The sequence below is a fragment of the Haliotis rubra genome, unplaced genomic scaffold (genome assembly GCF_003918875.1).
Source record: "Haliotis rubra isolate DU_JTF1 unplaced genomic scaffold, ASM391887v1 Scf348, whole genome shotgun sequence".
NCBI classification, from domain to species: domain Eukaryota; kingdom Metazoa; phylum Mollusca; class Gastropoda; order Lepetellida; family Haliotidae; genus Haliotis; species Haliotis rubra.
In genome coordinates, this window is record NW_025767022.1 from 164,408 (window position 1) to 308,586 (window position 144,179).

Genomic DNA, 144,179 nt, shown 5'->3' on the forward strand with positions numbered 1-144,179 from the left:
TTAGTAAAGAAGAAAACAGACAACATGAAAGTGACCAATCAGAGCTCAAGGAATAGCTTGCCCTCTGAATAATTATTAAGAACAAAAGAACACCCTGCTCTCCCACAATAATACAATAAAACCAAGATCCAGCTTGGGGCAATCAAGCTGGAGACAAATACCAAACACTCTAATATAAACCTAATCCAATAAAACTACCACAACTGTTTAAAGATGATACCGTATTTACACAAACAAATAAAATAAAATGTAAAATATGACACTGCCACACTATGCACAGTACAAAATAGTGTGACTGTACAAACTAAAAGACAATATAATACTACGAGCAGTTATTCCCAGATACAGTAATCCAGCTGGAAGAAAGGGCTAGACAGAGGGCACCCAGGGTATCGCAAACATTGATGGTCTGCTCGTGGCTTGAGATGTCATGTGACTTGAGAGGCAAGAGTTAACTCCCCTTACAGACCTGACGATAAGATGCTAGACGATTCTACACAACGGTAGATGAATACGGAATAAACTCCTTGTGCAGCTCTTGTAAATCTTTCTGTCTAAATTTAGTGTCAGTCTAAATATATCACCAGTCCAAAATATAGCACACCACAGCCCCTCACTTAATATCTATCTCGACAAGGTATTTCATCTGGATCACTGTTACATAATGAAGAGCACTGCTACATAGCAACCTTGACATTCACGCGTTCCTCTCCCTTGTCTGTATCATGTCTCAATGCCTCTCTTCATCTGAAGTAGTAGTACACAAAGTGAATACTATACCAGTAAATGTAAACATTTGGATCTCAAAGAGTGGGTGACTGAGTATGGTCTTACGGTGGACACAGGGGACACCAGAAATGGCCTTCACACATTGTGCCCATAGGCCACAGGCATTTCTCCATACATGTATATAGCACAACATATACAGCAATGTCTGTATATGTAGGCCACAGTCATTTTTATACACATGCATATAGCACAACACATACAGCAATATCTGTTTATGTAGGCCACAGGCCCTTCTATACACGTATAGCAATATACATAGAGCAATATCTGTACATGAAGCCCACAGGTCGTTCTATACATGTATAGCAATATACATATAGCAATATCTGTACATGTAGGCCACAGGTCGTTCTATACATGTATAGCACAACACATATAGCAATATCGGTACACAGGCCTTTCAAACGTCTACATATTCAGGTGGATAAAATATTTTGATTTCACGTACATTTTTCGTAGGTGAGCTCCAGCTACACATATAAGCAAGAAATGGTATTCAGATATAATCAGAATTACATAATTACATTTTCACAGTTACCGCCGTATATTAAACTGTCTTCAAAGATAGGCTATAATGAGACAGCTCAGCCGAAATCTGGAATATGCTTTTTGTTCATTTTGCTATATTTGACAGTTGATAAATATTTGTAATATCATTGTTAGCATAATATGTCACCTTTGTACGACTCGACAGGAGTTCTTGTAAAATATCATTTAGGCATATACAGATTTAACTAATTGATATTATGTATTAGGCTGTCCGTATTTTCTTCTGTGTTTAGCATTAATTTTCATTTCGATGTGAAATAATGAATAATGTTCTTTCAAAATTATCCCCGTCGAAGTAGTAATCTATGTCCTGCTGTGATATAACAAATATTCATACCCTTTGAACAACAGTAGAAATAGGAAATTTTGATCTTCCTTAAACTACATGCATTAACACGTTTCTAATCTGAAGCAACTCCAACAATATCAAAAACAGACTTCTACCAAAAAAGACTTCTTCAAAGTAATGCAAAATTTATAGTTTCACAACAATTACACAATTAGTCAAAATAATTTACTTTGTTTAGATTTTACTACTCGAGGTTGGAGATGAGATACACATAATACAACTACGAATGATACTGCTGTAGAAAATGTTTGAAATAATATAAGTATCACAGGTTCATTACTTTCCGTTAACCTTTAAACCCGTGAAGATCCGGGTAAAAATTGGTCTTTAGCAACCCATGCTCGTCCTAAGATGCGACTAACTGGATCGGGTGGTCAGGCTCGCTGACTTGGTCGACACATGTCATCGGTTCCCAGTTGCGTAGATCGATGCTCATGCCATTGATGTCTGGATTATCTGGTACAGACTTGATTATTTACAGACCGCCGCCATATAGCTGGACTATTCCGGAGTGTGGCGTTAAACAACAAACCAACAAATCAATGTTAACTTTTACTATTGCCCCATTGTTGATACAAAGGGTGATACTTGGATTTTACGATCGCTTCATTAAACTGTATCGCTGCTCGTTATTACAGTAATAATAATAATACATTTGTAAAGCGCCTAATATCACCTTACATGTGCTCAGTGGCGCTAATACACTGATAAAACTGAACATATATACATATAACAGAGAATGATTATCTACTGGTACACAGATAGAAATAGGTGAGTCTTAAGCTGTGATTTAAAGGTGTCTTTAGTGGCTGTATTTCTGAGGTTTTGGGGAAGTGAATTCCAGAGTTGTGGGCTGACGAAAGAGAAGGCGTGTTCGAAAAGTCCATTTAGTGATTTTGGTTGAGTCAAGAGAGAGTCACTGGAGGATCTGAGATTCCGCTGAGGTGAGTAAGGGGAGATAAGTTCTTTGAGATAGGATGGAAAGTATTTATTGTAGAGACAGTCGTGAGTGAGGGCGAGGAGTTTGAAGGTGATTCTTGCAGAGATGGGAAGCCAGTGAAGTGACTGAAGCGCAGGAGAGATATGGTCATAGCGGGAAGAACGGGAGACACATCGGGCCGCCGAGTTCTGACTTCTTTGAAGTTTCTGAATTGATTTGGATGACATGTTACTGACATACAGTATGCTGACACATCTCAGCGTTAAAACCACGTGCTCTCCTTTGCACTGGTGGGCAGTAGAATACATTGGCAGTGCTTGGTCAGGTGTGTCCCATAATGAGACTCAGGAGTTAACACATTCATGACAGTTACCTGTATATGTATATATACTGACTATGTGGGTGGTGAGGTAGAAGGATGAATATAACCTTCTTTCATCACGCCCAAGAACCGGGTTCGATTCATCGCAGGTCACACTGTGTGAAGCCCAGTTCTGATGTCCCCCGCCATGATATTGCTACAATATTGCTTAAAGCGGCAAACACAATAATCTTGACTTCTATACTTGTCGTAAAGGAATGTCATACATTTTTTCACAGCTTCTTAGGTACAACTGTCATCATGTGCACTTTAGAGATTGTAACAATATCGTCCACGATAGCTTTTACATTGCGATTGTTTTTGTGAAAAGCAAGGGTCAGGTAGGTTCCAGTAGGTTTGCGATCACGATAAACACGAGTTCATGGTCTGCTTTTCGACGAATACAATAGGTGTATTAAAGGAGGATACGAGTGAATTGCAATAATTTGCTGGGTGAAAGATAAAGTCATCAGAAACATATTCCCAAATTTTCAATTAAAAATTATGTATGATTATGTTTTAATCGCGAAAACAGTTTCTGTAAATCTCAGCTTCGGCCATTATGCATATTTCGCTGGAACCCACGTGACAAAATAATTCCAGTGTAATTTTTGAAGCAGATAATTTTTATTTTCCCTCGTCTGAAGCATAAATATTTTGTTTTTAAATCCCAGACACCCTACAGTCACCCATTTTACACAAAATGAACTGTAATCACAGTTTAAAAAAATAATTCTTAGTGACTGGTCATATATTTATAGGGGTGAGTTTGCTGGCTGAAACTGTATGACATTTTGCTGACAAATAGTAATCTTGTTAAATGATATGATCAATTTTAAATTTATTTTGACCTCAAGGGTTGCCTCCGTTTCGCTTGAGTCTTCTTCTTCATCTTCAGTGGAAGAGTGTCTTGCAAGATGTAAAATCGCATCGTATTGATACGGTCTAACATCCATTTCAGAAATTACATCAGGAACATCTTTTACTGCTTCAGAATCCACGGACACTGTTAAGTTGTGAGGTAAAATCAAAGAGGAAGCCATCAGCAACAGGCACTTATGACGTCATGTCACGTGATACCCCCGCTGCTCATTAACTGTCGGGTGTTTCCGTAAGAGGCGGAAATACGAGTACGTTTTTGTGTTTTTATTGCTATTTTACAAACTTTTTGTTCAATTTTAATCACGGAATGTGACTTTTAGAATATCCTTTGCAATATATCAAAAGTTTTGTTTTCGTTCGTATTCTCCTTTAAGACATGTGACGAAGTAGGTTCAGGCACAGGGTTATCTGACACCGGTGCGTAGAGCTTTACGACACGTTCGTCGCGTAATTGTCCCAAAAGCATATCCATTTAGACGATAGTCCGTCATGGTGAAATTCTTGACTTTCGGGTAGACATCTGCCATAATGTAATATTTTCCAGTTGATGGGACAAACAATTTATACTTGCTTTGGTGTTTGCGATGTTCAGTTGTGTGAATTCATCGAATCAAATCGTTGCAAGATTCATTCATATTCACTTCCCATAGCTGTACCATAGCTTGTGGTCTGATTTCAGACCTTTGTGCAACCACGTCATCATTACATGACCCTTCAGTTTGTTTCAGAATGTCGTAGTTCAGCTGAACAATTGCACAGATACATAGCGTTGGGCGCGTGCAGTCCTAATTCCATGCGTAAGTTGATAAGAAACGAATTGATTTTCATTACCGCATTTAATATACAGTACACAATAAATATATTTGCATTGTACCAGTGCGTAACACCAATGTCTCTATGCCCGAGTCAGCCTGAAGACATCACGATGACGACAGTGATGAGTGACAAACGATGGGGCGGTCGTCTTGTCGACTGGAGTTTGTGATGACGGATTCGCTACCCGAACGATCAGCTGTAACTGTACAACAGACAGGACATGTGTAGTCTTGCACTGACCAACAACTGCAGCATGAGATCGTGTTTGGGCTATTAACATTAGCCTTACTCGCTCCTGTGCTACTTCCACATATTTTGCAAAGGAAAGTAGATGCATAAGTTAACTATGCCATGTTCTTATCATGACCAATCATAGACGTAAAATCCATGATATATTATATCGGTAATCAACCCTTAGTGAATACAATTTCACGCTGCTTTATGCAATATTCCAGCAATATCATGGTAGCATGCTCATTTTATGAACTTACTTCCAAAGCCTCTATTTTAGCAGGGTCGTGGACTGCTATCCTCTCAGAGTCTGTAAGAGCCTGAACGTAGCACGTAGAGTGGCCAATCATCAGCATGTTACCCTGCCCAACAAGACACTTGATTCTTTAATCGTATCATGGAATGCCTCAGGTGCTGAACCTGATATTCCGAGTGTACTTGTGAATACGTGATATAGTTGTTGATTATCAAACCCTGGGTTAGAATTAGTCTTCAGCAAACCACGCTTGTCGTAGTTAGAAGGCGACTAGTGCGATCGGGTTGTTAGGCTCGCTGACGTGGTTGACACACGTCATCATATCCCATTGCGTAGATCGATGCTCATGCTGTTGATCACTGGATTGTCTGGTCCAAACTCGATTATTTACAGAGGTCTGTCATATAGTTGGGATGCTGCTGAGTACAACGTTAAACAAACAAGCAAACAAACTTATTAGTAACTGTGAGGGATGAAAGTGAGACTATTGAATACTTACTGATGTGTGATCGTAATAGAAGTTAAATCTGTTGTGTTCGTTGGTGTCTTTTACATGATGTGTTGATACGACGGATACCGGTAAGGAGGTGGTGGTGGCAGCAGTAGTTGTGGATGTTGTTGACGCTGTGGTCGATGATTGTACCTGACAGTAAACCGTTTCACATTACTCATGGGGTGAATGTCTAATGTCTAAGCAACATCTAAACAATAATAATGGGTGTTTCGCTAATATATAATGTACTGCTGAGTATACTTTTATAACCAGACCTACACAGTTCAGTGTTGTTGTACAACGAGTGGACATGCATATCCTACACATGCCGGTGTTGTTGTGCAACGAGTGTATATATATATATATATATATATCCTATACCGTTCATTGTTGTTGTGCAACGAGTGGCCATATACACACACCAAAACTGTGGCTGTGTAAAAGGTTCGTTACTCAAATACTCATTCCTGTCCTCGTTGAATTTAAAACAGATACTGTTTCCACAAGAGATACGTTCTATCGGATTTACAGTCTTATGGTGACAGAGGGGGCACAACCGGTCCTCAAGTTAGACGTCTACTATATTCAGTTGCTAATCTAAAGCTGTAACATAAGAATCATGATACGATGCAAGTTCAGGAAGTTATTTTCAAGGTATCTCAACAAGGACAAGGAGACGTTTTGAGGAGGAGATGTGCCGCACTTGGAAGAGCCAGTCGTATAATCTTTGTTATCAAACCGATATGAAGTGTTTTGTGTGACCAGCGTCTTGACGCAGTTACTCTACATCAAGTCTATACTGAACAAGAAAGGCTTTGGTGCTGGGTGTTGTACCGCAGTCAGTCAGTGGAATATGCACATGACAGCATAAATTATGCATATGGCAGTGATGTGGGACTCTCCATATGACCCTGCACCAGTAACAAACTGTCCGGACATATAATGATACTGAAGTGGGGTTCTGCCGCACTCACCATACCTATACACCATACCTGCATGTGTATAATTGCCGGGAATTTAATGCCTCCTACAGAACTGTATATGATCTTATATAAGACGAGTATATGGATGACAACTTCTCCTTATTGTATAACACGACGTTTCTGGGCTACTTCTTGCCCCTTCTTCAGGTGATATAAAGACAGGAGTACAAAACATACTATATATACCAGAATTACAGGAAGCCAGAGAAGTACATGTATATACAATGAATGAGAGGACCGATGAAAAGCAGTTATAAAAACAATGATAATAGGGATAAAGTAAAGCCAGTTGACACAAACAATGAGGATAAGGAGATGTGAATACAGCTAATGAAGTGATAATTAGATGTACAGGAAGCCAGAGATGTACATCTATATACAATCATACATATTGTACATCTCTGGCTTCCTGGAAAATCTGGTATAAAAAGTATGTTTTGTACTCCTGTCTTTATATCACCTGAAGATGGGGCAAGAAGTAGCCCAGAAACGTCGTGTTATACAATAAAGAAGAAGTTGTCATCCATATACTCGTCTTATATATTCATCAACTACTAAATGCCTCTCAAGAATCTGTATATGATCTTGTTAAACAAATTAGCATAAAGTGTTTCCTTGTTTTCTGACCCTTAACAAAATATTGCATAAATTATGGGATAATATGACCAAGGATTCACTGAAATGGTTACATGATAATCGTGTTGCTGTGTTTGGCTTTGTGTTTTGGTCCATGAACGTGTACGGGTGAAGAAAGTTTGTTTTGTTTGAATGACTGTAGCATTAAGACATTATGTCCCAGGGTTAGATAACTTTCCTTTTGGGGTTGGTTTGTAAAGTCATCGCCATCCACAGAAGGATTGGCTGTGACATGAATAGCCCGCATTCAACCAGTTTGTTTCTATTCTAGTTGTAACCTGATTTAAGGATATCATGAAGATTAGAGGGCTATATACAGCCGTGGTGAGACCAAGCAATGTACTTGTCTGGCGCCATAGTATCTGTCCAGATACTTGCTGAGCGTTTAGAGTGCACAGTAACCATTAGCCTGAAATGTTCACGTATACTTCTCATTTGTTGGAAACTTCATAACCGAACAGCGTGATTATTACATTCAAAACCTTAAGAAAAATCAATAAAGTAACATTAACCTAGTATTTTAGATCATAACAACAAGTGTAAAATATGGTTATATAGCAGAGTGGTTTTGTACCAAAAGCCAGCGTGGGATATTACATTTGCACGATATTACCGATTTAATGTGACGCCAATGTGTAGGTCCCTGAATTCACATCGGGGCTATATTGCACAGGAATGTGCTCAGATCAAAAGGTATCAAAGCATTGAATTAAACCCTCTTGGATTTCTTTCATATTTTTAAACTGATTTCAGAAAAAAAACCGAAAAATAACAAGTGTCTGTTTACTTTCAGTTTTATGTCGTTATACAGAGGAGAAGATGGCCATTATATTAACCCTATTCTGTTTCATTGAGTATTGCCAGGACTTTTCTCTAATCGTTGGAAAATATATGTAGAGTTTCCGAGTCTCTTTTACTGCAGCGATGAATGATTTGAGGTTATACACCACACGCGAGGCCCCAGCTATGTACACATAGGAGGGACAGCAATAGTAATATATCATCAAATGTGCCATATTGTCGCATTGTTGTCTTGCTACATATTTAACTTTCGACCAAAGGGATACAATATGTCAACTTTTAAAGTCAGAATGTCTTGGCTGTCAACGCCAAGAATAATTAGGCTGCGCACTCTGGTCCTCGCACTCTGGTTCTTTGGGGTAGGTACAGTCTTTGACCATTCATTTAAACCTGAGTACCTAAGCTGTTTGCACTGAAAGTATATGACCGGAGATCGCTCAGGCTTACATCCAGTGATTGGACACATACGTTTTTTCCTTGTTAATGTATCTTACCTCAACAAAGGCCGTTAACGAAAGCAGAACCAAGGTAGACAACATGATGTGTTCTGTTAGTATCGCAAGCAGGAGTGGCCATATATGTTCCGTCCATAGAACGACAGATGGTCGTATGTCAAGCTGGTCATTATCTAAACTCGAGTCGAGTTAACGGAGCTGCTATTTAATGATAAAATATGACACAACTAAATTCGGTTACTGTTGTATTTCCAATAATGTGTACAGTGTTTTCTTATATCGTATTAGACATGTTGTCGTCTTTTTCAAATGATATCCGACTTTCTGAGATGTATGAAAAGTAAATCCGGATAAATTATCACTACCATATGCCCGTCACGCAATTTCAGGCTGGGAATCTGAACCCAGAACTCAGAATAATGCACATACGCATCGTAGCTCATTTTAAATCGTCGTAGTTTATTTGGGACTATAACTTAGGTGCGGTCTTGACACGTTCAACTGCACGCAATAATGTGATATAATATCATCATGTCACACTGACACGAACTGACAAGTGATAGTGCTAACACATCTACAACAGAACCATGAATAATCTTGGATTCGAACCCATGATCAAAGATTGTTTGCCTGCTAAAGGGAGCCATCTTAAGCTGTGGAATGAATTGTGTATGTTTTGATCTGTACTGTATGCATGATTGAGACTAAGGCTTTGGTATTGTAACCAAACTGAGTAAACGTTAACAATAGTTCCCGATACCATACCGGTTATCAAACGTCACAAGATGAATGTTGAACATGACAGTTCAAGATTTTTAACGAACCACAACGATCTTCATTTATTGATCAGAAAAAGAACAATACAGGTAACATAAGCTGGTACTTTAGGCTGCAACCTGCACCAGCGTCCTACCATGACAATGTCGTGTGACCCAATGGTCTGGGCTCTGTGTTCCTGTCAGAACCGTCTGCTTTGCGGTGTTGGATGCAAGCGCAGAAAGTTGAAGCTGAAATAAATTGTACAGAGCAAAACGTTATGTGTCTATACACCACTTTGGGGATAAACCTATTGCATTCTAACAATAACTGCAGATAAGATATTTGTCGGTTAAATTTGGAACAAACCGCTGCATCGCGAGATTTCGTATAATGTAACAAAATTAAACACAGTAGATCTATCTCCATTCTACCATGACAAATGCGCTCTAAATTCTCATGCCCTCTTCGGACGAGCGGCAAATGGGTAAACACATTTTACACGATTTCATGATTAGTTACACATATGTTTACAAGGTTCAGTCTGCGTTTTAAAAAACCCCATAGTTTTGCGACAGGAAATGATAAAATATACTCCCATAGGTATTCATTAAATTTCATTGCATCGGGGCCGGACTCGAAACTATGAAGACAATTTAATAGCATCAACGCAAAGATGAAAAAAACGCAACGAAGTTGTTCGACGACATATCTGACAATCTGGCAACACCTCAGACCCTAAAGTGCTCGATTGTAGCAATCTGCAACCCATATTACGGAGAGCCAATGCCCCTAATGTAATGTGGAAATCCCCGTATTAGCTGGGCAATGTTTATGAAAATCTCAAGCACCGATCATTACCTCAAGTGTCTCAATCTTAGCAGGGTCGCGAACGTCCAGCTTCTGGGCGTCGGACAGCGCCTACAGGTAGCAGTGAGTCTTGGATATCATCACCATCTCACCCTGCGGACAATAAGTCAATGGACAACGATAATGTCGACATACACTTTAACCGAGCGTATCACTTCACGAATGTTATGCTCCTGAGCGACACATATATCCATAAGTAAAAAATACTTGTGACTGTTTGTTTTGTCGTATTTATACTATATACGACATAGTATTATTAAGTGGACTTGTGCCCTGTTTCTACATAAACATTTATGTTACTTAAAGTGTGTATAACGGAGTACAGCAAACAGGTATACTACATGCATATGCAAAATATGTAAACTACATACTATACTCTTGTCATAGGCGAATGCAAAGGAACCATGTGGGGCCGGTGTGTGGACAGGATGGGTGTGGGCCGGATGGGTGTGGTGGGTGTGGATCTTGTGGGTGTGTCCAGGGTGGTTAGATGGTTTAGGTGCCTGGGTTGTCTCTTCCTGGAAACCAAAGATGCTTTATAAATAACGTATAGTAGTTTACGAACTGCGTTTGACGCCTATTATAAGAGAGTTACATCTACATTACGGTGAGTCAGCGTTTAGGATGAAGTGAAGCATGGTATCAGCTTTTGTAGCACAGTGAATTACACACACATTCATACATAAACCATACATTTTAAACATATAAATGCGCGTGTATATAACTTTGTTTGGAGCACCTGTTCCATTATACATTATACAAATGAAAATAATCCCTCGTAACAAATAGTGAACTGTGTAAATATTTTAATGATAGTTGTTAAACAACTTTTTTATTATTAGGACAAAACTTCTGCAAAAAAACCTCGCAGAGTTGGTCAGATGTTTTGATTATGATCAGCGTTTCATTGAGTATTTAATGATTATTAGTTTCCGAGTTAGATTGCAATTCATCGGTTCGCTTTTGAGCCAAACGGACAATAAAGCCCAAGCCAAACCATCTCAACGGACGTCTGCTTCACAAACAACTAATTATCCTTCAAATGAAAAGAAACCCAATGCAAATATCAATTATTCAAAGCAAAATCAACGTTCCGATCGTGTACCAAAAGCACAGAAAAAAACTGCTTTTCTGTTCAATAAACATACTATAAAGACACTGACAAATTTGGTGTAAGAGGGGATACTTCTTATAATGTCTTTTCGCCTCCTGGAGCTAAAGCTACTGGAGGTTCTTCAATCCTGATGGAACGTGGTGTCATCCATAGCCCTGTCCCTCTTACTACTCCCCTTCATCCATAGCCCTGTCCCTCTTACTTCTCCCCTTCAATCTGTTGCTGTCCGTGTAACTTTGCACGTTGTTATTACATTATGTTCTTTGTATCTTCCACCGTCCTCGTCTCTCCAACAGTCTGAACTTCAAGATCTCTATGACCAACTCCCCAAGCCCTGTATTATCTGGGCGATTTAAATGGACACAATCCACTTTGGGGTAGTTCTCAGACAAATACTAAGGGGAAGCTCTTGGAAGATTTCATTTCTAATAATAACTTATGTATATTTAATGATGGCTCTACAACATATTTACATCATGGTACAGGTACTTACTCTACTCTTGATTTATCCATTACAGATTCACAGCTACTAAACGAATTTGAATGGTCCGTTCAAGAGGACCTCTGTGGAAGCGATCACTTCCCTACCATTCCAAATCCCACAACTCATTAGATGTTCCTCCCTCAACAAAATGGAACTTTAATCAGGCCAAGTGATCTTTGTTTGAAATGCTTGCTTCCAATAATTTAAAACCTGATCTGTTTATTGACGTCTCTGACCCTGTACAATTATTATTCTCCGATGAGCTGAAGAAGATAGCCGATGAATGCATTCCAAAGTTCTCTACATGTAAGGTATGGAACATGATTCAGAAAATTAAAGGTAAGGGATCTAAATCGAACATCAACCATCTGAAAAGTGGGGATAAACTATTAACTGATAACACGGATATTGCCAATAAGATTGGTGAAACTCTGGCTACCCATTCTTCTTCGGCTAATTATGTACCCCAATTCCAGAAATACCAACAAGAGGAATTTTAAATCAGATAATGGAGAAGATTATAATGAAATAATTTCTCTTTATGAGCTACATACTGCTCTTAGACAAGCTCATGATACTGCAACAGGAGCTGATAATATACAGCTTCTAAAGCACTTACCAGAATCATGTTTGGTAACCCTTTAAACTATTTTTGATGACATTTGGACATCTGGAACATTCGCTTCGTCGTGGCGTGATGCTATAATTGTTCCCATACCTAAACCTGGACGTGATCATACTGATCCTTCTAATTATAGGCCAGTTTCACTAACTAGCTGTGTTTGCAAAACTATGGAGCGCATGATAAATAATCGACTTGTTTGGTACTTGGAAACAGATTAACAGATATACAATGTGGTTTCCGTCAAAACAGAAGTACTGTCGATCACTTAGTGCGTTTGGAGTCATTTGTTAAAAACGCTTTAATTAATAAACAACACGCTGTGTCTAACTTTTTTTATCTTGAAAAGTCTTATGACACTAGCGGAAATTTTACGAGAGTGACATGGCTTCGGATTGCGAGGCTGTTTGCCTCAATGTTTAACTGACAGACAAATTTCAAGTCCGCGTGGGTTGTACCATGTGTGATCATTACAATCAGGATCAGGGTGTCCCACAAGGAAGTATTTTGTCTGTCACACTATTCAGTATAAAGATAAATAGTTTATCAAAAGTTTTAAACGATTCAATTGATGGATCGTTATTCGTGGATGACTTTAATGTTTTCTGTCGTGGTAAAAATATGCATACTATTGAACGGCAACTGCAGTTATGGTTAACAAAATAAATAAATGGTGTCTTGAAAACGGCTTTAAATTTTCTAAGTCAAAAACTAATTGTATACACTTCTGTAGAAAATATAAGCCGCATAAGGACCCGGAATTCTTTTTTTAAATGGCACTCCCATCAAAGTTGTCAAGGAGGCCTAGTTCTTGGGTCTAATTTTCGACTCCCATTTAACGTTTCTTCCTGGTATCAAATCCCTAAAAAATAAATGCCTGAAGGCACTCGATTTATTGAACGTCGTTTCAAATTCAAAGTGGGGAGGGGATCACTCTACCCTCCTTCATCTATATATAGATCACTGGTCTGCTCGAAGCTTCATTATGACTCCATCGTATATGGTGGACCCTGCAAAAGCAGCCTAAAACTACTTGATTCTGTCCACCACCAAGGCCTAAGACTTTGTCTTGGGTCTTTTAGAACTGTTGACAGTCTCTGCGTCGAGGCAGATGAGCCATCTCTTACACAACGCCGTATAAAACTATATTTACAGTATATTACCAAACTGTAACAAATCTAACCCTGCATATAACTGTGTCTTCAATCCCCTCTATGAGGATTTATACACCAAGAAATCTAAGTTGACCTAACATTAACCACATTTAAAAAGTCAGAAACTAATGAAGTACAGTATAAACAAGAATTTAGTCAATTAAGAAATAAATATAATACACATAAATCCTTATTTACAGATGGACCCAAGGATGGTTGCGCAGTTGTCATTGGATCCAGAACAATATCTTCTCGATTGCCTGATAATAGATACGTTTTCACAGCAGAAGCAAATGCCATATTAACAGCTTCAAAGTATACTAATAAAGACCCTAAATATAAACAATATATCATCTTTTCTACTCTCTTTCGTGCCTTCAGGCTATTGAAAATCTTTTTTGTAAACATCCACTTTTAATAGAAATTTATTATATAATGATCATGCTACTGACCAATGCGACATCGTGTTTTATTGGTTACCCAGCCACGTTGCCATTTCTGGGAACACAATGGCTGACCTTGCTGCCAAGGCAGCACTCAACAAATCTGTGACACCACTTCTTATTCCATACTCTGATTACAAAGCTACCATTAGATCTTATATTCGTGATCTGATGCATAAGAAGTTGGACACTCAAGTAGGTGTTAATAAATTACATGCAACAAAACCGTATATTGGTTACACCTTGGGTTGTCAGTCCAGATTGGAAGAGGTCATCATACGACGATGTCTATTGGCCACACAAGATATACTCACGAATACTTATTGAAAGGTGACGATCCTCCGTTTTGCATCCCTTGTGATGAAAGAATCACGGTCAAGCATGTTCTGCTTGACTGTGTTGAATATTCCATCACAAGGGATAAATATTTCAAATCAAGAACTATGAAGGATTACCCTGCTTGATATGTTAGGCAAAGCGTTTACCTCAATTATTAATACAAGATTAAATTTTGGTTAGAACTACACTCTGCAGTGTCGGAAGCACAAGCTGGCTTCACAGATGGTTATTCCACTGTTGACAACATGTTAATTTTAAATACATTAGCTTATAAGTATCTTAGACAAAAACAATGGAAACTGTATTGTATTTTCATAGACTTCAAAAAGGCTTTTGATTATGTCGATAGAAGCAAGCTTCTCTTTCAGTTGCTTAGAAAAGGAATTCATGATAAATTATATAAATTGTTAGAGAGTATTTATTGTAATGTGAAAACATGTACACCATGCCAGTTTACAGAAATGTTTTCATCTTCTCGAGGTGTTAGACAAGGGTGTATGTTGTCACCAATTTTGTATTTAATGCATATTGAAGAGTTGGCTGCAACTATTGTCCAAGCGGACCCACCAGGTATGCTTGTAGATAGTGATATTGAAGAAATTTGTCTGCTTTTATTTGCTAATGATGTCATTATGATTGGCGATACAGTAATCAACCTCCAGAGAAAAATAAATATTTTAGAAGAATATTGTGAAAAGTGGGGTTTAACAGTAAAGTTAGACAAAACCAAAATAATGGTGTTTAAAAAGGGAGGAAAATTATCAAACATTGAAAAGTGGGCATATGCAGGTAAATCTATAGAGGTTCCTTCTTATTATAAATACTTGGGCATTATATTTTCATGTAAAAACATGTTTACAGTTGCTTGTAAAAATTTGGCCAAACAGGCAGAAAAAGCTTTAGTTCCTGTAAAAAGAATGATTTATAGATATGAAAATATGGATGTTAATACCTGTTTTGATATTTTTTAACAGAAAAATTCAGCCAATTTTAATGTACGGTTCGGAAATTTGGGGTACAAAGGAAAGAAAAGTTTTCGAAATTATCCACACAAAATTTTGTACATTTATTATAAGAGTTGGCTACCGCACAAGCAACTTGGCAACTTTTGGCGAATGTGGACACCATCCCTTGTTTATTCATCAACAGCTAAGAGTTATAAGCATTTGGTTAAGGATACTCGGTATGAATTGTAATAGATATGTTAAACATTGTTATTTACTCATGATGCAACAAGATGATATAGGCTACATAAACTGGGCACCAGCAGTTACACCTATTTTATTTTCTCATGGCTTCGGGTTTGTATGGATTTGTCAAGAAGTTGGAAATAGTAAGTCATTTATGTTAGAATTAAAACAGCTTGTCTTAGACATGCATAGGCAAAATTGGCATCAAGATGTTAGTAATTCTACTTTCAACATATTGTACATTTAAATCTCAGCTTAATACTGAAAGATATTAAACTTGTATAAAATCTGTACAATTAGGAAGGGCCTTGACTAAGATGCTGTTCAAATACTTTTGAAGTTACTAAATACAAACATATTCACAGTTGTAACCCTGCTGATTTATTATGCCCGTACTGCGGAGAAGGTGAAGAAGATGAATATCATGTTCTGTTGATATGTCCAAATTACGCACACATTAATGATCATTTTCTACCTAGATATTATTGTAGTCATCCATGTACTGCACATGTTATTACCTTGTTATCAACAACAGATAGTAATCTATTGCTCCGCTTAGCCACCTACTTGTATTAAGTATTCAAAGCAAGATTATAGAGTAACATATGTTGTGTTTGGGATTGCGCTCTCTTGGTGGGATATGTTCTCGTCACAATATGGATGAAATATTGCCGATATGACGTTAAATAATAACTCACTCACTCACTCTTGGTGGGGGTGCGGACCCTTATGTTGGGTTGGGTCCCGTCTGTCGGGCCCCACACCGCCGCCGGCGCACGGGTCGTCCCGCCTAGCCCGTCTGCGCTCTCTTTGCTGGCGAGTGGATGCCAGGCTGTGGGGGTGTGGGTTCGGGTCCTGGATGGGACTCGGCCCGGCAGGGGTGCGGGAGTCTGTGCTTTGCTGGGAGGGCGTGGTCCCAGACAGAAGGCGTTGCATTTGACCAGATTCTCAATGGCATTGTGTATTATGTATTATAGCGCTGTTAAAATTATTTATATCTTCAATTAAATCTTACACTGTACTCGAGGCCTCCTGGCCCCGAAATACAATAAACTTCTGTATTCTGTATATTCTGTACTATGAAGGATCATTTTAATAATATAAGTTCTCATTTAATTATTGCATTTTTAAAAGAATTAGATTTGTTAAATGATTTGTAAATAGATAAATATTTTATTATTGGTAGTTTAGATTAGTAACTGTGGCTGTACCGGTTGTTAGTGGCTGTACCCTCAAAGGGGGTTGAAGTATTGTAAAATTATTGTCCCCCTCAACGTCAATTTAAATCTATCCAACCTTTTTAATCGTAGGGTATGTGTGTTTTTAATGTATGGCTAAATGTGTCTAAACTGCTAACGGCTGAAGGGATGGTGTAAATTCAGCTAGGGTCCATGCAGGAAGCAAATGTACTGTAAGTCCACAAGGTCCCTAGTATGGTGATCTACCTTCAGTTGTTGGCAATTTATAGCCTGTTTTTACATTGTCTTGTCATTTCTAATTAACATGTTTTAGATTAAATTACTAGTTTTAAAGGGATATCTGTGATACACTAGTAGTTTTACTGTTCTCCGTCAACAGGTTTTAATTTTTAATTTTATTGATATATGATATAATCATTAATTTTTTCGTCACAATATGGCTGAAATATTGCCGATGTGACGTTAAATATTAACTCACTCACTCACTTCCCGATAAATCACCGATGAGAATGAGAATCGCAGCCTCCCCTTGCTGTAACAGCAGCCCTCTATTGCCATAACAACAGCGTTCCCTTGCCGTAACAGCAGCCTTCAATTGCTGTAACAGCAGCCTTCACTTGCCGTAACAGCAGCCTTCCCTTGCCGTAACAGCAGCCTTCCCTTGCCGTAACAGCAGGTTGTAAATCACATCGAATTGTGCACAACAGCCAGCAGTAAAATAATGAATTCTATGATAAATGACATGTTTGCCTGGGCCAGGTACACACCACAGGCAATCATTACAAGCTTCAGCATGGTGGTGGTAGTGAGCAGGAGTAGCGTCTAGCGTCTAGTGAAGAAATGTCGCTTGACAGGCCCCTTTTCTACTTGTTCTTATCAGGATTCGTTCCCTTAATATTTTTAATTCCAAGGATTTTTATTCCGACACGACATTCTAAATATATGCGCTCGATTAGAAAGATATTTTCTACCACGTTTTTTCAAAGGCCACTCAGAAACCATCCATATGGTGTTTAACGGTCAGGTTCTTGTGGAATGAGCGAGTGAGTGAACTCGCAGTATATCAGTCATATTATCACTAACAATTATACCGTCGTTCGATACTGATAAAAACTGTTATCGAAGGACAGAATAACAACTGGCAATATATTATATATTGCAATACGTAAAAACTCTTCACAGAAAGGTAAACATTTGTGACTATTTGGCAACGATACGACATAGACATTGGGCCAGATATCGTCAGCCACACCGATAAAGTCACCATAACGAACCATGGGTTCACACCTTTTCCATATTGACTGGCGGTTTTCGAAATAAATGAGGAGGTTGAAAATATGCAAATTGTCTTCTCCTAAAATTGAGGTAGATATGAACACATTTTGAATATTAATACCCACCCCTTTACTATTATATCCTTGATATACCACCTATCTACAGGCTCATTATTACTTAATGGGATTAGAAGCAGTGTCATAGATTTGTTTTGTGCTGCATCAGCATCAGCCATTGTGCTACCATAATTCATGGCTGGGTAACCAACAGAGGATTATTATTTCTATGATTTTACATAAAAGTGGATGTTGGCAGGATCTATCTTAACGGTTTGAAGACAAGAAAGGGAATAGAAAATGTAATGAATTTTTTACGTGAAGACATTTATATACTCAGCGTCATAAATGAAGGGTCAAGCTATTGGTGACCCTATTTCTTAAAAGTTGTAAAATCTTAGTTTTTGTTCGAGATATATACAACTGAATGTTTTACAAACTATCTTAACAGTATGGAAAAACACACAAGGCCGTTGAAATGTCATTAATACGTTCTTTAACGACCGATACATTCTGTCGAAATTGTATATATTCTTAAGCGTGCTTACATATCATCTGTGTCTAATTTGTTAACGGAAGATCCACTTGAACCTTAACAATAGCCACAGAGACGATAGCAGAATTTCGCTACATTTGCAGCTTTGATAGGAGTGTCGTCTAAACTATTTTTGGTCTTTATGACGTCTGTATTTTCGAGTTGGGTGTTTCTAGAAATAGCTGCAGACAGTGTTCATATGGTGCCACGACAAGAAATACTATAATCAACTACCAAAAGCGTTTTATCAATTGAATTATTTAAAACTTTAGGAAACCTTAATCTGTGTGGTAAATAATGTAACAGGCAAAATACTGCCTTTTGGGACAAAATAATCCTGATTGTAATGATCAGACAGGGTTGAGCCCAATCGATCTTGAAAACGTGTCCCAGATTGAAAGAATAGAGAGATATTCAGGTAAACGTCCATTCAATTCAAAATTATATAAATCTTTTAAAATGTTGTGACTGTTTTGTTTTTAAGATCGATACGATATATACTGCATGTTGGTTATTAATGATTGCATGTTAACGATTCTTCGATATTTCCGAAATCTTGTAAATAAATGTTAGATTCTAAGTTCCATAACAGTCTTTTGTTGATCACACGATGAGTGATTTTGCCCAGTCAGTGAAATGTGTCGATAATTTGAGGGATCGGTGTGTTCACGTCCTGATTTTGGTGAGGATACAAATTTAGCGCCAGGCCATGATGAATGGAATTAACCATAAGTCCAAACTTTCATCAAATATGTTTAACAATGATTCTATCAACGATTCTGATAAATGTTTCAGGAGATGATAGTGTGTTATAATTCGTTTCCATTTTTATGATGGTGAAGCAAATTGATTGACAGATTGATCCCTCGCACAATACCTCAACAGGACATTTCCAAGGTGACAAAAGCCCTTCTGCCCTTCCTTCAACGTGATTGTGAAAAGTTTGATAGATTAAAACGGCTTCAAGACTGTTGGAAACTGTTGTTGCAAGGGTATCTAGAGGTAGCACACAAAGGTATATTGTGCCTTGCCTTGACAGGAGGTCTGATCATCAATCTCTTAAAGCTACAGTTTGGAAGGCAAGGGTGAAGGTAATTTTATTTGATCGGCGTGGTAGGTCCGTGGTGGTTTTGATAATTTGGATCAATGGTGAGGATTATTCCTCGTTAGTTTACTTGTAAGCAGTGGGAGTTTTCAGAAAGGAAATCGCAAGGTCAGCACGGAGGTTCATTCACTCCTATGTCTCTGAGTTTAATGACCAAATGTCAATTTTTAAGGAAGAGAAGTTGACAGCCATACAATTCTTTTCCTTATGTGTATCACAATTCTAAATGCCATTCAAAAACCTGTCTGTGTTTACTTCGGATGGTTCCAAAGATTCTTGTGGATTCACAGATTCATTGGTGAATGTCAAGTCAGCCTTTATGTTGTTCGGCTAATGGGGAATTATAATTGGTAGATCAGGTATCAAAGTCTGTTGTGGTGAGAGAAGCATACTCGCCTTCGTTAGTAAAATGTTCGACTTTCTAAGGAGTCATCTCTCTGATGTTTTATTAGAGAGTGTATATGGTTTTAGAAACGCACCTGCCTATTTTGTGCATCTGAAGACAGATTACGGTTAGCCGAAGTGGCGTTTGTAGAAACCCTCCCTCTACAATGTGTAGTATCGTGTGTAGGAAATGAGTTGGCTGATCTTGTCGATTTTCATGAGCGTATTTCATCAGAAAGTACTGAAATCTTTGACAAATATACTCCAAGTAATTTTCTTTCGTTTTCTGTGACCAGGTGTGGCTGTTGAACAGCCAATTCTAGTTTGGGAGCAGTTTCAAACAGGATGAGGATCCGGGTCTCAAAATCATTGGTACTATGACACTCACTATTGCTACTATTTCAACAGTTTGATGATGAAATGCTGGCTGTCAGATGGTTCTGGTGATAAGTAATGGAAGGGTTTTTAACAAATTGTTTTTACTAATTTCAGTGTTGCTGCTTGGTACATAATTTATTGCTGTTACAAATCCAATTCATCTTTTATTAAATGTTGTTCTGCCAATGTTGTTCTGGCACTCTATTGTGTAATGACATTGTAGTTGCTTTCCATTAATTTGTGTCCTTTTCTGACTACAATTCATTTTGTTTAGGAACTGATAATTGTGCTTTATTTCTCTGTTGTTTGTCGGTTTAGCACTGAATTCCTTTACGTACAGATTTCTGGATTTACCCTTTGTTTCAGTTTGGAAAACGACATGCAACATTAGATATTTCTCGGCGTAGGAAGAAAGCCGGAAGTGAGTGAGTATGGTTTCGCAACACTGTTTGAACTAGGTTTTAGCATTTACTGATATGGACTTCATTAAACACATGTGAGGAATCGAACCCTGGCCTTCAGCACGATGAGCGAAAGTATTACTCACTATGGCCATCCGACTGTCTCTAAAAGCATGAATGAGGTCGAAAACGATCACTACCTTCGAGAAAAGTAAGCACAACTTTGTGCTCTTTGAGAAACGATTCGAGCCAATGAGTTTCCTTGAATGCCCACAGGACGTAACAGCAGGATAAATTGGGATTATTCTGGTTTGCGTGAATTTGACGCCTACGCTTTATGTGACAGATATGTGAGGTGAGCACCCTGAGGCTTTTATAGTGTAATGGCACAGTTGATGAAATAATACTGTCATCACGGATGATGTGTCTAAAGTCATCCTTAAGACGTAAAGAACAAAAATAGCTTGTTAAACAAGTTTTCAGGAAGCAGGGATTCATTTCGAGAGATTTAACAAAGCAACCATTGCACTATGTAACCGGTCGAAGCTCACGACGACCTTCTTATCGATGAGTTACAGAAAACAGCATTCAGGGAACATATTTTGCGGTACTTTAGGCTGTAACCTGCACCAATGTCCTGTCATGACAATGTGCGGAGACCCAATGGTTTGGACTGTGGGTTCCTGTCAGGACCGTCTGTTTTGTTGTGTCGGATGCCAGAGCAACAAGTTGAAACTGAAAAAAAGATGACCAATGCTTTTGTGTGTATACATCAATTGGGAAATACATCTGTTGTGTTTTGAACTGTAGATATGTTACCTCCTCGTCAAATCGGGAACCAATTTGCAGGCGGACGCTATACTCACAAGGCTACCCCACCGCCCGTAGGCACATAATTCCCCAAATGGTAAGAAATCGCTAGCCATATTTAAGATTAGTAAAGTATTTGTTCTATATTTGTGATTATTACTTTTCTAATTAATGGTTACAACATAAATAACTGTTCAAGTGGAACTGATGAAATGAAACGTTCGACATTTTATCGAATACTTCTTGCACTGCTTGGACGCAATATAGGGATCACAGGAGGAAATTTGATTTGTTTAAACCTGTATTTGACACAGTTGTTCTGTTTTGATTTGTCAAAAGCAATTGAGGTTTGTGAGTGGAATTTGACCAATCAATTTAGAGCTATTATAATTTAACGAAATTATAATAGTTAAATTTCATTTAACGCGTAGCTGAGGTTTTCCAGAGCACAGTAGGTTTATCTCCATTCTACCATGACAATTTTATGAACAATTTCAGGTGGAGCTCTTTCTTTGGTTACGAGTCAATACGTGAAGCGGCCTCGCATTCCAATCTCAAGTGGTATCGCCCGAAACGGGGTGTTTGGTGGCAAACCGTCAATGACTAACAAACCCCAGATTCAGTAATAACAAATCACGTTTTGTTTTTTCAATGCATCAATCACCAATCATTAACTGATAAGTTGGAAAACATATATCAAATAAGTTTCAAAAGCTTGGTTCACATTTGAAAATTCCACCGTAGACCCTTTCCCCACCAGAATAGTGGCAGCAACCTCATGGCCTTGACCTTTTCTCGAAGTCATTGTTTACATTTGGAAAGATGCGACAGGAGAGCCACTGACAGTTTGCGCAAGGTTAACCTGATTGTATGACTGAGATAGTCTTTGATATCTAATTACTGGTACTGGTACAAAATTTAAGAGTAGGGCGCTTTTGCTGTAACGAGAAGTCCGTGTTGTACCGAATTTAGATACTGTTGAATTTTGCGCCCTGTCAACTTGACGATTTCACGCACCTCTACGTCTGCGTGCGACAGCTGTGGTGACTCTTACACACTCATGTGTGTACTTTGTGCTCAAATTCGATTCTACGGATATTATTTACTACATTTTGGAAAGTGTTTTGTGACCTAGTGGCTTCAAAGTGTAGTGAATTCAAATTGAATCGGATTGGCTGGCATGTTCGCGAGTCTGTTGACAAAGAGCAAGATTTGTGGTGATATTTCCGAAAGGATGGATCAGGACACGAGGGTGTACCTCTGGCATAAACACGGTAAGGTAATTAATTATACTTTAATAGACTACTTTAGATCAAGCAGTGTAATGGATAAGAGGGATCATGACTAAGCTAAATAACTTTTTCAACGATATTATACATTTAGAAAAAAAATATGTTGGGCTAAACAGAACGGTTTGCAGATTCTGTAGATCTAATTGTGTTTTACTACCGCTAAATTTGAAACAGTACAAATTTCAAAATATCATTTTGTTTGAATTGATAACCCAACTGTTTATTTATGTGGACGGAAGGCATTAGAATCTAAAATTTCTTCGGCGTTCGATGTTAATGCATCCTCCGTTACCGGATCAAGATCAGTGGCGATATCGTTGACGAAAGCTGATAATAAATTTAACACGGAAATTTTGTAGCAGTCTATTGCTGGATCTATTCTGACATAACATAGAATCAACGTAAACATATTTGTTTTTGCTGATTTTTTAGTCGGAAAGCAGACGATGTTTTGATCTTGTTCGACTGAATATTTGTTTCCATGCTTTCGAAGTACTTTTGTATGTATAAACACCTATTGCTGTGATTTACGCAAGTAGTGAGTCGTGCCCGTCATCGCTAAATCCATCTTTAAAGACATATGTGTAATTTCCGACAGTAAAATCGCCGTAATTTATCGATGCATCGGTAGGTTGTTCGGTGTCCGCCATGTTAGTGGGCAGACACAAATAGTGCATTACCGTAAACCATGTATGATTGCGCACGGAAAACAGAGACCTGTATAACGTGATTATATACCTCTGAATGACTTTAATTAACCAATCACAATCCAGTGTTTACTGAAGTCATGGTAGAATACTTGTTATCCAATGCCGCACGAGGCAATATTCCTGCTACTGGTATATAACGGCCGTCTACAAATACTCATGACGGAACGGAGCAATATTACTGCTATATTACGGCCGTCTACAAATACTCTTGACTGGAATAAGCAATATTCCTGCTATATGACGGCCGTCTACAAATACTCTTGACTGAACGAAGCAATATTCCTGCTATATCACGGCCGTCTACCAATACTCTTGACTGGAATAAGCAATATTCCTGCTATATGACGGCCGTCTACAAATACTCTTGACTAAACGAGGCAACATTCCTGCTATATTACGGCCGTCTACAAATACTCTTGACTGGAATAAGCAATATTCCTGATATATGACGGCCGTCTACAAATACACATGACGGAATGAAGCAATATTCCTGCTATATGACGGCCGCCTACAAATACTCTTGACTGGAATAAGCAATATTCCTGCCATATGACGGCCGTCTACTAATACTCTTGACTGGAATAAGCAATATTCCTACTATATGACGGCCGTCTACAAATACTCTTGACTGGAATAAGCAATATTCCTGCCATATGACGGCCGTCTACAAATACTCTTGACTGAACGAAGCAATATCCCTGCCATATGACGGCCGTCTACAAATACTCATGCCTGAACGAAGCAATATTCCTGCTATATGACGGCCGCCTACAAATACTCTTGACTGGAATAAGCAATATTCCTGATATATGACGGCCGTCTACAAATACTCTTGACTGGAATAAGCAATATTCCTACTATATGACGGCCGTCTACAAATACTCTTGACTGGAATAAGCAATATTCCTGCTATATGACGGCCGTCTACAAATACTCTTGACTGGAATAAGCAATATTCCTACTATATGACGGCCGCCTACAAATACTATTGACTGGAATAAGCAATATTCTTGCCATATGACGGCCGTCTACAGATACTCTTGACTGAACGAAGCAATATTCCTGCCATATGACGGCCGTCTACAAATACTCATGCCTGAACGAAGCTGCCATATGACGGCCGCGTCTACAAATACTCATGACTGGAATAAGCAATATTCCTGCTATATGACGGCCGCCTACAAATACTCTTGACTGGAATAAGCAATATTCCTACTATATGACGGCCGCCTACAAATACTATTGACTGGAATAAGCAATATTCTTGCCATATGACGGCCGTCTACAGATTCTGTTGACTGGAATTTGCAATATTCCTGCCATATAACGGCCGTCTACAAATACTGTTGACTGAACGAAGCAATATTCCTGCTATATGACGGCCGTCTACAAATACTCAAGAACTATCAATATTTCCATTATGTGACGGCGTTTACAGAAAACCTTGACTGGACTTGGCAATATCCCTGCCATATGACGGCCGTCTACAAATACTCTTGACTGAACGAAGCAATATCCCTGCTATATGACGGCCGCCAACAAATACCCTTGATAATACTAATCAACATTTTCGCAATTTGATGGCGGTCTGCAAATACTCAAGAACTGTCAATATTTCCATTATATGGCGTCTACAATTGTTTAAATGAATTACGTAATAATACCTTTATTAAACCGCGGAACTCACTTTGCAGTCTGGAATTTTTATGAATTTTCATGAGAATTAATTAATTCATTCATTGTACCTAAAACTTGCTCAGCTCTTATCAATTTATCCTTTTGAACTCGAATCTCTGAAGACGATTTTATAGCATCAATTCACGGAACAATAAACGCAACATAGACGTCAATAGACAACAGAGTGAGAGTGAGTGAGTGCGTTTAGTTTTCCGCCGCTTTTAGCAATATTTCAGCAACATCATTGCAATGGATATGGATATGGGTTTCACACATTGTACTCATGGGGGAATCAAACCCGGGTATTCGGCGTGACGAGCGAACGCTTTTACCACTAGACTACTCCACCGGCCCCAATGATATTTGAGACTAGCGTAGGTGATTTCCATCCCTCAACAACACGTATGTACGGAGAGTAACAGCGAGTAACATGCCAACACTTATTCACGGTAACATCCGGGTTTGTGGTTTTAATTTGTAACATTTGCATGCGCCGACAACTCACCATGGAAACGTCAGCTACATTACCTCAAGTGCCTCAATCTTAGCGGGGTCGTGAACGTCCATCTTCTGGGCGTCGGACAGTGCCAACAGGTAGCAGTGTGTGCTGGACACCATCACCATCTCCCCCTGGTGACACGTGGGGACAATGAGACAATGGCGAACGTAATTGTCCGGCACATGTTTCCAAACATGATGTTATCGTTCCAAGAATGACACATTACTTTATCTCATAATGCAGTCTAGAAATCTGAACACATTATATACTCATCATCGTTCGAATATATTTGAATGACAGCTTAAATCCACATCAGGTGATTATGGCGTTTTGTGTCAAGTTAAACCCATTACCAACGTGCGACAGCGTCAGTAATTGCGAGCACCATACACTATGTGTTACTGAATTTCCATCCCATAGATGGGATTAACCGTCAACACATCCAACTTCGATAATCCAGGAAGAAGACAAAAGCAGAGTATCACGTGATGGACCAGATAGCTACACTACAGCCTATTTTCTGATTTTGTTGAGAAGAAAGACAATATACACATTTACTTTGAACTGCGTGTACAAGTGCACACATTCTTCTGCTTCTCAAAAACGTTTAAGAATTATATTTGTTTAAAAGTAAAATCGTTCTAAATGATTGAAATAAAATACTTACACTGAATTTGTCGTAGGCGAAGCCGAAGGACCCGTGAGGGGGAGGTGAGGGATGGGTGTGGGGCGCATGGGAGGGGTGATCATGCGGAGATGGGTGGACGTCCTGGGACTGGAAAGAAAATGTGTGACAATCATTTGCGAAGTTCGTATATAGATGCTTCTGTAACATATGCATTCTAAACTAAAATGAATATAAAAACTATATTGTACCTCCTCCATTCTACCAATTACACCTGGAATAAAATAACTAAACATCAGAAAGGAACCGAAACTCTGTGAAGTACGAATTACCTTTAGATTTTATGTATGGAAAAGGGTTAGCACATGAGAGGGAACGTTGTTAAGAGCAGCCAAATGTAAAGGTATTTGATGTCACGCAGAAGGAATGTTTACCTGAGCCAGGTACACAACGGACGCAATCAGTACAAGCTTCAGCATGGTGAATGTGGGAAGTAACAGTGTTAGGTGACGCCTTACGTGGCAGCACCTTATATACATGGACTTATCACAGGCTGCAGTCCCTTCCCTTCTTGCTGCCTCTATCACGACATTCCAAAAATACGCAATCTCGGTTTATCGGAGTAACAGATGTTACATAACACATTGTTTTTAAATTCAGTGTTTGTGTTTGCATTTCGAAATTACACTAATGTGGAGAAACCAGACATGTTCAACACGATGAAGGTTATCGGAGCTGCATGCCGTGTGATCGTAGCGGCACCATGCGTTGTCCCACACCTGACGTACTCTTGTCCATGGAACACCAACCACGTGTCTGTTTAATGATGATGGCCTGTAAGTAATCTGAACCAAATCAATCAGTGATTGACATTGTGATCAATGCTCAAAGGGTTGAGTGAAGTACACTCATTCAAGTCACGAAACCGACAATCCGATATCTTGATAGTTATTGCAGATCTAAGAGTGAGTGAGTGAGTGAGTGAGTTTAGTAAACAATATTCCAGCTATATGGCGGCGGTCTGTATATAATCGAGTCTGAACCAGACAATCCAGTGATCAACAGCATGAGCATCGTACTGCGCATTTGGGATACGATGACATGTGTGAACCATGTCAGCGAGTGTGACCACCCAATCCCGTTAGTCGCCTCTTACGACAAGCGTAGTCGCCTTTTGTGGCAAGCATGGGTTGTTGAAGACCTATTCTACCCCGGATCTTTACGGGTCTGCAGATCTAAGAACATTACAAGGAAAATAATTATATACTTTATAACATGTATCACGTTAACGTCTTCGTATGATGTTATATGCTGCAAATGCTGAACTTGAAAACGTTAAATGAGCGCGTATACATTTTTTATCCTTTTCATGAACACTCAAAAACCTGTTAGCTTATCTTTGCGTGCGTGACTGCATTTCTGCAAGTTGATCCCGTTATTCTTTTGGATAATGGAAACCATTGTTATCGTCTAATTTCTGTTCTAAATACGTCAAAAAAATGGATCGTATGGTCAGTCTATGCTTGCTATTGCAAATATGCTGCCTCAGATATTCCCTAACCTCAGGCAGTTAGCATCTACTCTATATTGCCATGTTTGATATTATGTAGATTGACATAACCATGTGTTCAACGGGGACATAACTGTTATACATGTATATTATTTGAAAATTCGCTGCACAGTCGTTTCAGATTAAAGTTGTATATTTCGGTATGCATATTGTGTGGCAGGGTTATTATTCCTCAGGATCCATGCTCAAAGTCTAATTCATTGCACCCGTTTGACATACAGTAAGGGGCAATGGTGTGCCCTATATTTAGACTCGTGCTATATTTGGACAAGGTTCTGGAACGTACTGGGGGATAATACAACCCTTTCCACTACGTGGAGAATCTTCTGCGTTCATTTTCCAAAGTATATGAGGGGACCAAACTCTTAGCTTGCATCTCACCTAACATCTCAAGTAGCATGACCGGCAGATATCATTCTTCCCCGGATGCTCAGCCTGGGCCTATTTTGAAAACTTGCCCATTGTTGCCAGGAGGTGAATATTACCAGCATTGTTTTCATTGCAAACATCATTATTGTATTTTACTGCCTTTGAAGTCGTATTGCCCATCTGTTTTGTACTGCCACTGTAATAGGTTGCTAATGGGTTGTATAAATATGTAAACTAAGTTAATTTTAGAATACAATTATTAATCGTTTCACATTTCTTTGTTGCTTGTTTGTTTCATAGCGAGTTCTTTCAAGGACGAGTTGACAGTTAACTGCTTTTAGTTTCAGATGAAAATCAACGCGTAACAATACGCCATTCATATCACTCGCTGTTAATATTTCCGAACTCAGTGGCTGGTAGAATCACTAGTGTGTGGTGAAATGTATTGTGAAGCCCTTTGGGGCTTTCAGAATAAGTTTAATAAAGGGAATTAGAGAAAGAAATTATTATGATCATTACCTGATGTATGAATATGAATAACAATTAGACTTTGTTTACTGAACTGAAACAAAAAACAATAGCTGCAAGAAATTTCACTGGATGCAAAGGGTAGCTCCTGTCACTCACTGCTGAAATATAGTACAGTGTGCAATAGCGTTAACTTAATTGTAACACATTTTGCATATATATTTACATATTTAATGTGCATTTGATTCCATTTGTTGTTTTTTTAAATGTATAAAGTGATCAAAAGAAAAGTCTTTTCAAATTGTAAAATTGTGTGGTATCTCTGTGCTCACTAACTAATCAATACGATTACGTCAGCAACACATGCTAACATGCTATATATTGAATTTTTTATTAGTAAATCGTAACTTTCTTTCGGGACAAGAAGTACTGAAAACAAAAAAATATCAAGCAATATGACACTTTTACCATCCACATGGCATTTAGAATGTGCAACGACCCAGTGATCTGGTTCCTGGAAGAGCTGCCCGATTCGTGAAGTCACCCAATAATACATTGAGTTGAAGTCATAAATAAGAAGAAAAATAAACAGAAGATGAAACATGACTGAGTACTTGACAAACAACCTGTGTCCATCTTTTAATCATCCAATTCGAATAGAACTGCGACAAAATGTTTCCAGTAGATTGATTGGTGCTTTAAGACAATATGTCATGCGCTCGATGTGGTTCATTATGGATAATCGTTGCATCTGATGATTTATGTTATACTAATATTTGTGTTATGATATTGATTGCAGCCACGATATAGCTATAGTGATGACATGCCAACAAACAGACATGAACAACATTACCGTGTGCCATTTGTTTTTGCGAGGTGATGAGCGTGCAACCTTTCTGTTGTAGTCAGCGCCACAGATAAGAGGGAATATGGCTTGTCATGACCATTTCACCCGGTGGGAATCATTTTGCATTTGGAGGAACAGGCAAATATATTTACACTTGTTGACTTTATGATGCTCAGTTCCACTATCATCCCTTCAGAAATATTCACTAAGTTTCTGTGTGGATGTCGATCCATTAATATGGATGTAAACGTCGATATAAACGGCTACCATGAACACAGGCCCAGTTTCCACGGTACCTGGTGTACTTAACGGGCCAACCTACCATGTGTACAGCACATATGTCTGTAGAATCTAACCCCAGACAGGCTCGATAACATATGTGCTGTACACATGGTAGGTTGGCCAGTTAAGTAAACCAACTACCGTGGAAACAGGGCCTGTGTTCATGGTAGCCGTTACCATGAGCAGTCATACTAGAAATACTTACAAACGATCACTGACAACGCTCAGATAACAAATTCAGCTCTAACCATACCTCGTTAGATAAATTCGATTCTTTCTCTGAATTCTGCATTAGTCAATCATGTCATTTTCAACTTTTACAACTCTTCAACCTCTGACGCATCAGTGACGAAAACGAGAGCGGATGCAATCCCCTAGGTTGGCTTTACCCTGTATTTCTATGGTTTGTGTGCGGTTTTGTTTTCCGGTAAATCAGTGTCTTGCCTGTGCCTTTATTTCTAATGAGCGCCACAGTTGAGGCATGATGCATTTATCAGTTTACTCGTGGATAGGAATTCTTAAACATGTGATAATACAAACTACACTGTTTTTAAATTATATTTGATTATATTTGTTTTGATCAATATGCTTTTACTGATATAGAAAACGTTTACATAATTCACCATACTGTCTGATTGTTTTATACTGGCACTATTCGGTACGAAACAACAAACTATTCCACATTTTCCTATATAATATGTAGGTACATGTAGGTGCTAGCTGTGAAAGTAAAAGCGATAAAACCCTCTTCGGAATAATTTCGACATACGGAAAGTTGTCATGTCATAGAGTCCTGTGTGTGATGTGTGTCACTCTGGATATCTATATCTCCAGCTAAACATGACACAGCTGCAAGGGGTTGGTTGTCTATCTATTGCCAGTCCTGGTGGGCAAATCAGTGACATGTCCATACATTTGTCCTTTGCTCCACTATTCAGAACATCGATAGTTAACTTGGTGGGAAAAACTCGTTTGTATTTATTCAGCCAAACCGGGCAGAGACTACTATGGGAAAGGCAGATCTGCCAGAATGTGAACACATTCGATGCTCATATGAATACTTACATCGTCTAAATATCTTATCCCCATATTTCACGGGTGTACTATCTATGAAGACGTTCGTGCACCTTTTACATATTGTTTATCCGTAAACTTCAGATGGCATTTCGTTTCAATATTGGTATTTGTACAATGTTTACATGTGGATATTGAAAGGCGGTTTTCGATGTTTTTTACGTTCATTATAATGTTACGTTTACGTCAACTGTCACACCAATGATTATAGTCGGTTGATGTTTCCATGGAGACGTCCATAAAATCTTCAAAGCAGCAACATAATCATCGTCGCATATCGTGTGTGGAAGATATTGCCTGGGAAATTTGTAGGGCGGTGTAAAACAGCTGAGATGTGAAATATAATGGCATTTGTTGTAAATGTAGGTGACTACATATTTCATAGGCTGCTTGTCACAACTAGAGCTGGACACAGCTCTGTGTTTAGCTCCGCAAATTTGATTGGAATTTTTTATCATCACACTTATTTAAAAAAATAGGTTCTAGGCTGTTCACAATTTGAGCTGGACACAACTCTCCGTTTGGTTCGTTCCCAAAATGTTATTGGATGTTTTTATCACCACAATTATAAAAAATGTCCTTAAGAGGGTAGCGAATGTATAATTAATCCAATACTCAGGAGATCGGGTCTTCTGAAGACTCAGGACTTGGTATTCGGTGGAGAACATTGAAATATTCATCTTGAATCGTGAACCCACTCCCGTGACAAACCAGACAACGGTAGAATATATGTGGAAGGTAGAACCAATAATTCCTCCAGTCAATATGCGGGGGTGCGGGAGTTGAGGGGCGGTGGGAGAGGGGCAGGGAAGCATTGATGTTAGCCACAGCGCAGGTAATATGATAGAACAAGGAACCAGAATCAGATCTTGAGCTAGCGTACATCTAGCAGTTTGGTGATGGTTAGTGTACCCTTTCACCCCCAGAGCGCCAGTGATTGATTGCGTTCACAAGGCAGCTGATTCAACCTTTATAATGGGTAAACGTGGAACAAAGCACCAAAGGACAATGTTCTTGTGAGACGTATTTGATTTTCCTCACACTGGAGTGAGTCATATTTTGAATTTCGTGACACATGCTGTTTCGACACTATACATAGATTAATAAAGTATTGAAACAATGTTATAGTTGATAATAATAGTATTTTTTTGATTGGGTGAAGCAGCCTCTGAATGGGGTGAAACAACCAGGGTGAAACGACTTGGCGTGGAACTGTGCTAGTATGAACGTGTTTGGGGTGAAATGACCCGTTACAGTGGTGAGAACCCTCAGACAGAGTAAGTCTGCCCCAGTAGTCACGACTTATTGCTGCCACAAGACACAAGTACCGTGGTATTGTCGTGGGTTTCACATAGGCTGAAGATGTTTCAGGCCAACGGCAGTCACGTTCAACCAACATTATGGGATATGACAGACATACTGTAGGATGACATAAAGGATATCACTCACTCACTCATACCGATTGCAGGCAGGACCTTGAGGTGTGAGCTTCCATGTGTGTGAACAACAAGTTCATTATCAATGACTATACCATGGATTTAGGCGTAGCTATAAGTGGCATTAAACGTGTTGTTTTTTTCAGGCTCGCTGACTTAGATGACACATGCCATCGTATCCCAATTGCGTAGATCGATGCTTATGCTGTTGATCACTGTTGTATGGTCTGGTTACAGACCTCCGTCATATAGCTGGACTATTGTGGAGTCCGGCGTCAAGCAACAAACCAACCAACCAACCAATCTTTGTGAAATAAACATGCTTTGATGTAGAGCTAGGTTGCCTGCAGATTTAAACTTCACTAAATAGAACTTGGAACCACATTGAAACCACGCTGTGTGTGTCCATTCTGCAATACAAATAATCGAACTGTCATCCCGTGTTTTCCAAGGGTTGTCGATCTGACTTAAGGAACACCTGCAATATCAGAGAAATGTAGTCTGTATTTGTATGAACATCAGAAATGACGTCATGCGTGCGTGTGCGAGGCTACTATCGGACATGTTTTGGTTTCACCTTCTACAAGCGTAAACATTTTTATGCAGAGGATGTTTGTCGTCAACACTTGTCTTCATTTAATGATTGGTTTAATTCTGGATCCACTACTTCATTGAGGTCTGGAGTATATGTCAGGGTTAGTCCAGACTATAGTGAAAGTTGAGTGCTGATCATGTTTGTGTCAGATGTGACGATGATTGTCCAGCTAGCTACTGTTTGTGTTTAGCAGAAGGTATATTGGACAGCACCTCACTCGTGTACCTATGTTGATGTTGTTATACAGATGGTACCAGACGGGATGCAAGTCAAATAATGAACATGTATTGACAACAGTTACCAGAAGAAGAACAATTTGATAAACAATCGCACTTTATTGTTCATTTAAACATTTTGGTGATCGATTTGAACGTCTAAATGCATTTCAATGTAGGTTCGATTTTAGCTGCATCTATAAGGGCTGTGAAAACATATGTCAACAAAGTATCAAATTATCAACATTTTCCAAACAACATTTATTGCGATATGTCTAACAGTGTACAATGAAGACTGTGTAAATTCAACAAAATCAATAAGAGTTTACGGTTGTACAAATACAATTACTGACAGAACCAATACTGTGACGTCAACATAATAAACTAATGCATCAGTTATTATTCTAGTATTGCAAAGGATTGACAAACTATATACAGGCAATTCCTTAATGAGAACACTGTGCCGTGTTTATTCAAACTTTCTTTCAAACACATCTGAAAAAAATATATGAAAAGACATACAATTTGTAATGATTTAGAACTCAAAGGTACTTTTCGTAGGCAGGGACGCTTAGTGCAATGAACACATAACGTAATACATGAGCTATAAATGAGTAATTGTGCACAACATGACCATGCTATTTCTTATCACTTCATGATATCACGAAACAACCAGGTTTTGACTCACATTAAATCAACACGATCTCCGAAATAATCTTATCAAAATGTATCTGATTCATAAAAATACTGTGAATAACATTCTCTGCATCATCATAGGGATATGTTCCATAAACTGAAGTTTATATATACCTTATGAATTTACAGTGAAAATCAGCAATTAGTTGCAAATGCGATTGTAAAGCGCATCGACAGCTCATAGTCATCTACCCGGTCAATTACAAAAATACTTTACCACCTTTAGAAACTTCAGATAATTATTTCGTCATATGAGCGAAATATTCTCAAGCACGACGTTAAACCCAATTTCACCTCACCTCACCTCAGAGAATTATTATGTAAATTCAAACTGGCAAACTCTTTCCCCAGTTTTGCCATGTATGTACATATACTGAAATATTAAGGTATTCATAACAACTATTACTCAAAATACAGAAATAAGTAATAAATATATCAGTACAAACAAATGATTTATTATTGTAATATAATGGTATGCATATTAGTGAGATAGCGTGACAGAGTTTTGATGCACTATGGCCATTAATGTGTTTTGTCTTACATTCTATCAATCAGCTTTGATAAAGGCGGACGTGGTATTCCCTGACTTTTCCATTCATATATTTTTTCCAGGTATGTCGCCGAACACACATACTGGAGTCTAGATCAGAGGATAGTGAAGACTGGTTATATATGTTGTATTGGCGTAATATATAGTTATCATGTTCACGTATATTGTGATCCCGTTGTATGCTGTCAGTGTTTAAAACTCCCAAAATTCCAAGCCAGACAGCCGGACTGGTAACTTTAAAAAATTACCAGTCCGGATACAAACTTGCCTGTCCGGTTGTCAACAATACAAAACTGTGACTGCCATTTCCAACTCGTGCAAGCTCCATTCACTGTTTGTAGGCATCGCAATGAACTATATAGCACTAACAGGCAATGCACCGAGTTTAGGTAAACTAAAAGTACATGTGTTATGACTGGTTATCGTAACATGAACTGTACAATCGTATGTAGTTTAACATAATTTTCATGATACCTCAAACACCTCAAACTGACAACACGAGAACCTGTCTGATATTATGAAATATTTACAGTTAGGGGTAAAAATGTCTACCAGACCACCGGACAGGCTACGTTTGAAATTTGACCGTCCAAGATGAAAATAGACCGGTCCGGACGGTCGGGCAGGCGGGAATTTTAAACGCTGATGCTGTCATGTGTGACGTTCAGCCCATGTACTCAGAGATGTGTTAGACACGCGTCAAGGTTGTTGAATGGCTACATGTGTAAATACAAGAAAAGAGGTGCAGCAATAGCACCTTCGTCAAGTTGGGGGTAATATTCTCACCCTCTAATCATCAGTGTCTACAACCCACCAATAGGAACATACCAATGACAGATCATCAGGTAGTTCATTATTGGAAACTTCAAGTCGTTTGCTTAGCATGAAACCCTCATATTGGAGATGTTGACACAATGGAAAGATCTATCTTCCAGACAACACCTCCTAATTGCAACAACTGACATCCCAAAGACACCAAACTTTCTTTCAAAATTACCAGAAGCTTAATCTACAAAGGATACATGTACATTTATTCTAAAGATTCGAATGAGTTTGGTGGTTATATGACAGATTAAGCATTAAAACATTTATCAATACAGATCACCTGTAACAGCAAAATATCTATAGTTTAGTTTGCTATTTATATCAGATATACACACTGAATATATATTGCAATTTGACATGTACATCTAATGAACGAATCTGTAACATATGCATTTATAAGCTTGTTAATAATACAATAATTTATGTAATATATACTGTGTACGCTGTGCATATATCAACGACTTAACTATACAGGGGTAGATTGAATTTAGAGGACATATATTCAACAACTTCTAGATATGATATATATGTACATTCGGCAACTTGTTCGTGTTACCGGGATAGATTTGATACAAATGACAATTACCCACCACTTTAATCATGATACAGGGTTAGATATGACAACTTGGTGACCATGCAGGGCGAGATGTAACATAGACACTATGCAGCCATCAACATGTTAACGATGAAGGGACAGATGCAACATTGCACATATACAGCCGTCATTGTGATCATGATACAGGGACATTTATGATATAGCCATCGACTAACGGTAATATGTTTATACATATGAATACGTGTGATAACTCATTTCTAAGGGCAGACTGCCTGTCTGATTTCTGAAATTATGTAACTCCCTCAGGGAAAAACGGCCAAATTATTTGTCCCTAACGACTAAAGCGATACATGTTTTATATGGGATGTACGTCAATCCAGTATTGATGAAACAATGATGGTTTATTGCCGCATGATGACAATTACACTTGTAGCGCATATATACCAAGCCATCCCACCTTATTGTAACCCACACAGGAACTGTCTCCACGTAGCACAGTATAAGCAATGTACAACCACATCAGGTGAAGTACTGATGACTTTCACACCCCATCCTCCTGCCCATCTCACCTCGTCTTAACACAATATTCAGGGGATTGCTGTTCACTATACAGTTTGCCATGACGTACGGTCTGTGGACACTAGTATTGTAATTCAAGAGTTATGACAATACTAACCGGCCTCACATGTGTATCTGACGTGACAATATATCAGATAGGTCACAAGAAATATATTTCATTTAGACATGTGCATGGGAAATATATTCCATTCTGTCATATGCTCTCCAGTTCGACGCAAAACTTCAATTCGATTTTTCATTATTAATGAAATGAGTTTACCCCTGCTTTGGACAGTATTTCAGCTATATCACGGTACCATGAAGGAGGAATGCCCGTACTGCTGACAATCTTAGACGTTCAGTATTATTGTGAAACTCACGAGCAAACACAAACCAGACATCATCACCAGTGGCAACCTGGTAATCAGACCAAAGATCATAATATTACACACCGCCCAGGGGGACGAATCTGCAACTTGGACGACTGGCCACCATAAGTCCCCGAGTCTTTTTTAATTTGACTTGAATGTCATATTTGAATGACCATGCATCTACAACGTTTGGCAAGACATGATTTCAAATCCTCGTTAAATATCATACTATATGCTAAAGAGCTGACATTATTGCTAATCGTGAGGATCATTTGATCATTTACTATAGAATGTCGTTCATGTAGTAGGGGCGAGGCTGTCGTCTAACCCGCCGTAATTCGCTGTGCAGAATAGCGTCCCTTAGACAAACATGTACCTTATGATTGTGGGTTCGAATCCCGGTTAGCCCGTTTACGTTGATCAGGTTTGTCAGCACCATAATCCCGTATCCCATGCTCGTTGGCTCACGGTTGTGGTAAACGTCGGAGACTTGCAACACACGCCGTCATACAACTGGAACACTAAACAAAGTGGCGAAATCACTCAGCCTCTCACTCATGTACTAGTTGTGTGGTATTTCTTAGAGTTGTTGTTGCCGCTCTCCCTCGCAAATCCATTCATTGATGTTTGAGTCGTATATATCGACGTGTTGGATATGTTGGAGTTGGCTGTACGCATGATGCTTGTAAAAGGCTTGCGACCCGATGTTTGGCAACACAAGGTGTCAGTGAAGCGCCGTCTGAAGCGCCGGGCTGTGAGAAAGTACAAGTAGAAATTGATAGCATGATTGAAATCCGACAGCAGAAATATCAACTGGTTGACCAGGTAATTAACAGCCTGGCCATGCGATCCTGCTTCCACAACCCAGTAGGGTTTGGCGATGTAGAAGATACAGTTTGGTAACACCAGCAGAACAAACACAACAGAGACGACGATAAGCATGATAGTGATCTGGCGTTGTTGGCGATACTTCTCAGCCATCTGGTCACTTTTGTTGTTTGTCAGATCTTTCTGGATTTTACGTGACTTCCTGATGCCAAGGATGATAAGTCCATTAAACATGACGAGAAGGATGCAGGGGATGATAGCATACAGACAACCATCGATCCAGTACCAGATTTTCTCAATAAATTCCATGTGTTCTTCTTTGAAACTACAACGAACATCCTTACTGCCGACCACCACAACTGTAGACGTCCACAGGAAATGAAGGTCTGCGCTGATGATGACGAAAGCTATGATGACCATAAGGATGATGGACTTGGTGCCGGTACACAGAGTCGTGACGCGTAGAGGGAACCAGATGGCAATGAAACGCTCCACTGACATCGCTACCAGAATCCAGTTGGCGTACATGATGAAGAAGGAACCAAAGAAGTATAACGCCTGACAACCACCTGGTCCCATTTGAACATCATGGAGCGTCAATTGATGAAATAGCAGTTTACATATGATACCAAGGTTGTCCATGACCGCCAGAGCTGCAACATATCCCGTTGATGACGTCAGAGGAGGCATGCGCAATACAGTCACAAAGCTTGCAATATTTCCTGGGAATCCCACAGCAAACACGACCCACAGATAGTAGAGATTGATGTAATATCCAGCCCAGAACTCCCCGTACTGCTCGATAGGCCCAAACCTACCCCATGGGCTCGGTGTGGTAGTAGGTAGTTCTGTCGTGATGTTCATGTCAGTCACATTGTCGGCGTTGTAATGAGACGCTGTCACATTAAACGCTGGCTCCACGCTGGACACACTTGTCGTCATTCTTACAATAGGCCAGATGCCCAGATCACCTGGAACAGAGTAAAACCGCCGGTTACTCCAGGACAATATCTATATCTTTCTATCATATCAATTATAATATGATCAATATATAACGTCACTGGCAGTAATGTCGATTATACGCCAGACCATATTGCACATGGGATAAATAGCAAAATAGTTTTGAAAAGTATATGAATGGATCACTGAAAGTCATCATGACAAAGATGTCCTGTGCTACAGATATATGCGCCACTGCCACAATTTGTATCTTAAGGTAAGTAATTCCTAACCAGTGCCAACAATCAGTCACACACTTTAAGTCGACTAAAACGTATATGTTCCCTTGAGCTAATACACTACGAACGTAGTCGTTACATTCCTACCGTTTCCTTCACAGTAAGCACTTGAGGCTTGTTATGATCCTGTTACAATATCACTATTTCACGAAGGGTTCCAATATCGCGGTTAATGGTGGATGCATAATCATTTCGAGTTTATACGAGCATTTGATTATTAGATGGTAATATCTCTCGGCTGGTGTTTGTTTTTGGCAATAACGTCTGAGAGGCGCTATGCCCAGTTAATTACGTTGTCCTGTTTTCATGGTGAAATAGATAGTCATGAAAGCAAAGCCTGACCGGTTGTTTCATTTCCGCCGATCTATCTCTAGACCTTTCACTCAGCGCCACTGCATATGCACCAATAATTGTTAGTGTGAAGTTATTTCAGTATCCACATCAAACCCTCACTTTGAAGTATCACCAATCCGTCACAGGTTTTGCTTGTATTTGTTATTGTATTAAATCTGTTACGACCATGAACATAACAATATTCAAAGTAGACGTCATTATCGTTAAATGGGAAATGTAGGCCAACATTGGAATGTATGACATTAAACATGTTATTTTGTAATTAAAATTGTAATTAAATTGACATTTGATTGTACATCCACGTTATCGTCGGTCAGTACCTAATAGCCCTATAATTATAATGTTTTCTGAACGACAAAATCATATCATGATTTAGCAACATTTCAAATAGTGAGATTCGTGCCAGTCGTCGCGAACATTTTGATCTGTCCATTGTAATGTTAGCTGCGGACTCATGCACGTTATGTGAAGCTGGCACAGTTGATGTGAGAGATGTAAAGGAGTTGAATGTCGGATCCAGAATGTTTCACCCACATGGGAATGTGCTTGAACATGAGTGTGTGAATGCTTCCGAACTTATGAAGGCTTAATGATATTAATCCATCGGGATACTATGCCGCGAGTTTTAGATGAATACCCAAGGAATTATTGTTTTGTAGGCAGACTGATTCCTGTATTACTACAAACTACGAAGGGTTTCTATCTGTTGTGTCGAACTTTGATATAATAATAATAATAATATGGACATTTGTAGAGCGCAGTAGTAGCTCCACACCTCAAGGGCATGCTCTTTGCATGAATATTGATATGATGAAAGTACGGTCGTCTCGAGCAAAGTATTTTGTTGTGGCGAACCTCAGAATACTCGAAGTATTTACATAGGGTTCCTTCACCCGTGTTTGATTGTAATTTGATTTATGAGGAACCATACAGATAGCACCACGCGCCAGGCAGAACACTCTTATAGTGCCCCCTGGGCCTGACGAGGGGATGGAACAAACTAACCGCTCTCCCAGAAGGCAGTCTATCTACCACACCGCTCAGGTATTCATATAGATGTTATACAGGTTAGAGCTGTCACAGTAGCACTGGGGGTATTTGATTACCTCGTTCTGATTCTGTGTTAACAGGTTAAGTAGTTTTGTGTGCACTACATGAACATGAACATACTACATGAACATGAACACACTACATGAACATGTCAAACACGATCGGCCTAGAAAAGGCGAACCTTTGCTGCGATTTAATATTTCACACCTCCACGCGTTATGTTGGGATATAAAGGGAAAAAGTTTACATAAACCTGTCAGCAGCATATGTATATACAGAATCAATTGCCACTGTTTCTGATATAGTGTAAGGCAAACTACAAAGCAACACAAATGTATCAAAACGTAGTAGTTAAAAATACGGTACAAAGTGAACGTGCCTCCTACATCCACACATGTCTGGACACACATCGGCGACAGTACAAAATGCACATCTCAAAGTGATTTAAATTCGTATCGGAGACCACTTGTTTCAGGTCAGACAGAATATGTTTCCTCTGTAATTGAGCACGGCGAGTGGCTGCTACTCCGGCTGCTCACAGACGACATGAAACAATTCGTTATCACAGCCTTTATATTTTAAGGATCTCAATGAAGGTGTCTCTATATCTATGTATATTGTAGTTGTATGTTATGTTCACTGGACATATTCACCCAAGTATTTCTCTGTGAAGTGCCAGTTAGTGTCACGATTGTGGCGGCTTCCCATTCCATACAATGAGAAGTCTCATTCCGATCAACCAAGAGTGTCGTATCAGTTTGTTTCGTTACTCATGTTGATATTGAAACAATACAATAACTGTAAACAAAGTAACCAAATTACATGAACGTGGCCTGACCTTCTGACAAAACAATAACCTGATTAACAAATGAAACGAATATTTCTCGTTAGCGTGTATACTGTTTAAACGTTCAAGCTGAAATCGTTGTACATTGGGGACAGTGTCCAGGGCCCCGTTTCACAGAGCTCTCGTAAGCCTCAGATCTCGTTACTTGTCTCGTAGCATTCGTACCTCCTATACTGTAACATAGGCGGTACGAATGCCACGAGAAAAGTTACGAGATCTTAGGCTTACGAGAGCTTTGTGAAACGGGGCCCTGAACTGATGTTTCCCTATAAAAAGTGCATCTTGCAATTTCAATTATTCTGCTGAACATAATTATTCCATGTGCCTTCTACGCGAGTGAGCTGTGGTCAAATATGTCTCGTACAGACACAAATACCATTGAAAATACCCAGCGCTACTTTGTACAAACTGCAAAATTTTCATCAGAGATCTCCGACCGCTACAACTATTCAAACTCTAGGACTGTGGACTATGACAGATACTATCGACAAAATGAAGCTGATGTTCCTTGGAAAGATTATGCCGAAGCACCCACAGATATGCCTTTAAACAGATATTCTATTTCAAGTGTGCTCAGTATATAGCAGCCGGTTACAAATGTGAGCATGTAACACACAATCTTATCAATGTAGCCAAGAAATATGAATTATGGAAAACAATTGATCTCTTTATGAAAACTAACCAGTTTCCATCCAAGGAGGCGTGGAACAAAACTATACGGGCCAAGATAACAGCGCATGAAACCGCTCATTGGCATACATGCCTGCAAGATCGCCTTGAATTGGACAGATCATATTATAGAATTCACAGTAAACTGGTTCCACATAGACTTTGGAATATGTGTATACTATACAATATCCCAACCAGACCTGTGTATGCACTTGTGAAACTAGGAATGCTACAAATAACACCTGGTCAGTGTTTAATGTGCTATGAAGAATGCAATGATATAATACAACACCAACTAGTATATTGTACAGGTTTAGCTGATGTAAGAAACATTCTTTATGAGCATCTGTTTGGCACATTAAGCCTGGAACAGTACATGTGTATCGAAGACTGTGCAGATGACGAAGTCAAGATTGTGACATTACTAGGTGGAATAACCTCTATTATAGAGAATATGAACCTTGACACCTGGGCTGAATTCATAGGTTCTGTATCACGTGACATAATCCCCTGGAGCCTGCGATCACTACTTTATCTATAGACAGCGATCTATAGACAATGACTTAATTCTCACCAGAATCATGTAAATATGTGGCTTTGTAAAACTTACTTTTTTCTCTCTATCATATCTGTGTAAGTATGCTGTGTTAACAGAAAAACCAACGTTTGTCACTCTCCGAAGCTAAAAAAACAATAACCTGATTAACAAATGAAACGAATATTTCTCGTTAGCGTGTATACTGTTTAAACGTTCAAGCTGAACACCTCGTTTTACATTGGGAACAGCTTCCCTATAAAAGGTGCATCTTGCAATATCAATTATTCTGCTGAACATCTGGACAATGATGTTAAGTTTGTACATCCTCATAACGGCTTTCGTGTAATGGTAATATTGGACGGCATACAGTATTTTATGGCACGTGTGAATCACACATAGCAATGGAAACGGAATAACCTACAATATATTGAGTAGCACATTGACAGTGACTCAGACATTCATCAATAGAAAGTCTTAGAAAAGTGGTAATGGAAGGAAGAAAAATACCAAATGAATGCTTCATCATAATCAAGAGAAGGTATGCAATGGGGCATAGGCCTTCGCAAACGATGTTCGCCTGTCAATTGTCTTCTTCACTCCTTGAAACTGAGATGTAAAGACGGGTACGTAAAGCCATTATTTACATCTATGTGAGAAGCAAATGTCGTGAGTGGGTGACACCTCAGTTTATGTATATCAGCCTCAGATATCTATATAAGCATGATTCTAAACATGGTATCATATGTCTGACATATATATGTATGTAGCATCCGACAGCGTAAGGGTTGTGTCAACACATACCTGAAGAAACGATCGACTTGTATGCAGAAGTAAATGCCCATACTTTTAGTGCCGTGCAGGAAAGGAAAACCATGCAACAGACGTCACACCGGACGCAGCCACAAGGAACCTACTGTTCCCTGACTGTCTGATCAAGTAGTGGGCGGGACAATTGTACAACAATATCATTGATTGTCTGTATTGTGATTAAATATGCAGGTTCATATTGTGTACATGACATGTATCATCTATAATAATAAAATTATAATATACCTTCGTATTAACAGCACTGCCTACATATTAACTGTGTGCCAGTATTTAAGTTGACTCCTCAATAAACCCACCTGTAAGCTTTAAAGCAAACCTTACTTCACACTATGACGTACGATAACGACTTCGTGCAAAACATTCATACACTTATGCATTTCTGATAAATAGGCCTTGTTTCCGACAAAGATGGCGCTTGATAGCGTTTAATGGAGGCTTCTGCCATCTACAGTAATCTGTTGCACAACATCAAAGCACAGGCCCACCGGAGCCCCCCTTTACGAGGTAATGACCCTCTGAAATACGCATCACTACCTCATTACACTGAAGATTATATCCAAGGGCATGTAACCCGCCATCATCCACTGCTAAGCCGTGTTTCATTCCAAATGTCCACTTCCGGATAACCTCTGTATCCATCCAGGAAGGGTCATCAAGTGGTCACTAGAATGTTTGTTTCACCTTGGTGTGAGTCTTTCATTATGTCTAAGCCCATACCAAAATTAGTCTCAGCCGGTTCATATCCTGTGTACACGATGCGGCAATGTTGTTTATATTGCAACATGCAATGGAGGGATAACTCCGTAACACAGGGCTTTCTCCACACATTGGAACTAGAACCAATTTGTTTCACAGTTTAGATATTGTGACGGTCTAGACTTGTTACTATACACGTATGACCTGGACGAGACTAATAACTCTCCGCCAGCCTGGGTTGACAGCGTTCATAATAGATCTTAGTATGTGTTGCTGTGAGGGTTTTAGGTATATAGAATGGATGTATGAAACTGTTCTGATAAGGAGCTATCACAGCTGTAACCACCCGCATATGTCTAGGCCCACGTGTGGAGTGCAACACGATGTGTACATACATCAAGCGAAAGCTGACACTGATACAAAGCAGATAGCAACAATCTGTCTTGGCAACTGGTAGGGTATTGATTGTAGGACGTCGAATTAAACTTCGCTGATAGATAATGCGACTATGATTGGAACATGATGAACATTTGACCCTCGGGGTAGACACTGAATTATTTTGTGTATTTCTGCGTTTCATAGAAACAGAAGCGGCATATCCCCGAGGCTGAAAGCGTCTTCAATATCCTTCTTATTCAATATGTATGGCATAAAATTCCATGGAGGTCATTAATTGATTGTCAGCCCCATGGAAGCTGATTCATTTATATTTCAAATAGGAAAACAGAATAAAGGATTTTAATAAGACTTAGAAATACTTGGAATAAATCTGATTGTGTGGGACAGTCACATGAGATATGAGGACGGGACAATTTAGATCAATAACTTTCATACATTACGAAAGACAAAATAATCTGCTAAGGATGCCATGAGATGCAGATCAGAACGTCTAATGAAATGAGGCTGCACATCAGGGTTATGTCGGTGTTATGGTTTACAGGAATGGGTTTTGGTTTTGTCACTGATCGATATGATCATTATAACAGCGATCTGAAGTACAAGTAACCATCCCTCCACAATATACTCCTGTGATGTCAGGTTTAATCGTTCCTTTTTGGTTTCCTTTAATTAGATTTTGAACATTTCATGCCAAAAATGTTACTTTTTGATCAACTTATTTTAGGATTAAACATCCTTGAAAGAAGATGATACAGAACTATGTGCAGCCCACAAGCCGTCGGAACAACTTTCATAGAGGCAGACAGATGAGGAGTCATCAGTTTGCATTGAAGAAATTCTTTGAGATCTATTCTGTGATCATTTGCTGAAAGAAACCATCTCCAATATTCGCCTCTGCAAACGATTTAATCTTACTAGTCTGGGTTAGGGATCAGAACAAAATCTCAAGTAATAGAATTCTGTTTCAGAAAGGACAAAGAATGTGCTGTCTCATTAAAGGATATATTTCCTTTCTGTGGAGTATATGAATATGAACCTAAAATAAACTAGACAGACAGGGTAAGAACTGTATTTCTCAAAGTTAGGGTTGCGTGATGTTTTGTAAAATGGCGTTGGGAGTCGGTACAATGTTGGGCTAAAATTACTTCACATGGATCTAGCCTGCCTTGTTTCAGTCTGCAGCTGGTTTCAAATATTGTTCAGGGTGGTAATAGTTCAAGTATAAAAATAGCCAAAGGTTAGGCTCAATATTTATCTAACCAGAACATTATTTTACGAGTCACTCTACCTGCCATTGTTCTAGTGAGCGAGTGATTACGCCCTGCTGAACAATGGAAATATCTCTTGACAGAGCAGGACTTCCGGTCTGGGATATTCACTCAGTCTGATATGTGGGGTCAAACATGCCACTACTGCATTCAGACGCACGATTGGTTTCTGTTATTTTAAAACATGCACAGTCCATGGTTAATGGACAATATTAATCTCCAATAGCGTTGTGCGCGCTTATCCAGTGTATGCTAATAAGTTATATTATCGTTCATTTGTAGCATATCTATTTCTAATGTTTAAACACTGTAAATCTTTCGTTTGGTTAATCTGTAGTCCCAATTGTTATTTTTTCACTCATATCTTACAGTTGTCTCAAAAATGACTTAAGCCGTATATGTACCTGGATATCGGAATATAGACATCTTAATATCTAATTAACACCTACACAACGTTACGGAAACCTTAGACACGAATCAGTAGCATACGAAAGCCACAATTCCACGAAAGCCACAAAAGCTCCATGTATAAACATCAATGTTCACCTTTGAGTGAATACACTTATTGTACAACATATAACATGCATTGAAAGGACATGTCTGTATATTTGTAAACGGACTGTAGGGATTTGTAGTAGTACAAGCCATGATACTTTGACGGGTGAATAAACGTACCAGTTATACCTATTACAAAGAGATAAGATCATGCTTTATTACCCGGAAGAAAATTTGCTGTACACGGTTAACATTGAAAACACATACAATACAACAAACGATACATATACATAAGGCCACAAAGGCTACGATACATATACATAAGGCCACAAAAACACCCACATATATCTTAAATATTACTAAAATAGATGACAACAACGCCCAATATATGAGATAAAGATAAATGATAAATAAATAATAATATATTTAAGATTTGGAAATATAGTGGCGACATTCATATTATGCTGAGGAATATTAGCACTGAATGAATATTAATATAACAGTCTGAAACAACTGATCAAGTATTTTAAAATGATTAACAAATATTAAAATAAGTTATTTAAAACACAGATGCTTGCTGGGATGAAAGAATTTCGAGCCCTGTTTGTTCAGCGTGCGCAGTCGTCGTCCAGAAGGAACAAGTATAAATTTATGAAATAGGATATGAGGGCTCTCATTAAAAATTATACGTGCTTTCTTTTTAATTTGCCGCTTGTAAATAGTGCCGATATCTTGCATTTTAAGTCCAGAAATTTTACCTGCTGTGTTAACAATTTTGGAAAGTTTACATCGATTTTGAACAGACAGAATCCCACCCCAGCAATGTACATTGAAAACTACAATACTTTTAATAACAACTTGTAGAATAACGACAATATGGCTGTGTCAATCTTAAAGTAATGAAGGCGACGTAAAATGTATAGCCGCTTTATTTAATCCTTTCTTGAATATGTAATCACTATTTCTGTTCCAGGTGAACTTAGAATCTATCACTGTTCCAAGATACTTATATTCTTCAACTCACTCACGGGTTTCGTTATCAATGGCAATTGGCAACAGCTCAATTTTACTTTTCCGAAAATCAATAACCCCCTCTTTTGTTTTCTTAACATTTAATTAAAGGAAGCTGATTTTACACCAATCAAGACATTTTGTGATTTCAGGGCAATAGTCATTCTCCGAGTGCCTTCAGTTATAAACATTGTGAAAACATTATTGATGCAGTCGTTTGTATATGAAATAAATGAAACTGGGGAAAGAACACAACCTTGCGGGACACCAGTGGATATGAATGTTGTTGCTGATTGGGTGTTATTAAGAGCTACAAACTGGGGTCTATGTACACGAAAAGATTCTATCCATTTTATAACACGTGGGTTGACAGACATATTACAGAACTTTTGCATTAAAATATGAGTCTGGGTGGTATTAAAAGCTGTAGAAAAGTCAGAAAACTGAATTCGGAATGAGAAAGTTCTAAATGTTTATAAATATTGTTAAATAAAGTGATGGTAGCGTCCTCGACACATCGCCCAGCCCTGTAGGCAAGCTGAAGAGGGTCGAGGTGCTCTGCTTCATGCAGGAGCAAACGCTTTATATTTCTTTCCAAATACTTCATAGGTATAGGCGTCAAAGCAACTAGACGGAAGGCATTATCAGTGGTGGGCGTGGGGATTTTAGGTACTGGGATAATATTTGAAGTTTCCAAATGCTTGGGATAGAATGATTGTTGATAGAAATTTAAAAAAAAATGTTTTAAAATGTGGGATAATTCTTTCGAAACTTTACCACAAAGATTATCCGGACCAGTTGCTTTGTGAACATTGACTTTAGAAAATGAATTGAGGACATCAAAGGGAGTTAACTCAATCACACGGTCATCGGATAACATATTTCCAATATTGTCTCTTTCATCACTGAAGTCAACAGTATCAAATCGAGAGTAAACAGTGTTCATATTGTAAGCAAACTCTAGAGAGTCCCAGACGTTTTTGTCACCACGCTTCTTAATTGTTCCCAGTACACATTTAACACCATTCCAAGCCCGACGAAAAATTGTTGTTCAGTTTTAGACATGTATTGTCTTTTACATGTATCCATTGCACGTGATATTTCCTCCTCAACAAGTTGTCCATAACATACCATAAGTACGTCAAAATTATTTATGTTCGTCTCACAGTAGAACTAGAATGCAGACAACGTGATTTTCAATTATAAAACACTTACGCTCTTTTTAGCATATAATTGAATCGATTTAAAAATATATAATGTCAAGTGGTGAACACCAGAGAACATCTAGCAGCTGCTGTAGCACACTGCATACAGTGTAAGGAAGCGATGACGACACTTTTTGAAAATATGTGATAACACCAGGTGTTCACAAAAAACGGACACCGTCCCCGTTCTACCGGCAGCACCCCCACTCACACAATGTTCAGTCCAATAGTAACTGTTGGTTTGTTGCCTAACTCAACACTCAGCTATATTCTCTAGCCATAGTATGGAAACATGTAAACAATAATTGAGTCTTGAAAAGAAAATCCATCGGCTGATCTTCTGAGCCAGACCATCAACCAAGTCACCTCGTCTCACCACCTGGTCCATCACAGTAAGTGACAATATATTAGGAGGTGTGAAAATTCAACGTGAAGGCCAGGGCATGGGATAAACTTGCGCAAAACAGTTACCAAGCAACATGTATTATTTTGGTGCAGTCATTTGAATGTCAGTGCTAACATTTCTGGACTGACGAAACCAGGTACTTGATGGTGAAGCTTTAACTGAAAATTACTGAATACATGTCTTTCCCTGAAATCTGTGTATAATGTGTTTGATCTTATGTACCCATGCCGCTAGGTAAACTAAGATTTCAAAGGCTGGAGCTAATGTGTCACACCCGTGAAGGAGTGAGTTTAGTTTTACGCCGCTTTTAACAGTATTCCAGCAATATCACGTTGGGGGACACGTGAAATGGGCATTACACATTATACCCACGTGGGGGGTCGAACGTGGGTCTTCGGCGTGACGAGCGAACGCTTTAAAAACTAGGCTATCAACCGCCCAATCCCGCGAAGGAAAGTTCACAACTGTGTAATCATCCTTCTTGTAGCCCCGCTTGGCACAGAGACTGCCACCATTTTGGATTTCTGTGCACATTTATACAGATAGGAAACACGGCGTTGTTCCCGGTTTCCTGATTTCAACTGATGGATAGAAGAGGTGAAGACACTGACATTCGTCCTAGTACTGGTGAAATAAATGAGATTATCAATACATTTAGTATTCAGGATCGGTTTGGAAGCGTACCCTTTCGGTGATTTGACAATAGAAGACAATATTGAAAATTCGATTTTCGTTATTAGAGAACCAGATCTACTATTGTCCATGTGGATACCTATTGCCTGTTCTCGTGACGTTCCCCTAAATTTGTATGTGTGTCGGATATTGTCAGTCAGGAAATGTGATAATCAAACCTGAATAGGAACAATCGTAGACATTTACATCTTTGGTAAGGTTAATAAACACGAATATTGTTAAAATACCAGGTGTACACGCCCGAGTACGCTGTGTCGTGGACACTGGACCAAGCACGCTCCGGCAACCACCAAGAACTAATGACCTTCAGTTTCCTCAGCCAATTAGGTATATTCAATCTAATCGACACGCTAAAGCTTTCAGTGACCCACATAAGATAATGTAATGACCATGCTTTCGGCTATCCAACAAATCTAATTAGGTTGTCTGGCATGGATATGTGGTATTATTGTGAATGGTTCGGATGTTCGTTTGAAAGTTATAAAACAATTCAAATTAATGTTTCAGATTAATTGATAATGAATCTATATGAACATAAAGTGTAATGTTTGCAGTATATCAATTCCTGTATTAATCGGAAAAGAACAATTTCCTACGCTTAATATTATGTTTCAAGTTATGTTTGTGCATAGAACCAATTGAGATGTACAATGCCATCGATAAGATGTAATGTTAACCAAGGCTATGTCAGCGGGTAGGAACGAAAACATGACTAATTCTGACACTTGAATGATCACATGACTACTCAAATACATGTATGTGAATAATATTAGCCTAAGTCTATATCCAATAAATGATTTGTTGTTTAACGCCGCACTCAGCAATACCGTGTAATAATAATATATTCATTTGAAATAAGGTAGACACATATCACTGGCTAGACTTTACTGATAAAAATACGTGTCAACACATATGTTATTGGGTGACATGTTACAATTAGAGAATAACCCACGAGGTACGAGTGATTACGAGCTTTAGCTCGATATCGTATACACTTGCAGTCTATACCTTGCGACTTCCATTTCACCATGTTCAGTGTTTATCACTTTCACGCGAAATGAATTTAGTGGTTGTGTTTTTCTCGTTACACGTCCAATAATGTATCCGTCCACCTTCACCAGGTCATTGGCGTTGAATGCAGTAGCAGGATTACTTAGAGAATAGTTGTATTTGATGTAATCTCTGTATATTTATATGTACTTAAAATTATATTTATGCAATAGTCAATATCGATGACGTCACATCCTCCATTTCATTTTGTAAACTATGTTGCATGGGAGCGGTGTTAACATAAGCAGTAATGCTTGTTCACCAATCCCTATTCATTTTCATAAATAATAATAAAATATGTTTAAACCAAAATGACTTTCAAACTTCAGAAATAGTCAATAAAAATATGTTATCATAATTACATATTCTTCTGAATAAATAAAATATTTAATGAACTATTTCTTCTGTGTAAATAATCTTTGATAATCTATTTTATTAATCAACTCATCAATGAACTATGGCTCCTGTGGGTACTCTCCGGTTGAGTCCCAATTCGCCTACATCCCATTTCGCCTACATCCCATTTCGCCTACAGTAAACATGTAGGCGAATAGTGAATAGAAAATGCACCCCTATTGAGAGAATAGACTTGACTTAGTGAAATTAAGGAAGGTCAGTTTCACAATGTATGAGTAGAAAGATAAGTATATCATTGTCTTTAAATGGAGTCAGCTTATAATCTATGTTTATATAAGCAATTGGCTTAAGGAGCAAAAGTAGCAGTGAAATACTTACAACTGTTTGTGATTATAAACGAATATATTAATCATTTTGTTGCTACACACTGGAAGTGTGTGATCCAGGGATGTAAAGGAAGATGCTGCACCATAATGGTCTGAAAAAACTTGTGGGAAAGCACCATCCGAACATTTATGAATTCATAACAGCTATCAAGAACATTGAATCCACCAACAAGATCACTCGCCTTCAGATTGACCATGGTGCAACAACTCGTCTACGCTCACGAGCTTACAGAGGTCTTGACCAGTGTCTCAACCGACTGAGACAACAACTTGAAAGTGGAAGAAGATCATCTATTCAGCTCCTTGACGCAGCAGGTCACTTATTGAAGCTTCAATAAACTCAGACATTCATGAACTCAAGTACAGTGTACTAGTTAACAGCAAGTGTTATTTTGATTATTGTATTATAGTGTACTATGATTTGCTGTGAATAAAAAACATGAAAGTAGAATTATTTTTTTATTTCAATGCAAAAAGCCATGTTGTCTACATGTGCTATTAATCAAATTAAAGGAAAACTAGGGGAGATTCAATTTTTATATCTGAAGGGGTAAACTTATTACTCATGCATGAAATAACAGTCACCAGACCATGAATTGTTGTTTTAAGACTGTAGGCGAAATGGGATGTAGGCGAAATGGGAACATGCCCTGATGCCGTACTCTTCAACAACTTGGCTGATCCCACTTTCATTGTAGGGATGGAAACACCACCTATGTGCACTGAACCATTAATTAATGTGTCTCACAGCTGGGAGTTCTCACAAATGGGAGGAGACCCAGTAGCCATGTTAGTTTACAAGGTACGATTCGACAAGTTTTGGTTACAAAATATGTTGTTAAGTAAACGACACCATATTTTTAATGAAGTATGAAATGAAGCTTTAAATAAAAATAAAAATCGAAATCCTGTATGTTTGTCTTTTGTTTGTTCTATTTCAAAATCTCCAATCAGCGCGATTACAGCATGGTCAATTCATCAATGAATCGATGAAATATTATGAATAAACGTAGTGGTGTGAAAGTAGTTCCGACGTCCAATGACAATGTACTTATACTGAGTCAAAAAAGAAACTTCACAAAATGTAATTTGAAAAATAATGAATAATTTTTCTCTTATGATACATCTATGTATCCGAAATGGGATCCCTATCTTTCGACTCTAGAAAAACGTGAGCAAAACCCACTCAAACCCATCCTTTCGTCGTGCAAATGACGTTAGTGCCAAATCAGGTTTTGCACGTGCAGTCGATCACGTGATCTTCGCATCGAAGTTTTCTTCATATGCACGTGTTTGCATTGGCCTCAAGAATTGAAAAAAACACTTTTAAACCACAGTTCTAACGGTACTTGAAATGCCACGATTGTCAAACGTGCAACGTGAACGTGCCGTTGGCATGTTGCAAGCGGGAAGATCAGTTATTGACGTCGCAAGAGCAATGGGATGCAGCCGTCGTACTGTGTATGACTTGCGAGGTCGTCTACAACAAACTGGCACCACTTCTGATCGCCCAAAGTCGGGTCGTCCACGTGTGATGTCACGAGCAGAAGACCGTCAAATCGTTCTACGTCACCTACGTGACAGATTTCTGCCGGCCACACGAACCAGGGCTGATATGTTTAGAGGTCGACTGTCCTCACAGACCATTCGAAATCGGTTGCGGGCTGCCAATCTCCATTCTCGACGTCCATATCGTGGGCCAATATTGACGCCGTTTCATCAACGTCAACGGCTGCTGTGGGCCCAACGTCACCTCCGATGGACCCAGAGTGACTGGAATCGAGTCGTCTTTAGCGATGAATCCAGGTTTACCCTCAGATTCGCGGACGGCAGGCATAGAGTCTGGAGACGACGTCGTGAACGGTATGCCCAATGTTGTGTACAGGAAGTCGACAGATTCGGGGGCGGAAGTTGCATGGTGTGGGGGCTTTCTGTGGGAACAACCGTTCCCGACTTCTGGTCATCCGTGGAAACCTCACAGCTGCTGCTTACCGCGACCAGGTGCTCACCCCTGAACTCGTTCCTTTCATGGCGGCTCATGGCCCAGGTCTACAGTTCCAGCATGATAATGCTCGGTCGCATACCGCGATGTTGATACGAACTTTCATTCAAAACGCTGGAATCAACGTCATGGACTGGCCATCGAGGTCCCCTGACCTTAATCCAATAGAGCACGTTTGGGATGCACTTGGGAGAAGGCTTCGTGGTCTTAGGAACCAACTTCAGAATTTGCAGGAACTTGGCGCTGCCTTGCAAGAGCAATGGCGCAGAATCTCCAACCACGTGTTCACAAACATCAGGCAGTCGATGAGGAGACGGTGTTTGGCAGTGGTGAATGCGCGGAGCGACCATACACGATATTGAACTGAGAAATTTCGCATTTTTATTCTTGTGACTTGACATTCTGTATACCCATGTTTTGGAACGGCGGTGTAGCCTAATGGAACTGATTATGGCACTGTCAGTGTATCGAGTACATCACACAGATCTCAGCAATGAAATAATAACAATTTAACCATCTTACCATCTCTTGTTCTTTTATAGTGCCCTGAAGAAAGAATGTGAAGTTTCTTTTTTGACTCAGTATATATACGATCGAATCACTAAATGCCTCTCATTTACCGCGCGACCCAAGAAGATCCTTGTTAGAATTCATCTTCAGCGACCCATGTTTGTCGTAAGAGGCGACTAACGGGATCGGGTGATCAGACTCGCTGACATGGTTGACACAGGTCACCGTATCCCAGTTGCGTAGATCTATGCTCGTGCTGTTGATCACCGGATTGTCTGATCCAGAGTAATTTTTTACAGACTGCCGCAACATAGCTGGAATATTGCTGAGTGCGGCGTCAAACAACAAACCAACCAACGAACAACGGTATAACCGGTTTACCGGTATTTACCGGTTTAGACATGAAAACGATACGTATTACGATAAGCTGATCGAAACCGGCATTTTGACATGTATTCGGAAAATCGGAAATCTCCGGATAATCCGTTTTTTAAGTTGTTATTGTTTCATTTGTGCCAAATATTATTTACATTTTTATTTTGTCACGGTTAAAAGTTTTCATTAAAGCTTAATCAAGCATAGTGATATTGTTGTGTTTTTGCTTTATATATCAAGCATTAACTCGATTAGAAGTAGGTTTTGTTTGTTAAAAAAACTTCATGTAATATGTTACAATACATTTCGCAATATATCGCAATATGAAAATTCTGTGCAATACCCACCCCCTAATAAGTAGCAATCCTTGCATCCTTGAGAATCATCACGCATTCCAAGATTGAGTTCTCTTTCTTTCTATACGTGCCCAGTGTCCAAATATTTACAATCTTTACATATTTCAGATAGCACACACCGACAACTACCTAGTGGCGGTAATTACAGGAATCAGGTAAACGTGGTACAAACTTGGTCGATGCTTAAAATCACGTTTGTTCATGTATCTGTTCCCTTCAATCGATGGTTCATTGTTAGACTCAATGTTTCACGAGAAACATCGGCATTCATCCCTGACTGTTCCTTTGTTCTTCATTTGAACCTGGCGTCTACTGACATGGCGGTAGCTGGTATTAATATTATGCGTTCTTGTGTCAGTGTGACTGGAGTCCCCGAAGGCAGCCATATATTCATGACATAATCATTTTGATTCACAGCCGAGAAGGCACCTGACTCATACACAACGTGCAGGTTAGGACAGGCACAAAGGCCCGAATGTTAATACCTATGTAAACCGTTGCCATGGTTAAAAGAACATCAGTACCTACCATAGTTAAACAACAAAGTTTTAATTACCGTTTAACAATGAAAAAAGTGCGATAACACTGTGTGAGTCGTATCTGAGTGACAAACGTTAAATATGTGTCCTTTGTGTTTGGCACACGCGTCTCGGCTTTGGGCACTAGGGTAATATAGTTGGGATGCTGCTGAGGATGTGTACCGCGACCAGCAGCAATATAGCTGATAACCATAGTCAAATATTCTCTATCTCTCTTTAGTAGCGTTTCCTTGGCGAGAAATCAGTTGCAGAGAAGGTTTGACACTTGACACTGTCTGTGCATGTGACAGGTCTGATGCCTTACGAAATATGTGTCAAGACATAAATTGCTTCTCGTGTAACTGGCATAGCTTCATAGCGGATCATCTGTCATATTCATCATACTGGCCCATGGTCATGGTTCTATTGTGAGCAGCCATAGCCCTTTGGAAAAGTAAGTCACTTCCACGAATAGTGTCCGAATCACACGTCGATTAATGGGTATTAAAACATACTGATTACATCACAGAACGGATGGACCATTTGTCTCCATCCTGACCCGGATATGCCATTGTAAATACCACCTGTTTTACCCAAAGCATCAGGGAAAAGGAGTCCACCATTGCCAAGTGGTGTAAATACAATAGTATTATCAATGCTCTATCGAAGACATGTTTTAAAAAGTTCACAACTATAGTGTACATGGCGTTTGGTATATTATGTACAGATATGTATGAACAACTCCTGTGTTACAAGTACGTGGGTCGATCAAAAAGTACGAAGACCAACTCTATTCTGGATGTCCAATGTTTGAAAAGCTTCCATTTTATTTTGAAGGAATCTTTAGCAGAGCCATATCCAAAATTTCACATATGTGGGTAATGTGGATAACGAGATATTAGTTTCATTGGGGTATACTATTTCCAACAAAACTGCAGAAAATGAAAAACGATCTGTCATTTGGTACCTCTTGGATAATGGTATGCCCTCAGAGTATATCATATGAAATATGTTCAATATAGTATTGGGTGACTTCCCGTCATAATCAACTGTCATTTCAAGATTTGGATTGCTTAATATATATTTAGTCGAGGGCTGTTTTTTAAGGAAACCCCCGTTTCAATCTTCCTAAAACATTGTGTCCAGATACTTAAGCTGGTACTGTTTACAATATATTTGTGACCATTCAGTGTTTAGTTTGAACCCCTGGCATCATGTATGCATAAGTGAAAACATTAGAATAAGTTATGTCCTTATGATTACGTCATCTGAAAGGATGGGTAGTGTCTCCAAAACAAGCTCTTTAGAGAACATGAAGGGTGGAGTCAATTTAACAAGCGTTTGTAATTGCAAATTATTTTTTTTATGAACTTTAATATCTAAGTGTGATTCTAGGGGACTTCTATCAATCTCAAACACACAATATATTTCTTGCATATTTTGGTTCCTGAAGTTTTTGATGCATTTATTGTAGATTTTACGTTTTTTGAGGGTACCAAGATAACAGGTCAAACAAAATGGGGATCGTGAGACTGGAACATAGCAAAACCAAATTGCTTGAGTTTTACAGATAATATGTAGAAAATAAAACATAAAAATAACTGCATTTGTATCGTTTTCTTGGTGACTCTACATAATATTTGATCGCCCCTGTAGACTCGACATAGGTTCAAACACCGTTGTCATACAAGTGTCCCGATTCACGTTCCACTACTTTGATAGGCTTTGTCATTTCTGGCGACGTCGGAATGAACGTGAAGCCAATCCCACCTTGAGACTTTATGACTTAGTGAAACGGTTATGATGTGGGATGACATCTCATTAGTGAAACAGACCCACACAAGGAACGACAACTGGACAGCGCTATCGGGCAAACATTCGAAACAACAATCCTCTTTGTGTTCCATTTTCGTCTTTCAAGACGACCGGAGAGGGTACGTAAGTCCCAAAACTTTCAAAGTAAAATTTAAACTTTCATTTGTTTTTAAACGTAGTATTTTTGCTCATTTAGATTTCGGCTATATTTTCCTGCAGTCGCCAGCGGCTGAAGGGATGTTGTAAATCCAACTATTGTCCATGCAGGTAGCAAAAATATTGTAAGTCCCCGTGGTCCCTAGTATGATGATCTACCTTCAGTTGATGGGGACCTATAGCCTGTTTTTATATTGTATTGTCTTCGTAAATAATATAGTTTTATATTTAGTTGTAGACACCATCTGTGATACTCTAGTTATTTTACAGTCCTTCGCTGTCTGTTTTTTTCACAACTTATATTTATTATGTATGGAAAACCTTTCTCGTCACTATATCGCTGAACTATTGCCGAAGTGGCGCTAAATTTTCACTCACTAACTCACTCACTCACTCACTTTCAAGACGACAACATCCATGCACGAATAATGAACACCAGTCATCTTCTAAAGGTCAACATCCATGTGATATCTGTAATTTCTGGGCTTCTCCTAATAAATTTGAGAATACTTCTTTGAAATACCCAGAAATAGTAATGAGATAAGGAGTTCGCAAAACGTGAGCCTGGTGTCCACCACCAGTGACACCTGTCAATTTAGTGAAATGCGTTCTTGCAAAACATTTAAGCGACAGCAAGGACATTGCAATAACAACACTTACGACCACGCTGAAGCATGATGTTCTTGACTAACAGTTTCAAACTTTTCAATATCACTTTGGATACTTGGGAAACTGTTTTGAAACGCCACGAAAGCATTTTGTCGAAACTAATTTAGAAAAAAAGAATCTCTTAATTTTTTTTGAAAATGTTATGTGTTAGCTGGGAAATACCAATGCAAATCAGTTTTTCAGAGTATTTAACTACATCCATGGTATTTTTATGAGCCTGGCATGAATCACTCAATTGTTCATGATATACGATTAACACACACAAGTATACATACGCGTCAATTGTAACGCGAAAATGTATTCCCGCTATTATGTCAATTATGACTAATTATCACCGAGCTAGTCATTACCAGCGTCAGTTGAGCACATTTAAATACCATATGTGTAAATATGCGTGTCGGAAAATATTCTTTACCATCTTGTGCTTGTCGTGAGAAGCAAGTAACGGGGTCGGAAGGTCAGACTTGGTGACTTGGTTGATGCCTGTCATCGTATCCCAATGAGGAGATATATGTTCATGATACAAATCACTGGATTGTCATGTCCAGACTCGATTATTTACAGGCCGCCGCCAGGTAGCAGGACTAGTTCTGTGTTCGGTATTAACAAAAGCAATTTATTTAAACTGGTACATGCTATACAGAATTATCGCAATGTTAATATACAGGACTGACTTACCAGAATGTATTTGCTCTGTGGTGTTCCCGGTTGTATCATACGCAGTAAAGGAAATGTATGGTATTATCAACTCCTGTGCCACATACCGCGGACATAGTTAAACCGAGGTGTCCAAGGCAGTCGTCTGCTTCATAGTCCGCTTGAGTTTATGATTCCCCAACCACACAAAAGGCGAATCAATGATGACACTATTTTCTCTATACGGACCAGCTGTGTGTTATTGACAGATCGTCAAATGGCCCTTGCTCTAACCAGCCCGTGATCAGTGTGCTGGCAATATGCGCCATATGAACCTAATAGAACCTCAAATCTAATTTCTCTTCAAAGTTGATGGCTGCGTGCTTTCAGCCAATAAGGGGTAAGTGTTTCTACACGTGACATTTCCTACCAATAGAGATTACCAGCGGGCTTTACCCCGTGGGTGCTTCAAAAGAAGTGGTTCCGCTACAATTAATGGTTTTCGATTACGTTAGGTTACGATGTGTTTTTTCTTATTAGTTGTAAGTGCAGATGTAGTTGGAGAGTTCTGGAGACTCGACAAAGAAACATTGGTATATTCTCAGTCTATTTCCTCCAAAATCGCATGTAGCATTTAATTCTGAATACAATAAAATGAAACCGTTTACTATCCAAACATACAGAACAAAGCTATTGGCAGTGTGTTGGCATACCGGATACTGATGGAAAAGCAGTAATATATAATATTAGATAAGAATGCTGGTCTGTGGTAATCTGAGACTTACAAATGCAAAATGTACTGTTCTAAACGAGCCCTTCCCAGGTACCGTTTGAATTACCGCGATTGTACCTAACGAGCGAGACTTGGTTCAAGGAAGGACAGGGGTTCTGATTTGAAAGACGATCGCTAGGCTCAAGTACAAGATACTTGTACTGATACTTGGGATCATATTTCACACATAACTGTTCGCGAATCCTGCTGTAGATCAGGGTTTACCAGCTGTACAATATTCTGGACAAATGCTGGGAAATGAATGTATAAATGTTGTTTTACGTCGAATCAGCAATTTTCACAAATGCTGGGAAAGTAGGCCAATAATTAGTGAATGTTCAATGTTTCACCTGTCTCTGGCGTATCATGAGATGGGTTCGTCTCACGTACACTGGTTACGTTTACAGGGCATGTGCATCTGACACCATTCGGCTACAGCACTGACAGGTCCCGCATTTTGAACTATGAAATTGTATGTGAGATCACTTCATCACAACTAACCTTGACAGACTAAGCATGTCCTTCAGTGATCATATGAAGACTAAACACATATCAAGCAAACATTCACGCAATATCACTTACTACAATTTAGTGAAATTATTCCTTCAAGACGCTTTGACTGTTTCATTGCCAGGAGGCTCAGGTTGACATTTATTTTATAGTAGTAAGCAGAGAAACAAAACAGTAGGTGTGTTTAACTGAAACGTGTATGTTTATTTCAGATCCTATATGATTAACATGATAATCTCCTGCCACATGACGTTGGAGATACTATCTGTGTGTGATAACAGTGGATGACTGACCCATTATAACACACTTATATACATGTTAAATTGAAAATACAAACTTACTACTACGATAGTAATATCAGTATTGATTATTCTCATAGTTCCTAATATATCGTTTTCTTTAGTTTATATACGATTACATTCCAATTGTTGATGAATAACATCACAATGCTGTATGCATAATTGAATATCAATACGCCCATCGTTCTGTAATATTGATATTCTGAACATAGGGCGTACATTAATCTGAATATATGCAACACATGTCCCATTAGGAACAATAGAGCTTCATGCAATAGTCATAATTCATGGTGATGGTAATTTATCTTTACAGTTATACATTGCGACGAACTGTGTACAGGGACACACGTGCACATAAATGTAATAAAGTCTTCATAGAACTTGAAACTTGTAAGTCTGTAGGCTAATATTCAAGTTGTATCACAGTCCGCTAGTTGTGCCTGGTTACGTTAAACCCTTTTAAATGCTGAATGTTATTGACCACGTATCAGATGATAATGACACTGATAAATATCAAAATATGTTATTTTCCTTCAACAGTTACGTTACTGGTAACGGCCAGGTAATTAATGTTTACGAGACCACCATTCCATTTGAGCAAGGGGAAGCATATGAAAACTAAACTGAAGCCTCGAGAAAGCATGGCATTTGTTTATTTTGTTGTTAGACATTCATGATATCATTGAAAATTTTCACTGTGCAAAACGTATATATCTGGAATATTTACAGAGAAGACATTATGATGGCACTAATGTTATCAAATGTTAAATCTATTGGTATAAAGACATTTATTCTGCAAATTGACGATAAAAGGTAAGGCTGGTAAGAAATTAATATTTAATAATTTGTGATGTAACCTCTTTATCTAAAACTCTAAAGGTACTGTTCAATGAGGGTTTGTGAAAATACATGTCATTGTAGACCTGTACGTTATAAGGCCTCACTCATACACACTAAGGAAAGGCTAGTGAGTAGATCAGTTTAAATCAATCTGTCGGTCTCACCGAGGCATTTAGGTTCGTCAGTTCTCGGTTGACTCTCTTCTCCGACACACACAGCGTATTTGTCTTCGTTTACTGCTGTTAATTGACACATGTTCACGCTTCATTAGCTGGGTGAAAATGTCGCAGAGCTCACTAGGCGCCGTGTCATGTTGTCAGTCGGTCACCAGGGTGCTGGTATCTTGATTCCCTAGGCATGACTGTAATGAACAATTGGCGTGATGGTAACCCTGACAGGTGGAACAGAGACTTGCCAGTGGCGGTTCCGAGGTGATCACTGAGGTCTTTCATACCACCTTTGTCACACTGACTATTAATCAGTAGGTCTTGAATGCCCGCGTCGACCTTTTTGTGATAAAGATACTAGCGAAAGGAAGAATCGCAGTCTGTATACTTGGCACGCACGGAATGGTAATGGAACCATCAGAAGCGATGCTGATACAAGGAATCTACCATTTTGTTTGATATAATCATGACGTCAAAGCAGTCTATCTTAAACGAAACGATCACAAATGGACTTGACTACAAGACAGCGGGAAGACAAGACAGGCACACGCACTGACAACAGCTTGCAGAGTAACAAATCGATCGGTCGATGTATGTCGAACGTCCTATCTTTTGCAAGACAATCCGACTATTACCATTGTGTTTCAAGGTCAAATCTAAATCCCAATACAAGGTGATGTACACACAGGAAGATAGTATCACATAGTTAACACGCTGGATGTATTCCCTCGTGCGCTTTTCTATTTGCGAACGCCACACAAATATTCATTTTAAAAACAGCGTTTGATTGCATGCTCTATAAACATAAATATTACAAGTTACATTTACAAACTTTCCCAGACACCGTGACTGGTGGTTTTATGAAAATTGGTATAAGCCGACCCTCAGACACTAGCCCGTTTTGTTGAATTAAGAAATTGCTACAAATAATTGAAAAAGCGTTTTATGCATAGTTAATAAGAATGTCTATGTTAATTACTACACATACTCCAGTGTTAATGCTCCCAACGTAACCTCCTTTTTATAAACAGAACAGCAGGGGTTTATCTGTCAATATATTATTAACCAGACCACAGATAACGACTTTATATCGACTTTCTAATAATTAATTTCACGCCAATGCCTATCTAAAAGCTATTACGATTCTTATCAGTCTGCCTAACACATTATTTCCTGGAATGATGTGTCGATTTGTATTTGAAATACCTTCAAGCGACCCCAGACCTTACGGAAAACTGTGTTCTTTTTAATGTAGAATTATAGTCTTAAAGAAGCATGAAATGGCGCCACTGATCCTGGTTTTGTGTTTGAATGGACTACTATTTCTTCTTCTGCAAGCCTCCCGCCAGCACACGCCAGCCTCTCCTTCCAGCAATCTCATCAAATGATATCCCGGAGCCCCCGACCCTTAGTTCGTGTCATACCGTAAACGTCGGTGGTGCATCAGAGAGTGGAACGTTAGCGCTGACCACAGTCGCTACACAACACGTTCGATAACAATCCAGTGATTGAAATCTGTAAGTAATTTCTGGTGGAAAGAGTCGTGATAAGCCCTGTATTCAGAAGTGCTGAATGTGCACGATTTGACCACTATATGACTTGGTTTGACCATCACTGGAAATGTTTACTTTGGAGATTTCTCGGATAAGGTCTGTGGACTGATCTGTTCAGCGAAAGTGCCCGGTCGAATGATGAAATGCAAACACCCTATGATAACTCCATAGAAGGTCTACCATATATAAGTCATTTCCTCCTTATTACTGAGAAAAACAGTTAAGTGCTTTTACCAATTATGTCAAAGCCTTCTTGAATCAGTTGATCAAAGGTTCGAATTCTAGTTATGTTGTTTTTGTTTGGCGCCGCAATCGGGCGTATCCAGCCAGAACGTCGATCTGTAAATACTCGAGTCCGAAGACAGACAGTCCAGTGACGGACATTACGAGCATCGATTGACACAATTGGGATACAGTGACATGCCTCAACAGCATAAGCAAGTCCGATCAGCCTGGCCCGCTGAAAACCAATTCTAACCTGGGAACACGCATGGATTTCGGAAGACAAGTTCCAAATTGGATCTTCAAGGTTTCGAATTCGATATTTGTCCCTATCTGGAAGCAACATAAGAATGCTTTTAACTCCCGTTCTATGGATAATACCTGCATTGTGATGACGTACAGTGTTACTACTGGCATAAAGCAAGCGTCCCTGCGTTCTCACTCATTTTTGTGACTTTATTTTCAAAATTCATGATTACCGTGATATATAGTTGTTAAGCGATCTTTTACGCCCAGACTCTTCAAAGAAGAATATAGTTAATAATATACTTATAGTATTACTGAAAAAAATGAAACAAATGCTAATAAGAAACCATTCTAGAATATATCCATTTATCACTGAATGGATTAGAGCTGAGTCGTTTGTGCATACAGTTACTGGTTCTTGATAATAAATGGATTTCGAGCATCCAATCATATTCTGGCATCAAATTAGACTATATGTCTATATACTGTTAGAAGTATGAATCAACCCCAACTTTACGCGTCAGCTGAAATATCCACATCTGATAAAACCACCTAAGGTGCATGATTACAGCTCGATGTTTCAACGCGCGTGAGTATTGATATTATCAAACTTAATCAGCAATTGCTTATCACAGAAATACGTTTCTGCATCAACTAGACACGCGACTGATATTGGGAGTATAATGCATAAGCGTTTATCGATACACACATTACGGACATAGAATTTCGAAATTGAGATACAAATAGTTTAAACAACTTCTCATTGATCACACAAGTGTCGAGCGACACTTCTGATCCTGCGTTATTGACACGAAATGTTTTTGTCTTGTTTCACCGCCTATGGCCCCGCATACGTGCCAAGTAAGATAGCACGTGTGTGATATTATGTTTTACTTCATTTGGTGAATATCCATGCACCTGTCGTCTTCATTGCATGACGTAGAATTTGATGGATTCAGGTTCTAGGTTGCGGATTATACTCCGCCCCATTGGCAATGCTGACGTTGTGGTAACATTTGGAAAACCTTGTATGAGCGGCTTAACGGAGATGTGGCGACATGAACACATAGATCCAAGCTCATGGAATCGTCAAGGTTCCAATCTTCAGATTTTTAAACTGTTGTTTACGTCCATGATTTAATGCCCTAAACATATCCTTCAGCAACATTTATATCAATGACAAAGGAAAATTACACAGGCGTCATCTGGATAAGACTGGTTATTCTTTTGCACTGGCGTTCTATATTTGAGGGCGAGTGAGCCCAGCACAGCATGTAGGCAGATCTAACTACTTCAGGGCAACCTGAATCACAAATGCTTGTCCAAAGGTGACTTTGTAAAATAAAAACCGCGTAAAACAGACAATGAATAATGGCATGCGCAGTGGTACCGGAACAAAAAATTGAAGAACGAAGAATTGAAGGGATACCTTTTGGTTTAAACTGGTTCCCGGCGTTTTACCCAGTCAGCTCGGTTCCTCCTTGGATTTGTTTATTCATTACCACAGTTTTCTGTCTCCTCCTTTGATTTCCGTGCCCACAACGTATGTCACCCTATGCCTTGTCAGTTATAACACTGAAGCAGACTTTAAATGTTTACCTAGGGGCTTAGTTCTAGACAGGCATCCATTGTGTGGGCTATGGCCGACGGGAAGTACAAGATGGTAGTAATCTAACGCAAGGTACCGATTCTTAATTGCTGTAACCAATTATTACCAGTGTCACGGTGAAAGGTCGTTAAATACAGTGACCAATGTATGAAATCCTATAGTTCACATAAATAGCTGTAACGTGTGGCTAACGGCTGTATTGTGTGTCACTGGTGAAACAATATGTGTTCCCCAGACATGACAGAATTCAGAGTGATACCAACACACAACAAGCACATGTTGTGCCAATACCAGTTGTATTAAATATGAATTTACATACGTTTATACAGTACACACTACTGCAAGTGAATTACGACCGCATTACAAGATAAGAGTAACTGTTCTTCTTTATTGTATACACAACGTTTCTGGGCTATTCCTCCCCCCACACCTGTCAGGTGAATGAAGACGAATACTTGAACTGCTGATGTAATGTTACAATAGAGAGGCAGGAGCTTGTCCCCCACCACCTTCACCTGAACACTACCAACGCATTAAAACGAACTACACCGCCACACAACAAGGCTAAAAACATAATACATAAATGCGGTAAACACATCGGTCCATGAAAGCAGTTTCACCGCTGCCTAGATAGCCTCTTGGAGTTTTAAGATGCATTTCAGATGCGATGCTGTATCGCTTTCACCTCGGCATATATACCTTCATGATTTGTTGGTTTCTTTTGTTCTTGTTGTTATTTATTTGCATAAAGATGCAACATAACATCTTAATACTTTTTGCTCAGATAACATGTCCTTTGTATACCCTGGATTGTAACATATTCAGAGGGCAACACCAGCTTCCACCAGACTGCCTTGTGTGGCTTATTTCATGAACGGGTATACTTTGAAGGATTTAAGATGATTTTTTAAGAAACTTCAACGTCATTTACATCTACGGCCATCGCGACGAAATGAACATGTAGGTCAATGTACAGATGTATCATTTGGTAACAAACTATTCAAAATGTGTATCTGCGCAGTGGGATATATTCCTGTCAGTTATTTCTGGCTTTTAAGTGGCTGATTGCAAAGTCTGACCTTTACGGGACTACTTGCGCGACAACCATTAGTTCTTTGCTGATGATTATCTGAATCGATCAAGGAGATGAATCTACACGGTACCAATGTTTGCCAGATTAGAAACTAAACTACCCCTTAAAATGTCCTGATCAAAAAAGGAAAGCAGCACGTGTTGTTTGATATGGTATGTGTGTATATATTACAGTACTGAAGTGGTCGCCACAAACGTCCCTTAGCACCAGGCTCCAAGTTCATTCCCGTTCCTGAGCATGATCATTAATGAACATTACACGGACAACGGAAGGCCGCACGTTTCCTTTACCAGAAACTGTATCACACAATCCTTGACCCAGAGTGATTTTCACCAAGTATCAAAGCCGGCCTCGCAGAGGGATGAATCGAAATGGTTGGCCTCGTCATAGAGGTGAGGTGAAATTGGGTTTTACGTCGTGCTACGTTCGCTCATATGACGACGTGCATGCGTGTGTACGTGTATGTGCGGCTGCTGAAGCTGGGTTTATAGTGCTAGCCCACTGAGATATCATGCCGCAGTGAAGTATGAATACTCCACTCAGACACATTATACTGACTCCGAGCCGACTAGTCCTTGTTGTACACATTAATGTCGAGCGCCAGGCAGGGACCAACAAGTACCATATTTTGACGTCTTTTGGTATGACGCGGTCGGGGATCGAACCCGCGACCTTCCGCTCTCCGGGCGGACGCACTAACCACTACACCATGGAGGCGGCCCTCGTCATAGACGAATATAACACAAATCCAAGATAATACTCTCCATTGTGACATCTTCCAGATTGTACGTCAAAGATTCAAGAGGTCTGTTTTGTATGGAATCCGAGAAGGGACATTGTCGCGTTGTCCCTTTGTCGCGCTCTCAAAAACAAGCAAAATGAGGCAAAATTAACCAAAGCGCGACAACGTAACATATCGCCCATTTGTCCCATTGTCGCGATGTCGCATGTCGCGTTTTGAATAATATTTTTCTATTCCTCCAAAGGGCGACAATGCGGCATAGCGACAATGGGACAAATTGGCGATATGTTCAATTTTCAAGGTCAAAATATGTCGCGTTGTCGCATTGTCGCCCTATCTAAGATGTGTAAAAAACGCCTAAAAGTTGACTAAAATGCAAAGTATTAAATATGTTGCATTGTCGCGATGTCGCGTTGTCGCCCTTTTCGATTACCGGTGCGCATGCATAGAAAGACAATTACACTACGCATGCGCAGGAAAAGTTATACTCTATTTCACACTTCAGTGGTCTTTTGTTACCTCCAATGGTTTTTAAAATGAAGTAGCTTTTCTTGAACATAATGCAAATCTTTCATTGTTGCTTTGAAAATTATTAGCGCTACTATTCATTGTAATCACGGCACACGGTGGCTCTGTCATTCAAGGCCGGGCAGTTTGCTGTGCAGAGTTGTGCATCGTAGTCACACCAGAAAACTATGATCATAGGTTCGAATCCGAGCAACCTACACATTCATCACTTTGGAACTTTCACCGATATCAAGCTGACAGGTTGTGAAAAAGCTGAAATATTGTTAAAATTCAGGCCACATCGGCAGAAACATCAGGTGAAGTCCTCGAATGGGTCATTATGTTCGACAGTGGCTCATGACAGAGTTTCTTGGTACAGACCTGTCCGACGCTGATGAATTTGTCCGACATCTGCCTCTGTTCAGCTAGCAGTGGATGGATACCAGGTAGAATGAGATGGTAATATCACTTAACCATCCAGTACCTCAAAGACAGTTTAGGTCGGCTTTGAACGTGATATTCTTCTTGGGAAAACGCCATACAAATGGACTGTTATCATTATGATATTGAAAACGATGAAATCGCTTGACAGAGTTGCATACCCTTGGAGTGCCAGAAAACAACCCTTCCTCCCTCACTCACTCCACTCCACTCCACTCCACTCCACTCCACTCCGCTCCACTCCACTCCGCTCCGCTCCGCTCCACTCACTCAAGGTTTAGGGAGCTTGGTGAATTAGCAAGGTATTTCATTACAATAATGTTTTGTGATGTCTGTTTTTCAATATTCTATTTGAATCCTATATAATTAATCCTGCACATGCCATGATTTACAATGTATCGATAATGATACCATACCCAGCGATACACATGTACTTGTATCGTTTCAAACATACACCTACTCAATCATAATTTCCAGTTTCAATACTTCCATTCCATTAACCAACGACTCTTAACCCACAGACTTCACGGCCACATGTACGTTCAATTATTATTGTTCGATCCCTGGGTATCTCAGCCCTTTAAAAACATCGAAAAATAATCATGCTTGTGATAGTTTTTAAATTGCGCCGTAACTAATAAAACGCGACACGCGACAAATGCGACAACGCGACATTTTGATGAAATGTTGCGTTTTAGACAATACGTTATAATGCATGCTATATTCAATATTTTAACAAAGCGCGACACGCGATAATGCGACAACGCGACAATGTCCCTTTCAGGATTCCATAGTTTTGTGTCACTTTATACAAGCAACATTTCAAACCTGGTTTTACATTGACATTACACTCAGTAACCTCTAAAAGAAATGTTTGAAGCCAGACTGGAGCTAACTGTCTGTCTGTCATATATACACATGTACAGCTATCTAAGCTTACAATGCACTTGCGCTTAGACTGGAGTCAGTCGTCACCATGTCGTGCTTCAAAGTTAATGCAAATGTGTTGGGTTAATTGTATTAACTCTCAGTGCATTCACATCTACATGCTGAATAATTATACTTAGTTCTTATGTACAACGGCATTTTTAATTATTCTCAAAGTGCAGCCATACCTAACACAGCATAATATTTCATATGGTTTTATCTTAATCTGACGCGTCTACAGACGTTTCGTCAAGCAATATTGGACTGTCATAAAAAGTAGACCTTGTACATATGAGAATCATGAATTATCTACAAAATATATCTTGCATAATTTGTATAAATGTGACTGGCATTGCTATGAGATGTTACTGGAATGTCAACACCCCTAGGCCACAAGAGACGACACATCCGTTGTAGATGTGTTGCAGAAAGCGATCGACAATACAATGTAGCGGAGAAGTGTCTGCAATTCGATTCTGAGGGAATTGCCCCAACTTGTTAGCAAGTCAACAATATCTAGACGTATAGATCAAGTGGTGCTATGGGATCAGCAGCCGTTTATTTTACCAAGCAATTAAAGGCAAGATTGGCAAAGGTAGTCAATTGCCCAAAGTTTGCGACCGTAAATATTTGAATTACTAGAGGTGTACTCAGTTGATTAGTAGAGCGGCTGCCTCTCAATAAGTGGTACATCTTGAATTCTATTTTAATCTATGTCTGCATTTCAATTTTACTTTGACGAATTATTTTGTTGCTATTCTAATCTGTAAATGAATTATTGACTCTTTAAAAGTTTAGAAAGTAATCAAACTTGGAAACAGTTCAAATAAGAATACCAATCGTTCCTACAGCGAGACTCTCGCGGGGTAAAAGCTTGGAATTGTAAACATTCCGGTTGAGAATACGCTTGTAGGGATATCGATTGTCATAATTGAGTTTCGTCTCATAAATGAATAATTGCTACTTTTAGCCTATAAATTCCAGAGAGTGATCAAAATGTATTTATTTAATAATGGCATTTCATTCTATATGCAGTATGGATACAATCCTGTTTGTGCAGAGCGTTGGTAAAGCTACTGATTTTGGATGATAAAGTTGCTGATTGCGGATGTCTCCATTTCCGTCTTTATGGAAAGTGTGATGCCTCATATAGTGGCAGATTCATGTAATACGGACAAATATTCAGGATGACATTGTTCTATTTGCGATCTCAACCGATTCAAGTTCATTGCATGTTCTGTACACATCATAGGTGTCAACGTGTGAGGTATGACAATGTTATGGACGCTTATGGTTCCCCAGTTTCTTATCTCTGTGAATCTGTACAGACAGAAGAGTCTCATCGTACTGTAACGGTACGTGTACAGTTTGAAGCACCAAATTCGGAATACTTCATCCGCGCCACATGCGACCTGTTATGATAATATTAATCTGTCAATGCGTTCGGGAATTTGAAATATGCTCTTTGATAACTACCTATATGTTTACCTTGACCATTAATTCTTTTCAAATTCTTAAGTGAAAAAGTCCCAAATAAACGTTACGTGAGTTCCAAATACTGTTGCAACATTACTGCAACATGTAAATACTGTATATTGGGTTTATATCAGTAGAGAATGAGGTATGACCGAATGCTGATCTTCCCCAAGACGTAATTCCAAGGACATGATAGAATCTGGTGTCATTAATTGTGCAGTGAGCACAATAGAGTCCCTTCAGATTACAGTAATGGGGTATCAGAACAATATTATTGGTTCGTTTTTATATGGACTATTACTTCAGGAAAAGTAAATTTAATTGTCCATGTTCCAACATGGAAATGATGCTTGCAGTGAATGATCTGAAGAAGTTCGATTAATTAAATAGAAAGAAATGCACCTTTAACCAAACACCATCGATTACATTAGGAAGGGGCATTTGGAAAGTTACTGAAAAAAGATACTTGCACATTGATTGCAATTTGAGTGGTGATAAAAACCACACTGGCGATGTCAATGGTTCCATAATACGAGGTTTTTTGTTGCCTGCGCCCATGATTTGCTTCATTGATCCTACCGCCGTCGGCAGTTAGTATGGAAGATTCCACAGACCCTCGAACTCTTGGATTCCCGATAAGGGAACACTACCAATGACACACTGAGACGATCATTTGGAAGTAGTACGTACAGGATGCTGGGGGATACGACTATTTTATATGAAGTCAGTCCATGGTTCCCCCAGGCGGCAAAAATATGGTAAGTCACAAATGCACCAATTGGGAAGGAACTAGAAATAAAATTGCTGCGTATGTTTTAGAGGTGACAGATGACTACAATTGTGTTTTGTCACTTAACGTTCCAGCCTGCAGGGATGGAAAATCTATTTTGCTTCTTATAGTGACAGATATATCTTCATGCAAATATATCATATTGCAATATACCTTATTCACAGATTGAACCCGTGACGGTAGTGGCTTGTGTATGTGCTGTGTAATATTAATGGTTGGACGTATGAGACATCGGCGAGTTGGTTGTCACGCAAACGCCTCACAAATCATAATGATACTGCAGTCGAATTCACATATACCAGTCCCCGCGGGCTGGGCGCTTCTGTGCTGAGATAAGGCACAATCGTCCCGTTAATGTTCCAGATGAATAGTTCAGTGAACATCACAAAGATGAATCTTTGGTTCATTTTCATTACGTGGGATTCAGGGGGGAGAATCGGGCGAGATTCGAAGGTGTAAGGAGAAGACTACTCCTGAGATTTACCTTAACGTGAAGTTTACACGATATGTGAATTTCCTGAAGGACAAGACACTGGTCCCATGACCACGAATTTAAACTTTATTATCCTTTGAAAGAGTCATTTGACATCCATTACATTTTTACTTCCATGTTCGAGGGGAAAATCCAGGAAAATCTCCCGCATGAATAAATGCATAACCGTTGTTTATGATCACTTTTAGACCTTTGTGCTAATTTGAAAAAGTGAAGAATTTCAGACAGTGTATCTCTGACATCATAGCATACACATGAGGAATGCTTTCGACATCAATCATTTAGTCAGTGAGACTTGTGTGGAACTCAAACTAACTTACTGACAGTGCTATGAGACACTTTATGTGGCTTAAATGTCAGGATAGTATGAACTGATCTGCCGGACGAAAACAGCTCTTTAGCATCACTTGATTTCACACAACAGTGATGGTACGCTGCAGGATCTCGGAACAAAGATGAAGCAAGGATTGATCCGGAGTATACTGTGTGGATCCGGACTATACTGTGTGGAACCGGAGTATACTGTGTGGATCCGGAGTATACTGTGTGGAACCGGAGTATACTGTGTGGAACCGGAGTATACTGTGTGGATCCGGAGTATGGAACTCGGCGAGTTGGATCCGGAGTACTCATGTTAAGCTGTGGCATGTTATCTTAGGTGCTTGGTTCAAGCTAACACACACATAAGTTAACATAACGCTTTACATGTATATGGAATAATAGATAACATCTATTGGGATATCACTTGTTGTCCCATTATAGTTGCGTTATTAGGTAAACTTCAATAGGTGATTAGCACCCGTCCTCCTGGGCCTATGAGACATCAACTCTCATAGATATGCATTAATATACTGAACACGCCAGCCGATAACAAAATATAATGTAACATTTAAACAAGATTACAACAGCACATTTATACCGCATTCACGAACGTATGTGACATCGGTAAGAATGTACAAGATGTACAGGTTACTATAACATCTTCAATACACGAATAAGCTAGTCTACCCTTACGACAAAACCTATAAGACGTAACATATATTAAAACAATGCATAATGAGAATATCCGATTAAATTAATCGACAATAAATTTCCCAAAGATGTCCAGAACCGAGCCGTCCCGACCGTTAGGCAGTGGCGATCGGGTAAGCCGTTCAGGTCACTGCACCCGCTGGCACACACACACCCAAAGTCACGTCCCAGCTGAAAATGAGTTACATTAACAGTACTAGTTTCGAAATTACTTTATATTTGCTATCTTAATATACTGATAATTTCTGAGACTTTGAATTTGTCTTTGTCTCACCCCCAAACACAAACCCTCTCTCTCCCTTTCTCTCTCTCTCTCTTCTCTTTTTCTCTCTCTCACTCCCTCTCTCACACACTCACTCACATACACACACCACGACACACAAGTGCGTGCGTGCACCTTTGTGAAACAATCTTTAACGCAACGACACACACTTGTTCACCTAATTGTACCTGACACAGCCATTTTACAATAAATCGATGATAGCAGTGTAGATTAATTCATGCTTTATTTCTCATCCGAGATGTGTGAAAGTCTTAACGGCTCCAGCCTATCACTGTAGGCCGATCCAGTGTATCAAACTCATTTGTCATTTGCAGAAAACCAATTGTTAAACCATAGTCTTGGCGCTTCAGGCTCAGAAGGGTGCTCTCTCACATACCAGAATATTTAACCTGATCTCTCTTAAGGTGAGATATAATACTGATGAATATTTACTTAATTCGTAAGCAAATCAAACGCAGTGCATTCTGTTGCCAAGGGTTTTGATTCCTGTGAAAATCTATACACGAACCCCAAACTACGCAGATGGCCTGTGCGTGATGTCTTTACAATATCAGTTAGTTTCTGGCTTAGCGTCAGTTTTGTTCAATGGGAGGGATCAGTTACATGGATTATGCAAGGAAAACTGTTCTGAGTTGATTTTGGAAATGCATCAACTCATTATAGAGAAAATCTGAAAACGTTTTCCGGTCAAATTTCAAGCTTAATATTATTTGTTTGCTGAGAGCACATCTCCTTGTCAATTATACGATGTAAGATGATATTAATATTCTATTCTCAACAGTCGTCCATCATGTATTTGGAAGAAATGACGAGTCAGTTTATTCGACGAAAGAGTAAAGAGTTGAAAGTAAGAGAGTGACAAGCTTATAAGCTGGTTTAGCGGGATTGAATCCCCCTTGTGGTAGGACTCGGTGTTGATGCCAGCGTGGACAGAGAGTCCGGGCAAGAGAGCTGTGATTTATACAGTTTCCACAATAGCTCACACCCTAAACCAAGTTTAATTATCATCTAATCACATAAGTTCCTTTAATAGCTGGAGGCACGTTTCAGAGAAAAAGTTAATAATGCCCTGTAGTTGCAGCCTGTTCCTGTGACTGGATGGTTCCACGCCGTCTTGTACATTATCTGCTAATAAATCTTCCAGGGTGTTTTAACAATGTTATTGTGCTAGGTGGTAAATAACAACACAACACTTTCAATGCGTGGACTTTAGCTTACCACATTACCCTAAGTGGTAATGGATAGATCCTCATTCATGTATATATGTATGGCTTTCAATCACACATGGCATTCACAAGCCAAGTATAATGGCGATATACGAAATCTGAGCAATTATGCACATTTCTCTGTTGCCCTTAATCGCATTTCCGAATCTACATACGCTGGGGCGTAAACCTCATGCAACGCAAAGTAGTCGCAGGCTTCGACAGCAACAATTACGCTACCACTACTGACATGTAGGGCGTTTTACCCATCCTGCTGCAACATCTGGGGAATATGGACTTGTATATGGTGTATATTTACCACCCTCTCCCCTCATTATCAGCGCTTGATACATTTACATGCATGTTGATGTGAACGGGCCTCTTCATTGTATTTAATTTCGATCAGTGTACGGTTTGCAAGACTCGAGTATTTACTGTTATCTAGCTGGGGTATTGCTGAGTTCGGATTTAAACAACAAACAAGCTAAACCACTCAGTTTCTACATGACGTAGCATCATACATTTAATATCATCCAAATCTAAAATGATCAAGTCAGCTCAGCCATAGTTAATACTTCACCCGGTATCAGCTGCTAGACAAGTATGTTCAACTTTGTGAACCTGACAAAACCCTTGTGCTGATGTACAGGCCACCATTGTACAGTCTACATCAGACGCAGGATTGTGTGAATCACTATCAAATCGAGTCAATTCACCAAACTTTGTCGCCCTGTCAACTATACCATCAATGTCTTACAAACACGCCCTGCACATGCCCTGCACATGTCCTGGACACTTGTTGAACATTTGAAAACATTCCTAGGGACCTTCTAGGTTGTGAAACCAGGATGGTATCGTCAGAGTTGGTTGGCATAAAACAACACATAAATTATGGGTTTACGCAGCAAATACAATTTAACGAGGAAGGGTTACTGAAACACTTTCGGCTCTATGTGTATCTCCATTGCGATACCTGGACGGGCACTATATCTGCATCCTATGGCTATAAGCATCAGCATTTTACTGAATATACCCACCACGAAGATGCCTATATATAGTTCCGCCACTCAACTACCAGGATATGGTTTGGGTCGCGTTCGTGTTTCATCCAGATTACTATCTTTCAGACAGCATCTTTCCTGGGAGGTTTCACTAAGGTGGTTTAACTTAAACCAGTGTCCTACGTTGAGCTTGCATGCTGTGATGTAGTTATTTTAAACGGGACGGAACTATTAATTCCATAGTCATAAGAAATCTGTCTTAAACACTGTTCAATGGTTCATTTAACATCATTTCACACAAATGGCTGTTCTGCATGTAGCTTTATTGGCAATATTTTCCCTTTTTAAAACATTATATCATTGCTGTTTCATTCATGCTTTGGGAGGCAAAAATAGAGCAGAGATATCTTTAAATTGTCACTTTTCTCTGTTAAAAGGATATGAATACGTATTCTGCTTGGTTCGTTAACAGCATGCATACAGGCGACAAATCCGACATAGTCCGTCATTGGAAGGACATGTATTGACTATATTCCTGCACATACCGCAAGCAGTGGCGAAACGATTACTGAGACTGTCGAAGTTAGCCAAAGCAATAACATAAAAAAACTCTCTAAACTTTGCCGATTTGCAAAGTTTCGTATGTTATAATTCATTTGGGTTAAGAAAACACCTTCTGCCAGAATCCACGGATAAGGTCTGATAAATGGCTCTCTCAACAACAGACTGTTTACAAGCTACTGTATCTCATCCAGATTGTTTCCTTTCATCACTGTCAACCTTCCCACTGTTCTTGCAGGGTAATCATATTGAATGGATGAGGCTGTAACCCTTCCAGCTGATTCCCCGCTCTCACATCAGTCAATCCATCTACAACAACATACTTGAACTGAACCTCGCAGTAGTTCATTATATGCCACAGTAATGGCATTTGAAAGGAAGATGAGGAGTTTCAATCGTCACATGTTGATGCTCTGAATGCACTTGTCCTATCATTTTAGTTATGTGTAATTGATGTAGTTTTTGACTGGTTTAACGTCTACGCCACGGCACCTCACTGGGTGTTAATTAGATTTAGTTTGACATTCATACCACAATATTCTCAATTTAGCCGAAAGTAAAAAACATTTAAAAAAATGTATTTACAGAGAGAGAGAGAGAGAGAGAGAGAGAGAGAGAGAGAGAGAGAGAGAGAGAGAGAGAGAGAGAGAGAGAGAGAGAGAGAGAGAGAGAGAGAGAGAGAGAGAGAGAGAGAGAGAGAGAGAGAGAGAAAATGTTTATTAAAGTGTCACGTGCTTTTGCAATAAAATACAGTACATTACATTACAGACATACATACATTAAACACAAAAAGCACCCGGCCATTTGGCCTATATGACACTAAAATCACAAGCATTATCACAGTAATACAATAAAATAAGAGGATACAAATAAAACACACCATTACATACATTCCAGATTAATCACACACAAGTTATAAAAGCACTTCACCATATTGACGTAAACGTGCACACTCTCACGCAAACACGCAATTATGCACTCACTCAACACCTCACGCAAACCTGCATTCACACACATCGTACAATCACGCACTCACATACACAATCACATTAAAACAATGTACTTACAGATACTGTATAGAAACGTAACACGTGCATGCATTATATATTTAACTGCTGTCCTCGTGGAACCATCAGGTCGACAAGCCTGGTCTTCTACTTGACAATCTGCCTAAAGTACCAAGAGGTATATGTAAATCTAATAACGATGAATTTAATGCCAGGTAGCCCTTGATAAAAAATAGCCAATCCCTTACTAGGCCAGAGTCTTAATTAATAGTTGTATGGCTTTCATGCTCGAGAATGTATCGAGACAATTCGAATTAATCTTGCTATGTGCACGTCAGTAAGAACAACTCATATACTCCCCCCAAAAAGAAATATAGGAATTTCAACTGTATTTTTATGCTAATTTTGAAACATCTTGTAGGCTTTATGAGTCAATGAAATATAGCGAAATTGCACACTGGGAATGCAGACTTATCCGTCTTTGGCACCAACTCCAGGAAGGTCAGTTTGAGTGTCACATGGAGACGCGTTGTAGGCGCTGAAGTCCACCGTGGGCATCCAGAACTGCACGGCATCGCCTCGGCATCGAACGAATAAGTCTCAGAATCTCGTGTTGCCCAATCGCAGCCCACTGTGCCTGTAGTGCCTGTGCGAGTTGCTAAGTGTCTGGGGCTGAGGGTTACGGCGTCGCACCCGTCTGTCCAGGGCATCCCACAGATGTTCGATCGGGTTTAAGTCCGGTGATCTTGAGGGCCAGGGGAGCACATTGATGTTGTGGTTCTGGCGGAAGTCTCTAGTGTGACGCGCTGTGTGGGGCCTGGCATTGTCCTGTTGAAACAACTCCCTCTGGCGATCAATAATTGGAAGGAGGTGTGGGCGTAGGATTTCATCACAGTACCGTTGAGCTGTCAGGTTTCCCTGGATCATCACCAAATCACTTCTCCTACGGCAGGTGATCGCTCCCCATATCATAACACTGCCCCGGCCGAATCTGTCCACCTGGGGAACGCAAGCGTCGGCGAAACGTTCACGTCGACGTCTGTACACCCGCATTCATCCATCGCGTCGTTCCAATAGAAATCGTGATTCATCACAGAACCAGATTCTACGCCACTTCGGTATGTTCCAGGCCTGAACGTTGGTGCACTATTGAACTCGATGTCGACGATGTTGTTGTCGAAGCACAGGGCCAAAATAAGGTCTTCTGGCACGTAAACCAGCCTCTCTCAACCTGATCCTGACGGTCAGTGCAGAAATACGGGTATTTGTCGAGAGGTACTGGTCGCCGTAGCTGTTCGATAACGCAGGTGATGTACCCGGATGTAGCGATCCTCCGCCACAGTGGTCGCTCGAGGTCGCCCACTACGAAGGGCATCTGCTACCGAATTCTGCCGGCGATATCTCTCCCGGAGCCGTGAAATGGTGCTTTGGTGAACATTCATGCGTCGGGCAACTGCACGTTGAGGCTGCCAGCTTCAAGCAAACCAATGGCGATATGACGGTTGGCTTCACTTAGACGTGGCATTTTGCGTTCGTCAACAATATTCCAAATACAGTGAATAATCGACGGACAGCGGTCAATCTTTTATACCTATCATTGAGACTATCTGATCCCCAACTTTCACGTGCATTGCATGTGAATTGTGTATTCTGTGACACTATACGCCGAAATTGAAAATCATGCTGTTAAATACGGGTATTTTACGGATGGTGCGTTTTGTTGTGATGTTTCAAAACATAAACACCATAGGACTCATAAACATAGGAAAACCTTTTGTAAAATGAATCACGTTTTAATTCAGTGCTACATGAAATTGCTATTTTCATTATGCGTTTTTTGGGGAGAGTATATTAAATACGACGACGTGTGGCCATGTAAGAGTAACGCAGTGTGCATATATTTCCGGGTAATGAGAATATCTCGACTTGGGAGTGTCTCCCAGTGTTTGCCAGTGTTCCTGTTCGAAAGAAAATCACACGAAATTACCATTTGTGTCATCCAGCGTAACGGAAAATTCAGAATTGAAATTAAGAGACAATTTTGCACCAGAGGATCACCACAATCAGTGGCAGTCACGGGGGATTGCGTTGTCAGCAACATCTCACTCTTGATAAAAGTCTTCCTGGTGAAATTCAAGAAATTTAGATGACGTTTTTGCGAGCTGCTCGCCAGCATGCTTCCACAGGGTGAACGATCTCAGTGAGGAATCGCGATTGGTTAACCATGTATGCAGGTATCGAGTGAGTGAATCCAATTCCATGCAGCAATTGAAAAACATTCGCCAAACATCGAGTTCAGATCGGACCAGCCGGTGAACCACAGTGTGTGTTATGATTGTAACATTTGTTGACACGAAATAGAAAATAAAAGACATCTACCTGGTCCCCATTTCAGTCAAAGCTTACAGTCGTGGACTACTGGAACGTATTCTGGTAGAAGTCAAAGATAATATTGAGTGTTGCCATGGTTACCGATGTCACTGGTGAACAAATTGGTCAAAAGGCCTCCAAAGTAAAGCTCCTTGTTGTCAATCTAACAAAAATATATACGTATACACTTTGCTAATCGAGTCTGACTGTATTCTGACCAAATTGTAACTTTGTCTTTGGCCATTGTATTCAACGCAGATCACGGTTTGTAACGTTTTAGTGTACTTGCTACAGCTCAGAGTTTGTAACTTAATATTGTAATGTATTATCACATTACCGTACTATATTTGCAAAAGAAGTAATTTTGAACAAATATAATCGCCGGTTGTGATGCGGAAGTCGAATTCAACTGTTTCTGTCAGAGGCTACTATTGTGATTTGAAACCACGAATTGACCAGTCAAATCAATATGGCATTGATGAATGGGAAGGAAATGACTTAAGAGTGTTAAAGTTTGTAGTAACAAAAACGAAAAAAACAATTATAGGTAAAGCGGGGGTCACCTGGTCAGCATCTGTGACGTGAGTGAAGGTGTGCGTGCTATTGTATCTGGACCCGTCACGTCTATGTCAAACGTTGTTCATGCTGTCATCCCCCAGATTGCTTAGTCAAGACACAGTAGCACACAACGTCTTGTAACTACATAAGTGCCTAACACATAAACAACAGTCGATAATTCGCTCTTTAACTGGTGTTTTTCGTTTATAATAGATCTCACATTGTATTCTCTGCGTGCGTAACAACATCATTCCCATTCATCAAGCCGCCTTAGGCTTTGTAGTGATTCAATAAATAGTTTCCTCTCACTAGCTCTATTGCTATTATAAACGTGGAGTGGTCTCAACGTTCAGGGGCCATTGTTTCTGACACTTAATCAGGGCACTTGTTTGACCATTATTACTAGCTGCAGTCCATTATGCACTCCACAGAGATCCCGCTGCAGCAACTCCTTCACTACGTCCTCGGGGACCTTAGTGTCGCATCCAACGTCAAACCAATGTTAGGCAGGTCCTTCAGCTTAGTGACACAACGCAGCTCTCCGCTCTAAAACAATGCTCTGGAGTAAACGATCGCCTGACAAGACACAATGAATATACATACAGTTAACGAATACTGCAGTGACGTCTGAAGGAAGAAGATCCCTTTAACTTATGTAAATATACACAGAGCAAGTCGACATATCTCCGATGCTACACAACGCGTGTTATCATTTATGGTGTAACCGACGGGACAGGAGAAGCGTAATTAAGGCAGCTTGAAGTGTTGAGACTATTAATGAACGTTATTAGTGTTTGTGTACGCGGGACACGTGAAATAGCAAATGTTGTTAGCCCAATGACTCCAGACGGGGCAAATGAAGTTACCACTGACATAGGGAGGTGTCACTGTAGATGGAGCTCAGTGTCACCGGCTATGTCAGCAGTGAATGTATACAGCTTATTGATGGACTTATTGTGAGCCACTTAATTGAGTCGTATTGATATCAAAGATGTGTCAGAACTGTGTATTGATCAGTGCTGGTAAGCTGTTGACTTTAAACCGTATGTAAAATACACTGATGTTCCATTAGAGCGGGACACTAGTGGAAGATAGATAGACAGATACCTGATGCATATTAATATGTTAATAGTACATGATTTATTTAAACAATATATCGTTAAATGATCGACATCAATTATATATAAATATATATAACAAAGGTGTCTAAAAAGCACTGGACATACAGATTAATCACATGAAATATGATACACAGACACTAGCTTTAAACATTATGTTCATTTGATGATCATTTGTGATCGATGTGAAAGATGGACCTACATATGATACAGAGAGTATATATTGATAAAAGGATAGATATTATTCCGGTGCACTAGTATGCAAATATTGGTCCTTAGTCAACATAGGCGTGTCAACACAATAGGTAGCAGACTGTCGCTCTGGGAGAATGTTTTGTGTTCTTCAGGCCGCTCGTCCAGAGCTGTGACGCTCATCCACCCACGCAAACCTAGAGTTCGTCTGATAGGGCCGAGAAGTGTCTTGTGTTAACACAGTTTTACCAAGTCCAGTTGCCCGAGGCTCTGAGAAAATCTGCTGTAATAACCAACTGATACGTGCTGACCAACTTGTTCACTTCCCACATACCTCTTCGTATATTCTGTTTGATGTGATGTCTAGTTCTACCAAATGTCACATCCGCAGACACAGTGTATAGATGGGTCACTTTTCACCGTCTCATACAGCAGGTGTGTCTCTTAATTACCTTGTGAAACACACACAAGAATGTCTTTTGGTGCTGAATTTATTATATCTCCCCCATGTAAACTTCCAGTGACCACTTGTGAAAAGACTACAGACATACCATTTTATCTGATGCAGAAGCAAATATAAAACAGACATGCCTTACTACAGACAAAATATATTTAGGTAAAGACAATTTTATTTGAATGTCTGATTCCAATTGCCTGCTACATCTGGTTTCAATAGCAGTGTGTATACAGAACGCAACAGTGTTCCTGTGAAACTCGGCAATATACCCCTATGAGGCACCGTGCTCCTTGTTGAAATCAGATGCCGTTCCTGTTGGCTTTGAGCTTGAGACTGCTATTGTGAACTTGAAGCCGACATGTTCTAAACTTGGATTCATTTTAAAGCTGTGATCAAACAATCACACAACCTTTAGTGCTCTTAGATTACACATGCATGTTGTAATGAAACAAAACTTGGCTATATATCCACATCTACCAGTATGAAACAACGGTATCAGGCTATAGTCTCAGCGGGTTTTGATTGAGGTTCCGGTACATACAGTAGTGTCCCAGTAGTGTAAATGGTCTGTCGAACATATCTCTTTTGGAGAAAGACACTCCAATTTAATGACTTTGTATCGTCTGCTCTCCACCATAGAGCGGTTAAACTGGTTGGAGGTTCAGGTGATAACTCTTGCTAACTGGGCTGTGTATATCACACATTAATGTGTCGTGAGTTGGTCCGGAAACTGGATGCAAACGTGTAAGGAATATTAGCGTTACATATTACAGCTTTGTATAGGCTACAAGTGTCTCATTGAGAGCAGCCTACCATACAATGGCGTCTAGATACTGTTTTTTTATTATTTCAAACCTCAGTGGGGCAGCCCAAGAAGAGCACATTTAGGACTAACGGCGCATTTATCTGGACGGAGCAAGCAGGTGGTAAGCTTTGTTCTTTGGCATTAAACAACCATTTTGTCTCCGTCGAGTCATTACCACTATGTCCCCCTACGAATCAGTGTGACTTTATCACGGTAATGTCAAAGTCGCAGTAGTGAACTTATTGCCATCGTTTAGATAACCGAACATTTTTATATTTTAATAAGAAAAAGAAATATATTCCAATAATGTAACAATTTACGCAGGTTTTACAAAAAACATATGTTCGCCGTACAAGCATGATGTTCAGAACACCTTGTGGTATAGACATATTCGACCGTTTGTGTAATGACCAAAAGGATGTCTAGTCGCAATGAAGCTTCCGAACGCAAGAATAGTAAATGTCCAGTGCCTAACAAAGCTGAGGAATCACAGGGTCATCCGCGCCTGCTGTAATCATCTTTAATCCCAGTTGCGGGTGATGGTGACATTTTCGGTTTCACGACCTCCCTCAGGGAATTCATATAATGATTTCCGCCAGAAATACCGATCCCCGCTGGCCCATATCAAGAGTATCTGGGTCTAGCCTTTTCTAAAGATGGATATTTTCTCGTCTCAAGGGTGATTATTTGTATTATTCATATGAGAGGTGTCTATTGATGTCAAAAACTACACACGCGAAGCGCAGTAACACTGTTTACATAAAATATATATTTTTTTACTTTCACAGGAAATATTGAATTCATGAATAATCTGTATGTACACGTAAGTTTAGCCTCCTCGCCCACGTGATTATGTACATGCTGTATATCGATACCACTTGAAAGAAGCTTCCGATCATGTTGATTAAATATATTGGCAGCGTGAAGCCTATGTGTGTGAGTCGAGAGTTACTCCAGTATAGCAATATTCCAACCCTTTGCCTACGGTGGTGTCATGTTGGATCATATGGATTATATATGTGCCACAATTCACATCATTCTAAACTTATAAAGCCAGATGCATAAATGAAATAATTACCTTCAGATCAATATAACTTTAATTATAAAGCGCTTGTTCGAGGCACTACAATGGACTCAACTATGAGCATAGCTGCTGTGTTTGAATCACGCTCCCACTGCGGGGATAATCCACCATGTTGTCAGCTATTGTGATTCCTACCTGAATACTAAACGACTGTGACAAAGAATTGATTTCATGAACATAGTTCTAGCTTTCTTAGTATCATGGTACCTGGTCTGTTACCCTGTTCTAGTTTTGAACTGACACTGTACGTAGTGACTGCTTGCAACCTTCCACAGTGTGGCTGTGTTATTGGAACTATCTACAGTATTGTTAAATGTACCTTTAATAACTTCAGCAATAGAACCCAAGCCAGATATACCACAGAATCAGAATGAGTTTGTGTTAAAACGCCATGTACGCGTCAAAACACGCATCTCTGACTGCAGGCCTCGGTATTTCATGGTGTGTGTGTGTGAGAGAGTTTAAGCATTGACGGCCACTGATCCATTGGTCGATAGGATTTGCTTCCGTGAGGATTTTACATGGAATGGTCCAGTGAAACGGGTAGAGGTATGCACCATGACCGGTCCTGCAGAAGGCTTATACATTTCCCAGTAAAACGAAGCAGTTTGAGCTGTTTGTTTAGTTATATAAAGTATACTGATGTAGTATTTTAGAAAAGCATTACATTATAGATTTTGCGTTGTTAAATATTGATAAAAGTGAAACTCGTGCTGGATATCCGACGCTTACAACGCATTCAACAGACACAAATATGATAAATTACTAAACAGGAGGAGTTACCGACGGGGATTTACAATATCATGTCTCTCAGCTGGTCACTATTAAAAGCTTGAAATATTGTATGAGAAACATACCTCCGTGTTGAGGAGTATCACCAGTCTTCAGTGTATGAGCTGCAACAGTGTTGTGTCAGCAGCCACTCTCACCAGCGGATGCACACGGGTAGTGGTCGAGACTGATATAGCCGCGCTCACCTGTAAATAGAGAAATATGTGTTATTGGACAGTCGATATGTTTTAAGGTTATTTCTGTGATTGTTAATGACAACAGATTGAGGCGCATGATATTAATACAAGCGATAAAACCCTGTTCACATTCATAAGAAATCTCGACTAAAAGCAGTGTCGATTGTACACTTGTGACTATATCAGGTAATATGTTTGTTTCAGCAGTATTACAGCTGTACGATGTTGTGACTTTCTTTGTGAGAGAGAGTTTATTTCGATAAAGGTGCCAGCGGCCCATTATGCATGTAAGATGGTGATACAATAAAACCAGTATGTGCTTCGTCTCAGCTTGATTCTTTTGCTAACATCCCGATACAATGAATAGTTTGTACACCGTTGTAAATGCCCTTTCGGGACTGAAGGACGTCATTCCAGATGCAATAGTGATGTAAAAGAGTGTACGTGCGAGGGAAGGTCTTCTTCGACCTGACTCTCGTGTTATCTTAGTACTTATTCAGTACATTAGGCTACTTTTTATCCGTGTTTTAGCAACAAGTACATAATGCAAAGTAACAATTTTCAAAATACTTTATGGTTGCCTTTTGGGAAAATAATCTCAAAGAGCCAGCAGTGTACTTTCTTTCTTTTCTACGCCAGTTTATAGAATTACTGTGTATGGAATAATTATTGCGGTTTTAAATGAAATTACTATTTAGTTGTATTTGTAAAAAATTCTGAACTGAACTTCGAGTTTGAATTTGAATAAAGGATAAGTTATGTAATGTCTCTATAAACAAGTATGCGTTTGTAGAGCGAAATGACTCTTTTATAATTAAGGTAAGACATTTCGCAATTACTGTGGGGGTTGAGTACTCTCTTTTAGCAGACATTGGGTATGCCGAAGGATAAACGCCATTACATGATGGGACCGGAAGCCTGAGCTACTGCATCTTGAAATAATCCAGTAAATGATGTCAGATGATCGCTATGACTGTCAGCTGCGATCTTCCCGTCTGGGGCTTCAGGGGCCAATCTGTGGCAGTCTTACTTAAATCTAATCAGCAATCGAATAGTGAAAATAATAACTCAAACATGACTGGCTGATTACAATTCTAGAAATGTACGCGAACTCCTGCAAAGGGCTATTAAAGTTTCCCAAAGCAAGACACAAGAGAGGAGAACACTGTTTGGCATTTAATATTGAACTTGAAGCATCTTCGAACCATTGCAGTGCAAAATGACCAGGGCATGTGGCTGCTAGGATACAGAAACACTGAACACCGACTTCAAAGACCTAGTTATGTTATCAGTGTAAATTAGCCAAAAGGTAAATCTGCTTACACTCGTCAACAGGCACTTGTCATGTGTTAACACTGAGGTGATTTCAGTAACGATTAGTTGTTTGTTTCTTGTTACACTCAGCCGTATGACAGCCGTCTGCACATAGTTGAGTGAACCAGCCAATCCAGGGGTTGACATTATGAACATCGATCCATGCGATACGGTGCGATGGCATGCAGTGAAAATATTGTTGCAGTCAAAGGGTCTCCACAAACAATCTATTTAGTCGGCAGATGCTGGACACATTTCCACAAGGCCTGAGAGGGTACGTAAGTCTTCTTCACTCAGAGTGTTTTTCATTCTCTGAATTTTAATATTTTAGTGGCATATTTGTTTTTTAATGTATTGTTATTTTGCTGAACAATCGCGAACACCTGAAGGTATGATGTAAATCCGGCTAGGGTGCATGCATGTAGTAAACGTATCCATAGTCCCTAGTATGGTGATCTACCTTCAGTTGCTAGTGATCCATAGCCCGGTTTTTTTATTATGAATTGTTCTCTATAATAATATCTGTTCATGATTTCATGCTAGTTTTACCTTATCTGTGATACTCTAGTATTTGTTCTGTTCCTCGTCAACAGGTTTTTAATTTCTAAATTTATTTATGTTTACTATGAAAATTGCTTGTTCTCGTCACGATATGGCTGAAATATTGTTACGATAAATATTAACTCACTCACTGACTCTCCCAAGGCATCCCATCCCTGGTGACGACACACACTAGGCAGGGATAAAGGTGCTCTAAACCCGGTGGTGGACACTCACTTACTGTTGTCCCACATCGATGTGTAGTGAACCTGTGATATGTAGTTCTACAAACCTCGGTATAACGCAATTGAACAGATGGTAGTTTATTTATTTATTTTATATTTTGGGGTATAACAGTTCATACATGTCATACACGAAGACGTTATCACCACCTTTCTATTTAAAGTGAACTTCACACAATCGACCCAGGGGATTAGCTGATTTGGTATCTTTAAACTGATGTTGACAGACAGACGATTTAGTCCATGAAATATTAGACCCGCACACACTATAAGCGCATCTCAATAATCCTTTAGTAATAAATGCAATCTGGCATGGAGTCGGGACTTATGAGTTTGTATAGAGCCTCCTGCTTCAACTAACCCGCTCCGATGGATCACGTCTAGACACTAAGAGAGCTCAACCCAACACCATAACTGTCTGACTAGAAATAATATTTGTCATACCATTACACTTATCTAATCAACACGTGACTCTGATAGAGCAGTGGTTGTTGGAAACAGTGCTATGCCCACTTATGATGTGTCATAAGTACGGACCGTTCAATACTGTAGCGTCCCATATGGCTTTCTGAACAAAATAAATCACATGTATTCCCAACATATTGGACATGGTTTGATAAATGGGGGATATGTTAACTGATGCTACAGTTTTGAAGAGATATACGTTAATAGGAAATCGTGAGAACAACGTCGAGACCTGTATCTGTGCGCCATCGTTCTGGAAGACATGATGATGATGATGATGATGATGATGATGATGATAATGATGACTATAACATGCATGTGTGCACAACACGCACAACACAATGTGCTCTCCCATCTTCATCAATGTGTGAACACAGCCTCTGTATACCTGATCCAGTAACGCATGTGGGTGTAGTAAGAGTTTAAGACCACGCATTTTGGGAAAGGACATTTCAGTGTCTTTGATGACTGCATTCAGACCTACACAATGCAAACCAGCGTTCAATGACACTGGAATCAGTAAGTGTGCGTCTAACGAGTACAGGCGTCCAACCATCAAGTAAAGTCCTGTCATATAGAATTACCATCGCCTAAAGGTCAGGCTCTTGGGTTACAGTGCTGATGGCTGCCCCTTGCCAGTCACTGTCACAGTTATATACGGCGATTCCGGGACCTGTGTCTGTTAACCGATACCACAAACCCACGAGTTAAATCTGGTGTGAAGTTTATTGTAGTAAGAAGCATTAAACTGTATTGTATACCGTCGTTTTATCGTACCTTTACTGAGCACCAAACACCAAGTAAATCTGAAAACGGTTGTGTTGTGTTCGATAAAATGCAGTGACACTGAGACCTTTTTTGCACCTAATATGATGCCATATACGAACGATAATTCTGGCTGAACCCGTTGTAATGATTTCACCAAATCACTTCAGTTCCAGGAATCGACGACTCAGATTTATTGCCTCCACAGTTCCGTTCACACATGATCAGCAGATAAAGGTCAAATCACGGAATATCAACACGTCTCTCTGTGTTCCAGGTATTACGCACAATTCAGGAGTAATGCAATTGACAAAATTCAGTCGCAATACACTTCATTTTACGTGCCAATAATTCCATGTGAAACTGAAAGGCGGTAACGATCATAACGAACTTGATTATCATATGAATTGTTATTACTATGATATGCATTTCTAACTATCATAAAATATTCTCTTTACGATGTTAGCTGAGTATTTCAATACATCGTCACTAGTAGCAGTATAACGTACATTTGTTGAACTACACTTTACACACTCACGTGTTGCTATGCCATTGACATTGCAGCGTGTTTTATGGGAATATATTCGGACATTTTCATATTATATATCACCAAAATATAAGAGTACACCCACATAAGTACATGTAAATCGTGAACGGACCTTCGTGTATCCTAAAGGCACACAGGATCACTTCTAAATACCGTTCAAAGACCTTCGTGCATCTTGTAACTAATGTCGCAGACAGTCAAACATATGTTTGCCTTTACTGACAGGTCACATTACATTTCAATGATGGCGTTTTGGTAAGGTGACATTCTCAACTGTGTAATATGACACAGACAAGTCTTGTGATATGCATGTCTTTGAGATTGATGATAAAAACGTAGAGTTAGAATTTTAAACGAATTAATGCAAGATGCATTGAGGCGAATCAGATTAAAATGGTATGGTTGAGATATTTCCATTCCGGCACATTGCAATATGGCTGCAACAAATGTAAGAACAGTTCATTCTCCGTGCCGTCATCCTTCTGGATATATTCCTTACGCTACTTATGGAAAACGTCTTTTTACAAGGTTCTACGGTACCATTCCGTTGTCCCGACCTCAGTGTTTACTCAACATACATACAGTGTTTACATCAACCCATCCCAGAACCAGCCTCTTCCAATCTCACCTTGCTTCCTTCAAGAACCCTCTTTTTAGAAAAAGACTGGGAACAGAGCATTGTTTTGATGGAATGTGATCACGCCTTGATTTCGATCACGTCTTGATCCTGATTACTTTTCAACAGTTTTGTTTACATTGTTCCCTCTTGAAGAAAGCTTTTGTATGTCCGTTCTACAAGCCAAAATAGACTATCTATTGATTACGTAAGAATTGGATTGTTATTGTTGTGGACGAACTAAAATGTTTCATGGCACGTGAATTGTTTGCGGATGCTGACTGACACCAAGTTGTGACTTCAACAACCTTACCTCCACCTCACAGGAGCATCACCGTGAAGTCTGTATAATCCATCTCGCCAGTGTGTCTCTGCTCTTTGATTCCAAACGTTTACACAGAGAATCTCAGGTCATGGGTTAATACTCCATTATATTCAACAGTTTCTGCCTCAGCTAAAACATGTGGCTCTCTGATTAGTTGCCACTTGTGAGCTATAATATCAGTGTATTGACTCCCGTTTGAATTGAATGATTATGCTTCTTTATCTCCCTGTCGACAGTTGAGGTTGTGTCCAATATCATAGAATGGTAAGCCTGTTGAGGGGTTAACAACAGTGCATACAAATCTCCAGAACCGTCACTAACGCAATCACAAATACTCATTACTCAGAAAGGCCACGACAAGGACGAGATATTTCATTCCAAGCCCAGAACACACTCCTGGAGTGATGCATATTTACTGTCCACAAATAACTGTTGTCCACACCTTCACTTCCCGACTGCTAAAAACGCAGTTGCAATAAAATTTTGGCCACGTATTCCTGCCATAAGCTATTTTAATCACAAATTGCACTTCAACGAAGAAGCGGATTGCCACCGAATTATATTGAACAGACTGATAATTATTTTTCAGCAGTTTGATTGTAATCTCCAGTTGTGAATCAATACTACATTCAAATGAGCTCGCGTTGGATGGGCCTCACTGTGAATCAATGATAAGAACATTGCGCTTTAATTCACAAGACTGCTATGGTTATAATCCTCTTAGCACCAACAAAGGATGAAGTGAAGGTCTGCTTGAAATAACAAGTCTTTATTATTCAGGTGGAGCAACCTGCTTTCTACTACGAGTAATGAAATAAACTGTACGATTCATGGTTTGTGTTAGATGTTCACATTTACGAACTGGTTGGTGAACTGCAGAAATGTCCCTGTTTTCAAAGCAAGAGGAACGTTATTTAGATATCGATCATGCAATAGATATGTTTCCCTTTCTTCAGAGGTCTGCCTTATCCTGATGTAATGTGTCTCAATGCCAATATTTAATATTGCTTCCACTTCGAGGTGTCCACCGTAAATCAGCGATGTGACAGTTCAATTTGATACTCAGAAATAGCGTTTGCCTCTCGCTTCTATATAATCTGTATTACATTTCATTCTGGGAGTTTCCATCAGCGTGAACTGTGTGGTAAATACATCGACTATGTCTGCCTTGTGCCGCGTTTAAACTGGTAATTTATGTATCACCCTTTCGATGTAAGTGTACTGCTACTGTTACTGTACTACGAATCTATATTACTTCAAGACTTCAAGACCGTGAAGATCCGGGTAAGAACTGGTCTTCAGCATCCAATGCTTGCCATAGCATCATGGTCAGGATCGCTGAAAATTGTTGACACATATCATCATATCCCAATTGTAGAGATCGATGCTCATGATGTTAATCACTGGGTAGTCTGGTCCGGACCCGATTATTGACAGACCACCGCCATATAGCTGGAATATTGCTCACTGCGGCGTTACACAACAAATGAACAAAGAAACCCAAAAAGGTTCAAGATTAAAGCAATAGATGACTTTCCAGCTCAATTAACTATTCACTGTGCCCATAGCATTTCGACAATACGGTCAGATCCGAGGCCTGCTATATTGTTTCCATAAGTGCGGGCGTGATTCCCTGACTTATCCCTAGAAGTCAGCAGTGTGGTCGTTCATGTGATCACTATGACGGAATAATAATAAAAACATCTCTAGCTGCCAGTATAATTAGTGTAAAACATTTCGCAGTGTGCGTCTGCTGTAAATGTAAGGCTGTTTTGCAACAAGTAACGTAAAGAAGCCGGAAAAACGGCGCCTTCGTGTAAAAGAACATTGTCTTTGAAGCTTTTTCTTCAATGACATCCTTTTTCAACGTCTAAACTTTGGAAGTTTTAGATAAACACTGTACTGAAAGAATATTGGAAACTTTATGCTAGTACGTAGATGCTAAGTAGTTTGTTTGGCATTTCATGACTATTTAACGCTTAACAAATGGAAAACAAATCGTGGATAGTTCAAGGCCAGATTGTAGTATCTACTGGTTATCATGATGTGGTCAAGATGAGTCAACACCAGCAACGTGAATATGGTCATAGGATGAACTGACATGTATAACATGACTCTCAGAAAACGTTTGGGAATCAAACTATATTCAAAACATTACATCCACATGTTCGAAATTTAATTCTCCCTCGATAGAGAGGTCGTTCAAATGAGGGTGAAGGTTATACAACTCACCTCTATCCCATACGTTATAGCGCGGTCGACTCAGAGGGATCTATATTGGAAGTACTCTTTACATGATTGTCGCATGATGCAACATACCACGACATCAGCAGTGATCCAGCTCTGAAACCTGGAAGGGTGCATGTCCTCGTCGTCTATAGTCTGTTTGCATTGAAAACGTACCGATGAATTTCACTTTAAACAAAAAAGTAAATCGAATAAAGTGAAATCAAGATTACGAATCCTCATAATTTTACCTTGGCAATTGAACATTTAAATCTCAGAATTTTATTCAACTTAGGATAGAAGTTTTTTAACAAACGATCATTGTTTCAAATCGCTATTATTGGTTTGTATTACAAGGGGTTAATCACATTAATTGAAACACAAAGAGCAAGTAGTGTTGGTTTAAGTTAACGCTGATCACGTACCGCACGTGCATTTGTTTCACTGTTCCAACTACTGCGCTTACCCCCTTGTAATACAAACCAATAATAGCGATTTGAGTCAGTGATCGTTTGTTAAACAATCTCTCCTAAGATGAATAAATTTCTGAGATTTCAATATTCAATTGACAAGGTAAAATTATGAGGATTTGCAATATCAATTTCACTTTGTTCGATGTACATTTTTGTCTAAAGTGAAATTCATCGGTACGTTTTCACTGCAAACAGACTATAATAGAGCGATGAAACGTTCCGGACAGTGGCGACTTCTTGTAGGCCCACACCGATTCACCAGTACAAGAAATGAACTTCCGTAACATATTCCTGGAAGAACCATTCATATTTGTTGTACTAGCATGTGATATAGATAAATGTTAATGTTTTTAGTGGTGAACGTTAAGCAAAGGCCGGAATTGCAACTGAACACACTCATGCTTCGCACAATGCCAGATTCGTTTTTCCTGCGGCTAACACAGTTTACTGAATCCTGTGACGACCATTAACTAAATGATATGTATGAAGAACATATAGTAGAGATAAAGTAAGGATGATGATGATGATCAAAGTTGCAATATGTAAGACCCCAGCAAGGATTTAAAACGTGTCACGGTGTATATGTGTGCACGATTTCTAAATCTGACACGCCAGTGACTGATTTGGAATTGTACGATGTGTTCCAGTGATTTTTGTGGTTCGTTTCTCAGGTGAACACTGTCTTGTCTTTGTGTGTGTTTGTGACGGGTGATACCAGTGGGGAGGAGTACGGTCATCTTTATGCAAAAAAACAAGGCATCATTACTATGTGGCAGTAATTTCTTAAGAACATGCTCACGAAAAGACAGAAAGCATTCAATGGACTCTGCTTTCACCAGATATGTCTTATCACGGTGGAACAGAAATGATCCAAATCAACAAACATACAGTGCTGTCATTATTGTACAGACATAACCTCAGATGCCGGCTGTGTGGACGAGAGGGCGGAAGGAGCTGTTACCACAGTGTGAAACATCTAAGTGTATAATGTAGCTTTTTTTCTGGTGAAAACAAACTGTAACTGTGGCAAAAATACAAATTGAATTTACTCTAAAAATCGAAATATTCTGAGACATGTTTTTGAAAGCCTGCTTTTTCAAATAGGGATTCCTATGAATATTGAAATGTTGTTGTCGCAGTTATTTGTCTATACAATTATGACACTTTTTGTCTCCAAAACACAAGATCCGCAAGGTCGGTATTTCAAGACATAAGCACACAACACGTAAATTAGAACACTGTGAACTGACACGTCCAAGGACACGTTATACTGCGATTCAAGCACTGGATGACTTCACTACTGTGATGTAGCTCATTATGGCGATGACTGGTATTGTAACACATGGCGATTTCACCGTCAGTTGAAGCCTTTTGATCCATCTACACGTCGTGCCATTATATTCATAATTGATGCTAAATGCTTAATCGTTAACGACATTAGTGTGGGAAACACGAGTCACGTGCCTCAGGTTGTTCTTCAAAACGGATGTGCAGCAAAGAAACATTGACGTTTACGTCGTATTGGCGTTTATACTGGATCCGTTTCGCTGATTTGGCCTAAAATACGCTCGCATTCCAAATGAGCAAATGTGACTGTAGGATATGGACAAACGTAACCAATTTTGCTGTTTGCTTTTCTATCTGCTCTTATTATTTTCAGATCTACTGTGATATTTTCAAATACTGTGCCAACTTCATCGTTTAAACAAATAATCATGACTTGTCTTTTGTTGATTATGTCTTGGTCACTGTGGCTCTGGTATTCGAGTGAATGCCTACATGGATTGGCTTTAATGCTTATTTGAACAGTCCCTCTGTTATTCCGAGGCCCGGCATCGGCAAGACTAAGGTAATCCAGATCCTTGGTCTTCAACCCAGTGAACCCACCAGCATCACTATTGTGACCAAAGATCGGCCTTATCACTAATAATAGATTCGAACCAGGGAACTGTGAACACTCAATTTGAACCAGGTGGTAGCGAGAGTATTGGCACATAGCCATAAAACGTCTATCGACGACAAGGGAATCATATGGCGATGTATGTTATGTCAACGAAAAGCAATAATCGCAAGTTTGAATATGAACTATGTTTCATTCTACGGAAGCCTATTTTTTCCCTGTTTACTATTAGATAGCCCGTTATTTGTCGCCCTCTAAGATCCAGGCATTCAGAGCACTAAAATATCGGAATACATCTGGGAAATACTCATTTAGAACTCCCTGAGATTGATCTCATAAAATGTCTTGTCATAATAATTTGTCCTTGTTCAATAAAACTGTTAAACCTCTGCACCTCAGTGAGCAGTCTCACAGCCTCATTTTCAAAGCGCCAGTTCGATGAAGAATATCAAGACAACGACGTCAGTTCTGTTTCATGCATGTGCCATTGTTTGAAACTAGCCCGGATTCACTGTCATTAATACCGTGTAGAATGAAGAATGTGTTCAGGTGTAATTTTTATCTGGCGCGTTCGAGTTAGCGTTGAGAAGGTTTCCGTGCGGAATAACGTCAATGCATCGATAGGCCCCTTCAAAAAATTATTTCCCGTAGACAGGATTACCATATTTGCTCCCTGACGTCTAATGCACTAACACTGTATGTTCAGATGTGATGATGTTTGTTGAGAAAAATGACCATGTTATGTTTGACTCAAACATTGTTCATCTAGCACAATTATTTTCGATAAGATCAACACCATGGTTTAAGTTTTCAGTTAATTTTATATAATCAAATGAAAACAATCGTGAACTGAGAGATGGACATAATTCATTAGCGATCACGTTTGCTTCAATAGCACGAGGATCCCATTGACTCCATGTGAACGCCTGGCTGCCGAGGGTTCTCCAGCGGCACCGATTTGTCTGACGCATTTGAAACTGATCACAGCAGCATTGTGAGGAAAGCCTGGCACAAGTACAATAACCGGTGATACCTGCTTCTAATCCCACGTCCTTCCACTGCATCACAGCCTCAGTGAAGTCACTCCCGCAGTGTTAGAGGACTGATCAACGAGTAGCCGAGTAATCCCATTTCAATCCCGCCACAGACAGATATGCTGGCGTAGCAGCTTGGACCCTGTGTAGCTATGAGCCCACTCACAAATTGTAGACATGGACATTTGACCTCATGGTGACACTTGCCACATCGTCATGTGTAGTGCTCGTGGGCGAATAGTAGGTAGTCGAATATAGCCGACCTCAGGCATATCTTAGCTAGTACAGGTTGCATGAAATCTGATCGGATTCCCGGAAGACAGACGAATATAAACGAAAGTAAATGACTCCATGGAGATGGTAAAGGCATGTCCCATCGGAGACCAAGAAGACAGTAAAATATGAACGGATAAGGGCACAGTAGAAATAATAGAAGGTAAACGGATCTGAGGAGCCTTAAAGATAACTGAAGTTGAACGAATCTGCTGTCTCAAGAAACAGATCGGTTTTGATGCCTCTTAGCGACTACATACCATGCCTGGATCTGTGTCTCTGCGTACTTGTAGAGTGCACACAGAAGTAGAGCATCAGGGTATTAGTACAGAGTAGGTTAGCATGGCACATCACATAAGCGGATTTATTACCAAGAAATGATTGAAAAGTAAAAGCGGAAGTAAACACTCAAAATTGGATTGGACACAACAGACGATATATACCCCCAAAGTAAAGTATAGATGCATGTTGTGAAAAGGCGTAATTGTGTCCTAATCTGACCGTACAGTTAAGAGTGAAAAGCATCACGTTGATAGGGTAAAATGAACAAAATAAGCTTCACAGTAATAAGACAAGGTAGACAGGTGTGATGTGTCACATTGATGGAGGGTGGATTACTGAATTAGTGGAAGATTCTTGTACAAGGACGAAAAGTAGTGAGCAGACATATGTAACACATACAATGTTAAAATAGAGGTATGCAGACGTAAAGCACTAACTAGATAGTAGGTGAGGACGAATATGAATTTTAGTGAAAATATATTGGGGTAGTAGAGGGTATAACCATTGATACAGAAGATTAAACAGAGCCTAAAGTTCCTTGCCAGAATATAGCGAGGCAGCAATTCCGTCAAGGATCAGTACTGTTACAATATACAGTAATCAGCCGTTCATACGAGTGAATGCGTAAGTGAGCCAGTGAGTGAGTGAGTGAATGATTCATGTATGCATGCACTGAGGAATTCCGATCAGTACTCAATCACAGCGACTCATTAATGTTACTATGACAGTCACGTAGACTGGGATGTCACAGGTGTGGCTGTGATGTAGCATGCATAGGATACCATTGCGATAACCGGCAAATTAGATATATGGAAGCATTATGCAAATGCATGATATATAGATACGAGCCTTTTGGGCATTGCTTCTTGACCAAAGTGACCAACCAGAAACAAATCAGAACTGGAGATGTAGTGATTAAGTGACGAATGAAACAAGATGCCATTGGGTATTGTTTCAAGGTCGAAGTGACGAATGAAAATATCTACCACTGGGTATTGTTCCAGGGTTGTAGTGACGAAACTGGCAATATAGGTCATTTGATGTTGGAAATATGGGCTGGTAGGGGGGAAATAATGGAGAATGTGATCTCAGGGAAATGATCAAACTTGATTCGCGAAGTTTCCATGAAAATACTGAGACTTTGCCTATTTGTCAAAAGTCATTAACCACGGGGACAGTATATCTGTGCAATTGCCAGCAGTAAACGACTTCATTGGAAGATTGATGGCATTCCCCGGTCTAGCACTTAGGGAAAGAAAATTTCGTCCGATTTGTCTTGTCAAGGTAGATGACGCGAGAATATATCTACTACAGTTGGTAACTTTAACGTCCCCACCAAGAGAACGTGCACATAGTTCCCTAAATAATCTCTCACCCATATACAACTACCCTGTTTCGTAGCACTGTATCGACGGCAACAGTAGTTTCTAATAAATATGTAGCGCTTGACATATGATTCCTTTTCGGTCACAAATACTCTGTAGTTATCTGTACGTAATGATTGTAGATCATGCCGGTAGTGTCAGAAGGTACACGGGTATCTAAAGGGATGTGTGAGCGAGTGGGCTATTACGTCGCATTCTGCGATATGACCACCCTATTACGGAGAGGGATACCATTGCATTGGTTTCGAATATTTTCGACAAAAAGGGAACCGAATACGGCAGGACGCACACGCACGCACGCGGGTGGACAGAAAACCTCAGCAAACTAATGACGTTGAGGATGGTCCAAGTTCAGGTCAGGTCCTGGTGAGGATACAACCCTTCTTAAAATGTATGTATGCACACCTAAACAATGTAATATGTAATATATATATTACTTTGCTTAGGTTTATTCATTTTTATATATACAAATGTTTATTGCTCTCAGATTTCCTTATGGCGCCATAATGATCAGTCATCGTTGCAGTATCCATTGTTTTGGCCCCTTCGCCCAATGGCACATACGGAATCGTTTTTGTTGTTTTTGCAATTGCCTGAGACTGATTATTCCCTGGTGTCGACATGTTATTTGTTGTGATGTAGCTGATTCCAAGTACAAAGGAAATTTTGTTTGCGACGTTATGCGGTAATATCATAAACTGACGTTCCAATTATTGCCATGTGAAAAAACTTCATCATTTCGCTTTATTGTAAAGAACACAAGACAATATTGCACGTTGTCAGCGAAAATGCGCTTTCCTTGTGTGTCAGTACAAATAGCGTGTGTCAAACAAGACTTCTGTTTGTTTAAAACTTACAAATAACGTGATTCAGATAGGGAATTAACGCCCAGCAAAATGTTTGTTGATGAATGTTCAAATGAGTACCAATAAAGTGTTCATGAATTCAATAAAACCAAATGAAGTTGGTTTAAGCTTATTATATTTTGCCATAGCAATATTCATTTCATTTCAATAAATACAAATCACGCAATCCTTTCCTTTGATCTGTTTATCCCAATCAGAAAACTGACCAGATTGTCAATCTGACATGCATCGACATTTACATTTATTGGCCTGCTGACTTGGTAAAAATTGTGATATTTTCAGTGGTTCGCTTTACAGTTCATGCCATAAATACCCTGGCTTTAATTTAGTGCCTGTTCTACACAAACTTTACTCCACGCAAGGATAACAGCGCCGTGTTCTCGTTGATCACAGCTGGGAGTTTCAGAAGCAGCTATCTCGTACACTTACTCCCGCCTTTTGCCGGAAAGATTTATGGAGTACGTGCGGCAAATTGAACATGGACCACATAGTTGCATGGTTTTTCTCCATTTGTCAGTGACAGGAAGTTCAAAATGTCTGCAAAGCAATTTTTAAACACGATGCAGGGTAACATGTCTGGTAATTTTCAAACCTGTTACAGATGTACATACATTCGAAGGGATAAAGACTATGAGGTCGCTTTTCCTTATTGCCCAATAGTCATGAACATGGCCGTCATTTACCCTGTCTCCCAGTCGCGTAAATGTTCGCACAAACATACGTATTTCAGCATACATTGTTATATACATGATTGTATAATTATCATGTTGCGGGGTACCTATTCATGTTGCGTACTGTTGTATAACATAACTGGATGTTATATAGTCGCTTTGTTGCGGGGTACCTGTTCATGTTGCGTACTGTTATATAACATAACTGGATGTTATATAGTTATCATGTTGCGGGGTACCTGTTCATGTTGCGTACTGTTATATACCATAACTGAATGTTATATAGTTATCATGTTGCGGGGTACCTGTTCAAGTTGCGTACTCATATATACCATAACTAGTTTCATGTTGCGGGGTACCTGTTCATGTTGCGTACTGTACCATAACTGAATGTTATATAGTTACCATAACTGAATGTTATATAGTTATCATGTTGCGGGTACCTGTTCGGGTAGTTGCGTGCTGTTATATACCATAACTGGATGTTATATATACCTGTTCATGTTGCGTACCTGGATGTTATATATAGATATGTTGCGGGTACCTGTTCATGTTATATAGATGTCATATATCATGTTGCGTACTGTTATGGATGTTATATAGTTATCATGTTGCTGTTATATACCATAACTGAATGGGTTATATAACATAACTGGATGTCATATAGTTATGTTGCGGGGTACCTGTTCATGTTGCGTACTGTTATCTGGATGTTATATAGTTATCATGTTGCGGGGTACCTGTTCAAGTTGCGTGCTGTTATAATTACCATAACTGAATGTTATATAGTTATCATGTTGCGGGGTACCTGTTCATGTTGCGTACTGTTATATAACATAACTGGATGTCATATAGTTATGTTGCGGGGTACCTGTTCATGTTGCGTACTGTTATATTACATAACTGAATGTTACATAGTTATGATGTTGCGGGGTACCAGTTCATGTTATATAGTCGCTATGTTGCGGGTACCTGTTCATGTTGCGTACTGTAATATTATATAACTGATTGTTCAACAGCAATTTCAATCTTTAACAAGGGATTTATTTCATTGGAGTTCTTAGCACATGTACGCCAAGGTAGTTAAGATGAAAGTTATCGTAACTAAATTGCTTTCATAAGGCTTGTTGAATTTAACAATGTAACACTACGATTGTGAAATAATCGGTTCGAGTGGGACAATAACAAATCAGTGAGTTTTATTGTAGTGTGAGTTTTATTGTAGTGTGAGTTTTATTGTAGTGAGAGTTTTATTGTTGTGAAAATTATGAGGCAGTGCAGAAAGAACGCGAATTAACTTCAGATCGTTTAGAACTTTAGAGAACACTTTTTAGGTTATCTTAAGAAAATACTATAGTAGTTCTTTGGTTATCAAAGAGAACACAGAACAGCTTTTAGCAACTGTCCCTTTCATGCTGCCGCGCCGCTTTTATCAGTGATCAAAACGGGTATTGGACCTTGCTCTATTAGCTACCGTCATAGTCACAATCCTCCGGGCGTTTTGCGCGCATATTTAACCACTTATAAACGTCCCCGCGGTGGAACATGCATTACTGTGCATAAACGGATCAATCGATCAATAATTGAACAATCACAAAAAGTGTCAAACTGGCACATAGTAGATTCTGTTGATTTGAATAATGGTTCGCCAACATACCGTCTCCAAATTGTGCACATTGTGTACACGATATGATTCTAGTCACACGAACTATTGGAGACATTTGACGTCTTTGTTCAGCGACGTTCATTATTTCTGATATCATGCATGGAAAACACTGTATTCCACCACCGAGATTCAGTGCAATGTATTTCCGTCGCATATGTGTGTACATTAGACACGGGCCTTGAGGCAGTTTAGAGGGTCTTCAGTTCAGGTTGATCTTTCGGACTTGACACTAACCATCTTGTAGGTACCAAAACACGAGCACTGGCTTTATAAGAGTGTATCAAGTGTAAATTGATCCCTGCTGAATTGGTAGTCTGTGGTTCTCCAGTCGGAGAGTGGCGATGTCGTGCCCTATCAAGTGATCACTAGTTCCCCGCCTGTAATCAAAACAGCTGGGGTTTAGCGAGTCATCGCTTTGCGAACAAACGCAGTGAAGGTATAATAACTCCAGAACAATTCTAAAGAAATTCAAGTGTCACTTTTCGAAATACACTTAAATTTGATAATAATTGTGTAATATTATTGAGGAAGACATCATCGATAGAAAAGAAGGCACAAATATGTCCACGTCACCGAGTGGTGTTTAGGTGCACACATCTTCTCAGAATGCCTGCATGCTCTCGTTCAGACATTGTACGTAGACGTGAACGATTCATGGAACATACTGTTCTAAATGGAATCAACTGATTATAAAGTCATCATTGCTTGTGTTAGCATATCTACACATGCTGATCTGTAAGAGTTGTTGATTCACAGGTTACATCATCTCGCGCACTATTACTGTTCCTATCAACCCGCCTGAGAGCTCAGCACATCTCATATTGCGAAGACCAACCATGACCCTTGGTACAGCCACTGAGACAATGAAAGTTGAAATCTCTCAGGTCATATATCAATCTTAAATTCAAATTTCGAACGTGTTTATCTTCCATGGAAATGACTTATTGCCTGCCAGCAGCTGCCAGCTAATTGTCTGCAGTTACTGGTTATTAACCCTAGTCAATGCTAAAATACCCAGGATTGGGAAAACAAACGGAGCTGTTGTTTAAAAACATTGGTTCCCACATGATAAATGATGAATATTACCACAGCTTGATGTAATTTGCCTTTCCCAAGTCTTACCTGTGCCCACGCTTTTCTTGATCTAATATCGCTCAGTCATGGCCAATTAACAAATTCCCTTCCACTAATCTACCCACTTGAGGTCTGTACTTAGATACTTAGGTATGTGTATAAAAATAGAGAGACAAGAACTAGCCACAAACATTAATGAGAACAGGAACGCCTTCAACTTTCCAATAGTTAACTTTCCTTTTTTTCTGAGCAATAATACCAGGGACATATATCATTCAAACGTACAGCATGGATATTGCAGAACCCTGACACCAGCTGGGGAATCTGTGCCTTGTCTTTTCATGCTGCATCTGGGCACGTTCGGCTCATTTGGACAATGTATAAGTTAGGTACGAGTCATTATTTTACGGTTTATGTATGCCCAGAATATATTATGTAACGTCTCACTTTGAAGCGCTATATTTCAGTGGATTCACACATCAGGAAAACATTAAAACACGTCCCACGCTGTATTTTACACCTTCAATTGTGCTTCAGTTTAGTTTAGCGATGATCTTGGCTGTTTCATCTGACGTGCTGTTTGTGTTGTGGTTTCACCAGACATTGTTTTGCCTATTCAGTGCTGTTATTAAAGGAAGGGACAGGTATTTGTATCAGTTCTATACATCTGTCCATGTTGTCCCTTCTCAGTTATATTACAACATGACGCATGGGCGACTCTGTCTGATGGCGTCTCAAGTTTCAAGTGTTGCTTCTGGTCGATCAGGATTTATTCAGCTTCTCCACAACAAATCGCAATTTGGACTTTGGAGAAGCTTAGGACGTCTTCAATGTTTCCTAGTGGCGTCTCCTCATCTGGAACAGTTTCCATGGAAACGTCTGCATATGACGTACATTTCAGTACAAGTGCCGCTGTTATTGTGCCATCAGCACTTGTGGTGACATCGTGGGACAAAGAGTTTATCAAAAGATTAATGCAATGTAATTCTGAAAGAGGAACAAGTGCTTTGAAATGTGGTGTAAAGAATCCGCATTTAATTTCATGAATTCATGTTCTTCGAGGTGTAATTTTTATGAAGGGAACCCTATCACTGTGCTTTGCTTTATCTTAAGTTTATGTGAACTCGAGCAATTCTGGTATCAGTGATCACTGTCCCGACTCATCAACAGAACAGCCTTTCGATTTTCCGAAATCGGATACCAACCCACACTGAGCGGCTGATGGTGCAATGGAAAAAAAGACTTTGGTTACATTAGAAGTTTCACTGGCACACTTGCCTGCATGAACAACCGCGAGAAACACTGCCGCATGTGGATTGCCTATACATTCTGACATTTGTTATGTCATGCTACATGGACACAAATCATTACATCAGAAGACGCAAAGGCCGTTGAGCCAGAAAACAAGTAATAAAAATGGTCTATAAATTTGTTTGAAGTTTGAAGATTCATGCATGTTTATATGTGCGTTGCCGACGCCAACAGATATAAATCCACCAGCGGCGACAAACGACGGGGTTGTAAATGGGTCTTCCGTGTGTGCTGTTCAGTAATCCAACACGACCTGGGACTTCCAATTAGCTCACGGAGTACTCGCTATGATGAATTCTTTCCTATGCACTTTGACAATAGGAATGCTTAAAATAAACGCGAATGTATCTAACACGTCTTCATTTCCATATAGATAACTTTACAAAGTTGGTTTTCGGTCTAGACGTGTTCAATCGTGTTATTATTTGGCATATGGCGGTGTGTTATCTGTTACACATTATAAACTATGGATGTCCTGTTGTATGTAAAGACGTTCTTTATCCAGTTCTTCCACTTCGGCAAACACGGAATACAACATTTCTTACGATAGTAATCTTATCATTCATATTATTTTGTTCATGAGGAGTTAATGACACCCATGAATAGGGACGACCAAAGTATCACTGTCAGTAGAAGATGTGGAAATCACCCTGAATCCCAGATTTGTGAATCAGACACAAGCGCTAGGGGAATCTTGATTTACTCTGAACAAACTACGAATGCCAAATGACATATGGTGAGGGGAGGAGAATGTTTTACTACATGTTTGATCATGCCTAAGTCAACTGTAAACATGAGCGCGTTGACCAGTCAGTATCTTTAGTGTTCGCTCATGTGAGTTCTATAACAGTCTATTCACGACCCAGTGAGTGAGTTGTAACGCCGCTTGTAACATTATTCCAGTTATGTCATGGAGTGCCATTGAGGGGAAGGATGACTGTTTCAGGCGTTTAGCATATTGGTGAAACCAGTGGGAGCGGGTATGGTGCAGAGAAACATAATCAGGGCGAACCGGATTCGAACCAACAATCGTAGGTTCCTGGCGTTCCTAAGAGACACAACTCTACACAGCAAAATGTGGGGCCTCAGACAATTGGTCCACCTGCGTTCCTTGCTGATGAGACAAGAATATACCACTCGTAGACCAGCACGAATTGCAAGTTCACCTTAGAGCAAGGATGTATGCTCATCCTACTTCAGGTACCAATAGGACTGACACCGTGCTTTACGTAATACTGAAAAGACCATCGGCCAACACAAGCAAATCCCACACAACGAACTATTGTGGAACAATATACTGAGGTACATGGAACAGAGCACCATGACATGTCCTCAGTAAACACTAGCGCAGGATATAAGTCAGTTCAAAAGTCAGTTTTCATTAAGACAGACCGTAACAGAGACACAAGTTGAACACAGTCGCTCCCTTGGCTACAAAAGACGACTGAGAAAGGATTATGGGGATTGAATGGAGCAAGGCCTGTAGAACAGATGCAACGGTCACCGGTCAGTCGGGATAACTAACGTTATATATCATCAAGCACATGTTCGATCGACAGATCTGACAACAAAGTCCCAGGCCAAGGGAGAATGAGAAGTCGCAGGTCAAGGAAGTATGGGGAGTCACAGACCAGGGAAGTGTGAGGAGTCCCTGGACAAGGAAGTATGGGGAGCCCCAGGCCAAGGAAGTGTGAGGAGTCCCAGGCCAAGGAAGTGTGAGGAGTCCCAGGCCAAGGAAGTATGAGGAGTCCCAGGCCAAGGAAGAATGAGGAGTCCCAGGCAAAGGAACTATGGGGAGTCCCAGGCCAGGGCAGTATGGGGAGTCCCAGGCCAATGGAAGTGTGAGGAGTCCCAGGCCAAGGAAGTATGGGGAGTCCCAGGCCAAGGAAGTGTGAGGAGTCCCAGGCCAAGGTAGTGTGAGGAGCTCCAGGCCAAGGTAGAGTGAGTAGTGTGAGGAGTCCCTGGTCAAGGTAGTGTGAGGAGTTCCAGGCCAAGGGAGAGTGAGTGGTGTGAGGAGTCCCAGGCCAAGGTAGTGAGAGGAGTCCCAGGCCAAGGTAGATTGAGGAGTTCCAGGCCAAGTAGTAGAGTGAGTAGTGTGAGGAGTGTGAGGAGTCCCAGGCCAAGGTAGTGAGAGGAGTCCAGGCCAAGGTAGAGTATGAGGAGTCCCAGGCCAAGGTAGTGTGAGGAGTCCCAGGCCAAGGTAGAGTGAGTGGTGTGAGGAGTCCCAGGCCAAGGTAGTGTGAGGAGTCCTAGGCCAAGGTAGATTGAGTAGTGAGAGGAGTCTCAGGCCAAGGTGTGAGGAGTGAGAGGAGTCCCTGGCCAAGGTAGTGAGAGGAGTCCCAGGCCAAGGTAGAGTGTGTAGTGAGAGGAGTCTCAGGCCAGGGTAGTGTGAGGAGTCCCAGGCTAAGGTAGAGTGAGTAGTGTGAGGAGTCCCAGACCAAGGTAGTGAGAGGAGTCCCCGGCCAAGGTAGTGAGAGGAGTCCGAGGCCAAGGTAGTGTGAGGAGTTCCAGGCCAAGATAGAGTGAGTAGTGTGAGGAGTCCCATGCCAAGGTAGTGTGAGGAGTCCCAGGCCAAGGTAGAGTGAGTAGTGTGAGGAGTCCCAGGCCAAGGTAGTGAGAGGAGTCCCAGGCCAAGGTCGAGTGAGGAGTCCCAGGCCAAGGTAGAGTGAGTAGTGTGGGGAGTCCAAGGCCAAGGTAGAGTGAGTAGTGTGAGGAGTCCCAGGCCAAGGTAGTGTGAGGAGTCCCCACAAGGTAGTGTGGGGAGTCCCAGGCCAAGGTAGAGTGAGTAGTGTGGGGAGTCCCAGGCCAAAGTAGTGTGAGGAGTCCCAGGCCAAGGTAGAGTGAGTAGTGTGGGGAGTCCCAGGCCAAAGTAGTGTGAGGAGTCCCAGGCCAAGAAAGTATGAGATGTCACAGGCCAAGGAAGTATAAGAAGTCCCAGGCCAAAGAAGTATGACAACTCCCTGGCCCAAGAAGAATAAGTGTGAGGAGTTCCAGGACCTGTTATCTGTCTGTAATGTCATTTGATGTCTATGGATCTGAATGAACGGACATGGACAGATAACGTCCCCAAAGTGAAGGACACCTGTCTCCGATGACTAGTAGGGTCCACTGTGATGGTGCCCCGACCATTACGCTCTCACCACCGAAACACACGCCGTTAATGCTCCCAGAAGTAATACGCGGAGAAGACTAACCTCCACTCTTGTTATCTGGGTTTCAGACGTTGTCTCGATCATGTCATGTATGGTTGAAGTGTCACCAATATCGGACATATTGAAATTCCATGTGATGCGCTCACAGTTCTTACGCTAAAAGGGCCTAAATCATCGGATGCTGCGGGCTGTCAAAGTTGCATTCTGAATAGCTTTAAGACTTGCAGGAGACCCAGACAGATATGATTAACTTTCCAGCGTGATGTTACTCATGGAAATCTAGAACGTGAGTGTTCACTGACGTTGCCAGTCTGTTCCACCCTTTCCATGAGATACTACAAGCTGTTCCGGTGAGTACCGAAATGCCTTGCAACAACTTGCACAGCTCCGGTTTGAAACATTCCAGTTGCACGCAAGCGCACATTCTCATATAGGTGTGACTTAGCTTAAATTGGCCATCAATAAATTTGCTTTCCGCCCTTAAAACACTTAACAGATTTACTCTGTGTTTGAACTTACTCGGCTGCACGTGTGCCTCATGTACATCGGATTTCATGCAATAACTGGGATGCACGTGCGATTATGTTCATTATGTATTTAAGGATTACCACAACAAAGTGTTTCTTATTGTCATTCTTGCAATTTTATTAATGTGATGTTTTAAAGAGTGCACAGATTTTGTATCTGCTTGTATGTTACGCCCTGGGAATGAAGCCGCCGGGACCACTTCTGCAGAGTAGCGTCCATACATCTTATGTGCCATGATTATAGGAATCCCTCGTCGCATACATATGGTCAGAGGTTTCACCAAAGTCACCGTCACCACTCTTATATAATTTCCTCCATCAGAAAGCCGACGCTCAATGACATAACCGCAATACTGCTCACATCGACGTTGAGCAGAGTGTACCTCAATCTTGATATTAGAGCTCCATTGTATTCCACGGTCATTCTTCCCATATGCATATCGTCATGGACATTATTATTGTTTAATTTCAATATTATTCCTAAAACGCAGCGGTACACTGAATTAATAAAACATTCCAACTCTGTAAGATATTTTTAGTTTCTAGTTATATTTGTTTTGCAGACAAAAACGGTATTCAAATATGTCAATAGACGTTATGACTTCATATATCTTGATTTGATATAGCTTGAAGGACGACAGGGATAAACTAGGAGTTTCAAAGTTGACACTCAAGATTCAGCAGTGGTTAATATTGCCCCAAGTTGTGAAACATAATACTTATAGTATACACCATTCACTACGGCGATATGAGTGAGTCTGCCCCATCCCTCTTGCAACACCTGGTTCAGGCAGCGTGATCGGCAGCTTTGGTCATTGAAGCATGTATGTCTGTATATCTAGACGCGTTCAAAGCAGAGAGTGTTCTGGGCTTATTGTTGGCATGTGTGTTATCCTGGCTGAGGTTAGTGTTGACGATTCATCGAAACGTCCACCCACTCTCATTGCAAACGGGAGGTGTCGGTATAAATCTTGTCCCGACAGTACTTTCCATTTTCCGTTCCTTGCGCTGTTTTGAACTGGGTTCGCCCACTCATAGCCACACGAAACCTTAACGGATCCAACGGCAAATCCGTCTTGAGGTTCATGTTGACATTGACATTCATTTCGACGTCACCATACCTATCAAGGAAGAGAGTGAGTTTACGCCGCACTCAGCAATATTCAAGCTATATGGCGGCGGTCTGTACATAATCGAGTCTGGACCAGACAATCCAGTGATCAACAGCACGAGCATCGGTCAATTGGAATACGATGACATGTGTCAACCAAGTCAGCAAGCCTCACCTCTCGATCCCGTTAGTCGCGTCTTACGACAAGCATAGTTTACTAAAGATCAATTCTATCCCGGATCTTCACTGGTACTATCAAGGAATTACAGTGAACGGGGACTAATCTGAAAACATAACATGTGCTCAGCGACGCCTACCCTCTGTACATCAGTTATGTTTGTTGCAACAGGTCGATTTGTAACACGCGGATAATGTGGGCGTTTTCTAATCGTCAGGCTAGTAATTCAGATTATTCGCTACTCGAGCTCGATTTGTGTGGAAACTTGTTCCGGATCAATCGATCCTGCACTGCTGTTGTTGACCTGTGACGCCCTGGTGTCAGTGGGGAACAGTTTGGGTTATGTTGTACCTGTTTGATTGACTGCTCATCACAGATTGCGACACGTTGAACATTGACGCCTTCATGATGACTTCTGTTCCCACGTGCAAGTAGACCATAAATGCTCACGACGGGGAAGACCAGAAATGTGCTTCATCAAACCCTGGTCTTCAGCGTGACGAGCGAACGCTTTAACCACAACACTACCCCTCCTCGCGTCGAAGGCGCTGAGGGGCGGTGGGGTAGCCTAGTGGTTAAAGCGTTCGCTCGTCACGCCGAAGGCCCGGGTTCGATTCCCCACATGGGTACAATTTGTGAAGCCCATTTCTTGTGTCCCCCGTCGTGATATTGCTGGAATATTGCTAAAAGCGGCGTAAAAGCATGCTCAGTCAGTCAGCTGAAGGCGCTGAATCGTCGGTTCATATAAATATAACAATAAATTCACACTTGTATGAAAGGCAAACATTAACAGAAATAATGGTTCACAAAGAATAATCGACCATCCTTGACAGTGTCAAAATGTCGAATGACACCTACAAGTTAATGGTCCTACTGTGTACAGTACGTCCAAACTATCGAATGGTCTGAAAGACATGAACGTTCTTGTGTAAGGTGTTTGTCGTCAATATTTGTCTTTGTTCTAATACTTGGTGCTAACATTTCACGATCCCTTTCTTACCTGCAGAGTATGTGTGGACCAACATGCTTCCTGGTGCCAAGTAACTGTATTGGTTCCGTTCGACTCTACCAGGTAATTCGGGATGTACGCACGCATATACATATGCGTGTTCTTACATACATGTGTAGTTCTTTTTGTCGTAAACCTAAATATACGTTCCATTAATTTTAAACGTATATAAAAGTACATATGTAATATTTTGAAATGAAATAACCTTTCATAAGCCATTTGCATACCAGGATGGGTATCAGTATCATCTGCCGCTCTCCTCAAGGTATGTATGTCTATATTTACATGTTGCATACCAGGATGGGTATCAGTATCATCTGCCACTCTCCTCAAGGTATGTATGTCTATATTTACATGTTGCATACCAGGATGGGTATCAGTATCATCTGCCGCTCTCCTCAAGGTATGTATGTCTATATTTACATGTTGCATACCAGGATGGGTATCAGTATCATCTGCCACTCTCCTCAAGGTATGTATGTCTATATTTACATGTTGCATACCAGGATGGGTATCAGTATCATCTGCCGCTCTCCTCAAGGTATGTATGTCTATATTTACATGTTGCATACCAGGATGGGGATGTATGGTATCAGTATCATCTCAGCCGCTCTCTCAAGGTATGTATGTCTATATTTACATGTTGCATACCAGGATGGGTATCAGTATCATCTGCCGCTCTCCTCAAGGTATGTATGTCTATATTTACATGTTGCATACCAGGATGGGTATCAGTATCATCTGCCACTCTCCTCAAGCTATGTATGTCTATATTTACATGTTGCATACCAGGATGCGTATCAGTATCATCTGCCACTCTCCTCGAGGTATGTATGTCTATATTTACATGTTGCATACCAGGATGCGTATCAGTATCATCTGCCACTCTCCTCAAGGTATGTATGTCTATATTTACATGATGAAAATATACTGTATTCATTAGATGTTAGTTGACGTAGCGGGGCAAATGTTATCTCGGATAATATAAACAATCAAACTCTGCTTACTCAACACCTATCGCTATTTTCCCTACTCACTTCTAGTGTCCTTTGACCGTTTATTATACCTGTTTGAAGGAACGCATTATTATTATCATTTTTACTATTTGTATATACTATTTCTACGGCGTTCATAAAGTGCCGTGAAATATCAACATGCTCATTTTGAAGGATGTGTAAGGTGTAGCTCGTTACGATTTTCCAATGTTACACACCAGTTAACTAAACTACCCACCGAGTCATGGACGGTAGTATCTAGCCAGGCAAGTCTCTCGTTACGAAAGTACTTCTTACGAAATTAAACTTAAAATGCACCTTTTAGCAAGATGGGAATTATCTAAAGGATGCGTTTGACCTTTCACACCTCGTTGCTGTAAACAGGTGTTAATACTTAAGCAGAACTAATTTTGGGGAGTGCTAAAATTATGAAATTCTCTGTTAATTTCTTCCACTCGCCGACATGGGTCGTTGAGGAAGTGTTTTGTTTTATTTATTAACGCGCCGCATGTGCCTGTGGGAAGCAGTGGTGGGAGCGGTGTTAGTGGCAGGAAGGTCATGACCTTAGTATTCCGAGATTAACATGCCTCGTAGAGAATCATATATCTCTTGTTGAATGGTTAGTCCTTCTGTTGTTGTGGTACTAAAACCACTGCATAACGTGTATCTTAGAGTGATTGATGGACAAGTACATTCGGAAACCATGCCTACATGGAAATGTTATTGCGTGGTAATGGTTCTTGAAAGGCTTTGCCTTTCACACAGTTCTTTGAAGACGTGGAAATAAAATTGATTTCACTTAATCATAACCTTTTCAACCGCTTCGTTCCCAAATGACCAAATTTATCATAAATTCCAAGTCAGGTTCCCTTTTGAGATTTTGAACTTACGTTCAAATGGAAGATGATACATGGTATGCGAATATACGTTGTAGAATTGATGATCCAGTTTGATGATCAGTTTTACTATTTTGCATTTCAAGTATTCCCTTTCTTAATCCATTTCAACGCTATACATGTACTTCAAACGTCAGCGTTACGACTCCCTTGTTGATTAACAGCTACCAGAACTTTTGAAGAAATCTCCACTGTAGGGTCGAAACTGAAGTATTCTGATGATGTCAAACATGTGTTGGTGCATGTTATTCATGTGGTAAACAAACCGTGAGCGTGTCCTGCTTCGCCACTGGCACCCGTTACAAACACATACAAGGGCATGTTAATTATTCACCTTCTAAAGCTCGGGAACACATATTCTATGGGGAATTGGGCAGGAAATAATGTTGGCCAAATCATCGCAAACGGTGTCTGGGGCCAACGCCAGATATATATTAATTAACATGTAAATGTTTCGGGGACATCTGAAAATAAATAAACATTTAAGATAATCTGCTCTATGTATCCATTCACTGTTAAGCTGGACCCAATCTGATGATCTACAGTGTTACAGGGAAACGCATCACAGCTTCTATATCGGATGTTAGTAGGCCGGGGAGCTTTTTACTCCCAATCGAAACCGGCGATATTAGTAAACAGTAGATGTACGTCGGAAGGAAAACCTACAGTCAGTTTATTGACAAAAGCAATACCAATCAATCAGAGCCTGAGTACACAGGAGATAGTGACCCGGTGTTTGGTTAATGGGCGAAAGGTTACGAGTAAACGTACATTAGGTGGTGAGGCGGTTTCAGTGACAACTGCATCCATACACACACGTGTGTTTAAGAAAGGTCGGGTACCGACATATTGCACAGAAGTTGTAGACACTTGTCTATTTCATAAGCCATATTTCCACATCTGTATGGGCCCCCTTCACTCTAATATGTGTTCACCCTGACGTTGTTAGTTTACGTGCATGTGGTTAGTGGAGGTGAGTGGAATTATCTAAACGCATTTCGGCCTCTTCAAATGTTATGACTTCAGCTATCATAACATGGATGTCTGTGTTAGAAGTGGGAGCATTACGAGTCGATGTTTTCGTGAGCTGGTGAGGCCAAAGCCTTATCACATGTTGGCTGTTGGCGTCGTTGCATTATAGATAGTCATATTTACCGGGCAGGATAATAACTGTAAACAAATCAGCCGAACATCCCAGCTGTGTAGGACGAAATTGGAGAAAATTAACTTTCAGATGTGGCTCTGAATGCGTTTGTTTGTTTGTTTGTTTATTCCTGTGTCGTATAACACTTCACTCAGCTTTCTATGTGGGCCTCATGTGCAATATGGAATGGATTATGTTGACGAACTGGCTGTTTCTTACTTTACTCTGACAATTACTCTACACTCATGTCATGTGCTCCCTGATAGCGTTGTTTTTAACAAGATGTTTCCTTCTTTTCGAGGCAATGGATGGATCAAATGGAGATAGTTCGCAGCAGAGAGTTTTAGACTGAATATCTATGCATATGTGAATGTTTATGAGTAACTGCATAATGTTTTACGCCGAATATCACTACCCCAGCTACCTGTAGTTGGCCTGTAAATAATCACATTTGAATCAGTCAAGCTAAATCATAAGCAACTAAACGCGCTGTCAAACGCCATAAACGAAGCATCAAACCCGGATATTCGGTGTGATAAGCGAACACTCTAACCACTAGCCTACTCCATCCCTGCACCGTCCCTCAGTGGATAATGTTGTAACTGATTTAATTACACCTGCTGCAGACTACGGTCTCCCTTGTTATAGTGTCCTGACAACATGACACTATGACTCGTCAAGCTGATGGTCGATCATCGAGTTGTGTCGCGAACGAAAACGTGCTTTTTGAACAAGGGAACAGAATGAATGCGCGCGGAGGATCATGTGTAGAAAAATGAATATCAATTGCATTTTTAGCTTTTTTTAAAGAATAAATATGGTATTTCTTAAGTTCGCTATCCAAATGTCAAGTTAATTTAGTCGACGGTTTTAACTTTGGCATCACTTCAGAGGGCCTCTCACAGAAACGTTGCTTTTGGGGCTTTGAATGACATGACGTATTATCCACGGGCCTGTACTGTTACGATTGTCATAAACAACTGGGGTGCCTCGGAAGTCCAAATGTGGTGTTACTAAAAGAGATAATACTTTGTCACAATACCATGGAGGTGATGCCAGTTGAGACGGAACACATACTCAGCCCTGCGTTACTAAATAATAGGCGTTAATAAAATCTAACCAACTGGCACAATTTGTCTACCTGAACAAAGACATGACGATAGTTCTCGCTGTGACAATACGGAATGTGTGTCTGCGTTCGTAGAGCCGCACGCATGCAGTAAATGCACATGGGAAGGCTATTAGAGGGAATGAATGGTCCAACTTTGATACTATCTATCCTTCTACACATGCTCGTATTTTAATTCATTTGGTGATTTGTGTTGCGCAGCGTGCGAATGGGTTTCGTCAAGTACAGGCAATATGTTTTATTATTTCCTGGAGCGAAACATGCAAGGATCAGGGATTATTGATCAGAGATAATGCTCCATTTGACAATTTTTTTCATGTAATCAGTGACGTGATATTAGCCTTGAAAAAAGGATTGTTATGTTTATACCAGAACATTCTAGCCGATCTACGGCCTGACATTATGTTAGCGCTCTTTAACTCGATGAAGCAGGAAATGTTTGAATATAATTTCACATTCAGCATTCAGCCGAAAGACTGTTCAATCGAGTGTTATTTCATTAACACGGCTGGCCAACATTTGTTAAACGGGCCACTGTATGTGACAGGGTTTATATTGACAGTTCTTTGATGAATAGACTGATTGTTGTTTTTCATCAGCTTTAAGTACCGTGTTTAATAGTTTGAAATAGGCAGGAAACTACAACTTCAAATAAATCACTTATTCTGTGGCAAACCTAGAGTCAAAAATGATGTAATATACGGTAGCTACAATGTCCTGCCTCAGTCGTCAGTCAGTGATCTGACAGTAATCCGGCAGCTCTAGGTCAAGTACAATAGAATCGAACGTGATGGTATGTTCACCGTTATCCACATGCCGAAGTTTTATCATTTGTAATATTACGGGAAATCGTGGTCTGGTATCATATGGAATCATACTGAGCTGTTTGTCGTGAAGTAGTGTGATTCGGCGCAGTGTAGTGTTCGAGGTGAGGTGACGAGAAAGGGTTTCACAACATGTTCCAGGTTATCACGTGTGTACGTGGCTCTCCCTCTCCCGCTCACACACATTATAATAACACCTACCATTCCTATCTCATCTATGGTCTACTGAAAAGTGGCTTTTCTTCGGAAAAGTGGATATTCCTTGCAGATATGGATACTTTAATTTACGTTTGTTTGGTTTGAGACTATCACCCTTAGTGTGTCACAGAAGCACATTGCCACACTATTATTCTTACAATTTTCAAGCCATTTCTAGGCAAATATGTAATTTTGATAACGTCCCAAATGGTCTGTCTTCGTGGTAACCATGTCAGTGAGGCACTATCAAATGTAGTTGATACCAGATGTTCTGAAAAAGGTGAGCATATCCTTCCCCATCGGTAGACCCGTCACAAACACATGTGAAGACATGTCATCTAAGGTTGACGTAACACGGACCAGACAGCACTGTTGTAATAAGGACTTGCATCGCAGTGGTTTAATAAACATATCAAGCTGGAGGGCCTCTCAATTGATAGTCAGCAAGGACATTCATGAAGCATTTTCAGGAGGAATACTCAGGAGGTATACTAAGAACTCATACCCAGAAAGCAAGAGGAGGCATACTCAGGAGTGATAATCTGGAAGGACATTCAGGGGGCATATTCAGGAGAGAAATAAACTAAGAACTGTTGAGCATTCACCCTGATTAACGTTGCTAGTCTAGACCACTGACTTTGTGTACCCCGTGACAAGTATAAATTCGCACGGCTCCCACGGCCGTAAGCTATGAATACACAATGCCGTTTAGAAAGTGGTGACATGTGTTACATTTGGGGTTACACCTTCTCAGAAAAGTACAGATTCTAGTACTTTTGTTGGACTGAGTCCCATCCGGGATTCGAACCCACACCCTTTAATGAGAAAGAGTAATCCCACATATAACGTATGTTACAATTGACTACTTTCTAACTGGCATTATATATTCACATGTGTCACAGGAATTATATTTACTGTGTGAATCAAGTATGTCATAGGATGCATGCGTCAGGATAGTGTGTCGACAATTCCAACTGTAATCAGCTTTGTGGAGCAGCTTACCCCAACGAAGAGCTAGTCTTCTACAGCGATCACAACTTCCGCAGTCCATGTGTTCCCATGGGTTCTGGTAGACAAGGCACACACATAAGACTTTAGTAAGTGGGGACAACTGATGCCGTTGTTGACAGGATGTATATGAGGAGCACAACGCACTGTTCATTTTACACTTTTACAAATTGAAAGGATAACATCTCACAGTACAAAGGAGCTAATTGATATCTTATACATCGTTGCTTTGAAAATCAATACATGGGCTTTTTACGACATGTCAAACATGGTAGGGGTCATGTTGTTGCAGATTGATTTCATACCCAGGTTTTCACTGAACCGATGTATTCTTTACACAAATTACCAAACCACAGATTACAGTTTACAAACTGTTGCAGGACTGAGTGATGGTTATACAGACATAATGAAATTTAACAACGGTTCTTTCAGAGACATGAAACACTACAGTACCCGGTATCCTTTCTTTTGCCTTCAGCTTGCATCACAAACACCAATCATCTCTCAGTTGAATAATTAACACTCAACAAAGAAACATTCGATAAGTGGTTGACATGTTGCCGGAAAATGCTTCCAATTGGATATCTGAAAATAGGTCCCTTTCATCTTGCTCTGTAGATACCCCTCGACATTTCCTTCTTCAAAATAGCATATAATGGGGGCTGGATTAAATGTACAATCAAAGACCAAGTTATCACTGGATTCAGTTTGACAGTGCAGCCAGGGGGTCACCCCGACAGTAACATCAAGTAACAACTGTACCATCTAATCTCATTAGATTGCGCGAGCGCCATCGTCAGAGGATCGCTCACTTCTTTCAATGCCCAACTGCATGTTTTGTGGAACGAGGAGAAATCCTCCCGCGAACTGAACCCAAGATTTGCTCATCAGTGTCCTGGCGCATTGAACAAAGCAAATCATTGCACCAACCCTCTGCCTGTGCACTAACGTTTACACTGGTAAGACAAGAACGTGGAATATCAATATGCTCTACATTTAATAAAAGACAGACATGTCTGAATATTTCATCTGAGGAAAGTAATAGTGTCTGTTGCAGATCATTTGTAAAAAGTAGAGGGAGAGTTTAAACATCGGGTTTCGGGTTTGAGGCTCTGCAGACACGCAGAAATAACAAATCATAGTGACAGTAGAAGGGTCGATGATGATGAAGCCACACTGCAGGGTCTGGAAGCATGCGATACGACCATTATTAATGATAGCCTATTAACGTACAGTTGATTGTGTGTTCCGACACCTTATTGCGTTACATTACTAGTTATCTCACTATAGGCTACTGCTTGAAGCTCTGTTCCATTACCGACATGACAGCGCTACGTATTTCTCAAGAACTTATATTCATCAAGACTGTTTAGATTTCGGAGTTCTTCCTACTATGCCATATATTGTTCACAAACCTCACAGCGCATAGCTAACATTATAATTACAACTTTCACTAATTTGTATAGAGGGGAATAGATCATTTTACACCGAGTTACCTCTGGTTTTATGAACAATTTAAGAAAATGATTCAGGGACTACTGATGCATTTGTGATGCAAAAACGATATTTTCATTAATATTTACACTAATCACTGGACCCATTCAAAAAATTGTTGGAAGGACTTTCAGATCTGCTAGACACTGATAACTGCTTAAACCCGTGAAGACCAGGGGCTCCTTTCACGAAGCAACCTTTACTGAAGTTAACCTTAACTCCCATTCTTTAACATTGCACTAAGGTTACCTTAGTGACTTACAATCACCTTAGTGCTGTGTGAAAGGAGGCCCAGGTCTTTATCATGCTTGTTAAGAGACGACTAACGGACCAGGTGTTCAAGCTCGCTGACTTGCTTAATGCATGCTATTGTAACCCAATTTCGTAGATCGAAGGCAAGGATGTCAATCACTGGATTGTCTGTTCCAGGATCAAATATTCGCTCACCACCGTCATACACCTGGACTATTCCTGAGTGGTATGTTACAAAACAAACAAACAAAACGTCGTTGCCACCCACAAGATCGCTTTGTAACACGAGCACTAGGAATTTGCTTTTGAATTAGATTTTCGCGCAAATATCTGGAATTATCAGTATTTGAATGTGATTCATAAACACACGCCCGGATATAGTGAAATTGTACAATCGCCTCTGCTGTCAGCAGGGAAGTCCTATTGATGGCTGTATATGTTGTGGAGACACATTGACGGATCCTATAACAAACACACATCTTATGTGCTCTAAATGAACAAGGTTTGATGAATTCTCCGGTAATGTGAACTAGTTGCCCACCCGACTCGTACTGAAACCACTGCCATCAGTACTGAAACAAGACTCGCTATATAACGACTTCATGATCAGCAGAAGGTACCATTAACCTAATGCAACCGAGGGGACAATCATATGGGGTTCATGCTGACAGTAAACATGATCGTATTGCTCCGGATTCCATCTTCAGGGTATACATGTTGAATTAAGGTATTGATATTCCACCCTTTCAGAAATACAAACATTTATGGACTATCAAGATTCACTATTTACGTTTATATTCATATTACTCTCAAGTTTTAAAAAACTCGATTTGTGATATTCTAGTCGTTATACTGTCCTTCGCTGGCGGGTTTTTAAATACATATACATATGTTTATTCTTAGTACATAACTTTTTGTCGTCACAATATGGCTGAAATATTGCCGATGTGACGTTAAATATCAACTCTCACTAAAGTTAAAAAAATGAAAGCCCGATAAAGGAAAGGATCGTAAGGTACCCAGCTGTATGACAACACGGATGATTTTCCAGTCGTGCATTCCCCCTTCATGTGGAGCGATCTAACACCAGCTCGAGCCTATGGTGTGTACATATCACACCGTCTGAGGTATCACCGAACACACGTCCCACGTTTCCTGCCGGATTTACAGTGAGGTCCCGTAACGTCGAGCGGTAAACCACACCGCCATATAGCTGGAATATTGCTGAGAGCGGCGTTAAACAACAACACCCAACGTTAAACCACCAGCATCCTGCTTATAGTGTCTTCAGTTCCCATGTGTATAAGTAGCTATAGTAGAGCATGTTAAGGTAATCCATATTTCTTGGAAAGACATTACTTGCTTACTACTAAGGTTTTCCTTCCAGGCTTCGCCATGAAAGGCATGGTCAAGCTAATCAATGAATTTTATGACAGACCTTCAGAGGCATTTGCTAAATATTATAGAAGACTTCTTACCAAGATGCGCTGCTATTCCATAGTAAGACTTTCAAGTCATTTTTGAAACCTTCTTATACACTGGCACTTTCTTTTTATAGCTCTGGTGGTGATAAGTGGTGTTAATCGCCCTGTCACAAAATTGTTGATCGTTGCTCGTGATACTGATCGCTGTATCATCTTGTCCAGATTCAGTAGCCGACGAACGACCGACGTCGAGTGACTTACGTTAGGCAACATATGTTTATATTAATCTATCTTATTTGTGAGTAGCGGGTGATTCCAGTGGCGTGTTCATTTTACTATATTCGCGACCACCTTATGATTTCACTGCCTAGTCATATAACTGCCCTAACTATTTATCCTAATAGAATATATCTATTCATCAGATACACAAGATTCCCTGGCGTTGATGCGTTGACGTTTACTGTGTGTGTTGACGTAAAACGTATCCCTAGTCCCTACTCAACATAGGGAGCGGAAGATTACTAAGTGTGCGGAGAGGTAATCACAAGAGGTCTTAACGGTGATAGGAAATATAATGTTAATACGTTACATTGTATCTGCCATGATGATATATGTGTGTCTGTGGGCAATAGCAGCACATCTGTTACTTAGTTAGTAGGGTATCTGCACATCCAATGCTTTCTCTGTTGAGCGGCAAGCGGTAACCGACTTAGCATCTAAGTGGGAATCAGCGTCTACACGAATTAGCATATCTCAATATGTGTATGCAGGATATATAACCTCCTGAATGTTATATATTATTATTCCTGAAAAAGGTAATTTACAATGCATTTAAAGCGGCTGTTCCGTCCGTTATCGCCTTCATTTGTCAAGCGTCTTCCACCTTTTAAAGAGACATCTATGTACACACAGATGTGGAGGCGCCTCGCCATCACCAGGGAATACCAAGATGGGTCAGAAATTCTTGACAGCGGGTATGATGTTCATTTGAGAGATGTGTCATTTGTACCATACAATGTTCAAGCTACATTGCTCAAAATAGAATTTAATCCGAAAACGCACGGATATCCTAGATCCTAGATCATATATGGTGGATGCAGGTGAGCGAAATCCAATTGAAGCTAATACTACTTTTTTCCCCGTTTGCAAAGTTTAGGATGTACATTGTCAATCTCTTCTCCTTAAATCGAACACTTACCCATAAATAAACATGAATATGTGTTTACAACCCCACCCTACATTTAAATGTGATAACACTGTATCTTTACTAAAGCCGTTCCTCACCCCAGTCAGTGGCAATAGATCGGCGAATGTCAAAGGGCAAACCTATAAGATCAGTAAACTGTCATAATAAAAATTCAGTCAGATATGCCAAAGAGATATATAGGTCTATATGATCTCTTTACTTCGTGTAGTGTGATCATGAATATGTAAATACGCTGGATCGTATCTCCACAAGTGTCTATGCAAACAACCGTCCTCCCGAGTGTGTCATCAGCATCATGTAATGGCTAATGAAGGTTTTCTAACGTTAGTTGAGGATTTCAAGTCAGTAAAGAAAAGGCTGAACATCCCCCTGGAGATACGCTTAAGCATGATTGAAGACCTGTTATTTTCATGGGAAACTTCATTTTGTTATTTCTTCAATCTGCTGTTGCAAATGTCATTTACACAAAGTTCAGATGTTAGACTACCGCGTGGAACGATGGTGGCGTTTCGACAATTTCCCAACTAAAACAAAATTGGTCGAACTCTACTTCACTGCCGAAAAGGTTAATGGTCTTCAGTAAATATTGGAGTGAAAGTAAGAGACTGATGGAATTGCTTTGAACAGTACTGCATTAATATCACGGTCTGTCATGTTAACATGGGTGGGAAATCAGAACATGATGTACATTGTGTACATGAGTGATCGTTCGAGCATGGTACAGTGCCTAACGATAGAAACATGCACAAAGCATGTGGGGCACAGCTGGCTGAATCAAACTAAGCGTTTTGTGGGTGTAACTGACACGCGTTTACAAAACTTCATCAGCCATGATCATCTTTCCACAAAATACGTAATGATGACCAGCAACATAGAGGGTACGAGCCTCTCGTATAGAACTGCGGTACTTACATCTGTCAATGTAAGGACGGAACTCATGAACTCAAGAATCAGGGATCAAGGAAATGGATTAGTAATTGTGTTCAAAGTATTCAGTATGTGAGTACATACTTCGATAAACTGGCGTTATGCCCGCTGACCACACCCTTAGCTCCGGTAGATAGCAACAGTGCATGTGGCATCGTGTTAATATCATATGTGGACGACCAAACAGTCGATCTGTTCCTTAGGGAACTCAATATAAGATGGACATAGACAAGTGGTCAAACAGATTAATAGACATAGTAAACATATGCTTCAATTAAACAAAAACAATACGTTTTGAACTCGTAAAAAAACAGTTCAACCTGTTTGAAAATGTTCCAAGTCAAACTGCATTCGATTCCACAGAGACAGCGCCATGACGGCACTTTTCGTGGATTTTTCTGGGTTTTTCGGTTGATGATATTTTTGGTCATTTTGTTTTTGTTGATTTCGTTTTTTGCATTTGTCAAGCAACGAAAGAATCAAATCTGAACTGCTATTGGAATGTAAATATGAAGTGAAATCAGTGTGATCTATTTCGATGATATCAATAATTATTTTGGGATCTAAGTAATTTGTTTTTATAATTCATATTAGTTTGGAAGAACGTCCGCAATCGTTTTGTTGTCGTATTTATATCATTCCTATCTTAATGAAGTCAGCGAATTTGAATGACATTTATTTGTACTCGACTCAGTTCCAATTTGTTGTCGCATTTCACAGTAAAACAGACAATGAGACAAGACTACTGTGAGAAGGTTATAACTGATTAAATAGCCACACGTTTTCATCCTTACCTGCCAGCACTAATATCACTCAATTCGTCGAAGAAGCATGAATAGTGATTGTCCTTACCTGCCGATTAGATACAGGCGATAAACAAGCGTTCAGCTTCACAGGGAAACAGGTATGCCCCCTTTCGCCAGGTCAGGTACATGGTGATTGCTCTCCCTCCCAATACACGACCTCGGATGCAGCTATCCAATCAACTTGTAGAAGGATCAAATCAATGTTGAGTGACTGGGGAAATCACATGCTCTCACACTGTTCCTCCCGACGCTATCGTTGTTGAGGGAAAGTCTCGCCGCTAGAACCTGTGCCGTTGCCGTTAAGTCATGCTACTTTCAGTTCGGATATTGGAGTGGAAGTGTTGGTATTAGCCAGCCCACTCAAGGCCGAACAAGCGATTGGCAGGAGCTCCAGTGCGCTGATTGACATATTGGCTATTATTTCCACAACGAAGCAAAAATCTATTTAGTTATGATACGTATGGCATGTGAAGTCACAGAAAAGACGAAAGTTGTTGCAGAATGCTCCGAGGCTGCAAATACACCTATATTGACGATAGAGGCAACTTTCAGAGGCTACTCTCGGGCTACAGGCAGTGTTCGGGACCATTGTGAAGAGCTTAATTGACACTGTCTGAAGTTAGAACCAATGGATCAGGAACTAGAGACATGGATAGGGTTCGAAATAGATGCTGATGCAGTCTGTTTGGGCAGTTGTTAAGGGGCTAAATTTCCCGGACCTTGTAGTGAATGAAAGATGAATATGAGGGGAAGATTGAGCTGGGGCGTAGGAGAGAGGGCTGTAGGCGTTTGCACAGTGAGAACATCCATGACAGGTTAATCTTTTAGTGGTAACGTCCATGATTGGGTTATTATTTGTGGGATCATGGATGGTGGAGTCGTTAGTAATTGTGAGAGCACGGAAGATAGCATTGTAATTATTTGCGAGAGCATGGATCGTAGTGATGTTATCAATTTTGAAAGCATGGATGGTAGTGTTGTTATTTAGTGTGAAAGCATGGAAGATAGTATTGTTGTGTTGATATTTTATTGTGAGAGCGTGGGTGGGCTTGTTGTTATTTAATGTGAAAGCGTGGATGGTAGTGTTATTTATTGTGAGAGCGTGGATGGTAGTGTTGTTATTTATTGTGAGAGCGTGGATGGTAGTGTTGTTATTTATTGTGAGAACGTGGATGGTAGTGTTGTTATTTAATGGGAGAGTGTGGATGGTAGTGTTGTTATTTATTGTGAGAGCGTGGATGGTAGTGTTGTTATTTAATGGGAGAGTGTGGATGGTAGTGTTATTTATTGTGAGAGCGTGGATGGTAGTGTTGTTATTTATTGTGAGAGCGTGGATGGTGGTGTTGTTATTTATTGTGAGAGCGTGTATGGTAGTGTTATTTATTGTGAGAGCGTGGATGGTAGTGCTGTTTTTAGTGTGAGAGCATGGATGGTAGTGTTGTTATTTAATGGGAGAGCGTGGATGGTAGTGTTGTTATTTATTGTGAGAGCGTGGATGGTGGTGTTGTTATTTATTGTGAGAACGTGGATGGGTAGTGTTGTTATTTAATGGGAGAGTGTGGATGGTAGTGCTGTTTTTAGTGTGAGAGCATGGATGGTAGTGTTGTTATTTAATGGGAGAGCGTGGATGGTAGTGTTATTTATTGTGAGAGCGTGGATGGTAGTGTTGTTATTTAATGGGAGAGCGTGGATGGTAGTGTTATTTATTGTGAGAGCGTGTATGGTAGTTTCATTTACTGTTCGAGGATGGATGATGGTTATATAGCTTAGTGAGAACACGACAGTGTTGTTGTTTCGTAGGAGCGGTCGTGTGTATGTACAGTCGTGAGCGGTCAATGGATTCATGAATGAGGAGCTGGCTATCGCCTGGTAAGAGCAATGACATCAGGTTGCACATAACCGAGACCGCGGATATCGCTTTGAGGAAGTCGTCTTGAGAGGATTATCGTTTAAAGAGACCAACAATGAAATGTGATTTACAGCTTAGTGAGGACGAGACCGAGAGAGTTTTATCTTTATTGAGGAACGATGATCAGAGGGGCGCTGTCGCGTTGTGAGGGTATAGGCGTGTTACCAGGAAAACCGATCGTGGACGTGAGGGTCGTTATCCGTGGGTCTGACCAGTGATGGGGTGACTGTTACAGTATAGTGTAGCCCTGATGTGAGGGTTAATATCTCCCAGTCATGATAGTGAGAGAGTGAATGCGGAGAGTGGTGTTGGGAAGTGAAAGCGTGTATGTCGTTATCGGAAAGTATGAGTACGGATGAGTAGGTTGTTCCAGCGAAGCGGGATAGCATAATCGAGAAATCGAGAAGTGAAAGCGTGTATGTCGTTATCGGAAAGTATGAGTACGGATGAGTAGGTTGTTCCAGCGAAGCGGGATAGCATAATCGAGAAATCGAGAAGTGAAAGCGTGTATGTCGTTATCGGAAAGTATGAGTACGGATGAGTAGGTTGTTCCAGCGAAGCGGGATAGCATAATCGAGAAATCGAGAAGTGAAAGCGTTTATGTCGTTATCGGAAAGTATGAGTACGGATGAGTAGGTTGTTCCAGCGAAGCGGGATAGCATAATCGAGAAATCGAGAAGTGAAAGCGTGTATATGAGGGGACTGTTATGGTACAGTAAAGATGTGAATGACAAAGCTGTTTCAACTAAGCGGGAACGTACATGCGAGTGTTATCGCGAAGTGAGAGCGTGTATAAGACGATGATAGGGGACTGTAGTGGTGCCAGGAAATGATCGTCGTTTGTATTGTGGGTGGATGGAATCTTATGGCTATGTGTTCGAAGTAGATTCGGATGCTTTTTCAGGAGTGCTTTTCAGGGCTGGCTGAGGATTGTCATTAGGTATATATAATGTTATGTTTCTTGTGAGAACTATATTGAAGTGCAGTCTCTGGTGAGAACGACATACTCGGTGGGTGTATGCGATTCTATTATCCATCTTTTTATCAACAGCCAGACACTTAACCCAGCAGCAAGTCCAGCTGGTCACATGTCCATTCTATATTTCAGTCAAAAAAAGAACAAAAACGGAAACTACACGGTACTGTTCCCTTGTCGATAAATGTTAGCTTACAGCCAGTAAATTGATACCAGATGAGTTTGGACCAAATATTCTGGAGTGCTATTTTTACCTAAGGGCGGGTATAGCAAATATGTTATCAATATGTTTTCTCTAAATTGGTTGTTTTGTTGTTTAACGCCGTAGTCAGCAATATTCCAGACATGCGGCCGTGGTATGTAAATAACCGAGTCTGGACCAGACAATCCAGTGATCAACATCATGAGCATCGATCTACTCAACTGGGATACGATTGCATATGTCAACCAAGTCAGCGAGTCTGACCACCCGATCAGTTAGTCGCCTCTTACGACAAGCATGGGTTACGGAAGAACCACTCTAACCCGGATCTTCTCAGATATTTTGTTTAAAATCACATCATTGTCATTGTACTACGTGTACACTTGTCAGGGCTACAATTGATTATTAACATAATTGGCCACTATTAAGTCATTTCTTGGGAAGGAACAAGACACATGAGGGAGATAAGGTGTTGAAGATGTGGCTCCATGATTACTCAGTTCCATTAATAAACATGCATTTTAGGATTTAACTTATGTTGTTGTACCCATGTTAATTTGGATTTACACTCCATTCACTGTTTATGCCCTGGTTACCTATCATTAGGTTCATAAGCTGACAAAGTGCTGGTCACATCTGAAACATCTCTATTCCGATATTGAGCCCGTACACTTTTACCCACACGGGTACAATATGTGAAGCCCATACCTGGTGTCCCCCGCCGCTATATTGCTGGAATATTGCTAAAAGCGGCGTAAAACCACACTCACCCTCCCCACTCACTGTTCATACGTCTAATGGATTACCGGCAGGCACTGTTATCACATGTATAGATTTGCTACTTATGATATATCTGATGGAATAAGACTGGTGATCTCCAAGTGAGAGGTTATTTCGACCAGTCCACACTCTGATACATCACTGACAGGACAAGGTAGATGTGTAGAGACTGAGAATTGGGCGGTGATCAGTGAGCATTATCATCTTGACAGAACTGTCGATGAGACGACATTATCACGTTAGCAGTACTCTCTCAATCACTATCGCTGGGGCCGAAAGTATAGATGTGAAGGGACTCTCAATGGGCGGAAATGGGAGACCATTAGTAAAGCAGATATATCTCCCAAACGTTTTCTTATACCTCTATACAACAGTCGTATTTAATAATAACTGGATTTTTCGGTTCATCGATCACTTGATTGTCTGGATTAGTTATGCATGTTAGGGGTAGTGAATCGCGGAGTCAGGCTGAAAGTACGTCCATTTATAGAAATAACATGTGAATGGCGTGCCTGCCGAAAGCGTACCCGTTTCCCTAACACCTGGTGTCAGAGCTGATATTCAGTGATCCGTTCATATAATACTCACAGCTATCTTTGCTTGCATTTAGCACGGGACAAGGATTAGACGGGCCTGTAGCTGGCACGGGTAAAGGTTAAGGAGGGCCTGTAACTGGCACACGGGTAAGGATTAGAAGGGTCTGTAACAATATTATTTATATCCCTGTAAATAGTCAGTTCAGTCGCTAATTATCATAATGTATTAACTTGTGATTGTAGATATTCCCTTGTGAATTATTCTAATTACATCAAAGAATCTCTTCCTTTATAGAAAACAAATGTTACATCATTAGCCATTTTATTAAATTACTTTGTAAAGTTACTCCTACTCTACAAGCAAATTATACTCCTTTTGTGTGCATTGTACATGTGCCGATGGCCTACAAACCGAAATAAAATAATTGAATTGAACCCATTCCCACTGATTTACGTACTTGTGCTGGTTATAACATTGACCTTATGTACTGAGATTTGTGTATAAGGATCTGGAGTCACAAACACTCCCATCCACCTAGCTGTATCCATAACAGGGCGACTGCAGCGTTCCAACTGTCAAGCTTTCCTTGAAGTCGAGCAATATTTCAGCAGCTCAATCTTTCAAATCGTGTAACATATGTTTTATTTGGGATTATACTTTCTCAGTAAAGTACACATTCTACTACTTTTGTTGGGTGGAGTCCCATCCGGGATTCGAACCCATACCCTCAGGCACCGCGACTTCCACTAAATGGCACTGTGTATTCATAGCTTTCAAATCGTGTAGGAATAGTGAGTCTTTCCATTCTGTTATCCGGGGTGTGTATTCCCGTTCACATCAATACACATATCAGTGGCCAGGTGACGCTCGCGAACACCTGGTATCACCACTGCTTAATGGAGATTCATGGCAGCATGCTCATGATATGTTTTGGATTATACATTATGAATGTGTTTTGTCGCTGGCGTTTCTAACATGAACATATCGTATACTACTTATCGACTTATATATATATATTATGTATTACATAACGGCAGGGGTTATTTCAGGCGTTTCACACTACGTGACGGAAATGAATAACAAATTAAGATAAAATCATATTGATCGAGCAAATTGATCATAAAGTCAAGATGAACGTACAACGTGTTTGGAATGGGCCCCACACAGATGGTCCGTTCTTTTCCTTTTGATACATCCTTGCACTTCAGATTCTCTCAGGGCATATTTCTTTGCACATTCAACATCATCTCCTGAGAACCTACTGGAACAATGAAGCCAACACTTACCATTCTTGGTCCCATCGATGATCACTCCTCCAATTTGGAAAGAGGTTCTAATCGGACTTTCACGTCACCCACACGTCTTTAGCGTCTTTTGTCACATCTGGTTTGTAGTAGAGCTCAAATGTAAGAATGTTACAATTTTAAGTTTGGTCATCAGTTATTAGTCATTGTCTCACGTGTTCACACGTGCGGATCAGTACATGTACACATGCCTAATCTCAACAGTATCTCAAAGAGAGATCTTCTGTGGACATGAAAGAATCAATTGCATTTCAACGGGTTCGACAAATTTCAATATTTCAAACGATATATTTTTAACGATTGTTTCAAATGTTAACTTCTTTGAGTGGCATTTTAGAAGTTGGGAAGTACAATATGGAAAAACTGTATGGATAACAACTTCTTTTTATTGGTGAGTGCGACGTTTGATACAGATTCTTGTACCGTTGTCAAGCATTATGACAACGGTACAAGAATCTGTATCGAAACGTCGCACTCACCAATAAAAAGAAGTTGTTATCCATAAAGTTTGTTCTATATTGTTTCAAATGTTGTTTTCTACGTATTATCCAAAGTTGAAAACCTCAACTGAGATAAGATCAAAGGAATAGTGCGTAAGTTTTCAGGCTATGAAGACAATCTCGTTTTCGGTCTCGTTGAGAGCAATGCCAGCTTCGGGGCCTGCCGTGGACAGACTTATAATCCCAGGTTTTCTTTGAAATGTGCATGCGTTGTTCAAATATACTGTATATATGTGTCACCTCTGCTTAAACAAAGGTCAATTCAAACAAACAAACATGCATGAAAAAAGATCTGAAACCATTTTCGGGTTTGACGATTTAAACCTTGACAAAAGTTACCAGCAGGAATCATCGACCTCTATTTTATCGAGCACATATTTTATTATAATAACACAACAGATTATAACTCAGCTGCGTTAAGTCTGAGTGTAATTAGCACATGTTTTCTACTTAATACGTACAATTCTAATCTATACGTGCATGGATTTGGTGCATCAATCATGTGTTGGCTAATGTGTCCATGTATTAATAGGGAGGCGGGCATGGTTATCGCCAGCTTTGGCTGTTGCCGCCAGAACATTCATTTCAATTTATAGTGACGAGATCAACACTTCCGTACAGTACGATACTTGCATGGTGCATGGGACGACTAAAGGGATTGGGTGGTCACTGTCAGGCTCGCTGACCTGGCTGACACATGTCATCGTATCCCAATTGCGTACGCGTAGATCGACGCTCATGCTATTGATCACTGGATTGTCTGGTCCAGACTTGATTATTTACAGATCGCCGCCATATAGCTGGAATATTGGTGAATGCGGTGTTAAAGAACAAACAAACAAATTATATCAAACAAAAATATAGAATTGTTGTCAGTCATTTCATAAAGGATCAGAGCACATGAAAATTGTATGTTGTTATGGAGAATTTAGTAGAATTCTCACGGACAAACAACCTGTCTTGTATTTGCATACCTATGCATTTGACATTTGCGCCATGATTTTCCCGAACAAACCGAGGGAGGGAGCTAGCAACGTGACATGATGACATTTGGTGAAATGTGGTTGAATATTGCGGTCAAGATTATTGCACCTATATTGATGTGCCAGGCACGTGTGTGTATGGATCAATGACCCTGTTCCAACTTTTGTGTTAGCCAAATTATATACAGTATTGTAACACGGATTCCTCACTCCGACGCCTCAGGGAAAAGCCTATCCGTGCCACGCGCCAAACATGGTGTCAGAAAGTATAATTATATATGTCTTTTGATGCATGTATGGCGCGGCCAAGAAATGGAACCACATACCTTCAACACTCAGCAGAGATAATAGACACACAGGGGATCTACTAGACATCGGAATATGTCGCTCCATGGTTTTCTCCCAAAACCCTTCAAGCCACTACGCGTCGACGTAAGGTTACCGCATAACTACCCATAAAAAGTCTAAATGTAGCCACTTACTTCGGTCAACTGTTCTAAACTAGATTTTCAAGTTAGTGGAGAAATTAATATTCCATACTGTTTAAAGGTACTGTTTACACATGAACTAATGTATTGTAAAACAAATTCGTAACGTTGAAAAGATATTTTGTTATGAGTTCAATAAATGATGAAACTAAAGGTGAAAATTGCATAAATCGATTATCGAATCTTCTTGAGTCAGTAAACTTCTACAGGCTCAGCTGTTCATGCATGCCCTCACACGTCTCCTCATGCACTATATTTGCACATGCTGTTTTTCAGCGAATTCCAGATGATGATGATCCTCGTGCACGTTCATCTGCACAAGATTTGCAGTTGGTTCCCCAGGGTTAGTATAAATTGTTCTCGTCACGATATGGCATTGAGATGTGACGTTAACTACAACCAGACGGGTCTTCTGGTCTCCACAGATACCCATGACTCACGCCAATCACCCAAGATTAGTGGAGATAAATTCATCATCGATGTCACCATATATATATATATATATATATATATAGATCAGATAGAGAAGAGAAAGTGATGAGAATACCGAGCGTACAGTAGTACATATATAAGAAGAAGTTTCTGAAATAATCACACGACACGGATCTTCCAACATGTTTCACTGTTATCTTCAGGGAGAATATAATTATATATATATATACACACACACATAATATATGGTGAGTGCATCTTTAAGTGAGTCTAAACTTGTGATAGTAGTTTGTTTCAATATAATTAAATACATCTATCATAGATTCGCACAATTGCTTCATTTGTCTGTTAATCTCATTTATTTGGCATAATATGTACTGGTAATTTCATATAAAGCTGGCTATACTTCATGGTAATACAAGACTTCTCCCCTGCTGTTTCGCCTGCTGTTGCGCCTGCTGTTTCGTAACCTAAACAATGGCAGTGCAAGTGGAGAGAAATCGATGATGATGATTGTGTGATATTTTGGTGAATCAACAAACTTAACAGAGTCAGTGCAAAGGAGTATTGAATCTTGATTATCGTCAGAAACAGATTCCATTTGGTGTTGAGGAAATGTTTACATGAACTGTGGTAAATTGCACATTTAGATGCAGGATACAGATAAACCACACAGTATCCACCACTTAACATCGTTAACCTTAACTGCCCTTCCTCGTTCTCAGGATTTATGTATCTGAGATGTACTCTTTGAACCATACTAGACAATTTTGACCTTTTGTTTGAATTTACACTGACCATTTTAAATGTAACTAAGGGAAACTGTAGACTTCCAAATTTTGAGAGCATGAATTTCACGAAGTGATCATCCAGGAGATATATGCATGGAAAATGACTGTTATTAATTCATATCAACAATAATAAATGCTGTTATATGATGTGACTCATCTGCATACATTTAAATTTTTCCCAAATGCGAAGAGTTACCTGCCTTACATGTGCCAGCAACCAGTTGTCGTGAGTTGAAATCATTTATTCATTTTGACTAAGCACCATGACTATGGTCGTGGGTGTAATAGAGTTGATAGTTCTTTTCGGGCTGTCTTCCCAGCACATGTTGACCTTTTCGCATACACCGAAGTGTTATTAAAACGGCGCAAAACAAAACTCACTCTCAATAGTTCGATAAGACACGGAACCGTATCGCAATGACAAATTTCATCGATTTTCCGCCTTCATCATGTGAGTATCAAAACACTCCTGCTCTCCTCCACTTAGAGCAGGTCGACATTTCCTGGTGCGGTATCCCCAGTGAAAGCATATATATGTGCATTCGGTGGGGGTTTAAGGGAGCTTGAAGAACGGTTTCGCCATATATTCCTGACAAAGTCATCATCAGTTTGTATTTTCAAGATGATATTATCTTTCCGATATGTTGCTGTATCTGTCGACATCTCCGGGTGAAGACACTAAGATATGTAGAGGAAAACAGTAAGGTTTACATAGAGCTCCGCGAAGATTAATTCCTCCCGCGTATTTATTTCAGATGATGTAGAGGAGCCGATAACAATTCAAACCGCTCAGAGTAAAAAAAGGCCAGTTTCTACTTTACGCAACGGTTAAACAAAACCATTCCACCGTTTTCAGTTTGTGAACAGAATATCCAGTGTCTTGAGCGTGATGAGTGAGGCTAGCCCATTTTACTGGCAGAGAGATTAGTAGTGGGTGAGTTAGTGAGTGTGCTTTTACGCCGCTTTTAGCAATATTCGAGCAATATCGGGTGGACACCAGAAATGGGCTTCACACATTGTACCCATGTGAGAAATCGAACCCGGTACTTTTGCGTGACGAGTGAACGCTTTAACAAGTAGGCTAATCTACCGCCTCAGAGAGATTAGTAATGCCATGATTGAGACGTCATGGTAGCCAATGGCATCAATGTCGATGATCTGCTAGGCAGTCTTGCTGCAGCGACAGATGTTAAGAAACATTGCTTCCTTCCCAAGCGATATCTCCTGTGGAATTTAATTATGAGTGATAAATGTTAGCCACGTATACTTGCCCTTATCATATATCTGATCTGACATGAGAATATATATATATATAGGTATCAAATAGACACGTCGATAGATTTCACCATTTGAGACAGAAGTAAAAGTGGCCAGTTTCATATCTCGACCAATACAGGAGACAACACACTGTCCACAAGCTCATCACAAGCGGGATGTCTTCGATTTAGTGTCGTCAACCTTAAATGCATAGAGTTCTGTAAGAGAGTTCTGTAAGTATTATATAGAGTTCTGTAGTATTATAATAGAGTTCTGTGTAAGTATTCTTAGAGTTCTGTAAGTATATATAGATAAGTATTATAATAGAGTTCTGTAAGTATTATAATAGAGTTCTGTAAGTATTATAATAGAGTTCTGTAAGTAGTATTATAATAGAGTTCTGTAAGTATTATAATAGAGTTCTGTAAGTATTATAATAGAGCTCTGTGTAGAGTTCTGTAAGTATTATAATAGAGTTCTGTAAGTATTATAATAGAGTTCTGTAAGTATTTATAGTTCTGTAAGTATTATAATAGTTCTGTAAGTAGAGTATTATAATAGAGTTCTGTAAGTATTATAATAGAGTTCTGTAAGTAAGTATGTAAGTATTATAATAGAGTTCTGTAATTATTATAATAGAGTTCTGTAAGTATTATAATAGAGTTCTGTAAGTAAGTATTTATAATAGAGTTCTGTAAGTATATTATAATAGAGTTCTGTAAGTATTATAATAGAGTTCTGTAAGTATTATAATATAGTTCTGTAAGTATTATAATAGAGTTCTGTAAGTATGTAGTATTATAGAGTTCTGTAAAGTATTATATAGTTCTGTAAGTATTATTATAATAGAGTTCTGTAAGTAAGTATAATAGTTCTGTAAGTATTATAATAGAGTTCTGTAAGTATTATAAGTATTATAATTCTGTAAGTATTATAATAGAGTTCTGTATAGTAAGTATTATAATAGTTCTGTAAGTATCTATATTATAAGAGTTCTGTAAGTATTATAATAGAGTTCTGTAAGTATTATAATAGAGTTCTGTAAGTATTATTATAGAGTTCTGTAAGTATTATATCTATAATAGAGTTCTGTAAGTATTATAATAGAGTTCTGTAAGTATTATAATAGAGTTCTGTAAGTATTATAATAGAGTTCTGTAAGTATTATTATAATAGAGTTCTGTAAGTATTATAATAGAGTTCTGTAAGTATTATAATAGAGTTCTGTAAGTATTATAATAGAGTTCTGTAAGTATTATAGTTCTGTAAGTATTATAATAGAGCTCTGTAAGTATTATAATAGAGTTCTGTGTAAGTATTATAATAGAGTTCTGTAAGTATTATAATAGAGTTCTGTGTAAGTTCTGTAGTATTATAATAGGAGTTCTGTAAGTATTATAATAGAGTTCTGTAAGTATTATAATAGAGTTCTGTAAGTATTATAATAGAGTTCTGTAAGTATTATAATAGAGTTCTGTAAGTATTATAATAGAGTTCTGTAAGTATTATAATAGAGTTCTGTAAGTATTATAATAGAGTTCTGTAAGTATTATAATAGAGTTCTGTAAGTATTATAATAGAGTATTATAATCTCTGTAAGTATTATAATAGAGTTCTGTAAGTATTATAATAGTTCTGTAAGTATTATAATAGAGTTCTGTAAGTATTATAATAGAGTTCTGTAAGTATTATAATAGTATTATAATAGTTCTGTAAGTAGTTCTGTAAGTATTATAATAGAGTTCTGTAAGTATTATAATAGAGCTCTGTAAGTATTATAATAGAGTTCTGTAAGTATTATAATAGAGTTCTGTAAGTATTATAATAGAGTTCTGTAAGTATTATAATAGAGTTCTGTAAGTATTATAATAGAGTTCTGTAAGTATTATAATAGAGTTCTGTAAGAGTTCTGTAAGTATTATAATAGAGTTCTGTAAGTATTATAATAGAGTTCTGTAAGTATTATAATAGAGTTCTGTAAGTATTATAATAGAGTTCTGTAAGGTCCCTGTATTGACCAGTATTACTTGTTCCCGTATTCTTTCAGCAAACGGTTTGCCTTTACTTGTGTTTTGACGTATACCACACCTAGGAAAAGGCGTCCCTTGTACTAGCATTTACTACTTGATAACTGTAAACGCATTCTTATGATGCCCTCGGAATCGACTTCCAGCCCTGATTCTTGATGATTATGGAAATGGTTTCGTCTCATTTGTCATTATAATAACCCTCTGAAATACACCAAGGACTTTCTAAAACAGTGTTCAATAAGTACGCTCTTTTGCAATTACACACAGTCAGAATAACAACGATGTCATCAATCATTTCATTTTGAAACTGAAATTTATTGAATTTTTGGTATAAAGTTCAACACATTTCAGTATGAAGCATTTTGCGCCTGGCTAATGGCACATTACGACACAGGGCTTTTCAAGCCACAGTCTGCTGGCCTATGTTGCAGTTGGAAAGCCTAGCAAATATGTCCTCTCGTGTTTCATGTAATCTACCCCGGGGCTGTTTTCGACATTGTGCTTAACATCATTAATCTCCTGATTTGTGCTGCGTAAAGACAAATTTTGAGGTTTTATACACTCTTTGGCCTGAAAGAATCTATTCCAGCGGTAACAGTCTGTTTATACTCCGGTGTTATCATAATACATCACAACTCGGCTGTCAATGTTGGATGTGGACAATGTTGGAGACCGACGTATAATCACCAATCAGGAAAGGGAGGGTTTTCTGATCATGCAACCTCCAAAAGGTTATTAGGGTATTACACGTTGTACTTGTGTGCTGTTAGCTGAATCCCAAATATCTTCGTAACGTCTGCATCGCTACAATGGAATAAACATTCATAAAGAGAAGCACCAACGGAAGGGGCAGTGCTGCCTCACAGTCTCGACCATCTATTACTCTTTCCATTTATTTTGAATTTTGTTTGTATTTTAAATAAATCAGTTTTAAAAAACTCGTTGCACTCTTAATGTATAAATTACCCCTACTGTAATGTTTTACATTAGGGTTTCGTAGTATCTGTTAATGTGAAAGTGATTACATGAAGCGTACCACCCACAGGCCTTAATGTAACGTTGTTTGCATTTTTTTAAAATTCAGGATTATTGTCGTACACATTAGACCTGGTTGTACTAGAAGCTTGTGATATTTCCATATATCAAATCGATTGGATACATGCAGTACTTTTGCTGGGCATGTTTTACATTTTCCGTAGCTTCGATTGTTGTTGTTTGATTGGATAAATTACATTTCTGTTTTTCCTTGTTGTTCGGTTTCCTACATTTAATTGTCATGGAATATATATGTTTCTCAAAAACAATGCACGACGTTGGACCAGGGATTTAGTTTAAGTGCATACGACCTTTCATATTCCAGCTCACTCTCAACATCCACCACCAGGTACTACTAGTTATTTACATGTTTTCAGCGGTTATTATTTTTGTACACAAAATATAGACATATAGGTTTTTGTGTTTATGTGCAGGTGTTAATCATTGTGATACTATGTTCCAAGTGCTATACCTTGTACTTGTTGACATCCAGCAGGGGCCAGTGACCCACAAGGTGGTGAAGAGATCGGGGATGTACTACATGGTGCTGATTCCAGAGTGTTCTGGCTCATAGTATTATACCATTTTTAGGCTTTGTATATAAGGTGTGGTAGCTTTTATCACTCATCGTACGCTAAATCTCAAGTTACATGAAGACCAACACTTGTGTAACGCCCATTTTGTCACCATTGTTGCAGTGATGTGAATAATTTCATATCTTTATTGTCTTAATCGCTGCCTTTGCATTTTACTGCCTTTGGATTAGTACTGCCACAATAATACCTCTCTAATGATTTGTATGTCTCTGTTACTCATCTTGTTAGTTATATCACATAATAAATTATAAATGATTGCTTTCTGGTTTGTTTGCTTCCCACCAAATTCTTTAACGGACTGATTTCCGGTTACTTACTGCCTTGGGTTTCAGCCTGGGAATCAACATGCAACATTGTGTCCATAACAATGAAATTGTTTGAAATTTCTTTTGTATATCATCGAGAGCAATGACATTTTATGTACCTTTAAAAAGATTTCTTTGGTATATCCTCTGGCTGAGAACACTATGAAGACAATGCCGATGTCCTCTCATTAGCGAAATGTACATCTGTCAGATTTCTTTTTCAAAGTGAAATGTATGTGTTGTGTGATGGTCGATTCAGACATCTATCACTATTTCCGAGATTATTCATTTGATCCTTATAACAACTCTTTATGGAACCATAATCAAATGGTCTATGTATTGTACTGTTCGAATGTCTAACACAGGATCATTATGTGGTTTATGTCTAAATACAAATGTATCATGCAAACTAGATGATCAGCCTTTTAGCTTTACTTTCGTTCATCCAGTTCGTTGTTTTCAAACATTGTGACTGAGAGGCCCCAGATCGAGTTTATTCATGCGTATTTGTACATATGCAACACAAAATTAATGGCCTATGGAGGTGGGAGTTGGGGGGTTAGTGTGCGTACTTTACGTAAATAGGAGGCTGATGTTGAGCTTCGGAATGTGTTTATAATGATCATTCCTGAGGCACATTGTACAAACTATCATTGAATACTTTAGCACCTTGTACAGGCATGTTTTGTCGTTAACGCCTGTTAACAGAACATGTGGATGACACTGTCAGAAAATAGGTGTTATTAAGATGGAGCGATGTGTATGTAGCATGTCCCTTAGCCTGTACTGGCGGCAATGGTCGGTGACAATATCCACGGAGTGCACCAACCATCGATCAATGAAGGCAATGCAGGTACAACAACTGTCAGTTGAAGGTCTTCTGGGCATTTCGCGTTTTCTGAATTATGCATTGAAGCTACTGAGGCTCAAATGTCCATGTAATTGGTCACCTTTGAGTGACAATCCATATGAGCCACACTCCTGGGAATAGTTTGATATTCACAATGCAGTTTATAGATGAATACAAAGTACCAGATAGACAAAAACATGCAACTATAATTAAAAAAATGCACATGTTGATAAAGCATAGAGAGCAATTTAGGACATACTTTAACACAAATAACATGCATATTATGAAATGGTTGACGAGGAGCATCGTAATTGACTTAGGCACGCCAGTCTCCGATGGCATGATCAACGCGTTACACCATCAGTGTACGACAGCACATACATCCCACGGCTTGACCAACCAATCCTCAATTAGCAAGACCTGGACACGATACCGTGCTCGCATTCTGGCCCTGAAAGGTGATTACCTGTAAGCGAATTACAGGTCTTTTGGCATGTGATATTCACCGCAGTCCCAAAGCGGTATGACTATCGTAAATCGGCGTAATACGCTGTAATGATCCTCATAGCCGTAGGATCACTTCCTACATACAGACACGGGATATTAAACAATGCTGTTCTTCAACTGTAATTGATCAGAAAGCGGTATCAAAGCGGTGTCAAACTAGACAATCTTAGTGATTGACGGCATGAACAATTGCCAAAACTGGGATAGGATAATATACAACACCACAACCTGCTGCCCCTGATGCCTGACGACAAGCTTGGTTTGGCGAAGACCCCTTGTAACCCGAATCTGTACAGTTTATTGTGCTCATACTCCCCTCTCTCTGTCTGCGTGAGCGTGTGTCGTGTGTGCGTGCGTGCGTGCGTTCGTGTCCTTGTTTCAGTCCCGAACGCTCCCGGGTTTATGTGACTCCCCTTACACACAATACGTCATTGCTTCAGAGCCAAGTATCAGATAAGGTAACAACTATCACCATTTAATGGCACTTTTGCAGTGCATTTTGTTGCTCTTCGGGTGTTCTGTCTCTCGTGATCGAACCACCGAACTGTCGCTGTCTGAGTAGAGACTCTATCCACTGCACCACGGGTGTGGTCGCATCAGCTCGAAAGAGAACCTCTTTTTCAAAAGCACTTCTTGCAAAAACACTAACGGTTTACTCAGTAAGAGCTAAAAATACCCGATTGTACAATGTCATGTATTTGTAGGAGGTTTGGACATTTACTTAAGACAGAACACCCACAGAACAAAAACAATGCACTGCGAAAGTTCAAAGTGTTATTCCTCTGTGGCTGCATCATATCATGGCTACTGCGTCACCTTTACGGGTCCCCACTGATCTGACTGTGGGATACTGGAGTCTTGTGTTCATAAAGACAAAACGCTTTCCCAATGTCTTGGGGTAACTTTTGTAATTTCAAATACGTATTAAATTAAACATTATAATAGTTTGTGTTCATGAAATCGAACGTATTTAGTCAGTGAACTGTGGCCACACCATTTATCACTTCCACCATGACCTATGTTTTACATGGCGTCTTCACGTTTGAAGAATCTATAGTGGTTATAATTCAGAGGGCTTTTTCCAGGCATGTAAGGCAAATGGAATTAATTGTTGTCGAACCATACATTAGGATTATAAGAAAGGAAATTGAACGCTATTGATTTTTTGGGTTGTTTTTAAGATAGTAACGCGATAAATATCAATGAACACTAAAGAACGAGGCGTGGTGTTGGCCATGATAAGACGAAGACGTAAATTAGATGACGTTTTTAGAGGGTAGAGAGTGAGCAGGGTACCTCAGTTAAAGTACATGGCCAAACGATCTTCTTGAAACGATGGCGAGATATGGCTGTAAACATAACAAAATATAATAACAGATCAAGTAACATAGACCCCGTGAGAATTGTCATAATATTCAGTAAGTAATAATCAGCACCCCCTCCATTAAAAAGTAAATGTTCCGCAAAGCCGAGATTGAATCATAATAAGGGAGTGACTGTGGAAATCTGTGTTCTAGAGTAGTATAGCAACTGGCTATACAAGGTTGTGGAACACAAATACCAAATGAAAGAAACGAATTGTTGATGTTATAAACACAGGCAGGATGTACAAAAAATCACACATTATGTCCATGTCATGATAGTGGATCCGACTCGAAAGAAGAACGCATATCCCCTCGAGTCTCCAATAGTTGTTTTGCATTTCTTCCACTGGACGAGGGGGTAATGCCAATTCTGTTCAAGTGTGCATTATCCAAGGCTTGTTTGTCAGTTTCAATCGTTGTGTTCATACCTAGGTCTTCGTGGCCCGAGTCTGAACACGTTGATTGTGATTACTATGACACGAAGGACATCGATGGTGCCAGTTCCCTTTGAATCGGCACTACCTCCAATTCACTTTCGATCAAATTACTCTTCAGACCATTTCACACAATATTGTAATTTGAAGCGTTGGCTTAGTGTTTTCTTTCTTTGTGATTTTCTGAACTTGCTCGCAGAGATATGAAGTTATTAAGGATAATAACATACATGTAGTTGCAAATGCTTATCATATTAAACCTGTAGCAGGTAGAGATATTGACATAAACTATTGTTTCCAACTGGTTTGTCAACAGGATTAATGTTAACATAACTGTGGAGCTGTGTCTTGTGGTTAAACAAGTCTCAGTCTTCCGATTCGTGTTTGTTATAACTTAAACATTTGGACATTTGGCTCAAGGACCTTTTCATATGTACATTCAAAACACGACTAAAGACTCATCTATTTCTTCGCTACAAGTGACTTCCAATCATCCGTACCTGCCAACTGTATATAGTTTTAACTTGAGCTCAGGAAGTGCTTTGAGCATATCCCTGTGACGTGGAAAGGCGCTATATAAATGGCCTATTATTATTATTATTATTATTAAACAAGGTTTATGTTAGTGTTTTTAAACCTCATTTTTCCATCCTAAGTCAGGGCGTAGTTGAATGAATGGCTTGTGAAACGGCATTACTGTGTTTTGTTACTGCATTCAAACGCGGAATAGTGGTGCAGACATCACCCAAGACAGAACTACGAACACAAGGCTGACAAATGAAGTTAATGAGATTTTTATCTACCAGTTCCAACTTTACCATAACGTTGTAGTAAACTATGGGGCCGTGACTGACATTACAGGGGGCAGATATGGACACATCCACATATGGCTGCTTCACACTGATGACTGTAGGAGAAAGTGAACTATATATTTTACAAGTCATATCGTAACATGTGTATGAGCATGTACAGCTTGACCAGTGATCTAATTAACCAGGTTTGAAGAGAATATTTCCATAGAATTTCTGTTTCAAATTGCCATTCTCCTTCAACGAGGAATAAAACACCTTATAGCTGCTGCACCAAACGTCAACGCGCAAATGCATGTCAAATCGATGGTCGATTTAGTTTACAGAAATGAATCCAGGTAACTGTTTCCTCACTCATATATAGAGTCTCTGGTTCCTGAGAAACTGACTGAAGGTCCGAGTTAGAATTGATCTTCAGTAACTCACGCTTGTCGTGAGAGGCGACTAACGGGATCGAGTGGGCAGGCTCGCTGACTTGGTTGACACATGTCATCGTATCCCAATTGCGTAGATCGATGTTCATGGTGTTGATCCCTGGATTGTCTGGTCCAGACTCGATTATTTACAGACCGCTGTCATATGGATGGGATATCGTGCGGTGTACAACGAAACTCACTCACTCCTGAGAAACTACAGTGTTCTGTAAGCCTACACACAATATTACAGCATCTTAGTACAGACATAAACAGCTCTTGTCAGGAAACTATTGAACTATTTCCCTTGGCTCCATGAGAGAGGTGGGTTTTACGCCTATTTAACAGTATCTCAGCAATGCCACATCAGCCGACATGAGCAATGGGCCAGGGTTTCACACACTATATTCCTGTTGGGAATCAAGCCCAGCCCATGTTAAACAAAAGTCTGACCCACCGGACCTAGTATCCGTATTGTCAGAAAATGCAATGTTCCATCTTAACCGGGCATCAACACATTTGTCAGCGCGTGGTTGAATGCAGGTCACGTCGTTTGTGTCAGAATGTTTGAACTTCAAGGCTGAAATTATGTTCCCGAAACAACCCAAGCCTATTTTGCAACACGTTCATTGACACCCAATGCTGATGACAAATGAAGATTAAAAGCTGTGACGTAACAATACTGGTGAATGCAACAGATATGAACGTTTCCTCATCGCCTGACGTTGATTGTAGTTCATAAAAGCCATTCACATTAATATGAATTATTACGCAAGTTGTCTTCTCCATCTAGAAGGATGTTTACAAAAATAAAGTAACTTTCATTATTTACTGCGAAGATGCTTCAAACCCCTGCTGAAAATATCCTCTTTGAGGACCTAAATCTTTCGAATGTGATGCGGGCAATATTTGTTTGGCCACATCTTAACGTTGTTTGTCGTCACAGACGTAGAGCAGTGAATCAATACATTTTTCTGATAATCCCCGTTGGCTTGATGAGCATATGAAAGTGGGATCAATCAGGTTGTATAACTATACCAGTTTCAGTAACTGCTGACAGAATCCAGTGCCCTGATATAAAGTTCCTTCAGAGGATATTAAATTCACTTGAGATTACAGTCCATTCCTTTCAATATTTGAAATCCTATTCACCACTTATCTCCAGATTGTTATAAATATATTGTATAGTTTGTTTCACAAAGTTTGACATTCAAACGGAAAAATAGTATATAGCTCACCTCATGGAAATGACACAGAGAACTCAAGTGTCAACTATCTCAAGTGACACATTGTTTTGTTACGTACGCTGCTGTAGGAATGCAGGTAACAGTAAGACAGAACTGGAGCCAAAACAAGTTAACAGTTAATATTTATCGTCACACCGGCAATATTTCAGCCATATCATGACCAGAACAATTAATAATTATATTATAGATGAATAAAATTAGAAAATAAAAGCTTGTTCTTAAGCATTAGGTATCATATTAGCAAAACAGTGCATCAGTACATGTTCAGAGGTAATTATAGCAATAAAGACATGGTAATATTCACCTCGCCGCAACAGTAATCCTAGGCAATCCCAGATAGAGCTAAGCAGAGTGTGCACAGGGTATAATGATCATCACATACATCCAGATCGTGTCTTATTTGTTGTACATCCGTACGTTTGATGCATTCGTCTACAACCTCAGAGCATCTGTTAAACCGCTTATGTATATTTACATAGACGATTGTCAACGATTGTACAGTTCAGACTGAAGACATAAATAATATGCGACGTGAGTGAGTGAGTTAAAATTTTACATCGCATCGGCAATATTACAGCCATATAGTAAAGAAAACAAGGTAATCAATTTAAAATATCTGTCGACAAAGGATAGTAAAACCAACTAGACTATCACAGATATATATTTAAAAGTTGTCATTAAATCTAAAATACTTTAACTACAGAGGACCCTAGTTGGATTTACACCATCCCTTAGGGTTGACGATTGTAGGAAAATTTTAGCCGACTTTTAAAAGAACATAAATACTACGTTTACAAATCTGGTAAGCTTAAATTTAACTCTGAAAGATTTGAGACTTAAGTACCTTCTCAGGAGGACAATAATTTTACGATACTTTAACCCCCTTTGAGGGTACAGCCACTAACAACCTCAGTTGCTAATATATACTACCATGTTTAAAATACCATTTATCTATTTACAAAACATATTATTCAAATTTATCTAATAATTCTATTTCCTTTAAAAATTCAATTATTAAATGATAATTAACATTACTAAAAGATCCTACAATGTTTGGACATTGAAATATGTATCCTTGTGAGGGAAAAATCAATACAGTCGTGATTCTTTCATCACAAAATACAAAACGGAGGATTTTCATCTTTTAACAGGTATTCATGAGTAGATCTAGTATGGCCAATACGGCATCGTCGTATAATGGCCTCGTCAAATCTGGACTGACAACCCAAGCAGGTGTAACTGATATAGGGTTTTATTTCATGCAATTTATTTATACCTACTCGGGTGTCCCAGTTCTTCTGCATCAGATTACGGGTGTACCTTCTAATGCTAACTTTGTAATCAGAGTATGTAATAAGAACTGGTGTCACAGATTTGTTGAGTGCTACCTTGGCAGTTTTATGGTTAACAATTTGCCATGACAAAAGCTTTACGAGTCCCCTTTGAACCAGCAAAATAGAACACAGACAAATCTAAAATATTTCATAATATTGAGAATAAACAATGAGCAAACTACAATGAATGACAATACAGATTTCTAGTACAATGCAATTGAGTAATAAATCTAAAATATTGGGTAACAAACATAAAATATCAACTCAACAGAGTATTGACATTTACAGTGAGATCAGATATACTGATTGAAGGTTGTTTACAGTGATAATAAACGAATAGGCAAGCACGGTCAGTCTTGAATGTTGAACAACTTTACATGGCAGACAGATATGTATAACTCCAGTGATGTGATAAGTCCCATGTGATTCCGAAATCGGTGGAAAACTACAAGGCATGATGAAAGCCGTAAATAAACAAGATTGCCACGTGAGGCAACTCTGAAGCGCTATCTCAAAAGGCGTACCGCTAAAACTACTTTGCCACTGCACATTTATGATGCAAGATGCGAGCCAAAACCCACACTCAAAACTTTAAACATTGTGACCCATACAAATTATTACTTAAGCAGTGTCACATAGCAATTACAAATTACAAAAAACCCACACTCTCATAACAGCAGCAAAATCGGCCATTGTGCTCCAAGAAATGCCAACGTGGCTGGGTATCCAACAGAGGACGATGTCGCATTGGCCCGTTGCAAGATTATTATGTAATTCAATTATTTCGATTAAAAGTGGATGTTTTGCAAGAAAGATTCTTAATAGCCTGAAGGCAAGAAAGGGAATCTGAAAATATGACATATTGTTATATTTAGGATGTTTATTTATATATCTAAGAGCTGTTAATATGGCGTTAGCCGTGAAAATAGAGCTGTTATCAGGCTATCGAAAGAGTGAGTGAATACTACAGCCATAAACAACTAGAACAGACTGTTCATGATAAATAAATATCTGTCGACATAAGTCTTATCACATCCAGCTGATCACATGTGAGGCACTACTTCACATTGCTCAGTTTGCTACTTCACCACGGTTACGTGGTGGTTACGGACGACATGAAACCCACTTTTAATATACTTGGCATAGTCCACAAGTTTTCTAAATGTAGTTTCTTCTTTATATGTATTCTTGCGTGTTATATTGGGACGAATTGTTAAATAACGAGTTCTAACGATTATGGACTCTTTTTGTCTCTCTTTTATGTTTGGGTTAGCATTATCACAGTACAATCTAACCAGTTTTGCGTGTGTCCGTGTACGTACATGAGCCTATATTTCCCATACTGAAAAAGCAACTTTTTTAGGGTCACGATAAGTTTAAATCTTGGAATCACTCGTTGATATATTCACATTAAAATAAAACATTTCTTCAGCAAGTGCTAACGTACATTGATGTATTTCTTTCCAATGTCTCACATTTATATGCGTCTCTTATTTCAGACCAGACTTCCACTAAATCTTCCCCAGACGTCCATCTCCAAGGAAAACATAATTACTGGTTTGACCCAACAACCGCCCCATAACCTTGAGCTTCGTCTGTCTTCATTACTGCGGTTATACATATCGGGTTTCGGCGAATGTATGTCTTACAAGAGGATTACAAATTGTTATGCAGGTAGTATAGTATACACAAGTGAAACAATAAATACTTTTCTGCCAACATACTCAATTTCTGGTAGCGTTACATTGTACGTGATCTGCGTGTAAAAATCATCTGTAACTGTTGTGACGGAATGATACAGTACAACCAGAAATTATTGAGAATTTAAGATTGTAATTTTTTATATTTGTTTTCTCTCATTACTCACATATTAAATGTGATTCTACCATGGCCACGTGAAATGAACGATTTTGATTGGTCAATCAATAAAATTAGACACTATCAATTTTGGATTGAAAATTCGTCTGATTTCATGACCGCTTCACTGCGCACGTATACAAAACTGCCGCATCAGCTTGACCACCAACATGGCTAATATCAACACAACAGACGTGATGGAAATGCTGATAAAACATTTATTAAAACTCGAAAAATTCAATTATTATATGATTTTTCCTCCACAATTATTAGGGAACCTCACTGTCATATTACCTTCTATAATAACAATATTCAAACTCAAGTTCCTCTATCAATCATATCCAGCCTTAAGTTTTCTAAACTCCTTCGTTTGTTTTTAGAAACAAGAATACCAAGCCGCCTCCTGTCACCGACAGTCAATTTTCTGGGCCTACCTGCGCCTCCCTGGTGCTCAATGCCATATGCATTTGCAAAGGGATGCCTGTTCTACTTGAAATCACTTTAGCTGATCTGATGTCCTTGTTTTAATACTCTAAAATCAACTTCCTCTTCTCTAAATCATCCATACTGAGGATCACTGAAAATGTCGTCTGCTAGCAAGTAAACAAAGGGGGATAACTCTTCACAAACTAATGTAAAATCATTAACGGAGTTGTCTCTCTTGAATGAAACCAAGCACTTGATAGCTGGTCAAGGTTGTTTATACTAGAAATCCAATTAAACATATTCCTAAAATTTTCAATATTTTCTGGTCATACTATACCAGGTGATGTACACATACACGTCCAGCTTTTATTATGTTTATGACGTATTTTTACAAGTCGTCATGAATCTTTGGTGACAGAGAATGTATTCATATGTTTGGTGCCCGTGGTTGTATTTTCAATAATAATATCTAAAGCCGATATACTGTTGATTACAGATATATAGTTTGGTCGAATGCAGTTCAAATACAACGGTCGCCAATGAACGACCAGCTTCTAAATGAATTCCACAGTGCTCAAATAGTTACATGATCGGCCTATCGTTTGGAAAAATAGAGATGATGCATGAGTCGAGTTCGTGATCAATCTGAAGCCGTAAGCCATAAATCTTTAACACCGGAAATACATTTCCTTTCTCTCCGAGCCACATGGTTTGGAAAAAAAACTATATCGGTCAGTCAGATGGAAAAGGAAATTATTTTTCCATTCTGGTTTGACAATCTTCAAAACTAAACTTGTAAGGATTCTTCCTGGGCTTAATTTGCATTATTCCAAGGTAAATCAAGTTTTTCGTGTGATAAATCGAGGATAACATGTTATGGATCATTTTATGATTTTCAGTCAGTCGTATAATTAATAAACTGAAGTTATTCTGAAAACTAAGATGATCGATGCTAGAACGAATACATCTGGTATCTTGCTACGTCAGCTGGTATGCGACCAGC

At 39.6% G+C, this 144,179-nt stretch overlaps 3 protein-coding genes and 1 long non-coding RNA gene across 5 annotated transcripts; 1 reads left to right on the forward strand and 3 right to left on the reverse strand.

Moving 5' to 3' along the window:
• Positions 1-4,691: 4,691 nt before the first annotated feature.
• Positions 4,692-8,710, reverse strand: LOC124284929. The gene is made up of 4 exons (XM_046721060.1): positions 8,581-8,710; positions 5,673-5,816; positions 5,178-5,279; positions 4,692-4,888 (listed from the first exon to the last, which is right to left on the reverse strand). Exons 1-4 carry the CDS (start codon positions 8,623-8,625, stop codon positions 4,766-4,768), a joined length of 414 nt encoding a protein of 137 aa, XP_046577016.1. The 5' UTR covers positions 8,626-8,710; the 3' UTR covers positions 4,692-4,765.
• Positions 8,711-9,242: 532 nt separating this feature from the next.
• LOC124284927 lies at positions 9,243-18,472 on the forward strand. The gene is made up of 3 exons (XR_006900674.1): positions 9,243-9,256; positions 13,482-13,488; positions 18,368-18,472. It is a non-coding gene; the product is annotated as an uncharacterized LOC124284927 (long non-coding RNA).
• Positions 18,473-21,322: 2,850 nt separating this feature from the next.
• Positions 21,323-27,054, reverse strand: LOC124284919. Its single transcript, XM_046721050.1, has 4 exons — positions 26,894-27,054; positions 26,502-26,609; positions 25,864-25,965; positions 21,323-21,581 (listed from the first exon to the last, which is right to left on the reverse strand). Exons 1-4 carry the CDS (start codon positions 26,996-26,998, stop codon positions 21,459-21,461), a joined length of 438 nt encoding a protein of 145 aa, XP_046577006.1. The 5' UTR covers positions 26,999-27,054; the 3' UTR covers positions 21,323-21,458.
• A 10,101-nt stretch (positions 27,055-37,155) lies between these two features.
• On the reverse strand, positions 37,156-120,113 carry LOC124284926 (growth hormone secretagogue receptor type 1-like). 2 transcript variants are annotated; one of them, XM_046721059.1, is made up of 3 exons: positions 119,857-120,113; positions 83,444-83,563; positions 37,156-38,670 (listed from the first exon to the last, which is right to left on the reverse strand). In XM_046721059.1, exon 3 carries the CDS (start codon positions 38,639-38,641, stop codon positions 37,427-37,429), a length of 1,215 nt encoding a protein of 404 aa, XP_046577015.1. In that variant the 5' UTR covers positions 38,642-38,670; positions 83,444-83,563; positions 119,857-120,113; the 3' UTR covers positions 37,156-37,426. The 2 variants fall into 2 exon arrangements, with proteins under 2 accessions (XP_046577015.1, XP_046577014.1); XM_046721058.1 differs by lacking the exons at positions 83,444-83,563; positions 119,857-120,113 and adding an exon at positions 58,269-58,545.
• Between the last annotated feature and the right edge of the window lie 24,066 nt (positions 120,114-144,179).

Coding starts and splice junctions, on each gene's coding strand:
- LOC124284919 (XM_046721050.1), bottom strand. CDS start 26,998: ATGTATATAAGGTGCTGCCACGTAAGGCGTCACCTAACACTGTTACTT. Junction 25,966..26,501: donor TCGCCTACGACAAATTCAGT/GTAAGTATTTTA, acceptor ACGTGTCACCAG/GGGGAGATGGTGATGGTGTC. Junction 21,582..25,863: donor CTAAGATTGAGGCACTTGAG/GTAATGTAGCTG, acceptor TCTTTTTTTCAG/TTTCAACTTGTTGCTCTGGC.
- LOC124284929 (XM_046721060.1), bottom strand. CDS start 8,625: ATGTTGTCTACCTTGGTTCTGCTTTCGTTAACGGCCTTTGTTGAG. Junction 5,817..8,580: donor CGTTAACGGCCTTTGTTGAG/GTAAGATACATT, acceptor GTTTACTGTCAG/GTACAATCATCGACCACAGC. Junction 5,280..5,672: donor TCTATTACGATCACACATCA/GTAAGTATTCAA, acceptor CTTGTTGGGCAG/GGTAACATGCTGATGATTGG.
- LOC124284926 (XM_046721059.1), bottom strand. CDS start 38,641: ATGACGACAAGTGTGTCCAGCGTGGAGCCAGCGTTTAATGTGACAGCG.